Below are 144,179 nucleotides of genomic sequence, written 5' to 3' on the forward strand. Positions count from 1 at the left end.
GCCGCTTTCAATATATTGCAATATATTGGAAAAAATTAATATATATAAGAATATATGCCTAATATATTACATGATATTTTCCAATATACTGCAATATATTTTTGTTTCATAAGGGCCAGCCTGGCCATTTTTTTTGTACTGTTTGGAGGTCTTGCATTTTGTTCTGCAAACTCCTACAGTATATTAAGCATGCCCATGCAACAGGTGCATACACTTACTTGTGCGCACATTGTTAATTACATGTATTTTGATTGTTTTTGTTGCCAAATTGATAAGGAACACAAAAAACTATTAAACTAAACAATTACACCTGCCTATCTGTTTGACTGACAGTTTTAAGCACTGAGATAGCATTGACTTCTAATAAAACGTGTTCAACATAAAAATGTAATTTTAAAAGTAGCTTAGATGTAGCAAGCTACTGTTGATGTAGCTTAGCTTGCTACATTTCCCAGGGGGTAGCTTCAGTGTAGTGAAGCTTCATTTACTGTAGAGTAACTGGTAGTTTAGCTCACTACATTTTCCAAGTAGCTTGCCCAACACTGAATAAGAGTTTGCTCATGTACTGAGGTGCTAAACCATTCAGAGCTTTATAAGTACTAATAAATTTATAGTGTTTAATAAAGAGTCAGTACTGTGTTGACAAAACCAGGCTGATATGATCATGAATCCTGGTTCTAGTGAAAACTCTTGTAGCTGCATTTTTGACCAACTGGATTTAGTTTTTTAGTCCAAAACCAAATCACATCAACACCACTCAGATCATACTTCTTACATGAATATTGCCAAAAGCAATATAAACACTCATCAATGACAGAACTTGTGATCAAAATCATAGTTCCGGTCTCAACTCACTCTTAGAAAGTATGATTACAGCTCTTCATCATGGGTTGAGAGACAATCACTTTCAAAACACAGTTCAAAATAAATAATTATAGAAATGATCCCTGAAAATATAGTCTTAACTTACTGCAATGTAATATAATGGCTAGTATGTCAACCACTATTGAAAATATATTAGAATGTGTTACTGTTGAGATTCGTATGGAAAAACAAAAGAATATAATTGTTTGCTGTATATATATAGAACACCTGGTTCATTATTGGATATTTTTAATGGGTTTATAGGGAACATGTTCAATTCAAATGGAAATAAGACAAATATTGTCTGTGGTGACTTTAATGTTGACCTGCTTAATCCAGGTGGACATAAGAAGACCACAGAATTTATTAATGCTTTTTATAATAGTACATTATTCCCAGTAATAGCAAAGCCAACAAGAATAACAACAGTATCAGCAACATTAATTGATAATATATTTTCAAATGATATTGGTAAAATTGATGGAGGTATTCTAATGACTGATATTAGTGACCACCTGCCTGTCTTTGCATGTTTCCAAAATGTGTTTAAACCACCATTAGGTCCAACTATATATTCAAGAACAGTGAGACATAGAACATCTGAAGCAATTGAAACACTGCAAATGGAATTAAATAAGTGTAACTGGGATGAGATTTATAGTTATGAAAATCCAAATGAGGCTTATGGTATTTTTTTGGAGAGATTACTAGAAATTTATAATAAATGCTGTCCAATTAAAACGATAACATACAAATGCAATATGCAGAAACCGTGGTTTACTAAAGGAAATATAAAGTCCTGCAAGAAGAAAAATTTATTATACAGGAAATTTATACATTCCAGAACTCAAGATGCTGAAAGCAAATATAAAACGTATAAGAATAAACTAGTGAATATAATTAGAAATAATAAGAAAGATTACTACACAAAATTGCTGACACAACATAGACAAAACATTCAGGGAACATGGAAGGTACTTAACAATTTAATACATAAAAAACACAGCAATATGGATAGTGTTAATTACTTTAATAAAGACAACGATACAATATGTCATACAGAGGAAATAGTTAAAGAGTTTAATGATTATTTTGTAAACATAGGCAATAATTTAGCAAAGAAAATTGTACCCATTCCAAATAATGGAATGGAAATTGGGGTTACATATGAAAGTCCAAATTCATTCTTCTTAAACCCAACCAATAAAATGAAATATTGAAAATAGTGAAAGACTGCAAGAATAAAAAGTCAATTGATAATGATGGGTTTGATATGTTTATGGTTAAAAATATTATTGAAAATGTTATTTATCCATTTACATATATTTGTAATCAATCCTTTAAAACGGGTATATTCCCAAACCAAATGAAAGTATCAAAAGTTCTCCCATTGTATAAAGGTGGCGACAAACATTAGTTTTGTAATTATCGACCTATTTCTCTGTTGTCACAATTTTCAAAAATATTAGAGAAATTATTTGTTTAAAGATTAGATAGCTATGTTGAAGTGAACAATATAATGAATGAATATCAGTTTGGTTTCAGAGCTCATAGGTCAACAACAATGGCAGTTGTTAAAATGGTAGAAAATATATCACAATCAGTAGATAAAAAATTGCATACAATCTGAGTTTTTTTAGATTTACAGAAAGCGTTTGATACCATCGATCACAGAATATTATTATATAAACTGGAAAAATATGGATTTAGGGGAAATGTATATTCTTGGTTAGAAAATTATTTAACAGATCGTTTTCAATATGTTTATTTAAATGGAGCTGCCTCCTGCTTTCAGAGAATTAATTGTGGCGTTCCGCAAGGCTCTGTTTTGGGCCCCAAGTTATTTTTGTTATATATAAATGATATTTGTAAAGTATTGGATATTTTTAATTTTATTCTCTTAGCGGATGATACAACAATTTATTGTTCTGGCCCAAATCTTATAGAGCTTGTGCACAGCAAAATCCCCAGTGTTAATTTAACACTCTGAGTGTGGACTCATATAAACACTGAAGCAGTGTTAAAAGTAACACTGAAGCAGAGTTGAAGTTAATGAGATAATTAAGAAGTTAATTGAGTTATGACTGGGCATTATTGAAGACACCTAATGTTAACAAGCAGAATCACCACCCGAGAAAATCACAATTTGTGTCACCATTGTAGCGGTCAGTGTTTGATTTAGCTGGGATCTTGGCTTGTGACTTTTTACTTTTAAAGTTTGTTTGTCAAACCAAGAGCAAAAACCATTGCGTGTTGATGATTATGTTTTAATGTAATTGTTGTTTGACTTGAGTCACTGAACTCATTTACAGTGTTTTCTCAAAGTAAAACTTCTGTTATCGATTGTCACAGCTTTGATTCCTCAATGAAAAAGTCTGCATTTTCTATACAGTTTGTAGGTATCTCTTGCAAGTGATTCAGATTTTTTTTTATTAAAGAGCTTTAATTTTAGGCACACACAGATAACAATAATCAGTGTATGAATCTCAACAATGGTGACAAACAGCATATTCAGATAAACACACCAACTCTGAACATCACAAAACTAGATACTAAAAATGAACATAAAAACAGCAAAAATAAAATATAGTTAGAATAAAAAGTTAAAAAGACAGTTCAGCTCATAATATATTTATGCCGCAATGCATGATGGGAGCCATGGATGAGTTTTTATTGGCTATAACATGCTTTTTTGATGGTCACCGTTGTTGTGATGCTCACGCTGATTCCTGATGTCTGTGTGTCTAAACAAAAGATCTCTTTTTATTATTTTTTTATGTAGAACTAACTATTAAAAACATGTCATGTTATGGCAAAAATGCTGGGTTGCTTACTTTTCTTTTTCACTTAATTTATGTATACAGGAAAGAAACTTAAACTCAGGCATTCAGATCACTCTATAACAAATAGCTCAAATCACAATCAATGGCACACATGATTGTCTTTGCTGTGGTCTGTCTGTATGATATAATTCAGTCACCACAGCCACATAAAAATCTAAAGTTAATAACTGAAGGGTCAAGATCCCAACTAAAGCAAACGCTGACCACTACAATGGTGACACACAAATTGTGATTTTCTCGGGTGGTGGTTCTGCTTGTTAACATCAGGTGTCTTCAATAATGGTCAATCATAATTCAATTAACTTCTTAATTATCTCATTAACTTCAACTCTGCTTCAGTGTTACTTTTAACACTGCTTTAGTGTTTATATGAGTCCACACTCAAGAGTGTTAAATTAACACTGGAGATTTTGCTGTGTGTTGGTGGTAGAGAAAGAATTATATAAATTAAAGAATTGGTTTGATTTGAACAAATTATCACTAAATTTAGATAAAACGAAATTTATGGTATTTAGTAATAAAGAGATAAATAATCAGATTAGGATCACTATTAATGAAAATGAATTAGAAAGAGTAAATCATATAACATTTCTTGGAGTAATTATTGATTGTAAAATGACATGGAAACCGCATATTTTAAACGTTCAAAAGAAAGTATCAAAAACGATTGCAATTTTGTATAAGTTGCAATGTATTTTGAACAAAAATGCACTACATTTACTTTATAGTTCACTTGTCACACCATACCTAACGTATGGTATTGAAATATGGGGAAATACATATAAAACTAGAACCAATTTAATTTTCCTATTACAAAAGAAGGTTATCAGATTAATTAATTATGCACCTTACAATTCACCAAGTAATTCACTGTTTCTTCAATAAAATTTTTTGAAGTTTTATGACTTATTTGATTTGTACACGGCAAAGTTTATTTACCAAGTTAAACATAATAAAATTCCTAAATGCTTGCAAATATTATTTACCCAGCGAGAAAGTAATTATAATCTCAGAGGACTATGTATATTTAATCAACCACAAGTACATTCTACATTAAGAGAACACTGTTTATCAAATAAAGGAGTTAAATTATGGAATAGTTGCTGTAATGAGTTAAAACAAGCCACATCTATTTTTCAGTTTAAAAATATTTACAAGAGAATAACAATGGAAAAATATTCAACAGAATGAAAATTAATTAAAGCGGCTTGCTTTTGGTGTGGTGGACACTGGTCCACTAATGTGTTAATGTTAAGAACAGATGTTGTCATTAATGTGTTGCATTTATGATTTTAAAGTTAAGGGCAGGCACAATAAGCTTGCACCAGGTCATTGTGTTTTGAATGATCTGTGAAAGAAAGAAAGAAAGAAAGAAAGAAAGAAAGAAAGAAAGTTCTTCTCTGGCCAGATGACCCAGCAGGTTGACCCATGCTGTAGAAAAGCTAGATTGTGCCAGGGGCTCACCCACCTAGAATTTTTTTATGTTCTAGGAACGTTTTCAGCGGCAAGTTTTATTTTAGTTCCTAGAATATTCTGCTAAAAGTTAGGATAACATTCTCTAAAAACATTCTAAAAATATCAATCGATAAAATTGTTACAACATTATCCTCTAACATTCAAAGAAAGCTTCCCATCACACTAGATGTGGACTGACAGTGCTCAAAAGTCAAATGTTCGTTGAAAGTGAAAACCCAACCTCTGTTTGGTGTCAAACTCTAGCGTAAATAACTCCGAAAAAAAGTATTTATTTCTGTCATAAGTGTAAAAAAGTTCTTATACAGATTAACAGATGTGTTGATCGTTTATTGAAAATAATAGTTTAGTTTGACATCACCACTATGGTAATCAGTACTTAGGCAGTATGACTCTTTTCAGTCTTTCTGTTCATTTATCTGTTGTTACTATATTTGTTACAGCAAAAACAGTGAGAGAAAAAAGTAATGGTTACTTGCTCATATTAAAACTTTCATCATGCAGTGATCTGATCAACTGGTTTTATCTGAAGCTGAATCTATGCTATTAACTTAATATTAATTTTAACATTAACGAACTAGAGAATTCTTAGACACAAAGAGACCTCAAGAATTACTGTATGAATCTCAACAATGGTGAGATTATTCATGCCGCAATGCATTCTGGGTAACATGGATGAGTTTTGTATGATGTACCCAGAATACACTGCAGCATGAAGCTTGTCACCATTGTTGAGATTCATACACTGAATCTTGATGTTTGTGTGACAAAGAAAATGCATATACACTATTCAGAGTCTCAGGCAGTTGAGCTTTTAAGTTGTTTTAATAAGTAATATGTAACTAACTCCATACATTAGGTTGGGAGAAAACAGGTAACCGGACCACATATGTGATGATGTATTAATCATTAGCAAGCAACCAGTGTCGTTTAACCACATGTATTCTTGCCTTTTTTGCTATAATAAAGATTACAGCAGCTAACAAACAGCACTGACAAGTCAAGTGTCAAATTGCACCAACACTTACCACCATTATGATGTTCTAATAATGTTATTAATAAACATTTTTAGAAATTCAGGGCGATATAGGTCGTCTCCAGGTGCTGATCCACAATCTGAGCTGGATACGCACTGGATCTGGTGGCTACGGTAACCTGGGAATAAGAAAGAAACCGACTAATATTAGCGTAGATGCCATTCTTCTTATGATGTAACAAGTACATTGTGTGTTATTGGAAGTGTTCCCAGTTCCGGTCTACCTATTTACTGCAGCCTAACAATCCGGGGTTTCTGAAGGCACTGCAGGGAGTTTGTCAGTTTAATGAAAAGCTAGCAATGAATTAAATCATAAAAATGTCAAATTAAAATAAATTATTTTAAAATAACACAAATAAAATACTCCCTAAAAACTACATCATGTTTACTCATGTCTCATGTGACCAAGAGAACCATTAACATGCAAATGTGATACTAAATTATGATGATGATTATTATTTTTTTTTATCTCAAGGGCACTTAAAGTAAATATATAAGGTGAAATAAAATTTATTTTACCAAATAAACTTCCATGTAAATAAAAATAAAATGAATTTGTGCAGTTTATTGTGTTTAAATACAAAAGCCTTTCAAAGACTTAATGCATGGTTAAATAACCCACTGAGCGAAAATTCAAGTTAATATTAATGTGTTCATCAGTAGCTGATGCAGTGTTGAAACACTTTTAATTTTTGTAAATCCAGTGTGGCCACCTGTCTATAGTGACCAGTTGTGTGAATGTCCATAAAACTGGAAGACATTCTGAGTGTTTGCAAGCTGTTTTAGAAAGGAGCATTTAAAAGATGAAAATGAGGAAGGGAGAATCAATAAAGTATGAATAATATTTAGGCATTGTGTGATTAATATGCAATCATCTAATCGATAAAAAAGGAACTTGATACTGATTAGGAGTATTTTAAAATTTAATTTAATCTAATTGCAAGTACTTCTTTTGTAATCTTATTATGTTATGTAGTATCAGTTACTACCCAGCTCTGCATATATATGTATATATTTATAACACAATGAACGAACACACACACACGGACACACACGAACACACACGTTTGTTTTTGTGAAAAGTGGGGACATCCCATAGACGTAATGGTTTTTATAATGTAGAAACTGTATATTCTATCATCCTTCACCAACCCTACCCCTAAACCTAACCCTCACAGGAAACATTTTTACTTTCTCACAAAAACTCATTCTGTATGATTTATAAGTGTTTTGAAAAATGGGGACATGTCCTCATAAGTCACCCTCTCCTTGTAATACCTGTGTCATACCCATGTCATTATACAGAGCTGTGTCCTGATATGTCACAAAAACATGCCCACAAACACACACACACACACACACACACACACACACACACACACACACACACACACACATTATAATGAGCACACGTCGCTTTTTTATAATACAATCTGTATGTGGATGTACGTTTGTATTTTCAATGGGAAAACACCAGAGTGCGCTGTTTTCTATTTATTCTAACAAAAAATCCATTAAAGATCAAAAGTATTAGACATAATTTCAGATAATCAAAAAAAAATCCATTGTGTTTCATGAAGCAATAGCATTTTGTTCCGCGTAATTACCGGATGAAGCCAACACCACGACCCTACCAAGCGTGACGTCACAAAGGAGCGTGGACTTCATCCCGGGAGCCGAGGCTGATCAACATCCGGGCCACCGGGACTGAGTTCATATGAATGCCTGCACACTTTACTGACTGCACGGGCGGAGAGCTACGGAGGTGAGTCTCATCTGTACCGTTACTTGGGCTTCGCTTCGCTGTTTTAAGTTGAACGCGAGGGTTTTTGGCTCATTGGAACCAAGCGGGAATCAGATACTTTTTAGTTTTGACAAAGAAACAGTGTCCAGTTAGTATTGCGAAGCAAAACACAGGAAATCATCCCAGCTGGAGCGCGTCTTGGCTCTGTGCTGTGTGCTTATGATGTGCATGTGTGCGCGTGCTGTTCTAATTCTATGACTGATGCATGTAATGTTACTGTCAATCTCTGTGGTCAGCTGATGGTCAAGGCTGCTTCACATCAACGCAAGGCGTCTATGCATCTATCTTCAGTCTGTTCAGATGTGTACGACCATCCATTAGGCCTTTACTTTAGAAATACATCAAACTTTCATTTCTAGAAATTGCATTGTATTGTCTAGTATTTGTTCTCCCGAATGATCATAAAAGCCGAATGCATCCATGGATGTTGTTAAGTAGGTTTTTTTTTTAAACTAAATTTCTTTACATGTTACTCGTCCTGTAGGTTTTACAGTCACACAACTGTCAGTGTGTATGGAATAGGACATTTGGGAACAGCTGAAAGCAAGCACACGTTGTTATGCTCTGGTGTGTGTGTGTGTGTGTGTGTGTGAGAGAGAGAAAGAGAAACGGTCTGACCACAAAGACACACCTTCAGGTGCAGCTGTCTGGGAGTCACTTGCACTTTAAAGACATTTCTGTAATCTGTGCCATACTTAAATCTGCAGGCCTTTAATTATTAATATGAACTGTTATGTTGGTTCAATATATTTGACTGGCTAATGGTTTTTTGGTACAATGAAATCTTGCATTCTGGTCCACATCTATCCAATCAATCACAGGTTGACTGAACCAGGTCCTGCTGTACTTCTTTGTACTTTTTCACTTGGAAGTACGTCACATTTTTGGTGTTGATTTGGTGTTGTTATTTCTCACACAGCTATCATAATTATTTGTGTTTTTTTTTGTAATTTCTGGAGAAAAAAAACATTTCTTATTCCTACACTGTCATTAATACTTTAATACTTTTTGTTATAACAAGGCAATGTTAGTTCAGGTTAAAGAATGTACATGTATACCATAATTCATGATATTTTGTAAAATTGTAAAATGTTGTATATTGTAAAATACCTTTTACCTTTTTAGATCTGGACACTTACATGTAGTCAAGGTGTAAGGGAAATATGATAGTACATTAAAATTAAATTAGTAAATTAAATTCAGGCTTTTCTTGAAAATTCACTTTTTTTTTAAGTATTAATACAAAGAGTATGATTCTATGAAATTTGGCATTGGTTTAAGCAAGAGTTTCCCTTCCTTTTTATTTATTTATTTTCATCATAGACACTCATTACACATCTTTGACCTACAAGTATACAACTAGCACAAGGAAGCCAGGACCTCTGCTACTGTGGTATTACTGTCTTTTCTGTACTATTGACATTCATTACTTATCATTGACAGCATTCAAATATATCCTCCCTAAATAGAAGATAACCATAGCAACTCCACATTGGTGGCTGCTGTCCTACAGAGTTTTGGCAAATTTTTCTGAGAAGCTTTTGTAAATCTGTACATCATTGTTTACACCTTAACTGATGCTTCAAGTTTATTACAAAAATTATTATTATTATTATTTTTTTTTTGTGAATGTGTTCCAAAACCTGTTGGCTGCCTACATAGGCAGTATTATCATAAACATGTTTTGGGCCTTGGAAATGCACTGAACTTTATTTGGGGTACAGATGTACATTTACTTTCCCTAACAAGATTCACATACATTGTATGGACAAACGTATTGGGACAGCTGATCATTTCTCCAACACGGACTTTAATGACATTGCATTCTAAATACATTGACAATGATATGGAGTTGGTCCCCATTTTGCAGCTATAACTGCTTCCTCTCTTCTGGGGAGGCTTTCTTCAAGATTTTGTAGTGTTTCTGTGGGAATCTTTGCCCATTCATCCTGTAGATTTGTGAGGGCAGTCTCTGATGTTGGATGAGAAAGCCTGACTCAAAATGTTTTTTCCAATTTCAAAGGAGTCAGGGCTCTGTGTGTTAAGTTCTTCCACACCTAACTCATCCAACCATATCTTTATGGACCTTGCTTTGTGCACTGGGTCTTACACAGCAAAATCCCCAGTGTTAATTTAACACTCTGAGTGTGGACTCATATAAACACTGAAGCAGTGTTAAAAGTAACACTGAAGCAGAGTTGAAGTTAATGAGATAATTAAGAAGTTAATTGAGTTATGACTGGGCATTATTGAAGACACCTGATGTTAACAAGCAGAATCACCACCCGAGAAAATCACAATTTGTGTCACCATTGTAGCGGTCAGTGTTTGATTTAGCTGGGATCTTGGCTTGTGACTTTTTACTTTTAAAGTTTGTTTGTCAAACCAAGAGCAAAAACCATTGCGTGTTGATGATTATGTTTTAATGTAATTGTTGTTTGACTTGAGTCACTGAACTCATTTACAGTGTTTTCTCAAAGTAAAACTTCTGTTATCGATTGTCACAGCTTTGATTCCTCAATGAAAAAGTCTGCATTTTCTATACAGTTTGTAGGTATCTCTTGCAAGTGATTCAGATTTTTTTTTATTAAAGAGCTTTAATTTTAGGCACACACAGATAACAATAATCAGTGTATGAATCTCAACAATGGTGACAAACAGCATATTCAGATAAACACACCAACTCTGAACATCACAAAACTAGATACTAAAAATGAACATAAAAACAGCAAAAATAAAATATAGTTAGAATAAAAAGTTAAAAAGACAGTTCAGCTCATAATATATTTATGCCGCAATGCATGATGGGAGCCATGGATGAGTTTTTATTGGCTATAACATGCTTTTTTGATGGTCACCGTTGTTGTGATGCTCACGCTGATTCCTGATGTCTGTGTGTCTAAACAAAAGATCTCTTTTTATTATTTTTTTATGTAGAACTAACTATTAAAAACATGTCATGTTATGGCAAAAATGCTGGGTTGCTTACTTTTCTTTTTCACTTAATTTATGTATACAGGAAAGAAACTTAAACTCAGGCATTCAGATCACTCTATAACAAATAGCTCAAATCACAATCAATGGCACACATGATTGTCTTTGCTGTGGTCTGTCTGTATGATATAATTCAGTCACCACAGCCACATAAAAATCTAAAGTTAATAACTGAAGGGTCAAGATCCCAACTAAAGCAAACGCTGACCACTACAATGGTGACACACAAATTGTGATTTTCTCGGGTGGTGGTTCTGCTTGTTAACATCAGGTGTCTTCAATAATGGTCAATCATAATTCAATTAACTTCTTAATTATCTCATTAACTTCAACTCTGCTTCAGTGTTACTTTTAACACTGCTTTAGTGTTTATATGAGTCCACACTCAAGAGTGTTAAATTAACACTGGAGATTTTGCTGTGTAGTCATGCTGGAATAGAAAAGGGCCTTCCACTTTCCAATAATACAATAATCTCTCGCCTCACTCATACTGGAACCATGCTTTACATTTCCTGTCTCTGGTGTTTCATATCGATCACAAGTCCAGAATGGAGCACCTCAAGGCTCAGCACTAGGGCCGTTACTTTTCACGCTTTACATGTTACCCCTGGGGGGATATCATCAGGAAACATGGTGTTAGCTTTCACTGTTATCCTGATGATACTCTGCTCTATATTTTCTCTATAACATACCAATTTGTAAATCTAATGAAATTGTTAATATAAAAACCTTGGTGAGGAGTAATTTCTTGCTGCTAAATTCTGAAAAAAACTGAGGTGTTAATTATAGGACCTAAAAACTGTCCATGTAATAAAGTCAAATTAACATCTTTTCCAAGCCGATAATATAACATTAAACCATGTTTCATTTTATTTTAAGTGAGTGGAAAGATGACATGAAGCGGCCCATGGTTAACTGCACTGAGAACACATGAGCACACATGTCCTACATGCAGCGTCTGATCGGGCAAAAATTTGCAGGATTTTTTCATTATGATGATGACTTCCATTCATTTAACACATTATTTTTATTATTTTACACACTGTATTTTAACTTAAGCGCTGCAAGCCATGCTCATTTTCTTTTGTCATCATTTATACGAGGTGTGTGCTGCCAGACACGGACAGATTTCCTGGTGGCAAAACAACCACTTTAGAAGAATTCCTTAAGTTTATTGCTGTTACTGTGGCAGCCAACAACAGTGAAGTGAGGTAACGAGTGGCCAAGTATGGTGTCCCATACTTGGAATTTGTGCTTTGCATTTAACCCATGCACATGCACAAACACAGTAGTGAACACACACCGGCGCGCGGGGAGCTGTTGGAGGTTCAGTTCTTGTTCAAGGGTCTCACCTCAGTCATGGGTGTTGAAGGTGGAAGAGAGCATAGGTAGGGCTGGGACAACGCGTCGACGTCATCGATGATGACACTGTGCACTTTTAATATTCAGTTATATTGAAAAAGTTTCAGATTAATTGATTCAAAAGTGACAGCTGTGTTTGTTTAGGTCTTGTCAGGCTTTTGTGTGTGGATGAACAGACCGGTTACATTGTGTGACCTTTCTGCTGGCAAACAGGTTGTGGCACAAACTCTAGATGTTTAGAAGAACTTCATGTAAAGAAATAAAATCATTAACCGTTCTTTGTCAAAAACGTAGCACAATTATTTTGCGAATTGCTTGTCTTTCATGCGTGTATCTTACGATGTAGAAACTGATTAACTTTTTTCCCAGTGCTGTCGCACCACAGTCAGGTCTTTTACATTCATCTGAGAGTTTGACCTGTGATCGCAGGAAATAGTCAATCTTTAAGCCAGCTTGAAAATCACTGAATACTTCAGCTCTCAGATTAAACTAATAAGGAAGCTGCTAGAAAGGTTTGTGTTGATCTCCACCTGTTCTGTTGTCATTGTGCGGGCCTTCATAATGTGACAGACACCCTACAGGCCTTTGTGTTGAGTCTGGCTCATCACTGCATGACTGAAAATCAAGTACTGCAGCTGTGCAGATGTTCATAGAGTTACTGAAAAATATAATGTAAGCAAAGAACTCTACTTCTAAGATTTATAGTTTGTTTGGTGAAATATCATTTAGGCACAATAATGTGTAGCACTATTATGCAGCTATTGGACAAATGCTGGCAGCTGGAAATCCATTCAGCCAATAAAGCATCAACTAATTGTACTGTAGTAAATTTAGCCAGAAGTAGTTCTTTGTGTTCACTTGATGGGATGAGAATAAACATTTGCTGGACTCAGAGTCCTCAGATCTCATGCGCTTGTCTCAGGAGAGAGTGATGGCATTATTTAAAAAGCAAGCATTGATTGAAAAACCATGGTTGAATTTGTTGGTGACACTTTTTCTGACTAATTAACTATTTTTTTAACTTAAATTGTATTCATAATTCCTTGAATATAAATTACCCTTTATTCATTTGTTTCATCAGATGTTTAATCAGCATTAGTACACAGTAAATCTGGTTTAGTGCACTGGAATGACCTTTACAGGAACCACACACTAGTATGCTGGGGCAATAAATGAACGAATCAGTTATGATTTACTGTACAAACATGAAGCTATATCACAACGTATACGTAACTGGGTGAGTTGTGATTTAAGTGTTACGCAGTGTTTACAAACAATCATGACACAGTATCGTTTTCAATACCTATAGTAATAATAATAAAAGAATAAAGGGGATACATGTAACATGTAGCCCATTTTAGAGACATAAATATTGGCTAAAACAACTTGCTTCAGTTTTTGATGCATTGATACACAATATTGCTGATGTGCACCTCTTAAAATATGATCATGTGTAAACCAACTCATTGTCATGCATTATTTTCTAACAGATGAATCATTGATGGGCTTGATCTTGCTTTTTTGCATACGTGACCCTGAGGTGATGTAAAGTAATATAGACCAGCAAGATAACATCATTTTCATCTTGTGATACTGATATTCTGATTAGGTTAATGAGCACTTTTTTTTTACTTAATTAGCTAAATTTCATTTAGTTTTTGATAATGAGTGTAATGACATGTAATGTAATAACAGAACATGGTGCCTTGTGGTTTGAGTTTTGTAACAGACACAAACAGCCAAATTCTGATCCCTAGTTCCCTTCCGAGGGATCCTGCATCCTCTAGGACCTCAAGTCAACTTGCTGATTCAGAGTCAACACGGCTTGAATTCCCATTAAAAAAAAGAAAAAAAGAAAACCGCATTCTAAAAAAAGACCTAAATAAAGGCTTATCATTGTCTGTGTACTATGTTGACATTTACATATGTAAAACATACTTTTGCTTGTGGATCAAACAGCTCTTTGTATGTAGCTCATGTAGTTTAGCTTGTAGTAGTAGTAGTTTTGTCTTTTGAAATAGTTTTTCATCAGTTTAGACTGATCATGCCACTAAAGTCTGGAGCAATGATGCAGATAATTCAGATTTGTGTCATGGGAATAAATTACATTTTAGAATATATTCACATAGAAAGCAGTTATTTTAATTATAATAATATTTCACTATGTTTGTGATCAAATAAATGCAGACGTACTGAGCAAATCACAAGAGTGTGTTGAGAATGGCCTCTAAATAATTGCAATGTCATTACAGTGCACAAGAAGGGCAGACAGTCTGAGAAACTGAGACGTGTGAAGATAAGTCTAGTCCTGACATTCATCTGAGGTCATGTTGCACCTCTCATCCTGAATCAACGCCTCCCCTGTTTATTGTAATAGAATAACAATGAGTGAGTTTTAGTGTTGTCCAGAGTACTGATGTTGGTACCAGTCTGTACTGAAATTTATCAAATGTGATGATACCAGCATTTCCTGCCAGCATTATGAGCGCTGTTTGGATTCTCAAACACCTCTGATTGGCCGTTGTGTTCTTGTGCTCAACAGCTCTGTCTGTGATTGGCTACACTGATCAGCGCTGTCAGCAGATCCCTGATATATCTGCTCATAGACAGACACTGCTCTCAAACGTCTGCGGAAGCACTCGGTACTTTTGACAACACTAGTTTATATACAGCTGATGGTGGAGACATGTTATCAATTTAAAGATGCTCCGCTTTTATTGTTTTATAGGAGAGAAATCTGTTCCAGTCATCTATTCAGTTTGATCATGACTTTCATTTTGTAGGAAAGGAGCAGCCTTTCAATTTCTGATTTATTTCTTTTGGGGGGGTAATGTAACTGTTTTCATATCTTGATGAGGAAGAAAAAAATTATTATTATTATTATTATTATTATTATTATTATTATTATTATTATTACATTCAGTGAATATAGTTTTTATACAAATGCTAGTGAAATTTGAAAAAAAAATTCATAATAAAATAAATTCAAAAAATAGTGAATTTATAAAATGAAATTAAGAGCCACAGGCCTGTATTTTATTTTTGTATAGGGTCCTTTTTTAAACATTAATAGGGCCATATAAAATGTTCTTCTTAATTTTTCTGGTAATCAGATGAAGGCATAAAAGATTCTTCACGTTTAAATAAACTTTTATTTTAACAGTTTGCCGTGAGGACCTTGAGGCTGCTGTGAATGTGATATGTGGGTAGTTTTGTCAAATTAAACAATTCGTGAAAATCATGTATTCATAGTGAGACGACAGAAAACACTGTGAGGGTCGTCCGTGCTTGTGGAAACAAACCATTCATGATGTAAAAATTATGGCAGCTTTCCGCGTGATGTCAAATGCTTCAACAGATTTGTAGCATTGCAAATCACGCTTTGTTCTTGTCAAAAGTATCTCCGCCATGATGAGCACTGAATGAGTGACAGACTGAAAAAGACACATTAATCAGATCTTCTTTTAAATGTTTGCTGAAATATCGTAAAAGATCGATTCATGACTTTTGAGAATCGGTATCAAATCGATTTTATAAAAATTATATTGATAAAAAATGTTGTAATTGTTTACTTGATGGTTACACCACAAAATAACTTTTATTGAAAACTGTAGAAAGCTTTTGCCAGACCATATAAAATGAACACAAGCACAGAGTACATTCTGAAGAAACTGGCACACATGGTTAAACTAGATTTTTCCCTTATCTTTATCATGGCCGTTTTTTATGTCATTGATCTATAAATGGAAATGACTATACAGCAACACGACACAGGAAGAAATGATGGGTTCCGTTTGTACAGATCCAGTTGTACTCAATACATTTTACAACATTGACAATAGGTTACTTTGTGAACTTTGGCCTTCATTTTTGGGCCTTTTTTCTGGTCTTGAGCTTGAAGAAAAGAGTTGTTGTTGCAACATTTCAAAGAGCGTGTTTGATAGCATATATACATATTATTATTGAAATGACCCAGAGAGTGGATGCTATTAAAGTCTCCATGACTCTGGAATTGGATGAGGGAGGTGACCGTGTGTTGTGGGACAGGTGAGTTCACAGGTCCAGTCGGTGGGTAGTTTTGTAGTGATCTTGTTTTGGTTCCTCTTTGCGCTGCCAAACTGGTTTCTGGAGAACTGCTGGAGGGGTTGCACAGAAGACACAATAAACATCAGGTGTCTGCTCAGTTTGGCATCAGTGATGCATTTTCAGGTCCTTGTTTTTGACCTGAATGTGGGCCAATGCTCTGGAAATGTGACCTAGCTGTCCAGGATGCCCTTCTAGTATCTGAAGTAGTCAAACTTGGCTGAAGAATTTTCTCCTTCACTGTTAACTGTGAGAACACAGGATGTTTATTGACCTTGTCAGGAAGGACACACCTACCACACATAAATCTGAGCCAGCTCTGCCACACTGCCATTGCTCAGATGCAATAACTGCAGTGATGTCTTTTACTTGTCGAGATGTAGTAAGCTTTATGAGACCTTATGACTTCAGATTCAGAGTAATAGATCACTTTGCTTGAACTGACAGAAGGTGGAAAATCGGACAGTTTGTAAAGACTCCATAAAATTGAAATCTGTGTTTTGTGGCTTTTATTCCATGTCTGTTAGTTTTTTGTGTTTCTTGTTACATGTCCAAACCAGTTGCAGTATGATGATTCATAAGCTATTAGTCTAAAGTGAAAAGTCTATAGACTAATAACTGCCAATCAGAAGGTGTCTTCTGCTAATGCTATTGCATATCGTAAACCCACGCCACGGCACTTGTTGCATATTACTGTTACAGCTGTTTAGAAAAAAAAGAAAGGCAAATACACCTTTTTATTTATCAAGATTCGCATTATGTTGTGCCTGGTTAGGATGTAGTGTTGTTTAGCAAACTTTTTTTTTGTTGACAAAATTAAACTTTAGCATAAATATGTATAAGTCCATCATGGTTTACATGGATTACATGTTTGTTTGTTCAGTTTTTTTTAAAGGATCTTTTCTTAAAGGAAATCAAAGTTAAATATGAATAAACGGACTACTTGCACTGAGCCTCATGAGTCGTGACACACTTTGCTTTACTTTACTTTACTTTAGACTAGTCCCATTTGTAAGGTCCGTGCACTCTAAGGAAGGTCTCCAGTGCTGGCTGACAGTTTCTCACGTGTTCGCTCTCAATAACCAGCGGTTATGACCAGTACTATGACTAGCCCCCCATAGTTAATGCAACTGATTACAACTTAACTAAAGTCAAGCGGTTAGTCAGAAATCTAGAATCTCACCTGAGATATAGTATGCACCTAACCCTGGACACAGATTTATCTATTTGAGAAAATTATTTCAGAGTAATTCAGAATAAACCAAATGTAACAATTTATTATAAGTCAGGTAAATATGTATTATGCAAATTACATAGCCAATTCAGAGATATCAAATCAATACAAGACATCAAATTCTCAAAGATGAATCTAAGACTTTTAGTGAAATATACAGTATGTACAGTGTAAACACACTTCTTACCACAGGCTCATTCCAGCTACAGAAGGCCCTGATCCTCTTGCAACATTTACTTAAGTATCTCAAACCAAGACAAACATCCACCGACATGGAGAAAGGAACTAACAATAAGGCTTGGACGTCGTGCTCGTGACGTCATTACTTGGTGTGGCCGCCATGTTGATGGTCTCCTTTACTGCTACTCGGACTACTGCGCAGTGTTTAGCCGTACTCCCTCTCAGCCGTGTGTCTTAATTTGATTGAACAAAAATCTATTTCAACCATGGTAAACCATTGCTGTATTGTGGGGTTTAATAGTGCAACACATAATCGCCATGGGGAATGCAGCGCAGCGTTTGATCATTGCATTGATCATGTTATCTCCTCTTGATACAAAAGGCATTTTGCATAAAAGACACTGAGGAATGGCACACCCTCTACAATGAGCAAAATATCTCTTAACTCTTAGGATCTTTGTCACCTTTTAGTCTACTTCTTGTAAAATTGAGACCATTGTACCAGTCGCCCTGAGACAATTCAAATGACACCAAACATGACTGTAAATATTACTTGCATTAATGTAGAACATTATACTATTGACTATTTTGAGTTAACCAAGTGGAGGGAGGATGGGTAAGGAAGGGGATGAGAAGGAACTGATAACATATGTGAGAGAGGTGTTTCCTGCACTTCCACTCTGTGGGGTGTCTCGAAGATGCTTGTTTATGTTTGTATTGTCTGTTTCTCAGGAGATCAAAGTATCTTAGGCTCTTTCATCCTTACACTTTGTTTGTCCCTTAAGGAGACATTTATTTTGGGCAATACAGGTGAAGCGGCATGATGAGATACACACATCAATGACAACAGTCACACAGTCGTGTCCTTTAAGTTAGAGTTGAACAGCCTTGTAGCCAAAGGAACAAGATAATTTTTATAAAGATTATATCTAGACCTTGGAATACATAAATGTCGTCCAGATGGAATTGTTCGAATTCTGGATAAAGCGCATGCGAATTTCCTTTTCCTTTTCATTTTCCTTGCCTGTTTAAAAATTATTTTGTTAAATGTAGAAGATTGGAGTAAATCCCCAGACAAACCACTTTCATTGCCCTACACACCAGACAGTTCAGCTGAGAGCTAAGAGTAGCTGTCAAATTACTGAACCAGGTCGCTATATCATACAGAAACATGGATTCAACACAGGGCTGACAAAACAGCAACATGGACATCTGAGCAACTCCAAAAAGTCTGAGCCTTTTTTTGTTGCAACTTTCAACAAAGATTATCCATGTTATGCTTCTCCCATGCAATTTTATTATTGATAAGCAAGCCTAAGTATTTGTATGAAGTAACCTGTCTAATGGGCTCGTTGTTAATCATGATAGGTGAGTGGTTGCCTACTAATTTGGGATCAAAAATAATTTCCTCTGATTTTCTAACATTAATTACAAGACTTTGTTCTTTAATCCATGTAACAAAGTTGGCAATCTCTTTAGTGTAATATTGTAAAGAATTGTGCAATATTCCCTGGTTGGTGAACCCTATATTCATTGTGTACAGTGTAAATAAGAGTGGTGAGCATACAGAGCCCTGGTGGACACCAATACTAATGGACCTATACTCAGAAAGAGTCTGATTGATTTTGACTTGTTGTAATGAAGGTGAAGCCGAAGCTGTGTTAGAATCCATTTGCAGAAGTTTATTTAAAAAAACAGTTCAACCATCCAAATCGTGAAGCAGAAATCAGAGTCGAGGTCACAGGCAAAGGAGTCAAAATCATAGAAAACAATCCAACCAGCAAACAAGCAAAAGGGGTAATCCAAAGGCAAAAATCCAGAGAAACAGGCAAAAAGTCAAACACAGTGTAATCAAATCAGACAATGGAAAAATGCTTGGTAAGGCAGTAGAACTGGCAATACTTCGCAAATCATGTTTCGGCCTGGCCATGCTTAAATGGCTGCCAAACAGGAAGTGATAGTAGAAGCAGAGGGAGCGGCACCAGTCAATACTCAGGCGAGGGCTCCCTCTGCTGGCGTGGCGTTACAGGATCCCCCCCCCTAGGAGCGCCTCCTGGCGCTCGACGTGGACGTCCCCGTAGTCGGGGTGCTGGACGATCGGGTCTGGCTTGATGGAAATCCTCGATGAGTGATGGATCCAGGATGTCGGAGGCGGCTACCCATGATCTCTCTTCAGGTCCATAGCCCTTCCCAGTCCACCAGGTATTGGAGCTGACCCCCTCTGTGTCTTGAGTCCAGCAATTCCTTCACCTTGTATGCAGGTGATCCATTTATGTCCAGTGGTGGCGGTGGCTCTTGGTTCTCAGCATTGGGGTCAGCATCCGGATGGACCGGTTTGAGGAGCGAGACATGGAAGGATGGGGAGATACGGTAGTTAACGGGAAGTTCAAGCTGGTATGTGACCTCATTAATCTGTTTTATTATTTTGAAAGGTCCAACATACCTTGGGCTGAGTTTTCTGCTAGGTAGCCGCAGTTTGAGGTCTCTCGTAGAAAGCCAGACCCGTTGTCCTGGTTGGTAGGGAGGGTGTGGGCGACGTCGTCTGTTAGCCTGGAATTCTTGGGTTCTGACGGCTCTCTGTAGACGAACATGAGCACTGTCCCACACCCTCTCACTACGTCTGATCCAGTCATCAACTGCAGGTACTGTTGAGGGTTCACCAGACCACGGAAACAAGGGGGGTTGGTATCCCAAGACGCATTGGAAAGGGGTCAAGCCAGTGGAGGAGTGGGTCAGGGAGTTTTGGGCATACTCAGCCCATGGAAGAAATCGGTTCTGTTCACGGCTGCAATATGTTCTGAGATACCTGCCAATTTCCTGGTTCAACCTCTCCACTTGGCCGTTTGATTGTGGATGGTATCCTGATGTAAGGCTTATGTTGATGTCAAGTTGTTTACAAAAAGCTTTCCAAACCTGAGAGGTAAACTGAGGTCCTCTATCCGACACAATATCCTCAGGTAAGCCATAAACTCTGAAGACATGGTGAAATAGGGCTTGAGCCGTTTCCATGGCAGTGGGAAGACTTTTGAGAGGGATCAGACGGCAGGCTTTAGAGAAGCGATCAATGATTACTAGTATGGTGGTGAAACCAGTGGAGAGAGGCAGGTCTGTTACAAAGTCTATGGACAAGTGGGACCAAGGACGCTGTGGAATGGGTAACGGTTGAAGGAGGCCAGAGTGTAGTTCTTTGGGTGTCTTGGATTGAGCGCAGATTTGACAGGACTTGACATAGGTTACCACATCCTTGGTCATTGAAGGCCACCAGAAAGAGTTCTGTAGCAGATGGAGAGTGCGTGAAATTCCAGGATGTCCTGAGCTCAAAGTGGTGTGAACCCATTGCATAACTCGGAGACGCAAACCTTGAGGCACAAAGCACTTATTCAGGGGACAATTTGCGGGTGGTGGTTCTTGTTGATGGGCCCGCTGGATCTCTTCCATAATGTCCCAGGTTACTGGAGCAATGATAACAGATGGTGGGAGGATAGATTCAGGTGTGACATTGTCTACGGGAGGATCGTGACATCTAGATAGAGCATCAGCCTTACTGTTTTTGCTGCCAGGTCTGTAGGTGACTGTAAACTGGAAACGGGTGAAGAATAAAGACCAACGGGCTTGACGTGGATTCAGGCGTTTGGCACTCTTGATATATTCCAGGTTTTTGTGGTCGGTGATTACTTGTAATGGGTGGACTGCTCCCTCAAGCCAGTGTCTCCATTCTTCAATAGCTGCTTTCATGGACAACAGTTCTTTATTGCCTACATCATAGTTGCACTCAGCAGAAGTCAATTTCCTTGAGAAGAATGCACAGGGGTAGAGCTTGCCAGGCTGACCATGACGTTGAGAAAGGACGGCTCCAATTCCACAATCAGATGCATCCACTTCTAACACAAAAGGTAGATTAGGATCAGGGTGCTTGAGGATTGGGGCCGTTGTGAAACTATACTTGAGTTTGGTGAATGCCTGGATAGCTTCCTGAGTCCATTTAAGTTTGGATGGTTTGCCTTTTAACAGTGATGTTAGGGGGGATGCAATCAGACTGTAATTACGAATGAACCGCCGGTAAAAGTTTGCAAAACCAAGGAAACGTTGTAGTTCCTTGACTGTAGTGGGTTGTGGCCAGTCGGTGACTGCTCTGACCTTGGAGTTATCCATCTCCACACCCTGGTAACTGATGTTGTACCCAAGAAAGGACGTTTGCTTGACATGAAACTCACATTTCTCTGCCTTGATGTATAGTTGATTATCCAGCAGGCGGGAGAGTACTGTCTTGACATGTTGGATGTGTTCAGATTCTGTCTTGGAGTAAATCAGTATGTCATCTATGTATGCTATCACATATTGGTTCAAGAGATCTCTGAATATTTCATTGATAAAAGATTGGAAGACTGCTGGGGCATTAGCAAGTCCATACGGCATGACCAAATACTCATAGTGCCCCCTAGTGGTGAGGAAGGCAGTTTTCCATTCATCACCTTCACGAATGCGGATCAAGTTGTACGCACTTCTGAGGTCCAGCTTCGTGTAAACCCTTGCTTCACGTAGTTGTTCCAGTGCAGATGGAACCAGTGGAAGGGGGTAACGGAACTTGATAGTTACATTATTTAGCCCTCTGTAGTCTATGCATGGCCGTAAGCCTCCATCTTTCTTTTCTACAAAGAAAAACCCTGCAGCCGCTGGAGAGGTGGAGGGACGGATAAATCCAGAGTTCATGGCTTCTTCAATGTATTCTTCCATGGCTTGAGTCTCGTTACGTGACAAAGGGTAAACCTTGCTCTTAGGAGGCATGGCATTGGGCAACAAATCAATAGCACAGTCCCATGGTCGGTGAGGTGGTAACTGTGTGGCTTTGATTTTACTGAAAACTTCAGAGAATTCTTTGTAACAGGATGGAATTTTAGTATTTTGAGTGGTGTTTGGGCTTTCAATAGTGGTCGTTAAACAGGGCTTGATTATGATGGAGTGCATACACTGGTTTTGGCAGAATTCAGACCAATGGGTTAACTCACCATGATGCCAGGAAAAAACTGGGTCATGAACAGCTAACCAGGGGTATCCAAGGATAATATCATATCTTGGGGAGTCAATGACATAGAATGAGATGGCCTCTTGATGGAAAAGTCCAACATGGAGTTGTAGTGGTTGTGTTTGGTGGTTGATGCCATCTCCTATGAGGGTGTTGTTAACAGCACTAATCTTAATGGATGGCACACAGGGTTGCGTGGGAAGGTTGAACTTGCTAATGATGTCCTTGTGGATGAGATTTAGGGCAGCTCCAGAATCGATTAGCGCTGTTAAATCAATGGAAGTACTTTCAGTAGATAGTCGAACTGGAAAAGTCAATGATTTGGTAGGAAGGAGAGAAAATTGTTCAACACTCACCCGGGTAGTTATCTTGGTGTTTTTCCGGGCTTTGTGTGGACATGTTATGCTGTGGTGGCCTGTTTCACCACAGTAGTAGCACAGATTGAGTTGACGTCGTCGATTTCTCTCCTCTTCCGTGAGTCTTGAAAAACCCAGTTGCATGGGCTCCTGGCTAAGCATTGACATGGGTTGGGGAACATGGGAAAGCTGGGGTGTGACTGTAGCACTGGAGTGTGATATCTTCCTCTTGGGAGCATTCCTCATAAGATTATCGATCTTGATAGCAAGAGTGATATATTCATTCAAAGAACAGTTTTCCCCTTTGCAGGCCAGTTCAGTTTGTAGGTCGAGGTTCAGACTTTGTCGAAACACAGCCTTTAATGAGACATCATTCCAGCCACTTTGTGCAGCGAGGGTTCTAAACTCAATAGCATAATCTGCAGCGGTGCGATTGTCTTGAGATAGATGAAGCAATTGTGTGGAAATATCTTTGCCCCCAGCGGGATATTCAAACACATCTCGTAATTGTTGAATAAAATAGGTATAGGAGGAACGAAACAAATGATCCGTCTCCCAGACTGCTGCAGCCCAATCGATTGCTTTACCAGAGAGCAGTGACATTAGAAAAGCACATTTCTTTTCACCTGAGTGAAACTGTTCTTCCTGGTTAGCAAAAAAAATCTCCACTTGACGAATAAAACCCCGGCATTGTTCAGCTGAACCGTCAAACTTCTCTGGCATAGCCAGTCTTACCGTCTGTGGTGTTGGAGAGGGAAGTGATCGTATATAATGGGTTAGGTGTTCATTTGCAGCCTGAAGTTTGTTGAGTTGATCCTGGTAATTCTTGAGCATTTCACCTTGATAAGCAAAAGCAGCTTGAAGCTGGGAAACTTCCGCTGGATTCATAGGAGGCGAAGTATTCTGTAATGAAGGTGAAGCCGAAGCTGTGTTAGAATCCATTTGCAGAAGTTTATTTAAAAAAACAGTTCAACCATCCAAATCGTGAAGCAGAAATCAGAGTCGAGGTCACAGGCAAAGGGGTCAAAATCATAGAAAACAATCCAACCAGCAAACAAGCAAAAGGGGCAATCCAAAGGCAAAAATCCAGAGAAACAGGCAAAAAGTCAAACACAGTGTAATCAAATCAGACAATGGAAAAATGCTTGGTAAGGCAGTAGAACTGGCAATACTTCGCAAATCATGTTTCGGCCTGGCCATGCTTAAATGGCTGCCAAACAGGAAGTGATAGTAGAAGCAGAGGGAGCGGCACCAGTCAATACTCAGGCGAGGGCTCCCTCTGCTGGCGTGGCGTTACACTTGTTGAGTTCTACCAGTAAGTAAAATATGGAACCATCTGGTGTTATAGGGATAACCAGCAATACTATTTGGTTTGGAGAGCATCTTAAAAGCAGAGCTCAGATCAAGAAAGAACAGCTTGGCATAAGCCTTTGATCCTCCAGAAGTTTTAAAACATGATGCACCACAGTAAAGATAGTGACATCAGTGCCTCTATTGATTTGGCAAACTGATGATAAAGAGGATCTTTAACCTGTTCTTTAAGCTTCCACACCATAATCTCTCCAAACACTTCATCACAAAGCATGTTAAAGTGACTAGGTGGTAATCGTTATGCTCTTGAGGACCATTTCTTTTTGGAACTGGTGTAATAAATGATTTCTTTCAAATATCTTTAATATTATGTAAATGAGTGGACCTCTGAAAAATTAATCTGCAAAGTATTTCAAAATAAAAGCAGAAAGATCATCTGGCCTAGTTGCCTTTTTAATGTCAATACCTTTAAAAACCTTAACAACATCTGTCAAACTCATTTGAGGTTTAAGGACAGAATGGTCAATTAAAAAAAAAAAAAAAAAAAAACCTGGTACATCACACAGTCATAAGAATGATTAACACTATCATATTAGTTATACACCTTACCAGTTACCCAAAACAACTTTTTTTTTTTATTATTCTGACCAATATCAGTTAAATCTCTGTAATTCTTACAAGTTTATCTTTTTTATAATTAAGATTTTTCTGTGCCAGTTTTAAAAGTTCAGGGTCCTGTTGTTTAAAACTAGGGATGGGCTGGGCGTTTTCCGCAAATATCACATTCCAATATTTGAGCTCACAAACAACGAATATTCAAATATTCATTTATTTTAATTAAGTTTAATGAGACAGACGTTATTTTTCAGCAACATTTATTGTTTCCGTCATTTTTAACAAGCTTACGCACAATAAGCTTGAACATTACACATCTTGTTTTGTAGCTGAAAACCTTTAAAAAATGCGTGCAATTCAGACAGTCTCATGCATATAGATACAGATTCGGGGTAGAATCGCCTAGGGCTGTCAAAATAGCTGAAAAACTAAATTCGATTTTTTTTTACTTAAGTATGATTGTATTGTAATCAAATTTAAAATGCATAATTCCAGTTAGGGTGAAGAAAAGCTTTTTGCTTTTTGCTTCTCTTCTGAGGCCTCAAGATAGCGCATCGAGCAATACATGACTGAAAAAACAACATAATATTTAAAATAATTTTTATGAAACAATTATTATTAATTAAGTTGCTTAAAGAACTATAAACAAAACAGCGTCATTTATGCATGCATTGTTAAAAGGGGCGGAAAACCAGTCACACAGAATAAATCTTTTCATTTAAAAACATGAGATGCAGTGGGATGGGGAACAAAAACCCAACATAAAGTCTCGAGATTAAATGAAATTAAATACATACATTTTACATGTCTTTCTAAACATGCGGCTCTCTTGTGTGACAACTTGGTTTCAGTTTTGATGTAAACAAGATCTTCTCCACATTGATGTTCTCTTTTTTTTTTTTGTAGTGGCTTCAACTGGATAGGCTAACATAACCTTATAATGCAATGCCACATACATCGTCATCGCATCTCGTGCGCCACTGATAAAGATCAAGTATACTTCGGCCGTCTGAACACTTTCTGCATTATGTCCGGACGGTGCGCGTGCAAGAGGTGAAAGATGAGACAGCAGCAACTGCGTGTCGAGCTCGTCCGCCTTTGAAAGTTGTGTAGACACGGCTGTGTGCGCGGCGAGATGGAATGGAACACAGACTGTGAAGTACCGGAGCTCATAAGGCAGCTTCCTTATTGCACACCTAAAATTCGAATGCAACGTTTTTGCATTCGAATGTGGGTTTTTATTTTTAATTCAACGAATATTTGAAATTCTTTTTTTTTTTTTTTACCGCCCTAGAATCGACTATGCAATTTTTTGTTGTTGTTGACATTTCTAATCGTAAACACAGCCATGTTGAAGCCTGCAGTAAATGTTTTGCATTATGGCAGTCCACTCTGCTTATTGTTTTTTGAAAATGTTGCTCTCCTGTGTCTCATAGTGCACGTAACTTCACGCCAATAAATCATCAGAAATATTGAATCTTTACATTCGTCCTGCCTGTTGTCTGTGGATTTATATGGGTCTAACAAGTTAAGCAGTAATTTTAGCTGCCATGTTCTTTCTCTCAAAGGAAAACGATTGGGCCACTTCATCAAATACTTAAGTTGTTATTTCAATAATCATACCATCTCAAAATCACGTGCCACAAGGATTTAAATTAACATATTTCACTAGTAGAAATCATGCAAAACAACTTTATATATACATAATTTTAGTCACCAAACATAGAGCACGAAGAAAAATGTCCTCTTGAAATGTAGTTCAGCTACCAAACAGACCAAAAGGACGAATTTTGTAATCCACCAATCAGTGCTTTTGTTCTCTTGTTGCTAGGCAGAATTTATTCTATGGCCAATCACATTAAAGGATGAAAAGAGTGAAGTTGAGTTTTTCCAAAGGATTACTCATGATTTTGAGCTCACGACACTTGAAATCTTAAGTTTATGCATTTTGAAGGTAAATTCATTAAATTAACTCATATTTTTAAGTGACAGGGCCAAAATGCTAAATTTTAAGTAATGTTTAGTCAACATTACTTGATTTTTTAAGTCAAGGCAACATTAGGGTTTACAGTGTATATTTGGTGTTATTTGCCGTATAAAACTTTAGACATGCAAAATCGATTTCACAATCGATTCAAAGAACACTTGTCACTCAAATCAAACAGGATTTTTTTCATAAAAGTGACATCCCAAGAAAGCAAAGTAAACAGTCTCTCATTCGTAGGTTGCATTGATACCTAGTGGTGTATGCAAGTAAAACAGTATAACAGTAATTTTTTTTTTCTCACCTGAAATTCATGCAATAAACATGTTTTTGACAAAGATTTTAGTTTGTTTGTGGTCTATATAGCCTGCATCAAAATGAGGTTTGCAATTATGCGCCCTAAGGCATGAGTTGAAGACACAGTCAGTGACGTCACGATATGTTAATTTGTTAAATTCATACCTACGTCATCACCCTCACCAATATTTTCCTTTTTTTTTTTTTTTTTTTTTTTACATTGATCTGTGTACCCTTTTTTTTAATTACTGTTACTGCAAACCAAAATATTTTTAAGGATGGCCTCATTGCTGCATTGCTAAATGATAGCAACTCACCAGGACACTTGACCAACTCTCCACTCATTCTCCTCGGACCACGCATTTAATTGACTTTGACAGTCATCAGTTCTTGGCAATTCCTCATTTGCCCTCTCATGTTTGGCAGGTTCAAAATTATACAGCTGCGGGCCATACATGTTGGCTCTTGCCATTTCTTCTTCATCCCAGTCAGTCGCCATAGTTCTACTAAACTGAGGCTACCTTTCATGTAAAAAAAAAAAAAAAAAAACCGTTAATACCAAAAACGTAAAAAACTGGTCTTTAAGACCATTTTTGAGATATTTTACAAATGATATACATATCTTGAGTGATTTATGTACCAATTAATCGACAGTGGTGTTTAACCTGCAACATGGGCTTTAAAAGTATGAACTATTAACTTGACCAAAAAAAAAAAAAAAAAAAGGTTGCATTGGTCCAATGCAGAACTGATGCAAAAATGCATAGGGTGACAAGATGTTTTTAAAATGTGTTCAGATGCATTCAGAGGTGGAGGCTTGGAGACTTGCACCACAGTCACTCCATTGTTGTATTGGCTGTACTTTGGCTTGTTGTCCTGCAGACAGATTTGTGTTCATTCTGGAGTCTGGGTTATGTGATCTGGATAAAGCACCTCTCTGTGTGTTGCTCCATCTATCTTTCCCTCAGTAGTCGTTAGTCTTTCTAATGAAGCCTACCTCAATATGTCTAGCTCCCAAGTTATTTAATTTCATTAAAAATTTATTTACAATTACACAATACACAGTGGACTAAATGTGATTGTTGTAAAGTTTGTGGCCATACTAATGATCATTTTAATTCTACAGGAAATGAAGTAAATCCGCTGAGAAACACCCCTTTGAGATTTGAATTTAGTGGTGCTAGTTTTTGCCGTTGTATTCGCCACATGAATTTTAAAGTGAATGGTTATAGGCTTTGTTTGGAAAATTACCAGACATTCAGTTTTGCTGTGTTACTGTGAGACATCAGCAGACAAACATGAACATAAACAAGAAAAAAATTGTAATTAATATTATTAATTAATATAAATGATAATTTTGTATTATATAATTTTACATCAGTTTCCGAAAGTTCTGATTATATTTTATTTTAATGTTTTTTTTTGGTGTGTTTTTTTGATGATACAGTCAATTGTATGACTACAAACACTACAAAATTGTTGAATGTAATTGTTATATTTGCAAAAAATAAAATAATAATTATATATATATATATATATATTATATATATATATATATATATATATATATATATATATATATATATATATATATATATATATATTAGGGGTGCACGATAAATATCAGCCGATAATTAATGTGCATCTGGCTCTGTGTAGTAACAGCTGTTCTATGTGAAATCACAAACCTGATGTTATTTACCGCTGATTAGATAACCGTCTTTACTGACCAGATGTGCATTAATTATCCGCCGATATTTGTTGTGCACCCCTAATATATATGTATGTGTGTGTGTGTGTGTATTACAATTTCACCACAAAAACTTACGTTTCGATGTGTAAAATGTATATATACTATTTTTCCCGATATTTGAACATGGAGCACAAAAACAGTCTTAAGTCTCTGGGGTATATTTGTAGCAATAGCCAAAAATACATTGTATGGTTCAAACTGATTGATTTTTCTTTTATGCCAAAAATCATTAGGATATTATTTAAAGATTATGTTCCATGAAGATATTTAGTAAATTTCCTACTTTTAATATAACAAAACTTAGTTTTTGATTAGTAATATGCATTGATAAGAACTTCATTTGGACAACTTTAAAGGCAATTTTCTCAATATTTAGATTTTTTTGCACTCTCAGATTACAGATTTTCAAATAGTTGTATCTTGGCCAAATATTGTCTGATCCTAATGAACCATACAACAATGGAAAGCTTATTTATTCAGATTTCAGATGATAAATCTCAAAATTTACACTTAAGACAGGTTTTGTGGTCCAGGGTCAGATATATTCTCATTAAACATTGATATTTCTAACTATTTCGAGCAATAAAAAAATACATCAATCATTCTCCTATGTGTTTCTTCCTCAGCGGTGAAATGGATGATGGAAAGCCGGTGTGGGCGCCTCACCCTACGGATGGGTTCCAGCTGGGCAGAATCATTGACATCAGTGCCGATAGTCTGACCATCGAGCCTGTCAAACAGAGAGGGAAGGTGAGGAGGAACTTCTGCAAATATAGACACATATAAGGCTGAAAGATCATAAGTTACACAAGTTACACAAGCTATTTGTATAGATTTTTTGCATTTAATATTTGTCAGAGTGCCATTCATAATGCCATGGACAAGGGTCTCTACATGAATGTCCTTCTATGCTCAGTTTTCTTTTATAGGATAGGTACTGTTATGGCAGAGCAAGTTTAAGTTGGTTAAACTGTCATCATGTTTATAGCCAGTGTACACAGCAAAATCCCCAGTGTTAATTTAACACTCTGAGTGTGGACTCATATAAACACTGAAGCAGTGTTAAAAGTAACACTGAAGCAGAGTTGAAGTTAATGAGATAATTAAGAAGTTAATTGAGTTATGACTGGGCATTATTGAAGACACCTGATGTTAACAAGCAGAATCACCACCCGAGAAAATCACAATTTGTGTCACCATTGTAGCGGTCAGTGTTTGATTTAGCTGGGATCTTGGCTTGTGACTTTTTACTTTTAAAGTTTTTTGTCAAACCAAGAGCAAAAACCATTGCGTGTTGATGATTATGTTTTAATGTAATTGTTGTTTGACATGAGTCACTGAACTCATTTACAGTGTTTTCTCAAAGTAAAACTTCTGTTATCGATTGTCACAGCTTTGATTCCTCAATGAAAAAGTCTGCATTTTCTATACAGTTTGTAGGTATCTCTTGCAAGTGATTCAGATTTTTTTTTTTATTAAAGAGCTTTAATTTTAGGCACACACAGATAACAATAATCAGTGTATGAATCTCAACAATGGTGACAAACAGCATATTCAGATAAACACACCAACTCTGAACATCACAAAACTAGATACTAAAAATGAACATAAAAACAGCAAAAATAAAATATAGTTAGAATAAAAAGTTAAAAAGACAGTTCAGCTCATAATATATTTATGCCGCAATGCATGATGGGAGCCATGGATGAGTTTTTATTGGCTATAACATGCTTTTTTGATGGTCACCGTTGTTGTGATGCTCACGCTGATTCCTGATGTCTGTGTGTCTAAACAAAAGATCTCTTTTTTTTTTTTTATGTAGAACTAACTATTAAAAACATGTCATGTTATGGCAAAAATGCTGGGTTGCTTACTTTTCTTTTTCACTTAATTTATGTATACAGGAAAGAAACTTAAACTCAGGCATTCAGATCACTCTATAACAAATAGCTCAAATCACAATCAATGGCACACATGATTGCCTTTGCTGTGGTCTGTCTGTATGATATAATTCAGTCACCACAGCCACATAAAATCTAAAGTTAATAACTGAAGGGTCAAGATCCCAACTAAAGCAAACACTGACCACTACAATGGGGACACACAAATTGTGATTTTCTCGGGTGGTGGTTCTGCTTGTTAACATCAGGTGTCTTCAATAATGGTCAATCATAATTCAATTAACTTCTTAATTATCTCATTAACTTCAACTCTGCTTCAGTGTTACTTTTAACACTGCTTTAGTGTTTATATGAGTCCACACTCAAGAGTGTTAAATTAACACTGGAGATTTTGCTGTGTAATAACGCATCTGGTTTAAAGAGATTGTTCACCCAAATATGGGGTAAAAAAAAAATTCATAGTTCACTGACCCTAGTTTCAACCCAAACAATGTTCTTCTGCTGATCACAAAAGAAGATAATTTCTGTATTTTTGAATGCTGGTACCTGTTTGTAACTTCCATCAAATGTACAAAAAAAAAAACTGTCTTCTGATATGTTCCACAGAAGAAAGTAAGTCAGAGTTTTTGAACAACATGAGTAAATAAAGACCGGATTACATGTTTTTATTTTTGGTGAACAATCCCTTTTAAACTTTTATGTTCCACCGTTATTACTGCATTAATGCAAAAAAAATAAATAATAATGTTTCAGCTGATCATTTTGACCCTCATTGGTTTTTTTTTGTTTGTTTTTTTATGGCCTTACAAGCTGTAATATCATTATTCTGACATCAGAGGGTTTAAAACTGTAGAAGAGGGTTTGTTGAAAGATATTCATGAAATAGCGAATGGCAATCATAAAAAATTGTATTCCTTAGTTTTAATCTAGTGCAGTTGTTCTCCACTGGTTTTGCTTTATATTTCAGTGGGAAAAAATGCACAGTGAGTTATGAAGATATGACAAGATATGACAGTTGGTTTCACCTCCTTCAATGGATAATAAAGAATATACTGTGTGGATGTTTCTAAAATTAAAGGCACGATATGTATGATTTTCATAATAAAATATCCAAAAACCACGTTATCCCAAGAGTTCCCAAGTATTTGTAAATCCAGAGAAGTTCCAGTTTTAAATAATGGCACATCCCTGTTGATTGTCGCCTATCAAAAATGTAATATCCGCACTATCGGTTTCCGCTTTTAAAAACTATGGCAACACACATGGGCAAAAATGCTTCTGTGTAGTACTAAATCCATTACGGCTTTCGCAAATAAAATGAAAATGAAATTAAAAGTAATGATTCTTTTTACGTGTTTTTACAGTGTTGCACATTATAATCACATATGAGTCTGTTGAGTTTATGAACACAGCGGCCAATCAGAGGTGTTCAGATGAGTCATTGCTGAAACACCAGGCATTTGTTGTTCAGTGCGCATGCTCTCTGAGAGTATAGACCACTTTACTGATTATAAGGGTTGTTTTTTGAGAGTGCTTAAATTCGTTTTAGACTGAAGTCAGTCACAATGTTCCTTGACATTGTAAATGTTCTTTGCTCACTTTGTCTGTATAATTTATTCGCTAACTTTGGAAGGTACCGGTAATATTTTTTTTTTTTTATTACATTCTGTGAACATGATTCGGATGTTTCTTAATGGTGAAACGACATCTCCCATCATTCCACTCTCCTTTATAGCATCATCAAGCTTCACCTTTGTAATTTGTTTTGAAAATGCGACCTCTAGCGGTGAAAGTTACATATTGTGCCTTTAAAAAAGCTTTTGACACAATTGATTATGGCTGATTAATGATTCAACTGGAGAGATATGGTATAACAGGAAAATACTTCTCTTGGTTAAAAAGTTACCTTGATGACAGATATCAATTTGTAAAAATAAATTATTTTGTAATTACCAATTAAATCAGATCTAATGAAAATCACTTGTGGTGTTCCACAAGGCCCGGTGCTAGGCCCCAAATAATTTGTACTGTATATAAATTATATAAATTATTATCTATTATTTGTTGTCTGTGAGGACCGAAAAAAAATTATTTGTTGAATTGAACATTTGAACAAACAACCAGTCAGATAGTAATGATTAAACGTTTGTTTGATTTATGTTTCATGAACCTTAAAGAGATACCCCAACCCAAAATAAAAATTTTGTCATTAATCACTTACGTCCATGTCGTTTCAAACCCGTAAATGCTTAGTTCACTTCGGAACACAATTTCAGATATTTTGGATGAAAACCTGGAGGCTTGTGACTGTCCCATAGACTTCAAAAGAGTTAAAATACAGTCAAAGTCGAGAATAAAACAAAAATAACAACTTTATTAAACAAGTCATCTCCTCCGTCTCTCCCCACATCATCATAGTGCCGTTTTGAAAAACACTGGCGTACGCTCTTCTGTGTCAGCCACGCCACAAGGATGAGCTGTTTTCTTTCAAATCAAAGCATAAATTCACGTAGAAAACTTATTCTTGTGGCGTGGCTGACAGAGAAGAGCGTATGCAGTTTGCGTTCAGCAGGTGTAGGGAGAGACAGAGGAGACGACTTGTTGAATAAAGTTGTTATTTTTGTTTTATTCTCATACAAACAGTATTCTCGTTGCTTCATAAAGTTACGGTTGAACCACTGATGGCAGATGGACTATTCTGATGATGCTTTTCATACTTTTCTGGACCTTGACAGTGTATTTTACTTGGCAGATAATGGGACAGTCATAAGCCTCCAGGTTTTCATCCAAAATATGTTAAATGTCTTTATCGAAGACAAACAAAGCTTTAACCGGTTTGGAACGAAGGGGGGGTGATCAATGACCAAAATTTTCATTTTGGGTTGGAGTATCCCTTTAAGTACACAAAACTTAATTTCAAGATGGTCATTGTTATAAATAATGGGAAAGGGTGAAGACAAACATGACCTATACTTCAGACTGGAAATAAAAATGCTCATGCTCTTACTGGTTGTCAAGGAACACCAATTCAAATCTTAATTAAAAACTGCATTCCCACGTTACAGTTCGGATGATTTAATAGCTTTTAATGCTTTGCTTTAAGAACAAGGAACTGCTAATATGATCTAATAATGAAAGTACTCACATTCCATGTCCTGCTCTGTTTCCGTCAAAAACATGTTTTGCACTTCACAGATTCTTTGCAAAATGATTTAAACTCTTCAGATGAATGCTTCTGTTTTCAGAGCCACTGCAAACACATCCTGTTGCCCATATGGAGTCTGGCCTTCTCTGGAGCTTGACAAAGATTACAGTAGCAATAACTGTGTGTGTGTGTGTGTCAGCTACAAGAGAGAGTGTTGTGTGCAGCATTACATCTAGCTCATGTGATTTGTGTGCAGTGTGATGTCGCTGGGATGTAAAAGCACAATGAGCTGTCTGTTCACACGCTACAAATGTCTGTGTGTGTGTGTGTGTGTGGAGTACACTACTGTCTGATATTAGAACAGAAGCATGGAATACATAGAGCAGGAGTTGCATTTCGTTTCACTCTTGCATTTGATGTGTTTGCTGTGGGAAACATCAATACTGCTGTTGAGCAATCCAATCTCTAATCCCACGTATTAATGGGTCAGTTCACCCCAAAAATTTTACATTTTATTTACCCTCATGTTGTTCCTAACCCCATAAAGCTTTTTTTTGGTATTTTTAATGAAAACTGAGAGATTTCTGTCTATATGTTGACAGGCCATGCAACTAAATTTTGATTCATCAATAAGTGCATAAGAGGACATAAACACTAACTAAATGAATCAAGCAGTTCAATCAAATTCTTCTGAAGAGACAAATTTGCTTAATATGATGGGCAGATTTAATTCAGGCATTTATTTACATATAAACACTAATCAACACACATGCGTAGAGGGCATGAAATTAAGACCGTCATGTCTTTAACATTGGGGATCCTGTTTTTTGTGGGGCCTATAATGATGTTAAATTAAATTAAATTAAAAAAAGCGTCTGCTAAATTAAATTAAAGTAAAGTAAAGTAAAGTAAAGTAAAGTAAAGTAATGCATTTAGCAGACGCTTTTATCCAAAGTGACTTACACTGCGTTCAGGCTATCAATTTTTACCTATCATGGGTCCCCCTGGAATCTAACCCCCAACCTTGATAGCGCAATGCTCTACTAATTGATAAAGATACCATGTATCTTTAATTAAAAATGGTGAAATTTAACAACTACAAAAAAATTAGCAGTTTGGAGCTCTGGATATTTGTGCCATTTAACATTGCTGTCATAAAACAGTTGTCAAATAGTACCACTCAGTTTAGCTACTTGCATCTTTCACTGTTAAAACTGAAGAAGTGCACTTTCAGTGGAGCGACAAGTCACTAATGTTTTATTACAAATCTTCATTTGTGTTTTGAAGATGATCAAGAGTTTGGGAAGACATGAGGATAAATAAATGATGACAGAATTTGAATCTGTGGGTGAAGTCTCCCTTAAAGCTTAAGCACGTAACTAACACCAGTTATCATGCTTTTAGTGTTATGTGTGGTTAACGTTAAAGTCATTGTGTTTCAGAACTTTCAAGCTTCTGTCAATCAAGTCTTCCCTGCTGAAGATGATGTCAACAAACATGTGGAGGACAACTGTAAGTGTTATTGTGTTTGAGTGTTCATGTCAGTTATGTGATTGATATAATGAAATGACAGCACTGACTAATGATTTCGTGTGTGTGTGTGTGTGTGTGTGTGTTGCAGGCTCATTGATGTACTTGAATGAAGCCACGCTACTAAATAATGTCCGTGTGCGCTACAGTAAAGATAAGATTTATGTGAGTATATTCTCTCTCGCTCTGTTGTGATGAAGGCACTCTTCTGTATGTCTCCTGCTCTCTACATTGCAAAGCCATGTCTTAAACCCAAAGAGTATTTCGCTTCTTCACAGAGATGGTGCATGTGTGAGAAGTCCGCTGATGTCTGTGCTCTGCCTGATTTTTCAGTGTATATGGATTTGTACATAAACAGCAGTGCATGTGCAATTAATTAATTATTCACATGGAAGAGTTCACTTTGTAGTGCACATCTAGGATCTACTACATCTAGATCTAGACTTGTGGTCAATAGAGTGTACTTTGAAAATGTGGTATAAGAAGTAAAATGCAGAAAACTAAAAACCCACAGTCCCAAGCTTGCCCAGGTCTTTGTTGTCACCTTGCTTTACAGTAAATTGAGTAATTGTATTAAAAATGGTACATTTACCTAAATGGGCAGATGTATGCAATGTTATTTATTTGTTTATTTATTTACTTTACATTGTTTATTAAAAAGTACACTACTGTTCATAAAAGTTTTGGTAACACTTTACAATAAGGTTCCATTTGTTAACTATATTTAATGCATTAACTAACAATGAGCAATGCATTTTGTACAGTATTTATTAATCTTAGTTTATGTTAGTTAATAAAAATGCAACAGTTCATTGCTCGTCCTTGTAAGCTCAGGTCTATTAAATAACATATACCTATGTCAACATTCACTAAGATTAATAAATGCTAGAAGTCTTTTTCATTGTTAGTTTGTTGTGAATAAATGGAACCTTATTGTAAAGTGTTAACAGTATTTATTTATTTTTATGCCATTTGATATAGGGATAAATCAAGTTGATCACAAGTCACAAATACACTGTAAAAATGATTCACTTTATTTACTCAATAAAATTATTTCAAATTTACATCCAATACTGTTAATTAAATTTAACACATTAGAATTAATTAGAAATAATAAAATTAAATGCTTTCAAGCAACCATTCAAAATGAGTAGAATAACACAAAAATATTGATTTAATTGAAAACAAACAAACAAAATACTATGCTAAAGAATACCGTTATACGTGCCAGGCCAGTAGTTGGCGATCATGACCTGTGAAAACGTTAAATGCATGCACTGAATTCTAACAACCAGACATGCTAAAATAAAAGATGTTCAGACAGTGTTGGTTATGAAATTACATAATCATTGTTTGACCTGAATATCTGAACTCATTTAGAGCCTGTTCTCTGAGTTAAAATAGCATTCATTATAGCAGCCCCTGTCATCCAATGATAGTAAAAGACCTGGAATTTTCAGTAAAATCCAGAGTTTAAGAATTCTGATTAAACAAAAAATTGTAACAGGGAAGGGGAGCCTTCTTTTAGGCTCACAGTGACATCAAGAAGCAGCGTATGAATCTCAAGAATGGTGACAAACAGCATATTCAGATAAACAGATGAACTGTAAGCATCACAAAACAAGCTACAATAAAAAAAGTAAAAATAAAAGAAAATAGTAAGAATAAATATAAGACAATTCAGCTCATAATTTATTCATGCCGCAAAGCATGATGGGAGCCATAAATGAGTTTTGATTGGTGGCACCCAGAATGCAGTATAACGTGCTTTTTGATGGTCACCATTGTTGAGGTTCTCAGGCTGATTATTGATGTCTGTGTGCCTAAATGAAAGTTTTTTTTTTTTTTTTTAAATGTTTTGATCAGAAATGCTCCAAAAAATCTCTCTGATTATGCTGAAAAAACCAGACTTTATATTGTACAACCACAGAACGACTGATGTTGATATGACACAACCAACTCAGAAATCCAGATCAAAAGATGTCAAAACAAACAATAACATCTGATCTTATTCTTTATTGGCTTGGTTAGCTGCTATATCACGATTTCAGCAACCAAAAAAAAAATCTGTTCATAAGTTTAAGGGTCAAGAGCCCAACTAAAGCAAACACTGACCACCGTAATGGTAACCAAAAATTAGATTATTCTCCTTCATTAATTCTGTTTGTTAACATCAGGTGTCTTCAATAACTCTGTTTTGGGGGCTTGAAAAAACATAAGCTTTTGAACACGATGCCTATATCATCTCCATGTAATCAACAAAAACATGAAATTGTGAATTAAATTTTTGCGTTGTGTTTCTTAGTCGCATACTACTGGCCTGGTATGCATAACATAGTATTCATTGGCATAGTATATGCAAATTTTTTGTGCTATTTGACTAATTTTGAATGGTTAATTTCTCATTTGATTAATTCCAATGAATTCTTATGTGTTAAATGTAATTAATAATATTGCTTGTAATCGGTTGCCACAATTTTATTAAGTAAATATAGTGTATTATTTTTAACAGTGTACACCAACTACGCACACATTCCCTTTCATGTATGCCTATGAAAGACGATCGAACCAATCAGAGTAGGTATGGAGCGGGTTAACATGTGCAACCCCGCCTCTATATGCAGGCTGCAGCCGCGTGCTTCTCGTTTTGTCCAACAAAACCAATATTTTATATACATTTTACTTATTTTTTTCATGTTATTTTACTCATTTTGAATGATTGCTTGTATGCATCTTATTTGATTAATTCTAATTAATTCTAATGTGTTAAATTGAATTAATAATATTTCTTGTAATGTGATGACAATTTTATTGAGTTTAATGATGTTCTTTTGAACAGTCTGTGCATCAAAGAATCCTGAAAAAAAAATAATAATTTCCACCAAAAATACTAAGCAGTACAACTGTTTTCACAGCTTATTGATAACAACAATCAGAAATGTTTCTCGAGTACCAAATCAACATATTATTCTGATTTCTGAAGATCATGTGACACTGAAGACTGGAGTAATGATGCTCAAAATACAGCTGTACATCACAGAAATAAATTACATTCAAATACAAAACAGTAAAAATAATAATACTGTGAAATGTCATTGCAAGATTTTTTATCAAATTAATGCAAATTTTGTGAGCATAAGAGATTTCCTTCAAAAACAAAAATGCTTTTCATGTGCTCAGTGCCTTCTCTTATATGATGAAATATTTTTAGTTAAAATGACAAGATGATGCAGCAGTCCTGGAATCAGAATGAAGACGAAAGCCTCATTAAATAAATGGAAGTTAAAAAAAAAAAAAAAAAAACCTTTACGTACTTGCCATGTTTTATTATTTCTTTGAAAATAAGTTGCAGCAATTCCTCAATACTCTTTTATGTCTGAAAATGGTTTCTCTGCCAGATAAAATGAAAATGCATTCATTGGTTGCTTTCCTGCTGCTCATGTTACTTTGTGTTGCAGACATTTGTTGCCAACATCCTGATTGCTGTGAATCCATATTTTGAGATCCCCAAGCTGTATTCTCCAGAGACCATTAAACAGTACCAGGGCCGATCGCTGGGCACGCTGCCTCCTCACGTCTATGCAATTGGTAAGCAAGGCTGTGAGGACCGGCATGGGCCGTATTATCTGTGGCTGGGCCTACGTATATGTGCTAAATTGAATGCAGAGGGAGTGAAATGAAGGCTTCTCAGTGATGTACTTAAATATATACCATTAGCTTGTGTAAATGTTAATATTCTTTATTTGTTGTATTCAGCGGATAAAGCTTATCGTGACATGAAGGTGCTGAAGATGAGTCAGTCCATCATTGTGTCGGGAGAGTCAGGAGCTGGGAAAACCGAAAACACCAAGTTTGTTCTCAGGTATAGAAAGGTCTCATTTCTATAACATATAGAGTATCATTCATAAAAGTTAATATTTGATACTTTATTTGATATGTGATAGGATATGTGTTTTCCTCTCACAGGTACTTAACTACATCTTATGGTACAGGTCAAGACATTGATGAAAGAATAGTTGAAGGTACGTTTGAGGGCCGTTACTGTACTAATTTACATTTTTGCCCCACTATGCCATAATCAATGCAAGTATTTTTTTGTCATTGGATTCCAGCAAACCCACTGCTCGAGGCGTTTGGCAATGCCAAAACTGTCCGAAACAACAACAGCAGCCGCTTTGGGAAGTTTGTGGAGATTCACTTTAATGAAAAGGTGAATGATACAAACAGAAAACTGCAGTGCTTTTTGAAATGAGGTGTAATTTTTGTGCGGTGACGCAGATGTGTGATTTTGTACATTAACACACATGTATTTGAATGCAATGCTGATTTGTTTTTTCCAGAATGCAGTAGTAGGTGGTTTCGTGTCCCATTACCTGCTGGAGAAGTCCCGTATCTGCACGCAGGGCCAGGAGGAGAGGAACTATCACATCTTCTACAGGCTGTGTGCTGGAGCTCCTGAAGACATCAAGGAGAAGTTCCACCTCAGCTCTCCAGACTGCTTCCGGGTTTGTGAATCACATCAGTCTGACAAACACTCCTACACTTTCACTTCTGTAGAATAACAGGGCTCCAGACTGCGACCAAATGGACTCATTATTGTGAGCGGTTGCATTGGCGCAACCACCGCTTTGTTCAGCTCATGAGCTCTGCCATTTCTGTGCATTTGAGAAACATCAAATGGCAAACGAAAGTGAAACTAAACCGTGCTACATTTCAGCTGTGCAGCGCGGTCAGTTTATCAGCTCGGACCGCGACACAAGCAATCTTTTCTGAGCTCAGAACAGCTTTTCTGGGGAGCCAAAGTTGATTTTGTGACACTGTTACTGCACAGATGCAACAGTGCTGTGAGATCCAGTGAGAAGCATCTGAAGTCGCCGCACTATGATAAGGTTACTGTGAGATCTAATGAGAATCATTCAAACTCTGCACAGAAATCTCTGCAACAGCGCTGACATATGTAAGGAAACCAGAAGCGGTAATGCTAACTAATCATGGTGTTGCAGTAGAAATAGTCGAATGCATTATATCATTCATTTCAGGGTTCGTAAAACCTTTTGAGGGAGAAATTCAAGCACTTTTCAATGACGTTCAAGCATTTCACACAACTATTTCCAGCACTTTAAAGCTCTAAGATGGGATGAAGAAAATATACTTTGTGGTAAACAAATGCTTATGTAAAAAAATTATATCAAATCACAGTTATAACAAGGAGACAGCAGCAGAGGATCACTTATTGGCATTTAATAAGAGTGGGATTACACATTTTCTGTATTTAAAAAGTTACTGTTGTTAATAAAAGTAAATTTTGTATGCATCTTGAAGGGTTACTTCTGCCAAAAATTAAAATTATGTCATTAATAACTCACCCTGATGTCGTTCCAAACATGTAAGTCCTCCGTTTATCTCCAGAACACAGTTTAAGATGCTCCGGGTGTGTGCTCACAGTGTGTGTGTGTGTGTTCACTGCTCTGTGTGTGTGCATTTCGGATGGGTTAAATGCAGAGCACAAATTCTGAGTATGGGTCACCATACTTGGCTGAATGTCACTTCACTTTCACTTTCAAGATATTTTAGATTTAGTCCGAGAGCTCTCAGTCCCTCCATTGAAGCTGTGTGTACAGTATACTGTCCATGTCCAGAAAGGTAAGAAAAACATCATCAAAGTAGTCCATGTGACATCAGAGGGTCCGTTAGAATTTTTTGAAGCATCGAAAATACATTTTGGTCCAAAAATAGCAAAAACTACAACTTTATTCATCATTGTTTTCTCTTCCGTGTCTGTTGTGAGAGAGTTTAAACAAAGCAGTTTGTGATATCCTGTTCGCGAACGAATCACTCGATGTAACCGGATCTTTTTGAACCAGTTCACCAAATCAAACTGAATCGTTTTAAACGGTTCGCGTCTCCAATACGCATTAATCCACAAATGACTTAAGCTGTTAACTTTTTTAATGTGGCTGACACTCCCTCTGAGTTCAAACAAACCAATATCCCGGAGCGCGGGTAAACCTAAGGCTTGAATGAAAAGCAATCATCGCAAATGACGTCATTATGTCGAGCGCAAAACCAGTGAACCGTTTTCTTCAACTGGTTTATTGAATCAAACTGTCCGAAAGAACCGGTTCACGGAGAAGAACTGAAATTCCCATCACTACTGGTGATCCGTCAACTGATGCAACTGGTTCTAGACTCGTGAACGAGTCAATCTTTTGAAAAAAGTTAACAGCTTAAGTCATTTGTGGATTAATGCGTATTGGAGACGTGAACCGTTTAAAATGATTCAGTTTGATTTGGTGAACTGGTTCAAAAAGATCCGGTTACATCGAATGATTCGTTCGGGAACCGGATATCACAAACTGCTTTGTTTTGAACTCTCTCTCACACAGACACGGAAGAGAAAACAATGATGAATAAAGTCGTAGTTTTTGCTATTTTTGGACCAAAACTGACCCTCTGATGTCACATGGACTACTTTGATGATGTTTTTCTTACCTTTCTGGACATGGACAGTAGACGTACACACAGCTTCAATGGAGGGACTGAGAGCTCTCGGACTAAATCTAAAATATCTTAAACTGTGTTCTGAAGATAAAAGGAGGTCTCACGGGTTATTAATGACATAATTTTCATTTTTAAGTGAACAAACCCTTTAATGCTTTACTGTCAAATCTGTATAAACAATAGAACAAAAGACAAATAAACAAGAAATTATCATGAAATAGTATTAGTAACTGTACTTATTAATGCATAACAATAGTAATTTTATGATTAAATGATCTTTATTTTGAATACCCCCACACACCACCCCCAGCGCTACCAAATCTGCTCCTGGCGCACCAGCTGTAGGTCTTAGTGGCGCTGGAGCCACTGCTCTCAGATCTTAGTCTGGAGCCCTGAATAACCAGTGAGGGACTTCACAGTGTCTTTAAAGACATTAACAAGCAGTTATTTTGTTCTGTTATAATTCAGGTTGATCATGCAAAGTGATGAAAATGTGTAATTATGACTTGACTGTCTGCCAGGTGTTCTTCCAGAGAACATGTTTCTAATCATTTCTCGTATACGCTTTCTGTTCAATCTAGTATCTGAGTCGAGGATGCAAAAGGTACTTTTCTAACAAGGATTCAGACAAGCTGATACCTCAAAACCGCAAGAGTCCAGAGGTAATACATTTATTTTTAACAGTTTAAAACATCTCCACAGGTTCTTTGCAGAGGATTCACTTGCCCTCCCTTTTACGCTCTCTAACAAAAAAACTACAATGTTTCTTTTCAAGTTTGTTTGGATGGGGAAGAATTGATTAGGAAGATCTGGAAAGCAGGACACTACAGGAAAAAACAGTATTTTATCATGCACTGGTCAATTTAGCAATATTTCAGAGGGATTTGATCATTTTATTTCTACAAATGTAGTGATTTTTTTATGTTTTTGGTATTTTCTGATTAATGGAGAGGTAAAAAGAGAGAACAAAATCCCCTGTAAAAATCTCTCATACAGTATTTTGACAAAAAGAATCAAATTTGCACCTATTTAATAGCATAATGTCTCATTTGCATTTAGACAACATTTCAGAAAACTGAAAATACAAAAATGTTTGCAATCCTTAATGCAATCAAGTCAGCTGAGGAAATATAGTTTAATATCTGTTCTGTTATTTATTTTACACTGTTCACCTGATTTGTCTTGCCTTCAGTAAAACTTAAAAAATGGAAAATAATTGTAGATTTATTGGTTCAGCATGATTCGTCCACACTTGTGTTTGGTTGCTCATTTATGGCTTGACATTAATTCCCAGATACAAGGCTTTTTGTTAATGATCGTTATGAATCAAATTGTGAATAACTGATGCATGATTGTGTTCATACTAATCTAATCACTGCACTAATCATTTGTAACATCATTGTCTGTGGTTGTGTGTCTGTTTGTGTGTGTCTGATACATCCAAGGATGAGAAGGTGAATATGTGAGCAGTCAGAAGGGCTTTGCTTCTTTCTCTCTCTTTGTGATAGAAATACATGACCTGGGTCCAATGTGTTTCCTACTGGACAATGATATGTCCTGGTTTGGTATACTATTTTATATATATATATATATATATATATATATATATATATATATATATATATATTATAGGGATTTGTGTATTGCATGGATTTGTGTATTGCATGGAAAGTGGTTTAATTTAATTTAATTTAATTCATCTCTTACTGCTTTTTTGGGCATGTAGTTAATAAACCTAAAGGAATCAAAAAAAAAAAATCTTCCAAAATCCAATTTTGTAACATTTTCCATGTATCGCGTAAAAGCTTTAAGAATATGTTTGACCCAGATCTTGTAAAAAAAACACTTTCAATTCTTGGGAGCGAAATTGCCGCTTTTTTAGCTTGGTTTTTCTGAAGGTAATGGGATATTCTTCTCTTAATATTCCTTTTTATGGTTTGCCACAAAAAAGTAATAGTAATATTCCAGCAGGGTGCAAGTCTAGTGCACTTTTAAAATCCCCCACATTGAGGTTAAAGATATTAATGGTGTACTCGTGTCCATTAGCATTATCTGCTCCTCTCAGAAGACACGTTTCTCTTTAGCTGCTGCATTTGTCTTCCAAATACGCCCATCAGGCTCCTTTCAAATCCAAAATGCCAGTAACTTGGCTGAGGCTCATCAGACATCTGGGTGATGCAACATCTGTCATTTAAAAATATCCACACGGTTACATCAGACTCCTGATTGTCCTGAGGAAAATGTTGAGGACAACAAGTGCCTTTTTGCCCTTTACAATATAAGAGGGCAATATAAAATCAGACATCAACGACTGTAGAAAACCTACATGCACCTGACAGTTTCCTTTATTCTCAGATGAATATCTATGACCTGAAGTTTGACACTGAAAGTGCGGTCACGGTTCTAAAATTCCTGGTGGATTTTGTTTGTGCATTTTTGCAGAACAATATTGAATGTGACCGCATGCAACTACAAGGCCTCAAAGCATAAGAAAGCAGGAAACTGATGTAATTTTAGGCAGAAACTGGACAGCTGCATCTCAGTTGAAAAGGGCAAAGACAGTCATGGGTTTCATGATGTAGCGTTGTGGATGCATTTGAGTGATTGTGTGCACTGATGAAGCTGCTTGATACACTGCTTAGTCAATGTAATGTGGCTGTTTCAGTTAAGTCTAAGATCTATTTTCCCCACACAAGCATTTTCAGTCATGCTCTGACATCTGTTGTTAGAGGAACATGAGGAGCAGTTCTCTATTAATGCCAGTGGTTCTGAAATGAAAGGTTCAAGAGATATGGTAGTGTTCTGCTGCGCATGTACATATGAACGGTCCCGAGTCTAACTTGAGCGTTGCTCCTCAGCATCTGAAGGCAGGTCCTCTGAAAGACCCTCTGCTGGACGATCACGCCGACTTTAACAGAATGTGTGTGGCCATGAAGAAGATCGGTCTGGATGACACCGAGAAGTTCGACATGTTCAGGGTGGTGGCTGGGGTTCTGCACCTCGGAAACATTGATTTCGAAGAGGCCGGAAACACCTCAGGTAGAGTTATCAAAAACACCGTTTTTTGGCGCTATATACAATACCACATCTTAGTTTTGTGTGTTTCAGGTGGCTGTGTCTTGACGAAGACATGCGGTCAGTCGTTAGTGTTCTGTGCGGAGCTGCTGGGTCTGGAGGAGGAGGATCTGAGGGTCAGTCTGACCACCAGAGTCATGCAGACCACTGCAGGGGGCGCTAAAGGAACAGCCATCCAGTAAGAGCTGCTCACACCTTCTCGTGAACACTTGAGCTGGTGGATAACCATGCACAACTTGTTGTCTTCTGTAGGGTTCCTCTGAAGGTGGAGCAGGCCAACAGTGCTCGAGATGCTCTGGCTAAAGCCATCTACAGCCGTCTCTTCGATCACGTGGTCACCAGGATCAACCAGTGCTTCCCCTTCGACTCGTCCGCTCACTTCATTGGTGTGCTGGACATCGCTGGCTTTGGTACAAGACCGTCATTGCTCATGAGTCACCTGAGCCATTAATGTCTCATTCAGATTCCTTGATTCCTTGGGGCCTTTAGCTAACCAACCATCCCTTACTCCTGTCTTCCTCAGAGTATTTTGAGCACAACAGTTTCGAGCAGTTCTGCATCAACTACTGTAATGAGAAACTCCAGCAGTTCTTCAATGAGCGCATTCTCAAAGAGGTGAGTGATGCAGCTGACGTGAGATGTCTGATGCTGCATTGATGATAAAACATGTCATTATCAGGCTGATGAACTGGACTGATGTTTCATCTGTTGTCTTGTGTGTGTGGTCAACAGGAGCAGGAGCTGTATCAGAGAGAAGGTCTTGGAGTCAACGAGGTCCATTACGTTGATAATCAGGACTGTATAGGTCTGATACAAAAACGATATCTGCACTCTTCTGCCTTTTAATACACCAGAAACTTCTGGCAGCCTAAATGTGCTTGAAGATTGCCTTTGTATCATTTTTGTCCAGACTTGGTGGAGGCAAAGTTAGTTGGGATCTTGGATATCTTGGATGAAGAGAACCGGCTACCTCAACCCAGCGACCAGCACTTCACTGACACCGTCCACAGCAAACACAAGGACCATTTCCGGCTGACTGTGAGTCGCGCTTTACTCTACATCTCCTTCAAGAAGGGCACTCTGGTTTAGTGGCTGTATTTGTCCAATCTTTCGTCCCACAGGTTCCCAGGAAGTCCAAGCTGACAGTGCACAGGAACGTCAGAGACGATGAGGGCTTCATCATCAGACACTTTGCTGGAGCAGTGTGCTATGAAACGGTACACACACACACAAACACACACACACATTGGTCTATCCATATAGAGAGAAAGCAAAAAGAAATTCAGATCTTCCATATTTGTTTTGCCAATTTCTTGATTAATTTAACATGGGCATCAGAAAATAACACCAGTCTCCCTCACCAGGCAAGGATTTATCACCTTTCCCTAAACTTTTGCTAATTCCTCAGTTAAATTAGCTTGGTAAATTTATATAAATAAAAATTAATATTGTGTTGATTCCTCAATTTAGTCTTTATGTTTTACTACTTAACTGCTGTTAAAATGTATTCAAATTCAATGAAAATGCGACAATGAAACACAACAAATCCACTGCTGAAAATAATGAACCTAAATAAAACTAAACTGAGATATAAGAAAACGCTATAATAAATGAAACAGGTGATTAAAAACAAGAATTAAAAACTAACTGTATAATATCCATTTGATAAGACTGTTATTGTCAAGTCAGGTCACCTTTATTTCTGTAGCTCTTTATACAATACTGTGTCAAACAGGAAAATAGTTTGTTAATATTTCAAGAAGACCATATCAGCAAGATTGAGGTTTTTAAGTGCAAATAGGCACAAATGTTGGTAGATTTTGTATCCAACAAGGGGTTTTAACAGTTCAGAGACAATAATCTCAACAAGGCAAACCATGTTTTACAATAATTCAATTTTATGCATTCTCCAGAAATCCCCAAATTCACTCTAATGAACGAACTCTTGTGTGTTAATTTATTCAAGGTTTTGTAATGGCTGTAAGTGCCACATTTTGAGCTAAAGCTTAAATTCAAATCCAGAAAAAGTGATTTAGACCATTTTCCCCTTTCTTTTTCAGACTCAGTTTGTGGAGAAGAATAACGATGCTCTTCACATGTCCTTGGCGAGTCTGGTGAGCGAGTCGAAGGATAAATTCATCGGAGAGCTCTTCGAGAACTCAAACCACTCCAAAGACACCAAGCAGAAGGCCGGCAAACTGAGCTTCATCAGCGTAGGCAACAAATTCAAGGTCAGTCTCAAAATCACTTACTCTGACTGTTAAATGAGGGGAAAATGAGCAAGGTTCCTGCAGTTTCTTACACAGTCTTTAAAATATATGTTAAATGGTACAACAACGGTCTTCATTCCCATTCCCATTCCCAAAAACAGGGTTTATATACGTCTTAATGAGATTATTAAACTTTAGAAGAGTGTTATGTAATTAAATTAATAGAGCACTGCTCATTCAAGTCTATTGTGCATTCACACAGTTTCAGAGCCGTTCACCATCAGTGATTATCTACTGCTGTGAATAATTGGTTACTGTTGATGAATTATGATAGTATTTACTTTGTAAATGGTGTTTGTATTGTAATATATTGTTCATGGAAGAGTGCATATTTTATTTTGATTACAAATTAAACTGTATCTAGCATTCAATTCACCAGAAACTCTTCTGTCTGGGCCGTCCCGTGAAGAAAGACTAAGAACATTATTCCACACGTTCAGTATAGTGAATCTTTCTTTAAAAACATATAATAATGTATCATCAGAAATCCATTTTGATAGGCCTGTAAATCATATGTATTTATGTATTAGTACTAGTGCTGTCATTTTGTCAATTGGTGCATTAATGCATGCAATGATTAATTTTTTCAGATTAACAAAAACTTTGCATGTATGTAAGATTTAACACACCTGAGTAAACATCAAAGAACTAAAGACAAAACAGGAAATCAGTAGCTTTAATGATTACTGATCTATATTTCATTTAGTGTTTGATAACTTTATTAATTTTTGTATATTTCCTACTGGCTGAAGGGCACAGGTCGCTAAATTATAATGGGTTTTTGTGAAGTTTGGTTTAAGGTCACATAAATTAGAATTTTTTTTTAGTCTAATAAATGTTAAATTGATAGATCTCAGTTCTACTGTAATGTTGAACGGATATTGTCAATGGTTCAATATTACGAGAAAACAACGATTTCCTAGAGAAACTCACCTTCAGTCACAAAAAAGATGCCATTAAACTATTATTTTAACATTAATTATATTTTAATTTGTTAATGTTAGGTTGGATTAATTGCGATTAACCCATTTTGTGCCAAAATTCTTCTGAATGGTTTCATGCATATAATCATTTTAAGAGTGTCCTATGTGAACATGTTCTGCATTTATTTTCCCCAGGTTTTAGTTTTTTTCTTGATAATGTGTGGCAGCTATGTTGTATTCACCCCTTCAATGTCAGATTTAATCAGGAGGAGAGCATCTAACTCAGATTCACTGCTTTCAACAGATCAATCTTTATTCATAAACACATTTATTATGCATTAAAGTCGAAGAACATTCAATGTTTGGTTACCGAACTTTTTTAAAAATATCTTCTTTTGTGTTAAGCAGAAGAAAGAATCTGATAGGTGTGCTTGAGGGTAACTAAATGATGACACAATTTCAGTTTTTGGGTGGACTGTACCTTACCTAAGCAGTTTTAGTATAAGTAGTCTACAAGCAGTCCTTCAGTGAAGGGACAAGACATATACATTTACATAAACATATTTGCATGCTAAATTAGTGATATAAATGTGTAAAGTATCACATATATTATGAATAGGTAAATATTGAATTGGTCAAATGGATTAACCCTGACAAAAATCAATGAAATTAATGAAATTATTTAGAAAATATGCTTATTCAAATAATTATAATGTGTAGGCTACACTCATGATTGTTTGTTTATTTATTTATTTATTGTTTAGCATGCATATATTTTCATGAAAATAAATAAATAAACATAAATAGAACGAAGAAAATATATCTATATAAAGCTATACCTGAAATATATATATATTTTTAGGCCCATAGTATTCAATGGCTGACTGTAGTAGGTGATTTCATATAATAATGTAAATATAAACTCATTACTTGTCTGAATTTGAACATTATAATAGAATCATAGGCTGCTAGTCATAAAATGTATTTTGGTCCTTGACCAATTCGAATGAAACGCATCCAAACTGGATAAAGAGGCCTCAATAAATTGCCCCTTACATAATGTCATAAAATGGAGAAAAAGATGATCTGCATCAATGAATCCCATGTGTTAGCTCTGTATCTTTCCATTCTTCCTTCTGTGAGACTGACTGAGGTTAGTTAACAGCTGCGGTCTCCCCTCAAGACTTTAGCAGACGCAGAAGAGGGACCGTGGAGCTCTGGACAGTACAGATGTCAGTTAAAGGGTTAAGTTATGTTTCAGGTGGAATATTATGAAAGCAGAAGTAAAAATGAATAACATGAACACTACATTTCTTTGGGAAGGTTTGCCTTCGCCATGCTTCCTGGAGGTAGGGGGAGGAAGTTGACAGCCTCATGTGACAGGAAGGAAGTGGATACCATTTTTATTTTTATTTTTTTTTAAATCCCTTATTTGGTTGTTTTCTTGCATGTCATTGAGAAATGAAACATGGATAACAACTAGAAAAATAATTACAAAAGGAAAATGACAACTATAAACTGCGCCAACTATAGTTAACTATAGGTAAACTTCAGAAAAAAAGTGATTAGTTAGTAATTGATTTAATCGATTGACCGCAGTAATTAGTACAGTACATAAAACCCTTTCAGTTCACACGGAGTAAAGCTTGTCTTGCAGTCACCCTGGATTGCAGCTGGATGTTTCATTAAGTAAAAGAATCTGAGATATGGACATGTATTATTAATGTGACTTGTAAAAGACTTCAAGTCTTACATTTCATACCTGGAAGTTGTTGAATTTCTGGTATTTTTCTCTCTCAGACACAGCTGAATATTCTTCTGGAAAAGCTGCACAGTACTGTGAGTCTGATTTTGGTTCAGTTTTAGCTTCATGTTTCCACAGACATTCACTGAAACTGGTGTTTTTGGGATTTGTGCTTCACGTGTGTTTCAGGGGTCAAGTTTTGTCCGCTGTGTGAAGCCCAATCTGAAGATGGTCAGTCAGCAGTTTGAGGGCGCTCAGATTCTGTCTCAGCTACAGTGCTCAGGTTAACACACACACACACACACACACACACACACACACGTTTCCTGCAGGATTTTAATTTGCACTTTCAAAGTGAGATCTGACTTGTGTAAATCCACCTACAACTATTTCAGTAGCTGTTTATTATGAGTGCAGCTTTCATGAGCTCATGATAATTAATAGACAACATGACACATTTGAATGTGATATTTATCATGTTATGGTGATGGAGGGAAGCTCAAGCCCATTATTTATCCCTATGAATCCTGCTGGATCATATTTACTGTTGTACACAATCTTCTTCATGGCTTTTGTCGTCTGATCATAACTTATAATTGTAAAAAGCCCTTCACATCGTGGCTTACATGAAATCTATTCTGGTTTTCATACTGAAATAAACATAAGGGGAAAAAATTATTCAGTTTATTTTTCAAAATGATCACTTTAAACACAACTTTAATTACCCATGCATCATTTTTTTATTCTGTTCAGTTTTTGAAGAATGTTTATTTAATAATCTCTCAGTCATCTTTTTGCATTGCATTGCATTATATGTTTTACCCCCCCCCCCCATAATAATAAAACTGCAGCGCTTTAATCATAAAAATAAGCATTAAATATCGTCTTACAGAGAGATAATATTGAGAGACAACCTTTATTGATATGTATGTAGGTAGTCTGTTACTGTAATCATCAGAGACTGTTATAAAGATCTCATTCATTCACTTTACATGCTGTCAGAATTTGATATTACTTTTTGTCCACAGTAGCAACATCAGCATGTTTTTGCTTAGTTTGGGCCTTTGAATAATATTGAGGTATTTTGCATAAACTGTTCCATTTCAAAAAATGCTATATTTAACAATCTAACTGACATCCCAGGACGACTGCTACATGTGAACAGCTCTCTTGTCTTCAGGGTTAAGTGTATTCACGTTCTCACTGGCCGGTGTACTGTTGTGTGTGTGTGTGTGTGTGTGTGTGTGTGTGTTCAGGGATGGTGTCAGTGCTGGATCTGATGCAGGGCGGTTTCCCCTCTCGAGCGCCGTTCCACGAGCTCTACAACTTGTACCAGAAGTACATGCCCGCCAAACTGACACGGCTCGACCCCAGACTCTTCTGCAAGGTGTGTGTGTGTGTGTGTGTGTGTGCAGGACGATGCTGTTCTGTGTGCTACTGCTCTCCCTCTATAATATTATTTAGGTATTAATAACATTTTTCTTTGTTTTCTGCTCAACAGGCTTTGTTCAAAGCTCTCGGCCTGAATGAAAATGATTATAAATTTGGTTTGACAAAAGTTTTTTTCAGACCTGGAAAGGTGATGTACATACCTTATATGAATTGTTGTTATTAGTATTTATTTTTGTCTCATGATGATAAATGTGCAAGTCATATTTTACCCCAAAATCAATTATTTGGATAAAGAAAGAAAAGTCTAATGTCTACATGGTTTACAGTCCAAGTCTTAATGATCTTTATATCATCACAACTTTTGTTCTGCCAAATGTGTTTTGTTTTGTTTTTGGGATGAGATATGACTCATTAATTCAGACTGAATTGATCCTGGAAATCTTTATCTGTGTTTGTAGAGTAGGAATGGTAGATGAGTGTATTGTTGTTGGCGTGTGATCATAAGTTCATTGACTGCTCTGATGTTGCTCAGTTTGCGGAGTTCGATCAGATCATGAAGTCAGATCCTGATCATCTGGCTGAACTGGTGAAGCGTGTCAATAAATGGCTGATCTGCAGCCGCTGGAAGAAGGTGCAGTGGTGCGCCCTGTCCGTCATTAAACGTACGTCACCAACAGATCGATGCTCTTTAATTAGAGAACTCTATAAACACACACAAGTCCACAGCGTTTAATGTTGATCTGATGCTCTGTCAGTGAAAAACAAGATGCTGTACCGAGCCAAAGCGTGCATCCAGATGCAGAAGACCGTTCGCATGTGGCTGTGCAGGAGGAAGCACAAACCCCGGTGGGCGGCACTTCCTCTCCTCTCCAGTGTTTGTTAGTGATGGAAAATAGTGGCATGCGTGATGTGTTTACAGTAATATATGTACTATAAGTCTAGCAGAGCAAACTGTTTTCAACATTGATCATCAGCAAATATATAACACTTTCTATTTTAAATTGTAATAATGTTTCACAGTATTGTAGTTTTTACTGTAATTCAGTCGATTAAAAAAACATAGCCTTGGCGAATGAGACATTTGAACATGATTTTCTGTGGACATCCTCAATGTGTCACAGATGCTGCGTGTAAACCTGATGAAACGTGTGTGTGTGTGTGTGTGTGTTAGGATCGATGGGCTGGTGAAGGCATGTAACCTACAGAAGAGGATGGAGAAGCTGAATGAAGTGGTGTCTGGACTAAAGGAGGGAAAACAGGAGATGAGCAAACACATGCAGGAACTGGATTCCTCCATCAGCGCTCACATATTCAAGATTAAGGTGTGCATCAGAGAGAGAGAGAGTCCTGTCCTGAACCTCGCGGAGTCAGAACGGCCTGTAGATCTTTAGCCTGTACGTGTCTTCTCTCTCCAGAGCACTGTGATGAGCCGCGTGGACATCGACCACGAGCACCAGGCCCTGGTCACTCGCTCGCAGCAGCTGCTCAGCGTCATGCAGAAGAAGAAGCAGGAGGAGGAGGAGATGGAGCGACTGAGACGAATCCAAGAGGAGATGGAGAGAGAGAGGAAGAGGCGTGAGGAAGAGGAGCAGAAGCGCAGACAAGAGGAAGAGGAGAGACGCCTGTGAGTAAACGTCCAGATGAACTAATGTTAGAAATTAAATTAAATTAAATGTATGCATTTAGCAGACACTTTTATCCAAAGCGACTTACAGTGCATTCAGGCTATACATTTTTACCTGTCATGGGTTCCCGGGGAATCGAACACCCAACCTTGTGCTTGATAATGCAGTGCCCTACCAATTGAGCTACAGGAACACTAGAAATCATTTCTTCACCTTTATGTCTTTCCTAAACCAGATTACTTGGATTTGATTTATTTATTTTTTCATCATATACTAGCCAGTATTTTCTATATAATAAAAGTGGATGAGGACCATAAAGCACCATTAGACTCTCACCAAAGTCTATTAACTGTAGCTCTCAGGTCAAATGTTGGTGACTTCTGTACCTTTAAGACGTCTATATGTAAATGAGCTGTTACAACTGGCTAATGTGTTTACATGTGCATTGTGAGGGGAAAAAAATCTGAATTTAGTTGAAGTTTGCGTGAATGTAATATTGTAAATGTGTATAATAGATTGTATTGTTCATATAGACACGTTTCTTTTATTTCTTTATATTTTTTTATCTGTAATCAGTCTCCCCGTGAAGTGTCAGGCTTCTCTCTGGTGACGTGTGCCGGACTTCTTCAATCATTTAGTTTGCGTAATCTCTAAGATGCACACAACCAAGTCCCATCCTACCTTTTTTTCCTTTCTTTCCTGAAAACTCATTTCACTTGGCTCCACAGCACTAATTCTGACCCTACTGTGTCCAGCTGAAGCTTCTCTCGCTCTCTGTCTGTTTTAGGAAGGCGGAGATGGAGTTGAAGAGGAAACAGGAAGAGGAAGAGCGCAAGAAAAGAGAGGAGGAGGAGAGGAGGCTGCAGGTCACATTATTTCTTCAGCATTTTCACGTTCACCCTAAAGCAAGTTCTGAAATTAACCTTTAGTCACACCTGATTTCCTGGCCAGGAATGTTTCATCACAGCTGTGTATTGGATTGCTGTTATTAAAAAAATAAATTTTTGCACTTATGAGAATAAGATCATTTAGCCTTGCATGTTTGCGATTTCACCAAGTTCTGTCATGAAACTCTAGATGGGTCCTTAGTGTAACTGATGATATTCACATTTACATATAAATGGCTGATTAGCATTCACTTGCGCTTTCGAGCTCCTCTGAAACCCTCCACCTTCCCCAGCTCCACCTGTATAGATCTGCTTCGGGATATTGTAGATGCTATTTGTGCAGGAGCAGTATGTCTTCTGTACTCACAGCACTATATCAGCAGTGATAACCAGCTGCATCTCTGTGTTGGTGTAACCAGGCCTTTAGTAATGAGACTCATAGAGCAGCAGATTTATTAGTGGCGTGTGTTTCAGGAGGAGATGAAGCTGCAGCTGCAGGAGGAGCGGGAGCAGGAGGCGGCCCAGCAGGCCGTGCTGGAGCAGGAGCGGCGAGACCGAGAGCTGGCCCTGAGGATCGCCCAGAGCGAGGCCGAGCTCATCCCAGAGGAGACGCCCGTGGAAGCAGGACTGCGCAGGTATCTGCATACCTTCAGATATTTACCCAGCACACCCTACAGCTGAACACGCCCCATAGAGCAATCTCACATCAATACTGAATACTGACTATATTCGCACCTGAGTATAAGTCGTATCAGTCCAAAAATACGTCATGACGAGAAAAACAAAAACAAATGTAAATCGCACTGGACTATAAGTCACATTTTTTAGAACCAAGAACCAAGAGAAAACATTACCATCTACAACCGTGAGATAGCGCCCTCTCACGGCTGTAGACGGTAATGTTTTCTCTTGGTTCATTTCTCTTGGTTCATGTCAAATTAATTTTGATAAATAGGTCGCACCTGACTATAAGTCGCAGGACCAGCCAAACTATGAAAAAAAGTGCGACTTATAGTCCGGAAAATACGGTAGATAACAATTTAGAAAACATTTTCTCATAGTATAATAATTCAGATCTTTGCTGAAGAATCAATGGAAATTGATCGTAAGTTAGTGTAAAGACATTTTTAATGTTACAAAAGATTCCTATTTCAAATAAATGCTGTCTTTCATCAAAGAAAAAGTATCATATTATATTATGAAGAACGTTTTTTGTTTTATTTTAATAAATAGCACATTATATATTTTTATAGCACTGTAAACTCAAATATGTAAAGAAGTCCTGTATATTTAATTCCTCGTGATTTGACCCCCTGTCTTGAACCTGGAACAATCTTATAAAGCATTGCTGGTGGCGGGATTTTGAGTATTTTTTTAGATACTGGTGGAGACTTTGATCAGTCTCTCCATCTCTCTATTTAATGCTCTTCCTGTCTGTTTTTACAGTATTGCACCACCACAAAAACTCAAGAGCTTGTCCATGTAGGTTACACTTTCACTATTCTCCTATTTAAATCTTTCTTCTTTACTGATCATTTTAGAATAGTTTAAAACCAGCTCTTTGTAAACTTTCCATGAAGCTTGAACTTTGTGTGGAAAAGTCATGAATTTCAAATGGATCTAGCTTGCAGTCTTCGTAGAGAGTTTAACATCATTCCCAGTGTCTTTGGGTCGCTGGCGTTTGGACCAGTCTCAGCAGACATTCACCATAAAGCTTGACATTCAGACATATGTCCTCCCAAACAGATGCTATGTAGCAGTTTAATGGACAGGATCATTTATTAACATGTGCAACGGTCCAATAATTCTGTCCTTTAGGGAGGAAATGGCCAAGGAAATGTCTGATCTTCTGGCTCAGTGGGTAAAAAGGTTTGTTGTTAGCACTGCAGATCTACACAACCAAAAATCGAAACATTATCCACTGAAAAAAATGACCTGCTTCAAACCTGAATCATGAGTCCAATCACAAAACTCATTTCACTCAATATTTTGTTAATCAATATGAACCCAGAGTCATCCAGAATGATCCTTCCTTGTACTTGAATTAAATGCTGATTTGAGCCATTTTTCTTTTTCTGAAATTGGTTTGTTGTGTCTTTCTCGATTCAATTGAAACGTTTTTGCATTTAGCAGTAATTCACTCATGAGTTTGGTCCGTTGTATTAATTGTATGCAGTGTAAAGGATCTTTTGACACCTTCATTGGTAAGTTGAGATCCTTGTTGTGAAAAAAGAGTGGGATCCGCAGGAAATGTGATCTGTTTATGTGTTTTCTGTGGATCCAGAGCTCCGCAGGTGACTGCCACAAACGCTCAAGCGGATGTGAAGAAATATGAACTCAGCAAGTGGAAATACGCTGAATTACGGGACGTCATCAATACTTCCTGTGGTAAGAACACTTCTGCTCGTTTTCAGAAATGCTTATGAATATGAAATATATTTGTGTTTTTTTTTCTTCTTATATTTCTGACAACATACAGCAGGTCAAAAGTCCTATTTCTATCTGCATTTTTATCCAATTTCATACAGATTTTCTTTTTACAAATTATATTTTAAGTGTAAAAAGTCAAGTAAATCCAGTATTTGGTACATGGTCTCACGTTTGCACTCAAGCTTGCACAAATTTGCTTACATTTGATTAATAACCTTCAAATCTGAAATGATCATTTTAGAGTTGACCTTTTGTTTTAAACAATGAAACAGGAACATAGCACATAATCTGCTGAAAAAACAAAAAGATTTTGTCTTGTGACTTGCACATTATTATAAATGAACTTAATTCTGTATTGATTGTTTTATTTCTCTGTTTTCACAATCTGTCTTTAGATATCGAGTTGTTAGCTGCGTGTCGTGAGGAGTTTCACCGCAGACTGAAGGTCTATCACACGTGGAAGTCAAAGAACAAGAAACGCAACGCTCAGGATGAGCAGAGAGCACCAAAAGCCGTCACAGACTATGGTAAGATCCCTCTGGAGATGAAATGCAAATGAGACGCTGTAGACAGAAATAACTTTTTGTGTGGGTTTTTTTTAATAGTTGACATTATTGGAAGCCAAGGCTTCGTAGGTGAGTAAGGCCAAAAAATAAACCAACAGCTGACTAACTCCCCAAAACACAACTAAGGAAGCTAATGAAATACAACGAGAGAGAAAAACTCACTCACGTAACAAAGCCAATAGAAAACAACATTTACAAAACAAAAAAATCCTTTCCCTGCTGTCTTCCTAACAAGCTGAAATATGTATTTCATGCTTAGGAAAGAAGAATCATATGCTTAGGAAAGCTGCATTTATTTGACCAAAAATAGTTATATTGTGAAATTTGAATAAATAAATAAAAAAACATTTCTAATTATAATAGTTTATCTTAATTTTTTTGTAAATAGAAAGTTTTGCTAAAGCTGGTTGGGGGCCAAACATTAGACTATGGAGCAGTTTTGGGAGCAGTATTAACACTGTTGTGATCCCATGATCCTCCAGCCCAGCAGAACCCAGTCGTGTCTGTGGAGCCCCGGCAGCAGGAGACCCTCATCAACAGACAGCAGCGCTTCTTTCGCATCCCCTTCATCCGACCAGGAGACCAGTACAAAGACCCTCACAACAAGAAGAAAGGGTGGTGGTACGCACACTTTGATGGGCCGTGGATCGCCCGACAGATGGAGCTGCACCCGGACAAACAGCCCATTCTGCTGGTGGCAGGTCAGACGCACTTTCACCGGCATCTCTTTCTCTCGTCCACGCTTCTCACAGCATCACATTTACTCTTGAGAGAAATTAATACTTCCGGGTCAAACCATTTTACACGCGCACCTTTACGGCCGAAAGCCTTTCAGATCATTCTCAACATTTTGTATTAACATACTATATTAAATATAGAAATGTGTAGTTAAATCTAGCTGTTCTTCAGTGTGCGGTGTATGTTTGTAGTTCATTGTTATACTGTATTATATTTGATTAAATATGTTTTTATGAGTTTTTTAGTTGCAGACAGAATGGCTGAAATCGGTGCTGTTGGTAAAAAGTACTAAATAATTATCAGTACTCAAAAAAGGAGTCATTATGTTTTTCTTTTTTTATATTTTGCTTCGTATTTTGTTTGTATTGTGTGAATACTGGCAAGTGTAATTAGCCGATATATGGCTTGATTCCTAGCTTAGTTCCTGATGTGTGTCGTCTGTTTCTGTGTTGATAGGGAAGGATGATATGGAGATGTGTGAGCTGAGTCTGGAGGAGACCGGTTTGACCCGGAAGCGTGGCGCTGAGATCCTGCCGCGCCAGTTTGAGGAGATCTGGGAACACTGTGGAGGCATTCAGTACCTTAAAAACGCCATCGAGAGCAGGCAGGCCCGACCCACGTACGCCACGGCCATGCTGCAGAGCATGCTCAAATAAACACACACACACACACACATCACAGCTCTAGTTCCAGAAGGGAAGTCTGCCAACTCCTACATAACCAGCACTGACTTTCATTTAGTTCTTTTTTTATCTTTTAGTATTCTCTTTGGATTTTAGTCTTTTTAAGTGCTCTTTAGTTCTGGATTTATTTGAATATCGAATCATCTCATTGATCTTTAATTGCTGTGTAACTGCCTTTGAATATAATTGACTTGATGTGATATTTTTGCTATGATACATGATGAACATCAGTAATCCACCGGCAGTGTTTCTCCAGTCTCTTCCTAACAGTCGAATCAATCTCACGCTGAAATCAAGATCCTCTTGATGGAAATACTGATATTGTTCAGCACTTTACTCTATTCTGAGTTTTGTTATTCACTGTGAGTTTAACTGCTTGCATAAAGTATTTACAAAAGCTACAATACAATAACTCTGGTAAGTAATGACAACTAAATTATGTCTCTGAATGAAAAACGTTTAATAAAAAAATAATGATTTTAATATTGTGGTTCAGTCCTTCTTGTCATAGTTATTGTCCTAATGCTGTGACACTAAATCTGATGATGATTATGCATATACACAAGGCATGGTTTGTAACTGTGATAACAGACCAAATATGTGTCCCTGGAGCTCAAAAGCAGTCTTAAATCACTGGGGTATATTTATAGCAATAGCCAAAAATACATTGTATGAGTCAAAATTATAAATTTTTCTTTTACGCCTAAAATAATTAGGATATTAATTATGTTCCATGATGTAAATTTCCTACTGTAAATATATCAAACTTTAATTTTCTAGTAGTTATATGCATCGCTAAGAACTTTATCTGAACAACTTTAAAGGCGATTTTCTCAATATTTGTCTTTTTTTGCACCCTCAGATTCCAGATTTTCAAATAGTTGTATCTCAACCAAATATTGTCTGAACCTAACAAACCGTACATCAATATTCAGCTTTCAGATGATGCATAAATCTCAATTTCTCAGTTCCTTATGACTGGTTTTGTGCTCCAGGGTCACATATGTATAACAGCACTATGCAAATGAGATTTATTTCTATATACAAACTCAAGATTTGAATGAAACGAAACAAGGTACTGATGTAGGCATGAGATCTCCAGCTAAAAACAGTCTGTTTCCTAACAACAAACACAGTTGAGATTTTATATAGATATAAACCAATGTGACCAATAACAATGAGAAAAATATATGTATTTAATATAATACAAACAACTTGTTGTTTAACTTGATGTTAAATATGTTGATGAATGTTTTAAACTAAAGATTTAGAATACAGGCAACTAAATGATGGTGCTGTTTGCCATTTGCCCCGGGACATCAATAACCAACACAGCTCTAGATTTAACATACTTTCATGTTTCAATATATATATATATATATATATATATATATATATATATATATATATATATATATATATATATATATATATATATATATATATATATATATATATATATATATATATATATATATATATATATATATATATATATATATATATATATATATATATATATAAAACTATACTTAATAAAAGACATTTTGCACAGTTTGTGCTCTTGGTAAGTCTTACAAAATCTCTTTTTTTGTGTGTTTTTTGCACTATAAAATAATATTAATATTTCAACAACAAAGAAATTATTCACTATGCATGTGAGACAATTTATAATTATTATACACTAAAACAAAATGATGTTCCATACTATGAGAACATTATTACTATGTGAAACTTGTGTATTGATTATGATCAAACAGAAGAATAATTTCCTCATTGTGAGGAAACCCATTGTGAAAACATTCAACTTGAAGTGCAGCTAATTTCTTAATGTTCTCCTGAGAACGAAAGGAAACACAACCAATAGCAGTTCAGCTTGGCTCTCCATCTGTTCAGGATGTTTGGCCACTCATTCTACAGAGATGTGGGATCATGGGAAGTCTTTTTCAACATCTGTAAATGGCTGGATAAGCATCTCTGGAAGACGGCATGGTGTGACTTCTTACCTCTGTTAAAAGAGAAACAAGTTGTTTAGCGTTGATACTGTGCAATAGATAAAGGATGTTTAGCTAATTGTTACATAAACGATTTTGCACATTTATTTATAATTATATATTCTGAAACCACAGACTGTATGAACAGTTTTTCTAAAAAAAAAAAAAAAAAAGATTAGATTAGATTATAGACAATATAAGATTACATAAATTTTGAATGGAATTAATTGCTCTAATGTGCAGTCTAGCTAAAAATCCAGTCTGTTATAATTAACCTTAAACATGATATTAGAACACAAGAACATGACAATAAATAAGATGGATTCTAGCAATTATTCAAAGGGTGATTAATCATACTATTTGAATTCAACTTGGACCAGTCTATGTAGTTATGTAACCGACTTACATAAAAAGTAATGTCCAGTCTTTAAATTTTTTTTAAAAATAAATCTGATGTCTTTTAAGACGTCTAAGTATTTTATCATATGAGATCTAATCTTACCTAAGTGACAGTGATTTGTGATGTGTAAAACTTCTGTGATTAACTCGTCAGGCCTGGTATGGTGGTCTGAGCTCTGCCTCTATAAAACAGGACAGCACATACAACAATATAAAGCCTAGATTTTAAAAGGCAAAGACATCAATATCACCTGAAAAACAAAACGTCATATCCCAAGGCCAAATTAACAGGGGTGTGATGCATCACAATTTCTGTATAAAAAGACACAATAGTTTGTTTTAGAACATGCTGGAAATCATAATTTGGTTTCCTTGAGTAAACTCCTGTTTTATGGCAGTGGTACCAATAGTTTTAAATTACTTTATTACAGGAAAACAATGTATGAAAATGTACACACTTCATCATTTTAAATCAATATGTAAATGAGCTCAGTACTTATTGTCATGAGTGGGTTGAATTTCAGTGTGGATTAATGCTATAGAAGTAAAAACATACTCGGTTATGTGCGTAACCCTCGTTCCCTGATGGAGGGAACGGACACATTATGTGGAACGACATATGGGGACTCACTTGGGAGGCCAATCATTTCTGAGTTTAAGACAAAACGTCAATGAAAATTGGTTAGTAGATTTAACATACCTGAGCCACTCCCCATGTCCATGGGTACAAATAGGGGACAGGTGCATCCACTCATTCAGGTTTTACGCTGAGGAGCCGAGAACATGTCCCGGCAACAGCAAATGGTTCAAGGTTGTGGCATAGGGACATAACATCTCCATTCCCTCCATCAGGGAATGAGGGTTACATACGTAACCGAGATGTTCCCTATCTGTCGGTCACTATGAGTTATTTCGAACAACATATGGGGTCCTATGGAAAATGCCACAACCTGAACACCAAGCAGAACCCTGTGGCGCTGCAACTGTCGACAAGCTGTGGCGTGTCACAAAAGCTACGCTTAAGGTTGTAACCTTTCCACAGCCCCAGCACAAATTTACTGACCTTAGTACCAAAGGGGACCAAAAGGGTGAGTACATCACTGCTGGAGAAGGCCATGTCGCTCTTCCATCCACAAAATGATTTTGGAAGGGATTCCAACCTTCCAATTGCTTCAAATCTTTCCCATTTGTTTTCATCAGCTTGGAAGAACGGTGGGGAAGCAAGCCTTAGGAAAAGATCGCTACGGAGACCACATCCTACCCGTTGGTAGGTGACATGTGGAGATACTGATATGGACTGACCCAGGGGTAGTACTATATATGGAATGGGTCTCTGGGGCAGGTCCTAACTTAGAGTAGGGAACAGCTGCCAGAAGAGACTGACAGAGCTGGTCTGTCAAGGGAAAACATGGGTTTACCAAGAGGGAAACCTTACGGTGGAAGAATATGGGATTACCAGTAGGGAATCAAACCATATGGACACCTAGCACAGTACAGGGGCTGACCGGGACTCTACTCATGCTAACACCAGTACTGGGCCTGGCGTCAGACTGCTCCACCAAGGAGGCAACACTCCGAGTGGAGTGAGCCCTCACCCCCAGGGGGCACGGCTCGCCTTAGTAATGGTACGCCAAGGCGATGGCATCCACTATCCAGTGGGCCAACCTCTGCTTTGAGATAGCCTTCCACTTCTGCTGACCTCCAAAGCTGACCAGGAGCTCCTCAGAGCTTCTGAAGCTCTGAGTGCGGTCCATGTATATGCAAAGCACTCTTACAGAAACGCCAAGGCTGGATCTGCCTCCTCCGGGGGCAGTGCTTGCACCACCTTGTCTCGAAAGGGAGTGGTGGGATCCTTGGGCACATATCCAGGCCCGGGGTCTCAGGACAACGTGAAATTAGGCCAGCCCAAACACAAGGCACTCTTCACTTGCTGAAAATGCTTGGAGGTCCCCAACCCTCTTGATGGAAGTGAGCACAATCAGGATCACTGTCTTGAGAGACTGCAACTTAAGCTCAACAGAATCCAGCAACTCAAAGGGACCTATCTGAAGTCCAGTCAGAACAATAGGATTTAACCTTCTGGCACCCCTCAGGAACCTAATGATCAAGTCATGCCTCCCCAGGGACCGGCAGTCCACTGCATGGTAATGGGTTGCAATGGCAACAAACTTTTAAGGTGAAGGGGGACCGCCTACACTCCAACCTTTCTTGCAGGAAAGATGCAGGACACCACCACCCGTGGCAGATCACTTAGGTCTGCCGCGTCCTGTCCAGAAGCCACATTGGGAGGTTCCAAAGATCCGGACACAGGTGCCATATGGAGCCCAGCCCCTGAGAGAGGAGGTCCCTCCTCAGGGGAATGCGCCAGGGAGGTGCTGTCACGAGGAGCATGACTTCTGGAAACCAGGTCAGGGTGGATCAGTAAGCTGCAACCAACAGGACCTGTTCCTCATCCTCCCTGACCTTGAAAAGTGTCTGTGCGAGCAGGCTCACTGGGAGAAATGCATACTAGCGTAAAGCCTGAGGCCAGCTGTGTGCCAGTGCATCTGTGCCCAAGGGGGCCTGGGACAGGGTACTAACAAGACTTACACGTGTTTTACTCCAGAGGAAGAGATGGCGGGCGAGTTGAGAGATGCAACGTGATCGTAGACCGTCCTGTCAGTTGATTTACGAAACCACCACAGTGTTGCCTGTGTGGACCAACACATGCTTGTCTAGCTAGATGCACTGCCAGGCAACTCCAGACAGTTGATGTGCCAAAGCAGTTGAGGTCCTGTCCAGGAACCTGAAGCTGCCTGCCCATTGCATGTCGCGCCCTAGCCCCTGTTGGAGGCATCTGTTGTGAGAACAACAACTACGTCACTTAAAAGAAATGGACACAGCGACCCCATTGGAACTCAATTGAGACAAATGAAGCCCAGTTTTAGCGTTTTTTAGCACTTCCGTTTCTGACGCGCAGACTCAAACGAAGCTTGACGACGTCAGCAACCTGTCTGGCAGATGTAAATCTTCTAGTAGCTGTGCATGCAAACTGCCATCGTTAATCTTGCAGAGACGGCGAGCTTGAGCGGGGAGTTCTTTGTCGTGAGTGAGCAGGAGTAAGTATTCTGATTAATTATTTTGTATAGTGTTTTAAAATATAACGCCAGTACGCCATATTAAGTTAATTGCCTGCGAGCTTCTCCTCCTGTCTGTACAGTAATGCGACAGAGAGCCGAGTGGTTATGACGCAATCGTTAGCCTATTTTTTACAAAAACTGTTTATACGGGGCCATAATGTAACATAGAAGGTAATGGAGCCCTTTATACATTATCGTGTATCTTTAGAAATAAATAATGGACAAACAGAGTCTTTAAACGCCTCAGATGTAAAGTTATTCGCTGTCAAAGTGACGCCAAAATGAATGGGAGTCAATGGGAATGCTAACGCAAGTGAAGTTCTGCTAAAAGATGGCAGCCCCCACCCGACTTCAACTTCCGGTCGAGTTCCTTGCCCCTTGGTCACTTCTCCATGCACATCCGGGAAGAAAGGAACCAGAGCAAAATGCGGTTGTGAGCCGTGCTCTACACTGAGAACCAAAACAATAGCCCATCCCCCAATGAAGCAATCAACATCTGATCCCCGGCGGCAAACTGAATGACCCGCTGGGACTGCCGTAAGACAGCACAGTATAACAACCCAGCAGCCACACAGGACAAGCACTGCCGGAGGGGTGAGAAGTCCATGGGGCGTGACCCGGCAGAGAAGCTCTCACTGTCACCTTCAAATCTCCCAGAGTACTAGCCGGTGGTCCTCTGCTCATGGCAGAGAAACCGGAACGGTTAGTTACAGAGGGGTGTGCTCCTCTCCCTTTCAGAAAGGAGAGACGCAATCACAGCGTTGCCATTGTCACACCCGCAGTTGCTGGCATGAACCATCCACAAATGCATCTTCAGCATGATGAATGCCCAGACACGGAAGAAAAAGCTCATGGCCATTCTCAGAGAACAGGAAACGACCGCATCCAGAAGGACACAGACGAAACGGTGTCTTTAAAATGACGTACCTCCAACCAGAACAACTTCCCAACGCAAAGCAGATGAATGGCATTGTGGAGTATAACAATTTTCATACAACCACTCAGCTCCGAAGCAAAAATCTGAATGAGTGGATGCACCTGTCGCCTATTTATACCCGTGGGCACGGGGAATGGCTCAGGTATGTTAAATCCACCTGCCAATTTTCATTGGCATTTTCTCTTAAACTCAGAGATGATTGGTCTCCCAAGTGAGACCCCATATGTATGCACATATTCAACATAACTCGTAGTGACCCACAGATAGGGAACCTCGGTTCCCTAAGATAAGGGAATGAGTACTGCGTCTTGCTTAAGATGTTATGGGAAAAAGCAGGGCTAGCAACGCAGTACTCGTTCTCATATCTCAGGAAACCAAGGTTACATTAGTAACCGAGGACGTTCCCTTTCGATACTACACTCATACTGCTTCTTGCTTAAGATGTTATGGGAACACAGTACAATCACGCCATGCTAATGTCATGAAACGACTAAAAGTATCAAACTTCTATAAGCAACCAATGCCCATACAGAAGTTAACAACAACCCAAGGGTAAGACAGGGTAAGCTTCTTGAGGCCACACCCGGCCAGGTTAATTGTTCCAGAGTACTCCTGTAACTTCGACACCCAGGGTTTTTGACACCCAGGGAGAGTTTGAGCGTGATATGGCCAAGGCTTCTCTGCTAGATATGTTATGCAGTGCATGTCTCCTCAAGCGGAAAGGACCGGGACTTCCAGGGTATAGAACCTTGTGAATGTGGACGTCGAGGCCCAGCTGGCCCCCTCACAAATATCTGAAAAGGACACACCAAAGGACCATGCCCAAGACGAAGCGATGCCTCTAGTCATGTGGGCCTGTAACTCTCTGTCCTCTTCATCAGGAGGAACAGCAGAGAGAGTACATTACATTACATTTAATCACTTTTATCCAAAGCAACTTACAAATGAGAACAATAGAAGCAGTCAGGTCAACAAGAGAACAACAACAGAATACAAGTGCCATGACAAGTCTCAGTCTAGTATAGAATGCATAGCCAGGTATTTTTTTATTAAATTAAATGAAAAAGACAAGAAAAGGAAAAGTGCTGGTGTTAGTTGGTTAAGTGCAGGCGAAAAAGATGAGTCTTTAGATGTTTCTTGAAAATGAGTAAAGACTCAGCTGTAAGAATTGAGATTGGGAGGTCATTCCACCAGCTGGGCACAGTCCAGGAAAAGGTCAGTGAGAGTGATTTTTAACTTCTTTGGGATGGCACCACAAGGCGTCGTTCACTTGCAGAGCGCAAACTTCTGGAGGGCACATAAGATTTAACCGGTGAGTTTAGGTAAGTTGGTGCCGTGCCAGTGGTCGTCTTGTAGGCAAGCATCAGTACCTTGAATTTGATGAGAGCGGCTACTGGTAGCCAGTGTAACCTGATGAGGAGAGGAGTAACATGAGCTTTTTTTGGCTCATTGAAGACAACCCTCACTGCTACATTCTGGATCATTTGCAGATGCTTGACAGTACCTGCAGGAAGGCCCGCCAGGCATCTTCCTATTAGGCCAGGCATCTTCCTATTAAAGCCCCATCACCCATTACAGCAGAGTGCGGCGCTGGACAAAACTTGATGGGCGTGTAGAGACTCGTGTCTGGGATGCGGGAGAATAATTAGGGTGTGCTCACACTAGGCAATCTTAACCCCCAAAGACTGGTTCATTTCACTGGGGTGATTGCTCTGTTCACCAGTCTCTGGCTCAGTTGGAAGAGGTGGGCTAGAGCACGGTTTAGTTATATTGACAGTGGATCAGTGAGTGTGAGTGATAACCACGCTGGAGCGCAGATCTTCTGATACGTGCTGCATGATTGCGTGAATATTTCTGAGCTTTAAAAGCGATAGATGTGAAAAGCAATATATTGTGAGAGGGCCGTGTGTTACCATGTCCCATACAAGTTAAAACAATAGACCACAGTGTTTACGAAACAATGCACTCCACTGTGTTGAGCAAACGTTTCTCTGCTGTCTTCATGTGCTATCGTGGGAACTTCCTACTTCCCATTCATGAAGTCATGATTACAAGCTTGTATTATTTTCTGTTAAAAATAACAGTGGACAGTAGTCTGTAAATGCTGATGCTTAGTCTAAATAATTTGATTGGGAGCGTCCCCTCCTGTGACGCATGATTTGTCTGTATGTGTATTCAGAGCATATATATATATATAGAAATATATATATATATATATATATATATATATATATATATATATATATATATATATATATATATATATATATATATATATATATATATATATATATATTAAATTAGAATAAAATTATTATATATACAATATTTGACTAGGCTGCATTTCAGAGACATATTTAACTGTATATGTCTTGTGTTTGTTATCTTTGATTAAACAAAAAATTATCTGACCGCAAAAATTTCAGAAAAACTGACAAAAAAAAGTCAAGCTTACACTAGAGTTAGTGTCTTTCTGCTCCGTACACATTTCCTGCACATAGATAACATGAGAGAAATGATGGCATAAAGAGAGCTGAGCACCCCCACGAGGCACACTAGGGAAAGAAAGGGGTCTAGTGTCACGGAGACCAGCTCTGCACATCTCTCCCCGATAAAATGCCAGAATTTACCTACAGGGCATCTAAAAGGGTCGAGAGAGACAATTAGAACATGTACAGTGGAGGATTATTCTTAAAGAGATCCATCAGAACTACACAAAAACATCCCTGTGTTTACATATTTCTAAAGAGCAAAGTCATTTCTTAAATTTCTTTAAATAAAAAAAAAAATAAAAAAAAAAAGCTACCAAAAATACTGGAGTACTGCCAGAAGTTTGCCAACATACAGTTCAGAGAAGAAAAAAAAACCTAGATCTCACATTAGAGACAAGCATTTTATTCAATTTCCCTTTAATTTAATTTAATTTAGATTGTAGAATCATGTGTGATTGTTCTCTGGGGTACCTGCAAGCAGCACCATGCCCTGGTACAATCTCACACTCTCCTCCATGGAGACAGAAGTCCGGCTGGACCACACAGAGGCTCTGACATGGCAGTCCATCCACTGTCACGTAGCCTGGCTCACATAAACATTGTGCTTCCTTTGTCCTGAGGTTCACCACACACTTGGAAAACTCGTTGCAGGCAAGAAACTTGCAAGGGTCACCTTGATCAGCTAACATGAAAGAAGAAATTAGACTCATCTCTCTTGTAGCAGCAATTCACAAGCTTATGTGAGAAACTGCCCATGTTTCTGCTTTCAAGACAAAAATGGCCAGCATACTGATGTATGATGCTTGCATAGCTCTAAGCAGGAAAGACTCTTACCTGGTTCTATGTCTAGGGAATGGCTGTCAATCTTTATGTCCAAATGTTGGGCTGCAGCATCACAAAACTCTTCTAAGACATCCTGGACAGCCTGAGTAATGTTGTACGGCACAGACTTGGCAAATTTTGCCTTGCTATTGACCACCACACTTCCGTTTCTGAAGTTTAGGATCTCTAACTTCTTAAAGCCTGTTAGGTTAGACTGTAGATATGGGAGTAGCTGTGCACAGAGGAGACAAAAAACACCATTTCAAATCCACTGGACATAGTAGAAGGAAACTAAGCACTGAATACTATCACTATGCATAGTATAAACTGATTGATACAGTTGTGTCAAGTATGCAATATGCATTATGATGAAGCTGCAATATGCTACTGTTATTGTGAAGTGACTCAACCACGTCACTTTCAATTCAGCAAGTGTCATCCTATAGTCATCTTTGAAGAAATAAATGGTATAGTGATGTTTACTCATCACTATAAGAAATTGCTTTAATAAATCAAGTTTTCTTACACTGTAATATGCCACTGTTAATGAGGAATCCTCAGATTAAGATGATAATAAGACAATCAGCAGTTGAAATAGCTGCACTCACCAGTTCAACAAATTTGTTTTCCAGTGATCTGTATTCTGCAGAGCTCTTATTGAAAAGATCTTCAGAAAACATCATGTTTGTGACACGCAAACTGAAAAACACAACTAATTCTTTGCCTTTGCTAGCTGTAGTCATTGAAGGAGTTGTGAAATACTTCAGTGCTGGCGCTTTTGTTGTTTCTAAGGGATATCCTTCATTTGGAAAAGAGTATCCATTATCATAACTCAAGAGATCAATGGTCTCAGTACTTACTACATCTATATGGTCTAAGTCTTTTAAATGAATAAATGGGTTTTCAGTTTCCAGATTCGGCACTTTGTCATTTTCTGACTCAAATACAATGTCCGGGACAACAGTCGATTGTACTTTTTGAGTTGTTGAAGCATAATCCTTTTCCAAAGATGTTGGAGTAATGACTGATACATTTGTTTGGACTACTTCCTCAGTCCCCAGATTCAGCACTTTGTCCATTTCTGTCTTTGTAAAATTTACATCCTGGCCAACAGTCCATTGTATGGTTTCAGTTGGCGAATCATAATCCTTTTCCAAAAATGTTGGTGTAATGACTGATGCATCTGTTAGGACTAACAGTTCAAGATCTGCAGGTGTAGTTGTCTTAGGTGCAGGTGTCTTCATGGGTAGTGTTGTAGTCGCTTCTTCTTGTTTTAAAAGGGCACCTTCTGTCAGAGTGTCTTCTGAAAAAAAAAATTAATGAAATGAATTACAATTGAAGATGTAAAATAGTTGCAAACTGAAATAGTTTCATTTTCTGGATCAATATGACTGTTCAGCAATATTCTTAACTCTTAATTCTGTTATCCCCAATAGATGAGGAAGACTTTTACACTATCTACACTTGTCTTATTTTCTTTTAGCTTGTAACTCCAGTGCCAAATTTAAATCAGATAGCATGTAGGGTTCTGTATTCAGATCTGTGATTGACACTATACATTCGTTGTGGTCAGAATTGTTGGCACCCTTTGTAAATTTGATTTAAAAAAAAAAGCTGTGAAAATAAATCTGATTTGTTAATCCTTTTGATCTTTTATTTTAAAAAATTTAACCTTTTATTGAACAATAAGATTTTAAAATGGAGGGAAATCCCATTATTAATTTTTATTTTTTCTGTAAAACACATTGGCCACAATTAATGGTACTCGAAAGTTAATCTTCAGATTCGACTCTGAAGTAAACTCGTATTGATATTTACACTTTTGCACACACCAGGGTGATTACAAACACGCAATTATCCAGACATTGCTTCCTGTTTCACAGAAATATAAATAGGAGGGAAAACAAAGGCCATATTCCTTTAATCATCCATCACAATGAGAAAAACCAAAGAATGTAGTTCTGATGTGCAGCAAAAGATAATTGAGCTTCACAAATTAAAAAGTGACTTTAAGAAAAGAGATAGAGCATTGAAAATCTTCATTTCCATATGAATGGCAATAATTAAGAATTTCCAATCAACTAAAGATGTTACAAATCTTCCTGGAAGAGGACATGTGTCTGCATCGTCCTAATGCACGGTGAGGAGGAGAGTTTGAGTGGCTAAAGGCTCTCCAAGGAATGCAGCTGCAGAATAGCAGAGATTATTTGAGCCTTGGGGTCAGAAATCCCCCCCCCCCCCAAAAAAATCAAACACCAACACCACATGGAGCATCAAGCAAGAATGGGTTCTATGATCTGATAAAGCTAAAAAATGAGCTTTTTAGCAGCAAACACTCAAGAAAAATTTGGTGAACACAGGATTGAAAAAGAACCCCATGTGTACAATGAAATATGGTGCTGTATCTTTAATGTTGTCTCTGTATTTTTCTGCCAGAGGTCCTGGACATCTTGTTTAGATATGTAGCATCAAGTATTTTATCAAATAACAACAGATGATTTCTTTTTAACTGACTGTCCATGCTAGAAATATTAGGTTGGATCTTACAACAGGGTGATGATCCCAAAACATCAAAATTAAAATGTAAATGGGTCACTGGGCACAAAACCAAGCTTCTGCTATGGCCATTTCAGTTCCCTGACCTGACCCGATCTCTATAGGAAATGAGTGGAGTGAACTGAAGAGGAGAAGCACCAACATGTAGCTGGAAATCTGAAGAATCTGAAGTGATTCTGGATGAAGGAATGCTCTCTGATCTCATGTTAGCTCATCTCCAAACTCATTATAGAAGAATAAAAGGGTACCATGTACTGTATTAGAGGAAAACATTTATTTAATAATAACATTTCCCCCCATTTTGAATTTGTATTCTCCAATGAAATCTTAGATTTTTGTACATTTTTTAAAATAAAATATTAATAGGATTAACAATGTAGATTTATTTTCATAGCCTTTTTTTGATCATATTTACCAAGGGTACCAACAATTCTGACCTAGAATGTATGTCCATGTTTTAGATGATAGCTAAAAAAACATGGATATATTGTTAACAGTTTCAAAGATAGTCCTACAGTTGTATTGAGAAACACATCTTACCCATCTCTGTGAGCTGTGGTTCCTCTGTATGTCCAATAGTAGATGGGAAGTCCTGGACAACAGTTGATTGTACTTTTTGTGTTGTTGAATCATAATCCTTTTCCAAGGTTGTTGGTGTAACGACTGATACATCTGTTAGGACTACTTCAATTAGGTCAAGGTCTGCAGGTGTAGTTGTCAAAGGTAGATCAGTTGCAAGTGTCTCCATGGATTGTGAAGCAGTCTCTTCTTGTTCTTCTGTCAGAGTGTCTTCCTCTGGGAAATCATTAAACAGCTTATAAATGTCCAAAATAGTTCAGTGTTTCAGATGATAGCTAAATCTTATTTTGTTTACATTGTCAATGTTAATTCTAAGAATCTCTTTGACTAAACACATGATTGAGAAACACACACAGCAGAGCTCTCTTACCCATCTGTGTGAGCTGTGGCTCCACAGTATCTCCCACAACCGATGGTAGGTCCTTATCTCCATCAGAAGCTGATTCTGTGATCTTTTCAGGTAGAGATTCTGAGGCCGTTGATATAGCAGGGAAAACAATATCCACATCTGGTTCTGTGGTGGTGTCCTCTGTAACCAGATCTGGTATCTTGAGGACTCCTTCGATAACCTCAGGTTTGGAGAGTTGGTCCTCAACCCCAAAGTCTTCCACATGTTCAGGGTTACCAATGTCTATGCCTAGTTGAACAATGTCAACTGGCACAAAAGGCAAATTATGACCTTCTTCTGGCTGGTAATAGTCAATATTCTCCACAAGGTAAGTTTCTGTTACAGAAATCTCTGGTGGTTTAATCTTAATCATCTCTGCAGGAGGTTTGTCTGAACCTTCAGTAGTTTTGGGAACTTGACTTGTGATCTCCACAGTGGGCTGTTCAGTTTTGACGCTGCCTTCATATTCTACAACATCAGCTGGTTCTGATTCATCAGCTTCTCTTTCAGGTTCCACCACCTCACCCTCTTCATCCTTAGGTTGTACTGTCTCAGTTCCTGGCTTCTTGGTTGCCTGAACATCATCCTCATGTTTCACTTTAATCTCCTCATCAGATTTATGTTCCCGAACATCTTTTGATTCTATAATGTCCTCTGATTCTTGCTCTAAAACCTTTTCCTCAGGTTCTGCTACTTCATCCTGTTTAGTTAATTTTCCAGTCTCATCCTCTGGTTCTGGTAGCACAACCGTTCCCACAGGCTCTACTGTGCCATACTCAGCAGTTTCTGTTACTATTGTCACTTCTTCAGGTCGTAATACCTGATCTTCTAATGAAACAGTATCTTCAGTTACGTCTGTATCATTTTCAGGTCCAGCTACTTCTACAGTCTCTGTTGTCACAAACTTTACATTGGATAAATTAACTTCAGTCTTAGTCTCTTCGTCTGGTTCAGCCGTCACCACTTTGTCTTCTTCCTTTCCTACTATTCCAGGATCCACTGGTTGAGGCACCTCTGGAATTTCGTTAGAATCTGTCACTTCAGTTATTGGACCAATTGGTTCAGTTGAAGGTTGCAGGGTGATGCTAAAGTCGGTTGTGACAGCCAACTTCGGTTGTTCAGACCTAGGACTAACGGTTGTTGCAGTGGTGAACAAAATGTTGACAGTGGTTACTGGTTTAAATATGATTTCATCTTCTGGTATAGTGTTTAATTTTAAGTCACTATCTGCTGTAGGATTCTCTGTAGGTTTCTGTAGGTTTCTCTGCTGTTCTTCACTTGGTAATATTGAAGTTTCAGATGAAGATGTTGAAGACAAACTGTTTTCTTTATCAGCAACAACAACTGGTTTACGGTCTTCCTCTACTGGTGGAACTTGAAGATTTTCTGTTATGAGTTCACCAGTTTCCCCTTTAATAGTTTCGATCTGGTGTATAATAACTGCATCACTCTCAGGTTCAATTGTTTCTGGTTCTGATTTTGTTGTTGTGGTGCTGTCTGTGTCCAAAGTTGGGTCTATAATGGTCTCCAAAACATTCTCATCGCTACCAGATGAAATATGAACTTCAACCTTTGGTCCTTTTGTTGGAAAACTGAGGTCACCATATACATCTTCATCAAAGGACTGCAAATGAACAGGTGTATAATTATGTTACTGCATTTAAAGATGTTATGTTAACCCTAACTCTTTTAACCCTAACTTTTAATATTTTCATTAAAGGTTGTGTCCTTATTTATTTATTTATTTTTTTCATTTCGTAACCATTTTTAAAGCAATGAAGCTGTGCTACATGTCAATTAGGAAAGCATCACAGGCATTTCTCTGCGAGCTGTGCTCCTTCAGTCATGACTATATTGACAATATAGACTGGTCTCTTGTTCCTACTTGCTTAATTATATGGCATTAGTCACCTCAGTTATAATGTCTTCAGAAACCTCAGGGACAGGCATTCTGGTTGAAGACTGGTCTTTGCCTGAAGCAAGAAAACGTGTACACAACTATTAAATACTATGTGAAGACCTTGTACATGGTAATCAGACAAGATTTCATTTTGAATAGACTGTAAACAGAAATACATGTTTTATGCATTACTATACTACTTATTATATTAATTTATATTATTAATTTTTATACATTTACCTGTCTCAAATGTCAGTGAATTAAGATCAAGAAGTGATGCCTTTTTGCTCAGTGCTTGAACTATCATATCCTTTAGACTTTGTCCTGTAGATGAAACAACCGTGTCGATGTCCAGATTTACATCAGCAATGGTAGGTACAGTAGTCTCAAAAACAGCTGCGTAGACTGCAGATAGTCCTCCAGCTCTGGATAAATAATAGCAATGTGCATTTACATTTATTCATGTATCAGTCGCTCCAAACAATAAGAACTAAAGGTGATGTACACAAAGACTCCACACATTTAAATACATTACACACAAATGTAACTTTTACCCTTTAGGTGCTTCTGCCTCACTTGCATGTAGAAAAGGAAACAGAAAGAAATAAAAATCATATGCAACAAGAAATCAGTCATGCACAGACTGAATAGTAGCATAATGGAAGCAGAATACAAACACAAATGGGTTTGTATTTCAGTGTGAATGTAAATTATTATTTTCACAGCTGTAATTCACTGCTCAGGTAAACAGCTGATCACTGCTGTTATAATGAAAGTCATGATAAATGAATGCACCTACCTAATTCTTAACACTATGACATCCATGAATCCAGGTAGATCAGCAAAAGCGTGTTGCATCTGTAACAAAAAAACAAGCATGCAGTTTAACCTCTTATGTTGCCCATTATATATGTATGTGTGGCAGATTAGTCAGATCCTCCCTGTAGTGACGTCATGTTATTGGTAGCCTATCTTCCCGCAGGGAGGTGTGTATAAATGGCTGTTTGGTGCGGGCCGGATGTGCGTCATCTGTTCTGTGCCTGCGCTCTTCCTGTTTACCGGCATTCAACAGAGGTCTGTGGTTAAAACACAGCCGTTTGGGCATTTTAACACCGCTTGTGTCATTTTGTGGGGCTTTGCGTACACTGGAGAGTCTATTGTAAACAACCGTTACATGCGGTCTGGCTCGTTACACTGCCTAGTCCCAGGTACGTAAGATTTAGTATATTGCCAGAGGTTTTAGGTGATGTGGTGTGGGGGTCAGCTATGTTTATCTTTACCGCAGCATTCCCGTGTGTTTACCGTTTGAGTGGGGACATCCAATATATGCTGTTTGGCATCTACTTCATTTCTATCCCGTGGATACTGACGTCAGCTCTGCTTTCTGGTGTGGCAAACGGCTGCGTTATTTGGTATGTGTGTTTATATTTCCGATTGCTGTTCATAAACTATAACTAGTTTACTAATCGTCTTATTATCTGTTAGGGGCTAAGACTGTGCGTGCGGCATTTCCCTACTACATATAGAAGCACGCTGCTGTTTTGTTCCTGCTGGATTTGCTTTCGTTTCTTTTCTGTATATTTTTGCTGTGTGTTTTCATTTTGTCCTGGGTGATTTAGCGCGGCCCGATTTTGGAGTTGTTGGTTAAAACCTGCTCCTACTGTGACTGTATTTTAAAGATCTTTTCCTCGTACGTTGGGAAATAACGAGTTCGAGGGCCGCGCTCATTCAGATATTTATTTCTTCATTTTCCCTTTGTGGTGTTTCTCATTTTGGACTGGTTCAGAATGCTGAGATTTTCTCTTGGACATTGTTGTCTTTAAATTTCTTTTCCTTTTCCTTTTGTGTTATTATCTAGCTGTTTAAGCTAAAATTTATTTCTTTTCTTTATGTTGGAAGGGTTTCTTTTGCTCCCCTGCATTTAATACGTTTTTATTGATTAATTTCTATTTGATTTGATTTATTTTGTTTTGTATTACAATTACAGGAGCTGTGTGTCCGACGGCAGTGAGGCTTTCCTTCACCGTGTGCTGTGTTATGCTGTGTGAGCACCACTGATAAAATCACGGGTATTGGAGAGTGTGTGTGTGTGTGTGTGCACTTGGTGTGACTCTCCTCTTTTGCTCCCTCTCTTAGCCCATTTGATGCCAATAGGCTACAGCTCCGAAGTAAATGTGAATCCTTATTGTGGATTGTGATTTCCAGCTTAGTAATTGGCTGGGTGACTATTATTCCTGCATTTTAAACTTTTGTACTAATAAACAAACTCTATTTTGCTACCCACGTCTCTTGCTCATTTTATTCAGTGGAATGAACCTGGGTTCCTTATAACATTTTAAGTGAACTGTGATTCCCTGGTATAGTCCCAGGGTGGCGTAGTCTATTGTATATCTCTTGAGTGTTGAATATTGCTGCAAGAAGACCACTTTGCCACATTTTGGCGTAGTCGGCAGGGTCCACTAAATTGAACAGAGACGTGGGTGAAGATTTCTTTGCCAGCTGGTATTGCCATTATTTGCTTTTCTTTTTATTTCACAGGAACAAGACAGCAGCGTAGACTCTTTGAAGGGTCTCTTTGGCTACCTCCCCTGATTGTGTTTCAGGTCCAAATTTTCTTTCTGCCCCGCCTTGCTTGGTGGTAAGTGTTTTACTAAAAGTTAGCTATGGCAGAAGAATTACAAGAACTTCAGGATCTTGTGGCCCAATTAAGAGCTGATAATGAGAGACTTAGACAAGAACAGACTCAAATTGTTATTCCAGGTCCCAGTACAGCTCCTATTTCTACCACCTTACCCTCTGGTGCACAGCAATCTGCTGGTGCAAGTGCCCCATCTACTGAGCGATTTGTGTTTGTTCCCCGAGATAGGAAGTGCCCAAAATTTAGCGGGAGACCCGGTATTACCATAAATGAATGGGTAGAGGAGGCCCAAGCCTGTATGCGGGTTCGCCATTTGTCTAGAGCTGATCAAGCATTCTTTCTTTTTGATCATTTAGAAGGAGAAGCTCGGGATGAGATCAGGTATCGGTCTGAGACAGAGAGGGGGGATCCAGATAAGATAATTCGGGCCTTAAAGGAATTGTATGGGTGTTCTTTGTCATATGTAGCATTGCAACAGGCATTTTTTTCCAGGAGGCAGCAGGAAGGAGAAACACTTTTAGAGTTCTCTATTGCATTGATGGGCCTCTTGGAGGGGGTAAAACAGCAGTCGCCGCATGCCATACCAAATGCAGAAGCTTTATTGCGTGACCAGTTTGTCGAGCACGTGCTCGATATTGGTCTTCGTCGGGAACTAAAACAATTAGTCCGCCGTGACCCTACCTCTTCCCTCTTAGATGTTCGTAGCGAGGCAATGCGCTGGGAGCGGGAGGGAATGCCTGGGGGTGCGAGAGGGCGAAGTCAGTCTGTACCAGTGGCCTATGGGGCCCAGTATGCCATACAGGGGGAGTCGCAGGTAGTTCGGTTGAGCTCCCCTCCCAAGTCGGAGCTAGCAGAGTTACGGGAAATGTTGAAGTCACAACAAGAACAGTTAAACCAACTTACCCAAGGGTTGGCTCGCTTGCAGGTCCCTAATTCATATAGCCGGTCCCCACGTCACAGTAATATAGTATGTCGGAGGTGCCAACAGTCTGGCCATTTTGCCCGAGAGTGTGATGGAGAACGTGTTCTCCCTCGCGCTCCAGCAGTGGGTACATCTTCGACTGGGTCTAGGCAGTTTCGATCTTCACAGCCGTCGGAAAACTAATCCCCACCGGGCTGCGGAGTCACAGCGCGGAAGGGGAGTCATTTGACTCAAATGTTGTAAACCGTCTAAATTCTGTCTCTCGTTTGGTGTCCTCCTGTCCTCATCTTAATGTGCTCATCGGTGGTGTTCAAGTGCCATGTTTAGTGGTTCCATGGTGTCCACGATCACCGAGAGTTGCTTTCACCAGTATTTTGAACCATGGGGGCAGGAGCGTCTTAGGTCGTGTCAATGGTTGCAACTTACCGCTGCGAATGGTCTTGCGATTCCTTATATCGGGTATATGGAGCTCGATGTCGAACTTTGTGGTAAAGTAGTACCGGAGTGTGGAGTGCTGGTTGTCCGAGATCCTCCTGGTGGCGCCGGTGGACATGTCCCCGGTGTTTTGGGGATGAATGTCCTTGGCCGGTGCTACCAGGAACTTTTTGGACAACATGGTACATCCCTTTTTGACTTACCGGTGGTGTCACAGGCCCCTAGCTCCGTCACAAAGGCATTACAACATTGTAGTAAGGTTAGTGTCCAGACCTCTGTTGATCGTGTTGGGGGGGTTAGGGTGCGGGGGCGGGGCGTGTGTCACATTCCAGGTGGTACCATGAAGTTGGTAGCGGCAACCTGCTCCGAACATTATGCTTCCGGTCCCGTGCTGTTTGAGCCTCCAGATTCAGGCTTACCTGCTGGTTTGTTGGCCTCCCCCGCACTGGTTCAAGTGACCCGGGGCACGGTGTATATCCCGGTTGTGAACGTGGGTACCACTGAGGTGATTCTTTACCCCAGGACGTCCTTAGGCACATTGAGTGGTGTCTTTGTCATTAGTTTGCCAGAAGGTATTACTGAAGTAAGGTCCTTAACTGCTACTGTAGGCTCCCATAGTTCCTTGGTCCCCTCTACTGTGGAGGACCAGATTGATGCCATAGATTTGTCAGTTTTGGCAGGGGAAGAGCAAAGCCGGGTCCGGGCTTTGCTTCACAAGTACAAATTTGTGTTTTCAGCCCATGAGGGTGATCTGGGGTGCACTAACCTCTTGTCCCATGATATTCCGCTTCTGGACGATACCCCTGTCAGGCAACGGTACAGGCGTATACCACCTTCGGAATATGAGGTAGTAAAGTCCCACATTAATCAACTTCTTGAGGCACAGGTTATCAGGGAAAGCTGCAGCCCCTATGCGTCTCCCATTGTTTTAGTTAAGAAAAAAGACGGTAGTCTACGAATGTGCGTAGACTATCGTCAACTTAATTCTAAAACTAGGAAGGATGCCTTCCCTTTGCCCCGTATTGAGGAGTCCCTTGATGCCCTGACTGGTGCCCGCTGGTTCTCCACTATGGATTTAGCCAGCGGGTACAATCAGGTACCTGTCACTGAAGCTGACCGGCCTAAGACTGCTTTCTGTACCCCATTTGGCCTATTCGAGTGGAATAGGATGCCATTTGGTCTCTGTAACGCTCCCAGTACCTTCCAACGTCTGATGGAGAGGTTGTTTGGTGACCAACAATGCCAATCTTTGCTCCTGTATCTAGATGACATTGTGGTGTTCTCTTCCTCGGTGGCTCAACATCTGGAGCGTCTGGAAGTGGTCTTGGGTCGGTTAGGGGCTGAAGGACTAAAAGCCAAGTTAGGAAAGTGTGCCTTCTTTCAACGTGAGGTAAAGTATTTAGGGCATGTGGTGTCGTCTCAAGGTGTGTCCACAGACCCAAGTAAAATTGAAGTGGTAGCTCAGTGGCGCACTCCTACAAGTCTGTCCGAGTTGCGTTCGTTCCTGGGTTTTGCCAGTTATTACCGCCGTTTTGTGGAGGGGTTTGCCAGGTTGGCGGCCCCTCTGCATAAATTGGTGGCCGAACTGGCAGGTGGCAAGACAAAGAAACGTAGAGAGGTGAGTTTTAACGGTGCCTGGGGTGAGATTTGTCAGGATAGTTTTGAAGCCTTAAAGAGGAAACTCACCTCTGCCCCTGTGCTTGCCTACGCAGATTTTACTTTGCCATTTATTCTGGAGGTTGACGCTAGTTTCAGTGGTCTTGGGGCAGTTCTTTCCCAAGAACAGGGAGGAACCGTGCGGCCAATTGCATATGCCAGCCGCAGTCTTAGGCCCACTGAGCGCAATATGAACAACTATAGCTCTATGAAATTAGAGTTTCTGGCGCTCAAGTGGGCCATGGCTGAAAAGTTCCGTGAATATTTGTTGGGGCACAAATGTGTTGTTTTCACCGACAACAATCCCCTTAGCCATCTATCATCGGCAAAGCTTGGGGCGACTGAACAGCGTTGGGCAGCACAACTTGCAGCTTTTGATTTTGAGGTGAGGTATCGATCAGGCAGATGTAATAGAAACGCAGATGCTCTGTCGAGGCAGCACCCACTCGACTCTAGCATGTTAGGGGACTTGCTTCCAGGCACTGCAGTTCCTCGTGCTGTACAGCAGGGGGCTGGTACGCAGGTAGCTGTTCAAGCCACTCAAGCGGTGATCACAGCCCTGCCCAGTTATACCACTGCAGAATTGAGCTCTTTGCAACAGGCAGACCCTGTGATTAATGAAATTTTGCCCTTTTGGAAACGAAAGGTGTTCCCTAGAGCGGAAGAACGCAAACGGTTGTCTAGGCTGGGATTGATCCTGCTTCGTCAGTGGGATCGGTTCATTGAGAGAGAGGGTGTATTGTATCGACGAGTGTTCCGCTCTGATGGGGGTGAGGAGTGTTTTCAATTGATTTTACCCACTACCTTAAAATCTGAGGTTTTGAGGCAGCTTCATCAGGAGCATGGGCACCAGGGGAATGAGCGTACCACTGAGTTGGTACAGCAGCGGTGCTATTGGCCTGGAATGTCCTCAGAAGTGGCACGATGGTGCCAGGAGTGTGAAAGGTGCCAAGTTGCTAAGCATGGGGGTCCCACTGCCCGTAGTTTTATGGGCCATTTGTTGGCATCAAGACCTAACGAGATCGTAGCCATTGACTTTACTGTGCTTGAACCCTCTCGTTCAGGAGTTGAAAATGTCATCGTGATGACTGATGTCTTCACGAAGTACACCATGGCTATCCCCACACGGGACCAACGGGCGGAGACTGTGGCCCAGGTTCTTGTGGCCGAGTGGTTTTACAAGTTTGGGGTCCCTGGTCGGATTCATTCCGATCAGGGCCGTAACTTTGAATCCTCTCTCATCCAGCAGCTCTGTCAGTTGTACAAGGTCGAGAAGTCTCGCACTACTCCTTACCATCCGGCTGGTAATGGCCAATGCGAGCGCTTCAATAGGACGTTGCATAATCTCCTCCGTACATTGCCTGTTTCTCGGAAGAGGGACTGGGTGTCTTGCCTTCCACAAGTACTTTTCTGTTATAACACCACCCCGCATCAGACCACTGGTGAGTCCCCATACTTCCTAATGTTTGGGCAAGAACCACGGCTCCCAGTTGACTTTTTGTTGGGCAGAGTCCAGGAGGTGGGGGTAGGTAATGTTCATGAGTGGGTTGTGGAACATCAAACTAGGCTCCATGTGGCCTTTGAAGGGGCACGTGATCGGCTAAGGGTGGCCGCGGAGAGACGTAAAACACATCATGATCAGAATGTGCGGTGTGTGTCACTTGAGGAGGGCCAGTTGGTTTACCTCCGTGAGTGTGGCATGAGAGGTCGCCATAAGATCCAAGACTTGTGGAGCCCAGTTGTGTATAAAGTAGTGAAGGCACCTGTTGAAGGGGGTTCAGTATATACAATTGCACCGGTTGATGAGTTGGGTAAGGTAAGGCATGTTCATCGCTCTTTGTTGAAGGCTAAGATTTTAGGGGACCGTCCAGTTTCGAGCCCTCAGGATAGGCCTTTGGTGGAGGGGGCGCTGCCTTTAGAGGATGAGCCAGACGAGGGCGATTTGCTACTGTTCGTCCCTGAAACCCCCCAGGCTCAGAGTCCGGCTGTTAGTAATTTAGTCCCTGCAGCTGTCCAAGCTCCCTTGGATATCTTGGACCCTTGCCCCCCTGTGACGGTACCTGGGATACCAGTAGCCCAAGGACAACACCGTTCTGGAGAAATGGGTCTCGCTCCGGGATCTGTTACTGTGTCTGTAGGCCCACCAGGCACTGAGGTAATGGCTTTGCGGAGATCAACGAGACCCAGAGCAGGCCAGCACTCCAATGTCCATCACCTGCCACGGTCAGTGGAGGTGCCTGTGAGGCTGTGCCCCTAGGTGGGTCTGTCTCTAGTGGGATCTCTGTCATTTACAGGCCTTGGAATTGATAAGTGGGGTTGCCGTATTCTATCGTCGGGGCGACGATACAAAAAGTAGGGGTAGATTGTGGCAGATTAGTCAGATCCTCCCTGTAGTGACGTCATGTTATTGGTAGCCTATCTTCCCGCAGGGAGGTGTGTATAAATGGCTGTTTGGTGCGGGCCGGATGTGCGTCATCTGTTCTGTGCCTGCGCTCTTCCTGTTTACCGGCATTCAACAGAGGTCTGTGGTTAAAACACAGCCGTTTGGGCATTTTAACACCGCTTGTGTCATTTTGTGGGGCTTTGCGTACACTGGAGAGTCTATTGTAAACAACCGTTACATGCGGTCTGGCTCGTTACACTGCCTAGTCCCAGGTACGTAAGATTTAGTATATTGCCAGAGGTTTTAGGTGATGTGGTGTGGGGGTCAGCTATGTTTATCTTTACCGCAGCATTCCCGTGTGTTTACCGTTTGAGTGGGGACATCCAATATATGCTGTTTGGCATCTACTTCATTTCTATCCCGTGGATACTGACGTCAGCTCTGCTTTCTGGTGTGGCAAACGGCTGCGTTATTTGGTATGTGTGTTTATATTTCCGATTGCTGTTCATAAACTATAACTAGTTTACTAATCGTCTTATTATCTGTTAGGGGCTAAGACTGTGCGTGCGGCATTTCCCTACTACATATAGAAGCACGCTGCTGTTTTGTTCCTGCTGGATTTGCTTTCGTTTCTTTTCTGTATATTTTTGCTGTGTGTTTTCATTTTGTCCTGGGTGATTTAGCGCGGCCCGATTTTGGAGTTGTTGGTTAAAACCTGCTCCTACTGTGACTGTATTTTAAAGATCTTTTCCTCGTACGTTGGGAAATAACGAGTTCGAGGGCCGTGCTCATTCAGATATTTATTTCTTCATTTTCCCTTTGTGGTGTTTCTCATTTTGGACTGGTTCAGAATGCTGAGATTTTCTCTTGGACATTGTTGTCTTTAAATTTCTTTTCCTTTTCCTTTTGTGTTATTATCTAGCTGTTTAAGCTAAAATTTATTTCTTTTCTTTATGTTGGAAGGGTTTGTTTTGCTCCCCTGCATTTAATACGTTTTTATTGATTAATTTCTATTTGATTTGATTTATTTTGTTTTGTATTACAATTACAGGAGCTGTGTGTCCGACGGCAGTGAGGCTTTCCTTCACCGTGTGCTGTGTTATGCTGTGTGAGCACCACTGATAAAATCACGGGTATTGGAGTGAGTGTGTGTGTGTGTGTGTGTGTGTGTGTGCACTTGGTGTGACTCTCCTCTTTTGCTCCCTCTCTTAGCCCATTTGATGCCAATAGGCTACAGCTCCGAAGTAAATGTGAATCCTTATTGTGGATTGTGATTTCCAGCTTAGTAATTGGCTGGGTGACTATTATTCCTGCATTTTAAACTTTTGTACTAATAAACAAACTCTATTTTGCTACCCACGTCTCTTGCTCATTTTATTCAGTGGAATGAACCTGGGTTCCTTATAACATTTTAAGTGAACTGTGATTCCCTGGTATAGTCCCAGGGTGGCGTAGTCTATTGTATATCTCTTGAGTGTTGAATATTGCTGCAAGAAGACCACTTTGCCACATATGGGCAAATGTATTAATAAGTACTGCTAGATAGCACAATACTACTGTCAACATCAAGACAGAACAGAATCCCCAACAGATTCACAGAACATGTGAAGTTTCCTACAACAGTGTTGAATAATCTGAGCATCCTGCACTCTAAAAAGAAATTCAAGGGACATGTAACTTAAATACATGCATGGTAGGAAGTTGAAATTCTATAAAAAAAGTATATTTATTAATTTAAATAAACATTTAAGTTGCAAACATTACCTTCATGTTGATTATTACATCACCTTAATACTATGTCTAATTTAAGCTTACATGTGCTTATTAAAGCACCCAGTGATGGAATAGTCATCAATTCTTTGAGTAAATAATAAACAATAATTGTCACATTGCTTAATATAATATAATTGTGCATTGCTTCTGTGTTTATTTATAATTTACTGGTCTAAATACTGTATATTTATCAAAGTAAATCAGCAGAAAATCATATTATGTGCACAGTTTCTTCAAAAACACTGAAATCTGGATCATTGTTTATTATTTTCACAAACCTGATCTTGAAGATGGTGTGACAGGTCATGATACAGAGGTGAATCAGTGTCTCTCAGTATCTCCTGATACCCATAGTCCATCAGTGTAATGCTGAACTCGATGACCTGATGTACTGGCTGCTCAGGAACCACATTGTGAAGATCCAACTCCTGCAAATGTTTTACAAGAGCTATTAAATGATCACTGCAAAAATGTTTAACTTGCATAATTCCCCAAAATGTTTAAACAACTTTATGGGTTAAATATTTTAGTAACACTTTAATAGAGGAACCAATTTACACTATTAACTAGTTGCTTATTAGCTTGTCTATTATTGACATATTGGCTGTTTAATATACTTATGAAGCACATAGCCAAAATCATCACAATTAAAAGAACCAAAGACTTAAACTATTTTAGTCTATGTGCACTGAATTTGTTTAGTACACGAGTTTCACAATTTGAGTGTAATTACTGAAATAATGAACTTTCCACGACATTCAAATTTATTGAGATGCCCCTGTGAATATGGTTCTGTTACTTGCACAGATTGGTCATTTCGTATCTTTACACATCAATGTATCGTCACGAGCCACGGGGTTTTATTTGGTTTTGTTTGTGTGTTTTTTTTTTTTTTTACTCTCAAAGCTGTGATTCCCATTCACTTCCATTATATGACTGACAGACTGCAACGGTTTGAGTTAAAAATCTCTATTTGTGTCCGACTAAGAAACAAAGTCACTTACATCTTGGATGCCCTGGGGTTAAGCAGATAACCATCACATTTTTTAATAATTGGGTTACATATCCTTTAAATTATTCATCACCAGTTAGGAACCAAGGCGTGCTATTTGATAGCAATCTATTATTTGAAAACCATGTTTGCAGCATTTATAAAACTGCAATTTTCCATCTCAAAAATATATTTAAATTACACGACCAATGATCTCAATGTCAAATGTAGAAACTTAAATTCATGCGTTCATGACCTCAAGCTTAGATTATTGTAATGCTTTATTGGGTGGTTGTTCTGCACGCTTAATAAACAAACTACAGCTAGTCCAAAATGCAGCAGCAAGAGTTCTTACTAGAACCAGGAAATATGACCATATCAGCCCGGTCCTGTCAATTCTGCACTAGCTTTATTGAACAGCGAATACATTTTTAAATCTTGCTAAATACTTATAAAGCCCTGAATGGTTTAGCTCTTCAGTACTTGAGTGAGCTCATATCGCATTATAGTCCTTCACCTCTGCTGGAATCTCAAAACTCTGGTTATTTGATAATATCTAGAATATCAAAATCAACTGTGGGTGGCAAAAACATTTTCCTATTTAGAGCCCAAACTCTGGAATAACCTACCTAACACTGTTCAGGTGGCAGACACACTCTGATCTAGATCAAATACCCATCTCTTTAACCTGGCTTATACATAATACACTATCACATTTGTATAATTTGAATTGTTCGGCTGCATTAGTTATCAACCGGAACCAGGAACACTTCCTGCAACATCTGATGTGCTCGTACATCATAAGAAGAATGGCATCTATGCTAATATTAATGTGTTTCTTTCTAATTCCAGGGTCACTGTAGCCACCCAGACCCAGTCTGTATCCAGCTCAGATTGTGGATCAGCACCTAGAGACGACCTCTCCAGTTCTGAATTTCAGGGGGGACCAGGAAAACTAGATGAGTCCCAGAGACAGATCCCCAGTGAAGACCTTGTCTCCTCGACGTCCATCGGCACAAGACCACAAAACCAGACCTCTGCACCCGTGTTGCAGCCTGGAATTAAACCATGCTGGTGCTGGTTTCATCTGGCCAGAGAACAACTGGCCCCTCGACTGAGCGTGATTTCTCCTAAGGTTTTTTCTCCATTTCTGTCAGCAATTAAGTTTTGGTTCCTTTGGCTTGCTTAACTGGGGATGCTTGACTGATGGCACAGACACTATTGCTGGAGTGCTGGATGATGACATCACTGAATCATCAATAAACTGACTTACTCTTATATTCTTCTTGCATCATTGAAAAACTATGTTCATGTTTGACTCTGTAAAGCTGCTTTGACACATTCAGAATTGTATATTGCACTATAGAAATAACTTGACTTAAATAAAGTGACTTGACTTATTAATTAGCAGCAAATTAGGACTTTATTGGTGCAAAAGTCATAGTTGATGGTTTTTTTAATAGCGAAAATTGACCCTTAAAATAAAGTGTGACCAATATTTTATTTGAAACATTTTAACTGAAGAATTCATGCAAGCATTAAAATAAGAAATAACTACTAAAATAAGAAACAAAAAACAAATGGTGTGGATGTTGCAGTTGCTGGACCTGCACATAGCTCTGATGGACTATGAAACTGTACACCTAATAGCTGTATTGAATAATGAGGTGAATAATGCACAATATATTTTGCAGAGCCGAACTATATGTCTTCGATGTTAAGCTTAAGCCAAGATTTATTGACGACCTAAAATGACAGCAGAGCAAAGGCTGCTTGTACTGTAAGCAAGTTGTCACTATATAATAAAAATATATTTCTATCAACAACTGCTGCCAATTTTTACAGTAAATTTATAGAAAGTGTATTTGAAGTATGTTATGAACATTGTGCTCCAGACCTGTGAGGCAGTAGAGACGTCTGGCGTAGTGCTGACAGTAGTAGATTGATCTGGGGGAACAAATACTTCTACTGTGTCTTCAGTCTGGACTTCCTCTGAACCTGAACAGAGACTGAGCTTAGTTCAACTTGATGAGAACTTCTCACTGAGGACCTAAATCAATTTAACTATACCTTTCATTCCTTGTGCTCCATCATCTGTTGGCTCTTCAGTTATGTTTCTAGAAATTTAAAATGAAAATGTATCATGATATTAAAATAATCATGGTCCGCCATTTTTGCTATAGACGATTTGAAGAAGTTTACAGAATATGAAATAATAGTCATGATTCCAAGTGCAGTCTCACCGTTTTAATTTGTCACTATTCATATTCACCCTCTGTAAAGGAAAAGAAAAACATTACAAATCAAATTTGACTTAAACATTTAAAGGAATAGTTGAATGAACCAAAAAATGAAAATGCACTCTCCTTCATGCCATCCATAATGTAAATGAGTTTGTTTCTTCATCAGAAAAGTCACCTTTATTTCTATAGAGCTTTATACAACAGCAACAGATCTGGAGAAATCACTTGCTCAGCAATGGATCATCTACAGTGAATGGGTGCCGTCAGAATGAGAGCACACAACTGATAAAAACACAACAATAATCCACAAGAAATCCAATTAAAGTCTGTCATAGCAAAAAACTGTGTGTTTGCAATTAACAAATGCATCATCAAGACATTTTTCCTGCTAAAATATGAGCATTATATCTATAGTATTTCTTTTTCCTGTGAAAAGCGGTCATCTGAATCAGGAGATAAATCTGCACGGACCATACCATTTACGATTGAAATCAGTCCAAAACTGTTCTAAATAAATAAATTTGTGAATCTTGATGTGAGAGAACAACAAGGAGATGGACTTTTTCTCTGGTGGAGTTAAATACCAATATTTTGTCCAGTTTGCATTAATGTTGGATATGTTGCATTCAAACATGTAGAGTTTCACTTCACAAGATGTTAACTGATGGACTGGAGTTGTGTGGATTACAAAAATGACTTGATGGATTTGATAATTGCAAACAAAGAGCTTTTGTTAATTACAAACACGCAGATGGTAATTAATGGACTGGAGAGGTGTGGATTACTTGTGAATTATTGTGGTGTTTTTATCAGCTGTTTGGACTCATTCTGACGGCACCCATTCACTGCAGAGGACCTGCTGGTGAGCACGTGATGCAATGCTACATTTCTCAAAATTAGTTCTGATGACGAAACAAACTCCTCTACATCTTGGAGGAGCTGAGGGTGACTACATTTACAGCAAATTTTCATTTTGGAGTGAACAATTCCTTTCATTTTTGGCCATCCGACTAAAAAATTCAGAATTAGAATTATGCTGAGCTCCTATTTAACAATCGCCCATTGACGTAGACACACTTAAATAATAATAATAATAATAATAATAAAGTAAAATAAAAAGGTAACCTAAAAATAGCATAATTTACATTAACTGATTTGATTAAAGTCAAACAAATAATTAACATATATTAATCAACCTCTTTTGAATGTACAGTCTTGTGTGAATTGTTGATTCGTTTACCCTGTAGACCATGTCTATGTGTTCTTGTGATCTGCTGAAATTCATGGCGAGATCTGAGATGCACATAGAGTCATGCTGGCATTTGTGGACCCATTGCTGGTACTCTGAGCTGCTGGGAATTCTGTCCAGAAAGATTCGGAAAGCCTCCCAAACAGCTTCCTGGCAAACTGACAAGGTCAATAAATAAGTGTTCAGATGAGAAGTTTTAAAATCTTTCTGCATCCATTATGTTGTAAACATATATTTTTTTCTGTATTGCTAAATTGCAATGAAATAAAACAGGCTTTTCATTAACTAATTCATATTTCATAAATGATTACACGTCTAAGTTTCACTAATTATACCTGTTTATTCTCTGATATGTATTGGGTTGCGAGTCACTGCACTAAACAGAACCATTGATGCATTGAAATGAATTGTAATAACAGAGAAGATATTTCTTTGACATGTTTTATGAGTTACCTCTCAGTGTGTAGTATGTTTGGTGGCTTGCTATGACTTCCCTCACGGTCTCCTGTGGACATACTTTCACCTCTGAGTGGAAGAAATCTGACCTCTTGATGCGATGCTTTTCCATTTCAAATCTAGTCCTCATCCCTGAATTCTGCTTTGGGGGGTTTGGCAGGCTGATAGTGTGAAGGGTCTCTGATGGATTTAGACTGCTTCGGTCTGCGAAAACAGCGACAAAAAATGAATTAGTCAAAAATAAAAGGTTAGTAACTTTTATGGTAATTTGTCATATTTCTGCTAAAATGTTCCTTAAGAGGTTGATATTTCTCAGCTCTCAAACGCCCCATGGCCTTGCGATGGGCCACACAGTATTTTGCCACCACTGGGATATTACGTAACGATAACAGATTTGTTTCTTCACTCATTCTTGAAGGTCTTTAAACGTGTTTTGGTGAAAAGAGCAAGCAAATTTACATTTTTTTAAATAATGCTGCAACTGAAGGGTTTTATCTATACATCTATACCTTTTTTCATTTTGGAGAATTCTTTTTTTAATTTGGCGCCATTTTTGCCAACAATGTGTTTAAAAAAAAACATTTTTGGAATTTGTTGGAAAAAGCCAATGGTGAACCCTCACTTTTATAATTCTGTTCACGTCTATAATTGTTTCTGTGGTTATATTATTTAAATAAAAAAAAACAACAACACAAAAACACAATTATATGTTAATATAAAACATTTTGGTTCCTTTCTACACAATATAGTGGTGTGTACACTCATTTCATATCTTTTCAATAGGTTACATTACTCATCACAATATATCTCCAAAAGAGTTGCTTCATTTAAGGCAGTAAGATTGCACTGCAGAAATCAGCCATTTACAATTTTAGACCAAAATTTCTGTTCTCATCTACATCTTGTGATAAAAGCTGACTTTGTTACCTTGAATTCCTGCGACGGACACAATAAGGAAGAAGAGTGTGACGAGATGCCCACATTTCAAAGACATGCTGACTTCAAGTCTTGCATCTAACCCCTTGCTGTATGAAGACAGCACAAGTCTTCAGGTTCTCAATCCCTTTTCCTGGAAATATCCGTCAGAAGCAGGGAAAGCCATTATGTTCCCCGAGACCTAGGAACCAAGTACTGAGACATAAAAATGGAAATTAAGGAAACTGGAAATTAAAACTGACTTCTGGTGTCTCACAGAAGACAAAACCGTGAATGCAAAAATAAGAAACGCAGAGCAGACTGCAAGATAAGCAATACTAAAACTGCTAAAGTACGTCTTGGTGTAAAGGCATGACATTGTGTGACAGATTACTGCGAAGTAGTTAAAAAAGCAAGAACTGTTTCTGGAATAATCTGATTATCTGATGCTCAGACATAATCCCGCTTTACCTGTGGCCCACCCACCTCATCCAATTAGGGGCTTTTCCATTCAGGCATCTGTCAGCTGTCACCTGCAGTGGGGTTCAATCACCCCATTCATCTTGGGCTGCCGAGCCAACTCTGACCTCAGGTATAAGCAGGACTCACCCCTGTCGTGAGTGCATGTGTGGACAGAGCTGCCAAAGACTTCTGACCTTACTGAAGGGTTTAAAGTGGGTGTCCATTTTCAAAAATGGATGCTATTTAAAGCCTGCTGAGTCTTGAGCTACGACTGCCGTGACAGGGATGAGTGGAGGAACGTCATTTACCACTGCCACTGACAGTCCAAAGGCTTAGTCTATAAATACTAAAGCCTTGGCATCAGATGAATTGAATGTTAATTCACTGTTGTTGTTTTTTTTCTAGTCCACAAATCAATGGTTTTTAATAATCTGATTTCATGGCCAAGGAGTACTAAATTGAGTCCTTTCAGTCTTTAAATTACGGTGGCTGAGATAGCTCAACGCGCTGCAATTTAAGAAAACACATGCAAATTGAAAAAACACCAGCAAATAAAAAAAAAAACATTTTCATCAGTTTGACAACACAAGTGCTGCAAATCCTCACAACACATGCATATAACGAAAAGCGCTGCAAATCCTCACAACATGCATATAACGAATTGCGCTGCAAATCCTTCACAACACATTTATATAACAAAACGTGCTGCAAATCCTTCACAACACTGGCATATATCGAAACACACTGCAAATAGCACTGACCACAATGGAAATTGTTGGTGAACTGAAAGGTGAGGTTTTTTTTCATGGTGTTGTGAGGATTTGCAGCGTATTTCGTTATATGCATGTGTAGTGATGATTTGCAACACTTGTGTTGTCAAACTGATGAAGACGTTTTCTTCATTTGCTGATGTTTTTTCAAATTGCATGTGTTTTCTTAAGTTGCAGCGTGTTGAGCTGTCTCGGCCATCGTATTAAATAGCTATTATGTAATGTAATATTTTATGTGTAATTATAAGTGTGTAATATCTGTAACATTTTTTTGCACATATTTGATAATGGTAAGGTCAGTAAAATGAAGTCTTTTGCATCCCAGTTTGAGTAAATGATATTTTCATCATCTTTAGATCTGATCAGAGGTGTATTTACAGGAACACTTCAGATGACGTCAGAGAGCTTACGTCACGAGACGCTGAGGATGTCAATGTGACTGATACTTGTGTGTCCATTTCTGTCAACATATTGCTCAGTTTTTATCCTGTTTGTACTAATTCAAAATGTATTGAAAGCTAGTGTGTAACAGCCGTCACTGTCATCTGTTTATGTAATCCTACTACTATGTAAACAGAATTCCTAAAGGCTTAATGAGAAAGTCTAATCCGATTGAACTGTCTTGTTTTGATGACTGGAGAACTACTCACCGTCTGGTCAGTGCTTTATTACTCAATTTACTTCAGAGATCGGCCAAAAATTTAATGAATTCTTTTAAATTTAATGAAAATTTAATGAAACTTTTTTGTTACATCCATTGTTATTTTGTATTGCATTGTTTCATTATGTATTCAATCTTTATGATGCAGCCTTTACTCAAATCTATTAAGAAAACCTGGTGTTAATTAAAAAAATCAATCCTTTGATTATTTACTGTACATCTTGATAAATATAACACCTCCCCATTGTTAAATGAAATTATCATTATCTTTCAAAAACATAAACATTGCCTTGCCTTGCCTAAACAGTAATGGTGGAAATATCACAAATGTATTAGTGCAGATACATTAAAATATATAAATCACAGTTAGTTGTTTATGTTACTTCTATATGAATGCACATTAACGAATGATTTTAAGCATCTTAAGTTATAAGGTTTTAAAAGGAAGTTACACACATGCATATAAAAAAAGAAAAAAAAAGAAAATAGATATACAATAAGGCAATACAAGATAGTAATGAGATTCACAAGAACAGAGCACCAAACCAAAAGATGAAGAAATAAGAAAACTGAATAATGATAAAACATGATTTATTCATTAGGGTCTTCTAATAGTTTACATTTCTGCAATAAACCAAACAGTCTTCTTCCTGGTTTAGATTTTAACTGTTTTACAGATTTACAGTAAATCCAAAATTCATTTTGAAAAACAGAAAACAATGTCTTTGTTTTAAGGCACCTATACATTAATGAATATAAAATTTGCCCAAAATGAGAATATTATTCAGAACAACATGAGTATGCACATCTTCCATTATTAAACCAAAAATTATGTAATTTTTAGAAAATTGAGAAGACAGTTTGATTGAAACTTTAAGCCACTCGAATCTATCAGACCAAAAGGCTCTACTGAATGAACAGTCAATGAATAAATGTACAGTTGTTTCAATATCAACATCACAAAAGATACAATTATTGTTATCAATATTGAATCTATATCTAAGAAACTCTAAAGATGGGTAGACATCATTAAACATTTTAAAGTGTACTTCCTTGGCTTTGGGGGGTATGGGAAAGGAGATATACATGGTTCTTAATTTAAAAATAGAGCTCTGGGAAAAAGATTATTTCGACTAGCTTGATTTGGAAATTTATCTTGGGTCAATAAAGTCCTTATTAATTTATATGGCAGGCGGTTACTAATAAAATCTTTCCCATTTATTATAAAACAAGTTAAATGAAGAGCTTCGGTTACATTAGGCACCGTGTTACTAACCAACAATACACAGGCCTTCGGAATAAAGTTCAGGACTCTGCTTGTAATCACAATGTTTACTATATTTTTCACAGAAAGTACTGTGATCCAAAAAATAACCATATTTCCCTAGCAGGTGAACAAAAGACCAGACACCTCTCTTCCACCAATCTCTTATAAAAAGTGACTTATTCCTGAATAAAATGTACCTATTATTCCAAAAAGGTGAATTATATGGGGAAAATTATGTTTATAAATCATCTTCCAATATAAAATAACTTGTTTGTGATATTCTGATAATTTGAGCGGAAGTTTTGGTATTGAAAAATCACATCGTAATAAGAATTCTATTCCACCAACACTTTCAAAGATATTTCTAGGCGCGCAGAACCAGAAACTGTCATTATTTATTAGAACATTTTTGAGCCAGTTTATCTAGCAATTCTGCAAACCCCCTTCTTAATGTAATCCTTCACCAGTGTCCCTTTTTTAACATAATGAGATTTCCTCTTCCAAATGTAATTAAAATTCATTTGATGAATTAACTTAATTTTCTTATTAGAAATGGGAAGGGATCCTGCAGGGTAAATACACCTAGATAGAGATTCCACTTTTGTCAATAAAATTGGTCCAAATATAGAAATATCTCACTGCGTCCATCTATTCAATCTTGCCTTACATTCATCAATTCTATTAGATATATTAAGTCATTCACTTAGTTCTTTATCTTTGGTAATTTAACTGGTACATTGCAAATTTGTGTGAGCTGAGATTCTTTCAATGTCAATATTTCACAATTGCTTAGATTAAGACATAAGCCTGAGGCATTAGAAAAATGATTAATAATTTTGAGAGTTTTTGGAACCTGATCAGAATTCTTTAGAAATAAGTTTCATCAGCCAATTGACTGATCACTATGGAATCATCAAAAACCTTAAATTGCTCAAAGTCAGAATTTTTAATTGCAAGAGCAAGCATTTCAGCAGCCAAAATAAAAAGTAAAGGCAAAACTGGACAGCCTTGTTTAATACCTCGGCTTATATTAAAGCGAGGAGTGGTCCCTTCAGTCAATGAAACAGAACAATTTGTATCCCAATATAATCTACCAATAATACTTCTAAACTGTTTCCCAAACCCATACAATTCTAAAGCCACAAAGATAAAAAGGGTGTTCGACTGTGTCTAACGCTTTGTAGAAATCTAGAAAAAACATGATACCGTCATCGTTAATTTTGTCTTTATAATCAATCAAATCAAGGACCAAACGAAAACTATTATGAATCAATCTACCCCTCATAAACCCTGACTGTGTATTACTTGTAATCTTAGACAATCCGGTTTTCAAACAATTAGAATAAATGTGTGCTAACAATTTATAATCAATATTTAATAATGTAATGGGCCGCAAATTATCTAAAAATTTAGGATCTTTGCCTGGTTTAGGAATAAGAATTATAACCCCTTCATAGTATGGGAAATTGAAAGACATTCAGTAACCTCTGTTAAAGGTTTGAATAAAATACATTTTATAGAATCCCTCAAAAATGTGTAAAAGTTGGCTGTTAAACCATCAGAGCCAGGAGATTTGTCAGAGGGTAAAGATTGCAAAGCAGCCTCCAACTCCTGTAACAAGATTTTTAACAAGATCACAAATCTCTTTAAACTCCAAACTGATTTGTGGAATAAATGGCTTAATAGTCTTAAAAAAAAGCATCTGCATTAATTTGAGAAAATTTCAATTTATATAAGTTACTATAAAAGGAAAATATTTTTTTGTGCAATATCATGAGAATATCGAAGATTCATTGCCATCGATAATTAAGGATCGTATATTATTTTTCTCCTGCCTGCTCTTTTCCAATGTACAGAAGTACGCTGAATTTCTCTCCCCCTCTTCGATCCATTTGGCCCTTGAATGAATATAAGCTCCTTTAACCTTTTCAACAAATATAGTATAAAGTTTGGATTGTAAGAAAAAAAGCTTTGTTTTATCTGAATCAGTAGACTGACTATTACTGCAACATTCACTTATCCTCTAAAAGGATTTTTAGGCTGCATTAATTAGGTAAACCGGAACTTGGAACACTTCCCATAACGCCCGATGTACTTGCTACATCATTAGAAGAATGGCATCTACGCTAATATTAGTCTGTTTCTCTCTTGTTCCGAGGTCACCGTAGCCACCAGATCCAGTCTGTATCCAGATCAGGCCCCCCAACTGAGCCTGGTTTCTCCCAAGGTTTTTTTTTCCATTCTGTCACCGATGGAGTTTCGGTTCCTTCCTGCTGTCGCCTCTGGCTTGCTTAGTTGGGGTCACTTCATCTACAGTGATATCATTGACTTGATTGCAAATAAATGCACAGACACTATTTAAACTGAACAGAGATGACATCACTGAATTCAATGATGAACTGCCTTTAACTGTCATTTTGCATTACTGACACACTGTTTTCCTAATTAATGTTTGTTACGTCCTTAGGGACTGTTAGCATTTCTGTGTGTTTTGTTTCTCTTCTGTGTCTTTTTGCCTCTCTTTCACTGTCGCTAACAGGCCGTTGCTGATTTGCTGTTTGGCCTGTCAATCATCTGTGACGAGTTGATTGGGTGTGCCCTGTGAGGGCGTGATCCTAATCATCCCAACGCTTGACACCTGGAGAAGAGCTATTTAAGTGAGATGCTACTGCCAGTGCAAGAGAGAGACTTTTTGCTTTGATTTTGTTTGTGCTGTGCCTTTTGTTAAGTAAGTTTGTCATGTGAATATTGCCTGTTGTGATTTAACTCCTTATGTGTGAGCTTTTGAAGTTTTAAAAAACTCTTCAAAGCTGGGTTAAGTTGGAAGGAGAAAAAGGGGTTTAGGTAAGCATGTCACGTGACATACATTTGCACACATTTAGATTTAATTTTGTCTATGCACACTAGTTTAGGGATTTGTGCCACCCTCTGTATTTTTGGTTTGATTAGTTAGAGTAGTTTAGTTACGACGTCACGGACGTTGAAGACTTTTTCTTTGATCTTTAGTTTTTAGTTTAGGAGTAGATGGAAATGGTTTAGTTAGTTTCCTTTTTGATTGTAGTTTTATTTGGCACAATCCAGGTTTCCCCTTTGTCCTCCTCAGTTCCTAAAAATTATCTTTGTTTAAATATTCGTTTTCTTGATGTGAAATAGTTATTTTACAATTATTAAAATTAACTTCATGTGATTCTCGTGTCTCTCTGTTTTCTCATTTCATTCAGTGATATGGTTGACAGGTGCCCGAACTGGTTTAATGTTCCCCTTCTCAATCCCTAGATTATTAAGAGCTAAAGAAGGGTCGTAACATAATGGGGGCTCGTCCGGGATCCAACTGAATTAATAAGGAACCAGTTCAGGACACCGTCTCTTGTATCACTTTGTGTATTGAGAATTTGTATGGTGGTTGAACAGCGTCATCAGGATGGTTATGTTTAGTTTGGAAAGGTTTCTTGAAAGTCCCTCGCTAGAAGAGTTAGATAGTTGTAGGAAGGATGAATTGGTGATGATAGCAAGTCATTTTCAGATTTCAGTAAATAAAAATGCTCTTAAAAAAGATTAAGTCTGTGGTATATAATCGATTAGTGGAGTTGAATGTGCTTGTGGTGCCGGAGAATGCTACAGTTGGGAACAATGTAGAGGTGGATACTTTTGGTAGGAGTGAGAATGTGAGTGAGGAGGAGCTAACGCCTATGGCGGAGGCTGAGGTCAGAGAGGGGTTGCCTCCATTTGAACCATTCTCCCCTATGTCTGTCTGCTCAAAAGAGGAAACGAGACTTAAGGTCCGTTTGGTCCGTTTGCAACTTGACTCAAAGGAAAAGGTGCAGGCTCGGCAGGCAGAGATGAAAAGTAAGTTTGAAATCGAGGCGGAGACGCAGGTAAAAATGAGACAGCTGGAGCTTGACGCAATGCGAATTGTGGGAGGGTCCGCTGTGCTACCAGATCTCCCTCGAGTTAGTCCCGCTGCCACTGTTGAACGTTCTCCCATTGTAGTGCCTACTCCTACTGTTGCCCCGACGTCTGCTTCATCTGTAGCAACAGAGTCATTCGATGTTGGTAAAAATATTACCTTAGTGCCACATTTTCGTGAGACCGAGGTAGATTCATACTTTAGTGCCTTTGAGCGCATTGCTATGTCTTTTCGGTGGCCAAAAGAATGTTGGGCTTTGTTATTGCAATGTCGCTTATGTGGTAAAGCATTGGAGGTTTTCTCTACCCTTTCCTTAGAGGACAGTTTTAACTATGATGCTGTAAAATTAGCAATTCTACGTGCCTACGAGTTAGTTCCAGAAGCATATCGGCAGAAGTTTAGAGGCCATAAGAAGAATTCTTCTCAAACCTTTGTTGAATTCTCCCGAGAGAAGGCACTTCTCTTTGATAAATGGTGTAGTGCAACTAAAACTGATGATTTTAATTCCTTAAGAGAATTAGTTCTGCTTGAGGAATTTAAGGGATGTTTATCCGAACGTGTGGTTGTCTATTTGAACGAACAGAAGGTTAGTTCGTTGTCGCAAGCTGCTGTTTTAGCAGATGAGTTCATGCTCACTCATAAGGGTGTCTTTTTTGTGACACGCACTGAAAAGAGCGTGACTGTTAGTCCATCTCAAACTCAGGGTGTTCGGGAGAAGTCTGGGATGTCGAAATCGAAAGAGCTAAGGGATTGTTTTTACTGCCATAAACCCGGAAATTTGATTGCTGATTGCCCGGTGCTTATACGTAAGCAGCAGTCTAAGAACCCCAAGAGTGTTGCATTAGTGAAGACTTTACCACCGTCTGAATTATCATGTTGTACTGATGTTTGTGACACAACTTATAAACCTTTTGTTATGCCAGGATTTGTTTCGTTATCTGGAAAGGAAGAGGATCGGAGAGAAATCTGCATTCTCCGAGATACAGGGGCTATGCAGTCAATTATGCTGTCTGATGTATTACCGTTCTCGGATGAATCCTATTGTGGCTCAAACATTTTGATTCGTGGGATAGAAATGCAGGTAGTGTCTGTACCTCTACATAGTGTCCATTTACAATGTACACTAGTTTCAGGTGTCGTGCGAGTTGGAATTCGTACTTCACTCCCTATAAAAGGAATTACACTCATCTTAGGAAACGATTTGGCTGGAGGCAAAGTGTTGCCAGCTCCAGAGGTGACTGATGTTCCGCAGGTTTGTCCAATTGTTGATGTGGTTGATTTGCATCCTGATGTGTTTTCTGCTTGTGCAGTTACTCATGCTCAGTCAGGTAAAAGATTGGACGAAGTTGATTTGGCTGACACACTGATGGGATCGGCGTTAGCAGGTGATGGGAAACCCTGTGGAACTAAGATAAATGGTGAAAATGTTTCTAAGGTGAAAAATTCTGATAATTTACTTGAAAGTTGTAGTTCATTAGATCTGCCTGTTACTCGTTCTCAAATCGTTATTGCACAGAACGGTGATCCCTCTTTGAGTAAATGTTTATCAGCTGTAATTAGCCCCGAGGCTGCAAAGAAAAAAAATACTGCATACTTCATAGACAATGGTTTACTTATGCGGAAGTGGTGTTCTAAGGTTGAGGAGGATGTGGACTGGAATGTGGTATATCAAGTGGTAGTTCCAAATAAATATCGTTCTCATGTATTGTGTGTGGCGCATGAACATTTGCTCTCTGGACATTTGGGGGTAACGAAAACTTACCAGCATATTCTTCAGCATTTTTTTTGGCCTGGGTTGAAGCGGGACGTCGCAAAATTTTGTCGTACGTGTCATACTTGTCAATTTGCAGGAAAGCCAAATCAGGTTATCTCACCTGCTCCACTGTCTCCTATCCCGGTTATAGGAGAAGCGTTTGAAGAGGTACTGGTTGACTGTGTCAGACCATTGCCGAAAACTAAAGCAGGTAATCAATATCTATGTACGATAATGTGTAGAGCGACCAGATTTCCTGAAGCTATTCCATTGCGGAAGATTACGGCTCCTGTCATTTTGAAAGTTTTGACTAAGTTCTTTTCTACCTTTGGACTTCCTAAAGTTGTCCAAACAGACCAAGGTACAAATTTTTTGTCGCGAGTTTTTACTCAAACACTAAAGTCTTTGTCTATTGAACATCGGGTTTCTAGTGCGTACCACCCAGAAAGCCAGGGTGCAATCGAAAGGTTTCATCAGACCTTAAAATCCATGCTTCAAAAATTCTGTATGGACACAAGTAGAGATTGGGATGAAGGAATTCCCTTAGTATTGTTTGCTGTACGTGAGAGTGTGCAGGAATCGCTTGGTTTTAGTCCGGTTGAGATAGTTTTTGGACATACTCTTCGGGGACCTTTAAAGGTTTTAAAAGAACAGATGACCGAGAGTAAAACGGAGAAACGAACGAATGTCCTAGATTTCGTTAGTCGATTTCGAGAGAAACTGCATAGTGCATGTGATCTTGCATGTAAGTTCCTGAAAAATGCGCAGTCGGAGATGAAGGCTCGATTTGACAGACACGCTGTTGCGCGGTCTTTTCAACCTGATGACAAGGTGGTGGTATTATTACCAATACCAGGGTCTGCATTGTCTGCTAGATTTACTGGTCCGTATAACATAGTTAGGAAACTAAGTGATACGGATTATGTTATATGCACTCCCGAAAGGCGGCGCAAGACTCGTGTTTGCCACATTAATATGCTTAAAGCATACCATGATCGGGATGTATGTAAACCTGTTAAGCTGGTCACTGACAATTCAGCCGTATTGATAACATCAAAAGATTTGTCTGTTGTAGAAGGTGACATAAATGCTGATGAGGATGGATTGGTGGTGAGAAATACTCCTCAACAGTGTAGTAAACTGGATAACTCCGTTATTCTATCCAATCTGACTCCTCAGTTATCTTCTCTACCTGATGGGCAAAGACATGACGTGGCAGCTCTCATCACATCATTTCCCGTTCTATTTTCTGATGTCCCCTCCCAGACTAGGGTGTTACAGCATGATATTGATGTTCGAGGTGGGAAACCGATAAAACAACACCCGTATAGAGTTAACGAGATTAAGAGACCTGCTATGAAGACAGAAACTGACTATTTGTTAGAGAATGATTTAGCTCGCCATAGTTATAGTCCGTGGAGCTCCCCATGTCTTCTCGTTAAGAAACCTGATGGTTCTTTTCGTTTTTGTACGGATTACCGAAAAGTCAATGCGATCACAGTGCCTGATTGTTATCCGCTCCCTAGAATGGAGGATTGTGTCGACAGTATTGGTTCTGCCAGGTTTGTTAGCAAACTTGATTTACTTAAAGGCTACTGGCAGGTTCCATTAACCCCACAGGCATCCGACATATCTGCATTCGTAACTCCGGATTGCTTTTTACAATATCAGGTTATGGCATTCGGGTTACGAAATGCCCCTGCTACGTTCCAGCGATTGATTCAGATCGTCCTTGCTGGGGTACCAAACTGTAAGGCATATTTGGATGACCTGGTGATCTTTTCTAATGACTGGGAAGAGCATTTGTCATTGTTGCGTATGGTGTTTGAACGTTTAAAACATGCGTCTTTAACACTTAACCTCGCTAAGTGTGTGTTCGGTCAAGCCACTGTGACCTATTTAGGAAAGCAGGTAGGAAATGGGCAAGTAAAGCCGGTAGAAGAAAAAGTGGTGGCTATTACTAAGTTTCCTGTACCTGTTACACGGCGAGAGTTAAGACGATTTTTGGGTATGATTGGTTACTACCGAGGTTTTTGTAAGAATTTTGCCACAGTAGTAACTCCTCTTACTAACCTCCTCAGCCCCAAGCAGACTTTTGTGTGGTCTGAAGAGTGTCAGGTGGCCTTTGAGAATGCTAAGGCTTTGATGTGTACCAGTCCAGTTCTGGCGGCTCCTCAATTTGATCGTGCGTTCAAGCTGGAGGTCGACGCAAGCGCAGTAGGCGCTGGAGCAGTCCTGATTCAGGAGGGTGAAGATGGTGTGGACCATCCAGTTTGTTTCTTTTCATGTAAATTCAATAAACATCAATAAAATTATTCTACCATTGAAAAGGAAAGCCTAGCCTTGCTACTAGCCTTACAGTTCTTTGAAGTCTATTTGGGTTCTTCCAGTTTGCCTACAATTGTGTTTACTGATCATCATCCCCTTGTGTTTCTGTCTCGCATGTACAATGCAAACCAACGATTGATGCGTTGGGCTCTGTTTGTTCAGAATTATCACTTGGAAATTCATCACAAGAAAGGTTCGGAGAACATCCTTGCCGATGCTCTTTCTAGGGGTTGATTTTTAGGTATGTGGGTATGATAGGAATTCCCTTGTTTAGAGTTTTTTGTTTTCTTTATCAAACGATGAGTTTGATTTTAAATGTGGGGGTGTTACGTCCTTAGGGACTGTTAGCATTTCTGTGTGTTTTGTTTCTCTTCTGTGTCTTTTTGCCTCTCTTTCACTGTCGCTAACAGGCCGTTGCTGATTTGCTGTTTGGCCTGTCAATCATCTGTGACGAGTTGATTGGGTGTGCCCTGTGAGGGCGTGATCCTAATCATCCCAACGCTTGACACCTGGAGAAGAGCTATTTAAGTGAGATGCTACTGCCAGTGCAAGAGAGAGACTTTTTGCTTTGATTTTTTTTTGTGCTGTGCCTTTTGTTAAGTAAGTTTGTCATGTGAATATTGCCTGTTGTGATTTAACTCCTTATGTGTGAGCTTTTGAAGTTTTAAAAAACTCTTCAAAGCTGGGTTAAGTTGGAAGGAGAAAAAGGGGTTTAGGTAAGCATGTCACGTGACATACATTTGCACACATTTAGATTTAATTTTGTCTATGCACACTAGTTTAGGGATTTGTGCCACCCTCTGTATTTTTGGTTTGATTAGTTAGAGTAGTTTAGTTACGACGTCACGGACGTTGAAGACTTTTTCTTTGATCTTTAGTTTTTAGTTTAGGAGTAGATGGAAATGGTTTAGTTAGTTTCCTTTTTGATTGTAGTTTTATTTGGCACAATCCAGGTTTCCCCTTTGTCCTCCTCAGTTCCTAAAAATTATCTTTGTTTAAATATTCGTTTTCTTGATGTAAAATGGTTATTTTACAATTATTAAAATTAACTTCATGTGATTCTCGTGTCTCTCTGTTTTCTCATTTCATTCAGTGATATGGTTGACAGGTGCCCGAACTGGTTTAATGTTCCCCTTCTCAATCCCTAGATTATTAAGAGCTAAAGAAGGGTCGTAACAATGTTGTTCAGTTGCTTTGACGCAATGTATTTTGTTTAAAGCGCTATATAAATAAAGGTGACTTGACTAATAAGATTAACTTCTAAATGGATCGATTTTTTTTTTAGCTTTTTACCAAAGGAAATAGAATAACTACGAACTCTAAATTTCAAATATTCCCATTTGCTAATATTCGAGGAGAGTGAACAATCTTCACTCACTTCTGCAACAATATTTTTAATTCCTTGACAAAAGGCCTCCAAGTTAAGAAGATTGGCGTTAAATTTCCAAATATCCATTATTATGCTGCCGTGCAGTCAGAGACTTTAAATTTAAACCAATCATGCAATGATCAGAAATTGGTGCGGGGGATATGAAACAATCTAAAATATGTTCCTTAATATGGAATGAGATAATCCAGAAGTCCAATCTTGATTTGCTTGATCCATGACCATCGTCACTGGATTTATATACAATTACTTTTCCCAGGTAATTATAAAACAAAATGGCAACTCCCGCTGAATGATTAATTCCATTACCAAATAAAATTTTGTCCCCCTTACTGATTAGTCCAAAATTTCTCATCTAAAACACGCGAGTGAGTTTCTTGCAACATATAGCAGTGTGCCTTTTTACCTTTACAGAATAAGAAAAGAGCTTTGCGTATTCACGCTATCTCGAAGACCCCTAACACTGAGAGAAGAAAAACAAAAATCAGATTTTAAAGAGAACATTTGAACAAGAACAAAGTAAATAAGAACGAATTAACTTTTCTGTGAAAGAAATGCTTAACGTCCCTTAAACAGACATTATAAAGTCCTTGTTAAGTTCCTTAGTAAAGACATAGGCCTGCCACAAAAACCTTAAGTAGCAGAGATTCTTTTGCCGTTGATGTAGACATGGACCTCTAAAATAAGCTTGGTGATCTGCTTCTCTTGCCTGCTTAATCTGCGGCCACAGTAGTGCACTTGCCTCCCTGTCCACTGGAAGGATGTGCTCGGCGAAACTGATGCTCAGATCTTTACATACTGAGGAATTCTTCGTAAGACGCCAGAAATCATCTCTATAGTGCCTTATGGTGAATTGGATGACCACCTGTCAGTTTCATCCCATCTCCACCTTCCCTACGCGATGTATCGAATCCACCATACTTTCCAATTTTGTGGACCTCTGTGGATTGATCTTCGCCATGATACCAAGTATCTCGTCCCGTGTTCTTTCTTCAGTTTTCTCTTTTAAACCACAAAGCTTGAGATTCCAGCGTCGCTTATAACGCTCCAGTTCCTGAACCCTCTCCTTAAGACACTTCTTTTCCAAGGTTACTCAATGCAGATTTGCAGTCCTTGATCTCCTTTGCGTTAAATTCAACACCTTTTGCCAGTTCAGCTATCATTACCGTATTCTGGTTTAGTTGCGTCCCGAAACCCTCCATCATGGCTGTCAGATTATTTATGGCGTCAAGAATGGCGGCATTGGAAACCTCAGGCAGACCATCCCCTTTTACTTTTTTTGGAGATACTGAAATTTTAGAAGGTTTAGATTCCAATGGTCTCCTTATACTCACTGATTGAGTTTGCATCATCTCTTCACTAGTAGGGACAGCGTAGTCATGAGACATTAATGCGTGTGCATCGCTGATTATGACGCAATCATTAGCCTATTTTTTACAAAAACTGCTTCTACGGAACCATAACATAAGATACAAGGTAATGGAGCCTTTTATACATTTTCGTGTTTCTTTAGAAATAATTAATGGACAAATGGAGTCTTTAAATGCCTCAGAAGTTCTTTGCTGTCAAAGTGACGCCAAAATGAATGGGAGTCAATGGAATGCTAACAGCAGGTGGGGGTCCACTAGCCAATGGCAGCGCCCAGGGATGCTTAAAAGATATATGAAACCCTGCCTCCCTGCAATCCACCTGTCACTCTAGTGCCCACACCCTTAATTATGCAGAACTTTAAGACTTAATATAATTTAAACAGAGGAGTAATAAAATAATTCACCCCCCTCACAGTTGTCGTGAAGGGTAAAATTAGCTATATAGACCAAAATAATTTTTTGCTCCAGGCTGTAAACGTGTTTTTTTTTCTGCTGTAAAGTTGGGCAATTTAACATGGGGATTCTATGGGACTGACTCGTTTTTGCAGCCAGCCTCAAGCACCCACACCCAGTCGATGAATTATAGTTTTATTCACTTCCTTGTTAGTTTCAAGAGAGGGAGCGGGAAGTTGCCAATCGGCCTACACATGCATAGAAAATCCAAGTACAGATTTCAGTTTAAAGACGCAATTGTAATTGTATGTCCCAAAGCTTGCCTTCTCTTCTACTACACAGTCAAAAGTGTGCACTTTTTTCTTCATTAAAAGAGTACATACTTTATGGGCGTAGTATAAGTTAAAACATTGAGATGCAGGGATACTGAACATGAAATCAGCTAACGTCCGCTTTTCCGCAAAGCAGTGTATCTGTATTTCCGTTATACCATAAAAAAGAAGACTTCTTGGGAAAAACTTGAGATATAGAGGCGTACGTTACTGTATGAGTTAACACTAATAAAATGAATGCTTTTGCGAACGATATTCTACATCTGCTTTAGATGATTGGGAGGCTATGGTTGCAGTTAACTTTAGCAATAGATTGCTTTCAGATTTGATGACGATTATGTATCCACACAAAAATATACTTAAAACGTGTCACTTGTTATTCGATTTATGTCATTCCCCGGATAATTTATTAGATTTATTTCACTTGTCACGGTGATGATTGTAATAGTGAGTACACGTGTACATTCTCTGTGTATATTTACATGAAAGTGTATCTGTTCTATATCTGTACTCCAATAAAAAAGACAAACGTTATGCTTTTTTATATATGGGGAAAATTACATGGACACAAGTCATGTATTTTACACATATTAAGGTGCAAACCATTTTTACATATTAAGGCATATTAAGTGTATTCACATACATAAATCTGAAAAGAAACCCAATATTATCCAGTTAAGAATAAAATGGGTTTAAATTGAAACAAAGAGCACCCTGCTTTGAGTCAGGTCATAATGGATGTTGAGTGACGTCATGTGAAAAGGGTCTATTGTGCTCTGACAAAAGCTGAATTGTGCACACTCATTTAAACGTTAAAAACTAACGGGTGTAACATGCTTTGCCCCAACATAGCCTACCAGATCAATTAATTCTGTCTCGAGTGAATTTTAATTAGAGTGGGCGGGGCAACTTCGAGGAGGCGTGTCTATTGCGTTTAACGTTGACTGTTTGATTACGCTCGTCAGTTAGAAGTGATTATTTATCAGTGGATTTTCTACAAAATCACTTTAATTCGACGTTATTTCATATGTATTAAAATAGTTGTACACTATGTAAGCGTCTCAGATTGACTGAAGAAGAATGGAGAAGAAATCTGCCTCAGATTATGAAGGTAACGTTGGAGTCACATGTTAATGATGTTATAACCCTTACAAGAACGTTGGCACAAACAAAGCTCACAGTTATTGAGTGTTTTTAATGATTGGATGGTCAAATGCAAAATCATGTTGCTGTAAAAGTCCATTTTAAGTACACTACCGTCCCAAACTAGCTTCTTTGTGAAAAAAAAAAAAAAAACCTGACATGAGATTATTGGTGCTTTGCATTTCTGTGGAAACAGTTCAATCGACAACATGTTTGCTACGACAAGTTCCTCTAAATGCTGATCTTCACTGGACACGGAGTTTATTTATTTATTTAAAATAAGTTGTGCCACAGTTATGGTGTCTTTCACCCCCGATGAGGTTTTTACCAGAACTAATTACATATTGTTGGCGCCTCGGACAAGGCACGTTTAAGTTATTTATATTGAACATTTTAATACACAATGGTAATTCCAAATGCTTTACATAAAAAGGAATTAAAATAATAAACAGAATCACAATCACGACAATAATAGCAAAGATTAAAAAATCAAAATGATTAAAAAGTAATTTCAAATTGTATGTATTAAATATATTAAAACCGTTAAGAATAAGACAATATGAGGAAAGATGTAATAATACATTGCTCATTCAGTAAAGGCACAGCTGAACTGATGTGATTTGAGTCTGGATTTAAATGATGTTTAGCACATCTGATCTCTTCTGGAAGCTGGATCCAGCTCTAAAGAAAAGCCAGACACCTTGTTTTGAGGGAACTCTTGGTATTTCTGACCTGATGATGATCATGACATGATCGGTTTTATATTCAGTGAGCATTTCTGCAGTTCATCGAGGGACTATGCACTGTAAACTTACACTTTTTACCATTTTGTAGTGAAGTGCAAGTAGTTAAATATTTTGTATTATTTCTATTTTATTTTATTATTATTTTTTTTTATTTTGTTGGCATCAAGCATCCTTAAGATATTGAAAGATTTTATATTTGCAGTTGATTTCCAGCTCAAGTCAGTTGTAATCGATTGTTGTCGTTGTCTTCAGTGACCTTTATATGATAGTTGTACAATCTAAAAAATAACTAAAGTTAACCTGGACCAAGACTGATTAATTAAGTACAACCTATTAAGAATTTGTTAGTTATGTGTTATAATACGGTTTTACTTGAAAATGTTATGTTGAAGTTCCCAGATCTGTGAGTGGGGGTAACATCGCTAGTCTTCCTGAGAAGGACCCATGGGTTTTTGTATTAATCACAGTGTGACTAGTGTCCTTGGCACAATACTGGGACATTAAAACCCACACAAGTGTTCATTTAGGTTCATGATTATCTGCATTTAAGGAACAAGGTCAAAAGCAGGTTCAGTAAGTCTGTATATATATATGAATTGCTCTCAGTGTGTGTGTCCGGTGTGGATGTGATGTCAGAGGTTGCTCGTGCTGAACGGTTTGGTTGTCTCTGTAGGAGCGGGGAGCTGGTATATGAGAGTCTCTAAACTGGCTGTGGCCGTGGCTGTTATTAAGATCAGCCCGTCAGGACGAGCCAGACAGTTCGCTGAATCTCTGGCTGATCGACTGCGACAGCAGGACGAAGGCTGGAGATCTAAAGCTCACAGTCTTCATGAAGATCTGCTGCGTCTCAGACAAGAGCTGCTTCTCACTCGCGTACTGTTCGAGACCAAGAGGAATGATACGCCCGGACAAGGTAGGACTTTATATGAATCTGTTTCAGGCCTGGAAATAAAATAAAAAAAGTTGAATGATCATGCCTTTATCTATGGAAGTCCTAAGAGGCCATGGATTGTCATTATTTTTCTTGTTTTCTCATTATCACAGCTTCATTTTCTTCTGATCTTGACATGTTATTCTCTAAGTTACACAACTCAGGCACTAGGTGGCCATACAGAACAGATTATAACTGATGAGGAATATATCCACCTTACTTTAATTCATATTGGACAGAGTGAAGACCTTACATTGTGCTGTATTGTGTTCGATTAGGTTTATTTTATGTTGTGCATTTAGAATGTGCATCTTAATATTATATTTTAAGTTATTAAATGGATATTTACACAAACACATACAGTAACACTCTTCTCAAACCGCATCCTAAACTTGTAACACACATGATATCAGTCCCAGCCTTCTCTACATGACAAATAAAAATCACAAACATATGCTTGCATGCAGTACAATGCATTATTCATATATTGCAGACTTTATTATGAAGCAAAGCACACTTTTGCTTAAAAATAAACACAGCATAAACACAAGATGGTGTGCACCTCACAGAGACCTAAAGGTGAGTAACACATATGGAATCTGCAAATGATTAATCCTTTCCCTTTAATCTTTCACAACACCTCACAAATAAAACTGTGGTTTCTGACTAATAGCAGTGTGTCAAAAGACACGTGGCAGCATCTTCTTGCAGCAGCATATTCAGACCAGTGCCTGCAAATCACTATGAAGAATATTCAGAGAGTTTGCATTACAGACCTGCAAGATCAAAAACCAGTGCAGAGGGTGGTGACAGGATTTAAGCTACCAAAAATTCAGGCCCTGTGTCCCTCTTGATTGCTAAAACACTATAGCCAGTTTTTTGAACTGCAATTTAAAAACCATAACAACATTTTTTTAAAAAGCACACCCATTACCCTAAACTATAAACACTATTCCCCTTCTTTGACACAATTAGGGGCCTATGAAATCTGTTTTATATTTTCCAAAATTATTTTTTAATTTTTTTTTAAATTCCGTTTACATTTTTCTGGATTCTATTTTTTTTTTCTGTTTTAATTTCTCAACTCCTTTTTAATGGTTAAATTTGTATTAAACAAAAATCATGTCTAATTAATTAAAATCATAACACTTATACATTTATACAACAAACTATTAAAGGTTTAGGTTTAGGGCCCTCTGAAAAAAAAAAAAATATTATATAAAATTAAGCAAACTTTATTTTTTTGGTAATTTACTATTAAATTTACTAGTAAAAATGTTGATTCAGGGCTCCAAACTGCGACTAAAACGGTCGCATTTGCGACCATAAATAATAAAATGCGAGTAAAGTTTTTGCTGAGGTAGCCACTGGCCACTAGGGCTATGTATTTACATGTTATCTCTTAAAAAATTGCATGTAATGCCTTTTTTCCTGATTGTTTTGCATTCACATCTTTTATGTTCGCGCATTGAGAGAATGCGCATCAAAGTTTTAGTGGGAAAAAGAGAGCGAGAGAGGACTAATGGAGACTTGAAGAGAAAGTGCAGAAAAACAGCGTCTATTTCGTTCATAACTTGAACAAACTACAACAGGTAAAGCTGTCATCTGTGTGGATATTGGCAATATCGTTAACAGTTCGTTAACAGTTTATAATCATAAGGCTTCTTCTTAACAAGATCTTAGTCCATGCTGTGTTCTGTTAATGCATGAACTTCATTTGAAGTGCACTTGCCCTCCAGTAAATCGCAAAAAGCTTTGTGCTTTGTTACTTTTTAATTTACAAAGTATCAGCTTTAAAATTATTCAAAATTCATAACAAAATTCAAACAATAAATACAGTTTTGGTGCTCTTTAAGGGGCCGTTCACATATCGCGCCTAAAAACGCGTGGAAAACGCTAGGCGCGCCGCTTTCTGATTTTTTTCCAAAAACCTTCAGGCTCTTGCGATCCTGAGGGGTCTGCCGTTGCTAAGCAACCATGAGCTGCTCTCTCCCTGAAGACGCATACATTTTTGCAAAGGATAAATTGACCTTTTGGTGTCCATAAGCTCATCAGTCAGCTAGAAAAATAACTATAAAAAGGAGCATTTTGCTATATTTATGAGCTATTGAATTTTAATATTTTTACTTAACCTGTTGTCATGATTCAACTCCTTCTATAAAATTTAATTTTACTAATTAAGAAAAACAGACTGAAAGTGTGAAAGACATGCACTCTTAAAAATAAAGGAGCTTAAAAGTTTCTTTACAGAACAATTTTGGTTCCACAAAGAACCATTCAGTCAAAGGCTCTTTGAAGAACAATCTCTTTCTGACCTTTTCATAATCTGTTGTCTTTGAATGTTAAAGGTTCTTTATGAAACCATTTAGACAGGACAAAAAGGTTATTCTATGGTATCATGAAGCACCTTTATTTTTAAGAGAGTATGACAACATTTACAGGATGCATTGAGGAGGACCCCAAACTATACTCAGGTGCCAAGTGATGCTTCTGGTCCATGATATTGGTACAGGTTTTGTGTAATAAACAACGCATGACTGTATATTTCAAGTTGGAAAAGACATTTAGCTCCCACTTTAAGTGAACCTTCATTCCCAGGTTATCTACAAGGTGGATTAAAATGCTGATAAAGTCAAGAAAAGATGAGACATAAACACATCAGTATGATTAAAAAGTTAAAATGTAAATTAAACAATTTAAATAAAACACATAAAACATGTTTATTCTGTGGCACCTAAAAAAAAAATTTGGCACCTAAGTTTTTTTCTTATAGGAGCTAATGGCTCCTTACTCGATTTTTTTGTTTGGAGCCCTGTGATTGATTATTTCCTTAAAAATTGTTTCATTTTAGTAGTAGTAGTAGTAGTAGGCTATGTACATTATACATAGTAATAGTAATACATTTACATTAATTAATTTAAATTAAACCAGAGTTTTATTTTGACTGGTTGCTGTGAATACATTTTCAGTTATGTGTATATGACGCTAGTTTTACTCAAATCAAACGGTCAGATGCTCATGAAGTGACTCTTATAACAGTTCTGGAGATGTTCCTCATGTGTTCACATACTCATTTAGTGAGACAAGCTGAAATCACCGCGCTTCTGCGCCATTCATTAACAGAGACACACAGAACATACAGGATTCATATTAAATAGACTTTTCCGGGTTATTATTTACAGGTATTAGTCCATATTGTGGAATTACCTACTTTTGATAAATTCATTTAAAAAATTTTAAATTCTCTGACATTCCACGTTAAACTGTAAACTTCGTTTTTATGACTGGATTCTGTGATTCCGTCCGCCTTTTCTGCATCGTGGAAATCATAGGGCCCTACACAGTCAAATTTGGTGAACTGTTACTGCAAAACTACACACAAATCACTACATTTCTCAGTGCTTACACCATATGGTCATTAAGAGACATGAAGGAAGAGGTTTTGAGTAGAGCGCTTCATTTTGACCTGAATATAGGAAGTTTGGGGAATTGAGTTATGGATTTGTGTTAAGAGATTCGCAAAAAAAAGAAGGCATCATTTCAGGAAATGTGTTTACGCAATTGAGAAAAACTGTAAGATGTGTTTTTGTTAATCCGATCACAATCAGTGAACCCTAAAACAGGAAAGGGATCAGTACAGATCACTAAAAACACCTACAGAGTCAAAAAACCATTTCATTAGTAATGGAAATCATAAGTGTCCCAAATGTGTTCCAGATTACAGAGAAACGGCATCTGCTCATCGCTCTGTCACCCAACATTTAATCGTGCTAGGACACGTTATAAGGGAGTGCAGCAAGAAAACAGATTCAGAATTTGCTTCATTGAGCCAAAACCACAGTTTACTATGGAAATCGCAGTTTCAATTTTAATAATGTTTATTCTATTACTACCTATTGACTCATAAGCCGCACTCTTTGTATTTGTGTGTGGCACTTGGCCACTTTAAACGGAATAAAAGATTAAACACACTGTACAAACCCTTTCTTCCTGAAGGTGAGTCATACTGTTGTCACTTTTAGAGCCGCTTTACCCAGCCATCACCAAAATGATCAACACAAAAGCCCCATCTCAACCTCAGGGGGAAAAATATTAATAAAGAATTACACACATCATAAGTGCAATTGTTTTTTTATATGCAAATTAAGGGTGCATTTACACCGGTCTTGTTTGGTTCGATTGAATTGAACTCAAGTTAATTTCCCCTCTTGGTGCAGACCTTTTTGGTCTAAGTGAATACAGCATGGTCCCTACACAGTGTTCATTGCTCCCTACTACCTGAGCAGGGGAAATCTGTTAAAGTTTACCTCACTTCGGAAAATTCATTCAAAAAATTCATTTGCGCTGCTCAACCTCTTAACCAACTGGCAACTTTTTAAATACAATAATGCGATACAAAAAAAAAAAAAAAAAAAAAAAGTATATCAGGTTAAATGTTTTACACAGATTAAAGTGCAAAAGTACTATAAAGAACATAGGTATCACTTTACAAAAAGACTTCATCAGTTAATTTTAGTTAATGCATTAACACTCACAATGAGCAATAGATACATTTGCTACAGAAGTAATAAATGTCTTCATTCATGTTAGCTCATTAATTAACACAGTTGCAATTTACAATTTTAACATGTTATTAAATATTGGAATTCCTAAAATTACTGACTTTTCAGAGGAATTTTTCATTGGCAGTTAATGTTAACTAATTAATTAACTAATGAAGCCCAAATGTAAAGTGTGTATGAACAATAAACAATCAGAACACTTTCAAACAATATCTATGGCATGTTGTATTCCAGATTAAAATACAAAAATAAATAGCCGTTTAAGTCTAAATATTTAAGTATTTGGTGCTGTGATGAACACCATTTAAGTCTATTTAAATTGTGTTTTAGAAAGTAATGCAGCTGCTTTATTCATTGGGTTTTCAGGATAACGGCTGCATTTTCTGCATTTTAGCGCCATCTGCTGTCAAAGAGTGAAAGTGCTTTCATTCAGTGCATTTCTCATGCATTCCCCATGTGCTTCTCATGCATGCTTGTACATCAGAGTCCACACACGTCTTTCAAGCAGCATACAGCAGTGTTGTGCATTTTGACTAATTGATGGGAATCGTATTCTTAAAATGCATCCCATCCCAAGTTCTGAATAATTTATAATGTACAATTATTCACGTTATTTAGAAGTGTCCACGATAACTTCTAAAAAACAATAAATATTGTGCATATTCATTACCGTGATATCGCATTACAGAGTACCGGCATATGTCTACATCAAAGATCTCTGTAAATAAATACAATTTAAATTAGCATCTCGTACACTTCAATGTACTTTGAATGGAACATATACATTTGCTTCAAACTGAAATCATGGCAGAATATCCTGTCTACTTGGCAGGGATCTTAAGTTCAAATAGAACAAACGTCTGAAGCCATAAGAGAAACATACAAAATTCTGTAATCTTGACTAGCAGTGTTGGTAGCTTAGTTTGGTGGGGGATATGAGATATGAGACTCTGTAAAGACGTCAGTTCACCATACCACATGAGGGATATTTGTGAACAGATTCCATTGAAATTAGAGGACTTGTCTTTGGATACAATTGGCTATCACCAATATTGCTATAAAAGCTTTACAGGGAAAATAGATTGTTTACAATGTCAAAGGCTTCTACATCTGGTGAATCATTATCATTGAAAAGGGACTCTTATAAATATCAAAATCAAATGTCTGTGCATTGTCAATGTAGGACCTCGAAAGCAGTAAATTAACTTTATAACTTTATAACCTATTTGCTTCAATAGAGGTGTCGATGGTAGCTTCTTTTGACTCTTTGGAGGGTGGAGGGTGAATGCTGCTTCTTGAAGTTGGTCAGCTGTTCCAAGTTTGTATGCACATCCAACTTCTTCATCTACAGTAATTCTAGAGCTGTATATGAGGTTCAACTTAATACACTCATGTTGTTGCACCTTGGAGAATGTGATTTAATTTTATGTGCTGCTATCTTCTGGGGCTGCAGGCTGCCAGTGTTGTCTGTTGCCTTTTCTACTCTCTCCCTTCCACGCTCTTGGCTTTGGTACTCTGTGTTGAAGTTGTTTCTGCATGATGGATGATACTTAGCTTCCATTACAAAAAGGTCCTTGCCCTGCACCTTGCGATAAAGAGCCTCTTTCATTAATTCCTGTGCCCTAGGTTCAATAACTTTCCAGGCTGGTTCTTTGTGTTTCCAACTCTGAAACTTTGTAAGCTCTTCAGTCTTGCCCCTGAACTTTTTATTATGCTTTGTCACAGAAAATGCACTGATTGGGGAAACAAGAAGGAACACCTTCTTGGAGCTCCTTCAGATTGAACTGACCGTGATTTGACATGGCGCAGAGAGTCCCTTTTCACTGATAATGATTCACCAGATGTAGAAGCCTTTGACACTTGTAAACGGATTATTAGGAACACCTGTTCAATTTCTAATTCATGCAATAATCTAATCAACCAATCACATGGCAGTTGCTTCAATGCATTTAGAGGTGTGGTCCTGGTCAAGACAATCTCCTGAACTCCAAACTCAATGTCAGAATGGGAAAGAAAGGTGATTTAAGCAATTTTGAATGTGGCATGGTTGGTGCAAGACGGGCCCGTCTGAGTATTTCACAATCTGCTCAGTTACTGGGATTTTCACACACAACCATTTCTAGGGTTTACAAATAATGGTGTGAAAAGGGAAAAACATCCAGTATGCAGCAGTCCTGTGGGTGAAAATGCCTTGTTGATGCTGGAGGTCAGAGGAGAATGGGCCGACTGATTCAAGCTGATAGAAGAGCAACTTTGACTGAAATAACCACTGGTTACAACCGAGGTATGCAGCAAAGCATTTGTGAAGCCTCAACACACACAACCTTGAGGCGGATGACTTACAACAGCAGAAGACCCCACCGGGTACCACTCAGCTCACCAAAATTGGACAGTTGAAGACAGTTGTTGCCTGGTCTGATGAGTCTCTGATGATTTCTGTTGAGACATTCAGATGGTAGAGTCAGAATTTGGCGTAAACAGAATGTGAACATGGATCCATCATGCCTTGTTACCACTGTGCAGGCTGCTGGTGGTGGTGTAATGGTGTGGGTGATGTTTTCTTGGTACACTTTAGGCCCCTTAGTGCCAATTGGGCATAGTTTAAATGCCACAGCCTACCAGAGCATTGTTTCTGACCATGTCCATCCCTTTATGACCACCATGTACCCATCCTCTGATGGCTACTTCCAGCAGGATAATGCACCATGTCACAAAGCTTGAATCATTTCAAATTGGTTTCTTGAACATGACAATGAGTTCACTGTACTCTGGTGCCCCACAGTCACCAGATCTCAAACCAATAGAGCATCTTTGGGCTGTGGTGGAACGGGAGCTTCGTGCCCTGGATGTGCATCCAACAAATCTCCAACTGCAAGATGCTATCCTATCAATATGGGCCAACATCTCTAAAGAATGCTTTCAGCACCTTGTTGAATCAATGCAACATATAATTAAGGCAGTTCTGAACGCGAAAGGGGGTCAAACACAGTATTAGTATGGTGTTCTTAATAATCCTTTAGGTGAGTGTATTTTCCCTGTAAAGCTTTTATAGCAGTATTGGTGATAGCCAATTGTATCCAAAGACAAGTCCTCTAATTTCAATGGAATCTGTTCACAAATATCCCTCATGTGGTATGGTGAACTGACGTCTTCACAGGGTCTCATATCTCATATACTGTGTAGACCTGCATGTGTTGAGTGTTGTAAAATTACCATACTCAGAAAGAGTTGAGACATGTAAAATACATGTTAGGGAACGAATACTCTTTGGAGGCACTTCAGCTGTGTTACAATGTTTAATTTCCCCTTGGTATGTATGTATGAAGTATTGAGCCTGGAAAAAAAAAAAAAAACTAGCTAGTAGCTAATTTTTCTAAAAGAGAGAGCAGTGGGAGCTGGCAATCTGTAGGTACGAACCGATGACCACCAACTGCCAACTGCAAAGCCCCAAAAATCAAAAACTTGTAGTTTCTCAGTCACAGTCACTTAACTTTTTGGACCTTTTTGGATTTTTTCTGTAGTTTGTTTTTAATTTATTTATTTATTTATTTATTTATTTATTTTTATCTAAGTTTATTTGCTTTGTTTTGTTTACTTCAAAAGTAAAACTATTTTAAATATCTTCAGGTTCAGGATAGGTGAAGTGAAAAAAAAAAAAAAAAAACATTTCAGGCTGCTAAGTATAATAAAAATGCTGTCAAATGAACTTGCATTGAAAAATGTGTCCATTTGTCTCTGTGAGTTGTTTACATAAAGTTATGCCACTTTATATCATATTTAGATTTTTCGGGTTTGGTGCAAAGGGTTAAAAATTAAGCATTTTGGACATTATTTCAGCTTGGTACCCAATTTAATCTTAAAATAGACACTTGAATGATAAAGAAATAACAGGTTAAGGAAAAAAAATCACCCTATGCGCTATGCGAAAATAGTTGATCCTCTACACATCTTTGACAATTTTTCCTATTTTTGTCCAGAAATAAGGTCAATATGTTGTCAAATGTCAAAAATAACCATTCCATTAAATTCCTGGGGTCAGAATTGTACGGGAAAATGTGTTCATTTGTCTCTGTATGTTGTTTACTTCTAATGTTATGCCACTTTCTATATCACTTTTTGATTTTTCGGGTTCCGGTTGGGTGCAGCAAAGGGTTAAAAAGAACCTCTTGGGACATTATTTCAGCTTGGTACCTGGCAGATTATGAAAATAGACACTTTGGCACAGGTGGCATAAAAAAAGCCGGGGGGTGCGCGTGGACCCCTATTTCCATCTAGACTATAGTGGTGGTGCTTTGTTGCTCATTTAGTGTTTCTGTAAAAAAGGAAAAAACTAACAATAATACTTATAAGATGATGATATTAATACAAACTCTACTAATAATCACATTATAAAACACACTAAGGATTAGCGAGCTACTGGATTCATGAATATTAATAAGGTTGTGTGTTCGCTCGAACTGATTTGCTGAAATCAAAACCGGGACGATAATAGGTGAGCACCAGCCAATGAGATTGTGGCTTGCACATTAGCTCCGCCCACTACCAGAAAACCCGGCAGCTCTTAAAAGCTGAAAAACATCATAGGAACTTATTTTGACAGGAAAATAGAACACAATATATTGTTTATATGAAGCGCGTCCAATCTGCATGTCTGTAAGACTCTCTCGCTCTCTGCAAAAAAAATGCAATCTACCTGAGAAAGGACGTCCTTCAGTATTGTAAGTTAATATTGTTAAATAGTAGGGTTGGGTATCGATTGGGTTTTATACGATACCGGTGCCATTTCGATACTTTTAAAATGGTTCAATAATAATCTATTGAAATCGTTGAATGCACAAGCAGTCTGACAACAGACTGCCTAGAATTTTGCACAGTAGTGTATATATAGAGTACGTATAATTAGATAGTATATTTAAATAAGTGTAATGCGTTCATATGTGTTAAGGGCTATATTTTCGCTGGAGGAAACGGCTGTGGTGTGATGAGCGGTGAACAGCGGAAACTTACAGTAGATGAGAAACCGACTGCTCCCTCGTGACCTTTTGTGAACTCTATTTATGACAAAGAACTGTACATATACAGATATTTTAACAATCTATTGATAAACACACAGTGTGTCCACTGTTTCTGTTTGAGTCTGCTGCGGTCTGCGGATTTAATAGAACGCTGAAAGACAGGGAGGAGACAGATCTGCCGCCATTTTCATATGACATTTAAGAGGACTAACTTTGAGGTGATCGTGAATTTGTGTACAGTTTACGGAGTTAAATGCTATAACCCCACTAAAAAGCCTAGCGACGCCTATGATTCTTGTGTAGATTTCGGAGAACCAGCACAAATATGTAAAATGATCGCTCAGGCATTTAATAGGCAACGAAATCTGCATTCTTATTCGGTTTGGTGCATACTGGATCCATAGCTACCTGGGCCCTATTGGTACCGGGTTTCGATACCCAACCCTATTAAATAGAAACAAAATTAAACATTTTTAAATATGTAACTTCTAGCATATTCCTAAACCTGGATCTCATTAATATTGAAGAACAAATTCAAGCACCAAAAGCAGCCCACACACTCCAAGTTATTTGAAATATGAATCCTGCATGTTCTGTGCATCTCTGTGTGAATGAATGAATGGCAGAGACGTGTAGGTTTGTTTACTACATAGACTGAAGTGCGTGACGTTTAGAGTAATTTCCGCATCTGCCGTCTCAATGAGGACACAAATACATAAACAACATCATCACCAGAACTGTTCTGAGTCACTTCACAAGTATTTTACCATTTAATTTGAGTAAAACCAGTGTCAATTTAAAGGTATTCACATCTAAGGCTGAACGATTTGGGAAAATAATCTAATTGCGATTTTTTTCCCCAATATTGCGATTGCGATTTAATATGCGATTTGTTTTGTAAAGATTTTTTTTATCCTCTTTTTTCCCCAACAAAACGTACTGAATTATTTAAATATGACCAACACAATATTAGATGCATTTAGTGTGAAATGTTCTTTCCCATAGGCTGGGCCTATTTGTTATAATTAAATTAAAACATGTATGACATGTATGAAATAAATGACATTTTTATTGAACTGCTCGTTACAGAAACATCTATGGCTTTGCCACTGTGCATTTCAGTAATTTAAACAAAGGTATGCGCACTTTGTAAACACTGTGTGCAAAATTTACAGTCTGAAGAAAAAAATAATTAAAAATAATAATTATCTTACTGCTCCAAAGTCAGTAACATTTCACACAACTGCAACAGCATTTGCTTTGAAAATATTTAGTAAAATCAAAATAAATAAAGTTATAAATAAAAACATGGAGAAATGCACTTTTAAATTAGACAAAAACTATTTGAATATTATAATTTGGAATAGATCAACCTCACTTATCAAGTACACAACAATAACACACCACACAGACTAAAGTTCACTACGAGTATGGCACTGCCAGCTATAATGATCCAACAGTTTTGTTCTCAGTGGCTCACAGGTTTTTTGCTAAGAAAACCAGAATATTGACTTTTGCTGGCTTCAAGGATGAGCGAGTGCAAGTCACAATATTCCCTCCTGTGCTAAAAAGCCGCTCTGAGGGAGCGCTTGTGGCAGGTACACAAAGATACTTGCGGGCCATGATGCACAACTGTGGGTAGCTGATCTTGTGCACCCTCCACCAAGCCAAGGGATCATCTTCTCCATCAATGGTAGGAGTCATCAGGTAATTGTTTAACTCTGCCTCTGCGACATCTTCAACAGGCAAAGAAGGAGAGGCTGCACTGGTCTTGAAAAAACTGCCAAGAGACCTCTTCGCCTTTTCCCCCAAGGGCTGTGCACTTTGAGGCATCTGAACAGTTTCAGTACGAGACCTCTTCTCCTATTACATAAAAACAACAGCCATTAGTTTTCCAGTTAGATTTTACAGAAAAATTGTGTTTTTGTGAAATACATAATTATCATTTACCCGATGATATGTACGCTGTGCTAAGTCTACCATCTCTGTCTTCAGTCGGGTCTTGATAGCAGGGATGTTGTCAGTACTGATGTACTGTATTTTGAACCTAGGGTCCAGGAAACAGGCAACATCCAAAAGCTCCTGGATGTTTGGGTCTCCATATTTATTATTGAGGTATGCTAGGACTTTGGTTTTTATTGATTTAGTCAGGTCAGTGTCCTCAGCATCTTCAGCCAGGACTGATGTGGCAAAAAGGTGAAGAACTGGCTTGAGGTAGGAGATGCTCACATACTCCTCTCCAGAAAGAGCATCAGTAAATTCCAGTAGAGGATGCAGTGCCTTGTGAATCGACTCCAACACATCAATATCTTGCCAGGTTGGGATGAGGGAGCGTGCATATCGATCTCCAGACAATACCTGAGAAATGGCTTTGGCCTGTTCAAGCACTCTAGCAATCATCATTTCTTTAGATCCCCATCTTGTTGGGCACTCCGTTATGAGGTTGTGCTCAGGGAGTTTGAGCTCCCTCTGTGCCTCCATCAGTGCTGCCTTCTTCTTCCAACTGTGGAAAAAGTGTCCCACCAGCTTCCTGCACAGTGCTGTTGCCCTTGACACTCTGTCATCTTTGAGTGCATTTTCTGAAAGAAATAGAAAGTAGTGTATTACACACAATTAAATGTGAGTTTTGTGATTCAAGGCTATCACTATTACACACTCACATTCTCTGTCATTCTAAAATGCACACATCCACACCCCTGTCCTCTCTCTCTCTCTCTCTCTCTCTCTCTCTCTCACACACACACACACACACTTTTTGTGTTTATTTAGAACATGTAAAAAAACAAAAACAAAAATGCAGGTGGCCATTCCACAACAGACATAAAATCAAAACATAATATTTCAATTTACATATTAGAAAAGGAGTGGGAGGAAATATTAATTTAATGAATCCCCAACTACACATAATTTATATATTTGTATCCAGCTTATTACTAATCGACGCATCTCTCTCTTTTGCGCGCACGCACACACACACACACACACACACACACACACATACACACGCGACATAACTTACCAATGGCAAGATGTAATCTGTGCCCAAAACACTGGAGCCTCGTCCATTCATTAAGCCGCGCAGCCAGAACCATATTTGACGCGTTGTCCGTCGTGATGCAGACGTGATTCTCCTCGTGGAGATCCCAGCTGGCAAGCCCTTCTCTCAGGCCGGCTGCAATATTTTCCCCTGTGTGGTCGTCTGGGAAGTAGGTAGTTTGTAGGCAGCGAGCTCTGAGGTTGAAATCTTCATCAATAAAATGGACGGTAAGACTCTGGTAAGGCTCAGCTGTGCGGCTTGACCACATATCTGTAGTGCTAGCAAAAAACTCCACCGTTTTAACCTCCGCGGCGACTTTCTCTTTACACTTTTTGTACAGCTCCGGTATGGCAGTCTGACTGAAGTATGTACGGGAGGGTATATTGTACCGTTTATCAAGCGTATATGTCAATGCCACGAATCCAGGCTTGGTCACCGTGCTGAGAGGCATCATATCTTTGGCTATGAACTCGGTTATTGCCCGAGTGATTTCCCCGTGCCGTTTTGAATTACGTTCATACGGAGTGACACTTTCGAACATTTCGGTCAGTGATCCCTGTCTTGAGGTATTTGGCCTGTCTGGCGCACTGGTGCTCGGCATTTTGGTCATACAACTGTCATACATTGATCTGTGGTATTTTTTTAAGTGCTGAAACAAGTTTGTAGTGTTACCCCGTGAAGTCGCAACGGGAGCACGGCATGCTCTGCATAACACCTGAAGCTGTGCAGCATCTTCTTTTTTGAAACCAAAATAGTTCCACACCACCGACGTGCTGTTCCTCTTTGAGATTAAAGTCGCAGCTGTGTCAGTTACTGACTGTTCCGTCGAGGCAGAGGCCATTGCGCTACAGGTTAAAGATGAACTGACAGGATGAAAAGTTGTTGCAGCCGAGTTCTCCGCTCTTTCGCTCGCGTCACGTGCCCACCTCAAATCGCGCACGTTGCGATTAGAAAATCGCATTTTCTCATATCGCGATATTATCGCAAATGCAATTAATCGTTCAGCCTTATTCACATCAACCCGTCAAAATAAAAGTTAATTTTTAAGGCATTGTGCTAGAAATATTGCTATCATTTAGTAGGATATATGTGATACTGCTAATACTGTTAAAAAACAACACACAAAAAAAGAAAGTACTAAAGTACTTTAGCGCGAAAGTACATAAATATAATGCGCTCTCTCTCAGAGTGCGAGCCCAGATAAAATTCTAACAAGAGCAACGTGTATCTGAGAGCGCGCGCGAGCAGAGAGATTCGCGCTCACGCATTATATTAAAGTACTTTCGCGCTACAATAATGCGCTTTCGACATTTGACAGGGAAATAACGCCTTTCACACATACTCCGTCTGCAGTCCGTGTGCGTTTTGTATGTGGTGCAGAAGCAGCACGGACTCATACTCGTGCTTTCACACAGGACGCGTTTGCAGTCCGCTACTCGGTACGTGAACGATCGCTGCACTGCTGCAGACACACTGTTCCTGGAATACACTGATGGACTACAACCGCGTGAACGCTGGAATCCGTTAACATGGGTGCGTAAAAAAATAAGCAGTGCATACGCACTGCAGACGGAGTAATGTGTGAAACAGGCGTAAGGTTGTTTGCACCTTGTGCAATGTGGAATTCGTTTAAAGCTTTCTCAAGCAGTTTGTGATGCATTTTGGAAACAAGAGATGAACCCCTGGTCTAATGCACCACCTGTCTTGAGAAACCCCTTCTCAAAGACTTAACGTTACTTTTAGTCATTATTTTATTTGGGTAACACACATTCTGAATGCCTTCGGGACAATTCAGGTGTGCCATTTTAATGTAGATTAATCTACATTAATTCCAAGATTACAGTGATCTTAATCTAGATAAAAAAAAAAAAAAAAAATCTATGCCCACCACTATATATATATATATATATATATATATATATATATATATAAAATTACCTGTATTACAGTGTATGATGTAGCTGTCCATCAGTGTATACAATGTGCAAAGTAATTAAACCAAAATGTACATGATTTATAAAGTTATTGGCTTCTAAAGTAAGGAGTCGACTCTGAATCGCTGAAACGAGTCGTTATAGATTTCAAATCTTTTGCCCATCTCTATGTACGTCACTAGGAACACTTTGCATAATAATCTCCGCCTACCGTCTTGGGAGAAACGGAACTCTGACCTGTATTTATGCAAGTCACATGTGAGTAAATCTGTTGTCTCCTTTGTCAGAGTGCAGCTGTTAATGATCTGGGATTCTGCTCATAGCATCATACATCATACATTACGATTGTGGTGTCAATCTGAGCGTGTTTGCTGTGTTTATAGAAGTCTAGTGTTTATATATGACTAAACAAACTGAATTGATGGAGAAAAACACGTTAGGTTCTGAAACAAATGCTAAATACAAGCCAGGCACGAAAAATACCTAAAATGATAAAGCTTGAGTAATTGTCTCAGAATGATGCTTACATAATGTGTTTTGCCTTCACAGGTCAAGAGTTTCCCAGAGTACTCTCTCAGGATGACCCGCAACAGTTAAAGGCTGACTCTGGCTGTGACACTGATAAAAGCTCACAAGCACAGATATATGGTGCTCTGGGACAATGCTTGCCTCCGACCCCGCCAAACAGTCAGAACTTTCCCCTCCACAACAGGAAATGGCGCCAGGACCACAAGCTGTTAAAACACATGCAGTTTCTACACTGTCTGAGTGGCTTGCGCGGAGGCTGTGAGTCATCACTTTATCTTCATGGGCAAGTGGTCTGGGATTCAGTAGTGCAGTTGCTGGATTCTGTGGTGGAGGTTTTCCGGCAGGCACATGCTGGACAGCCTCTGGATCACCCAGAGCAGCTGCTTCATGCTTCACAGGTGGTGGCACAGACCCTGAGTCGTGGTGGCTGTTCAGTGCAGCTCTTCAGTAAAGTGGATGATCTGTTGAAGGAGATGATCAACCTACTGCTTAACAACCAACAACTCAATTTGGTAAGAGACAGAGGTTCATGTACTGTGGGGTTGCAGACTGAGCAAGAAGTGGGCCAAGAAACGTATAGTTATCGCCAATAGCATTCAGTTAGGGCCTTCAGTAAGCAACTGTAAACTACATACCCTTACACATCTATCTTACACATCTCTGTAACAGCTAATGCAGCCATATGCTGCATGGAACCTCAAAATCTAATTTTGATCAGATTTGATGTCTTTGAGCAAAAGGGAAGCACTATCTGTAGTGCTGGCCCTGTTTTCATACAGTCTGTTCTGGCCACAGACTTTTTTTTTTATGTAGGATCATAGGCCATTTTGTGGACATTACACAAATAACAATGATAATAATAAAAAAAAATTAGGCAATTTTATTTTTTTACACCAGACAGATCTTTCTGTACTTGCTTGCTTAAAGGGATAGTTCACCCAAAAATGAAAATGATGTCATTAATAGAGCCCGACCGATATGGATTTTTGGGGGCCGATGCCGATATTACCTCGAAAAGAGACGATTTATAAGCCGATATTTTGATTTTGAAAATAAACTGGATATTAGACCCATTTCCTATAAACGGCACTTACACAACATTCAATAGCAAAATATCTGCCTGTTCTATGTATGTGGGCTGTATAAACCATTTTCCAGAAGGGATTTATGTATAAAAAAAAAAAAAAAAAAAGATTACAGTCTCAATGACTAAACAATTGCACATCAAAAGTATATATTTTTTAATGATCAAAAAACAGTCTGGTTTTAAACATTTAACACTTTTACTTTCTTCCAGTTGAAGCTGGTTTTGACAGTCTGTGTGTGTACTGTAAATAACTTTAGTATTATAATTTAAGGTATTTGCAGAAGTAGTCCCACACTTTGCTGCTACAGCATTCACCTTTTTCAGCCATCTGTAGGGCAGAAAGAGAGACAGAGAAAGAATAAGCATGTGTATTAATAATATCACCATGTATCATTACTCATGTCATCATTAGAATTATAATAATAATAAACAGGGATCTCCTACATAGGCAAAAATGAGAAATATATATATATTTTTTATTTGTCAAGCAATAGGTATTACCTACTTATATTTAACTATATTATTTCAACATTTCCCTGTTATGTCTGTAAAGCTGCTTTGAAACAATATGTAAAAAGAAAAAAGCGCGTGTTCAGCTCACATTTATTTACATGTCCCCTCTGGTTTAATCATTTCTGACGCACCTACTGTAGTTACTGTAACTACACTATATTTGCTCTCACAGACACATTCACAACGGACCCGTATATCTTCTCCTCTTCTCTTTGTGCAGTCTGAATCAAAACATCGTCATGCACTGGCGAACGTAAAGTTAGCCTACTGTTACCGGAAGATTACGGAATCAATTCGAAGTTGAATGGTTAATGTTAGTGCCATGAACACACTGCTGTCAGTTTTGAGAAGAACCACCTTCAAACAAGTTAATAGCAAGCATTTAAGGGGCCTGCTAAAAAGGAAGCTATATTAGCGTTAGAGTAACGTAACCAGCCTGAATTCACCAAATTGTGCTCTGGACCTGAGGGTAGCCTCTTCTTCCTTGCTTCTCTCTTAATTCTCATCAGCAGGACTAGCGCTATCGCTCGCTTCTTACAACGGGACAGATACATGTTTGCTGCTGACCGAAAGGAGGAACAACAGACTATGAAAGAGCTCCCGCTAAAAGTTTTTAAAACTCCACCAACGCCATAGCGCAGCGCAAATCGCGTTGTATCTGAAGGGCAACGCTAAACCCAGCGGGCAAGCGCCGTGCATACCGCGTCCTGTGTGAAAGGACCATTATGCGGTCACTATGTGGGAAACACACCGCAATAGAATAAGAATAAGTTAAATGCCAACATTATAGTTTGACCTCTTATTAACGTTCGCGCTCTTCCACTGATAAACATGGTATTAGCTTTGTGGCTAATCTAATATAGCAATGCATTAGCGGCTGTAAGTGATGTTGCAGAATATTTAGAAGTGATAATGATAGGACCGTTAGCTAGAACTACCACACCGTTTTTAGATACAGTGTATGAACTAAATCTACAATCATTTCACATGACGAACGACAGACTCACCTGGGTGGCTTGGCTGATCGCTTTCTTCTGTAGTGAATTTCTGGCGCTGTTGTCAACTCTGGAGTTGCAGACCGCCCTCTGGTGGGCAAACTATGCAACACTCATAACATGAGTGAAGCATGAGACTCCGTTTCTCATGTTTCATTGGCCGTTATAAATGCCGATGCCGATTTAAATGCAATTAGCTCATATCGGCCGGCCAATATATCGGTCGGGCTCTAGTCATTAATAACTCACCTTCATGTCATTCCAAACGTGTAAATTTATCTCCAGAACACAGTTTAAGATATTTTAGATTTAGTCTGACAGCTCTCAGTCCCTCCATTGAAGCTGTGTGTACGGTATACTGTCCATGTCCAGAAAGGTAAGAAAAACATCATCAAAGTAGTCCATGTGACATCAGAGGGTCAGTAAGAATTTGTTGAAGCATCGAAAATACATTTTGGTCCAAAAATAGCAAAAACTACAACTTTATTCAGCATGTTCTCTTCTTCCGGTCTGTTGTGAGAGAGTTCAAAACAAAGCAGTTTGTGATATCCTGTTCATGAACAAATCACTCGATGTAACCGGGTCTTATTAAACCAGTTCACCAAATCGAACTGAATCGTTTTAAACAGTTCTCGTCTCCAATATGCATTAATCCACAAATTACTTAAGCTGTTAACTTTTTTAATGTGGCTGACACTCCCTCTGAGTTAAAACAAACCAATATCCCGGAGTAATTCATGTACTCAAACTGTACACTGACTGAACTGCTGTAAAGAGAGAACTGAAGATGAACACCGAGCCGAGCCAGATAATGAACGAAAGATTGACTCATTCACGAGTCAAGAACTGTTTCTGTCAGACGCGTCCGATTCGAGAAACGAGGAGCTGATGATACTGCGCATGTGTGATTCAGCGTGAAGCTAATCTATAAAATTAGATTTTGTTTTGGTTTCTGGTTCTGTTCCTGTCAAAATTTTATTTGTTTCCTTTTTTCGTTTTCATTCCTTGAACCGGTTCAGAGACCTGGTTGAAAGTCAAATGTTTCTTGAGTTTATATTTAAGATCTGAAGAAGCTACCATGAAAAATTTGATTCCTGCAACCATTTTTCTGAGACTGTCTATCCGCCCCACCCCCCAAATATAATTTTTTTTTACTAACTGTATTGAAGGATTCTACAAATTATTTTAGTCATTAAACATACCACTGCATAGTTTTTCAATTATAAAACGATAGACAGAAACTTGGACATCATATAAGTGATTTATTTAAGCACTAGAAAAATACAATAAGAATAATTTGAGTGAGAAAAATAAAGATTTAACTTTTTATGCCAATTACAGAACATCATGAGATTGCTAGAAATGCAGCATTTAAAATGATTTCTGTTCATATAGTCAATTATCATGTGCTGATGGCCAGTAATAGGGATGGTAATCATAGAGATAAGCCATAAAGTAAAAAATCACACTCTATTCATATAGACAGCGTTCACATTGATAGCTGTGATTACACAGTAAAAGCGAGCTGATTTGCGCTCAAACAGAAGGTAATCATACAGATACTCGCACATTCAACATAAAAAAAATGTTGAAAAATGTTGACAAATAAAACCAATAAAGAAAAAGGCGATCGCTAAGTTTCGCCTCCATCAGATGACAGGTGTGTCAGAGTGCGTCACAAGCCTTCACGAGAGAGCGCCAGAATTCAAATAAACAATCTTCTGCCTATATTTCACCTTTTTTTTATGGATTGTCTCATTCTGTTTCTGACACTGTACGTTACAAAACCATGCCGTTTTTTTTACCACCAATGGAATCATCCAAAACTTCAGACAGCTGTCAGTATGTCAATATTTACGCAACTATCAATACTTTGTTGAACAATTACCAAGCAAGCAATGCTCAATTTTGTCCAGGCTGTGGTGTGAAAAGGTTGCATTAGCAAATAAAGAAAGAAACACTTAAAGGAACACTCCACCGTTTTTTGAAATAGGGCTTATTCACATTATTTCCTACATTTAGATAGGTGGGCAAATGCATTTTTGTGTCAGTGCATGCATTGTTTTAGTTTGACAGGGTCGGCGTTAGCTTAGCTTAGCACAATGAATGGAATCCTTTGTTGCCAGCTAGCATGGCCTGAGTAAAAGTGAAAAAAAAAATAAATAAAAAAACCCACCTAATTACTTCTTGTGGCCTGCGTATTCACAACGAGTACAAATAGCGATCCAGATTAACACTAGGCGATTTCCTAGGCAGATATTGACTTGGGACTATATTGTGGGGAAGCACAGGCGAAGCACTGCTGCTTAGGCGAAATAAATTCTGTGGATAAATTCTGGTTAAAACTACAAAGTAATTCAGTCAAGAGCAGTGAGTGATTTACCTTCATTTTCATACATTAAAGACACTGACAGCAGAGCTAGTAAATTAGGTGCGGTCACTTTAAGAGACATCCATTATAATGATACACATCTGATTTCTTTCTCAACTCTTTACTTTCACTAAAGACATAACCACAGACTTTTTCAAACACACTTTCCAAGATGGGTATTTTGACACATTTTGTATGTATTTGTTGTCTGTACAAAAGCAAGAAGGCTTTGACATGCATCTCTGCTCGCGCCCTGAAAACCGCGGTGCTGAATTGAGCTCTTTCACTTTTCGCTCTTTTTTTTTTTTTTTTTTTTTTTTTTTATTATTAAAAAAAAAAAGTTTTAGTGCCGCTTTCAGGGCGGTCGCGTTTGTTACGGAGAACTGTCACGTAACATTTATTTTTCATGTTCGGATTTATGAGGAAAAAAACAAAGACAAGACTTTTTTTTTTTTTTTTAAAAATTAACTTTGAATCTGTCAACAACAATACAGTTGTTTGATTTAATAATCATTATTCAACATGTTCAGGCTGAGCAAAAACAAAAAAAAAAACAAATTTTAACAGGATAAGTTGAATATTCACAAAATGTGTGGGTCTAGGTAAAAAAAAAAAATTCCCTGAAAACTATTCAAATGGATGTCAAGGGCGAGACTGGGACTCAGTTGCAGGTGCTCAAAAGGTCAGTTTATTAGATGGGCTTAATTTCAAAAGGACAGAAAAAATAAAAATAAGAAAAAAAACAAATCCAGGAACAGGGCAGTCTGGAGCAGATCCAAAAGAGCCTCCTGGACGAATTCCACTTGGAAATCCTCTGATGCAATGCCCGGATAAACTGACAGGGAGACGGGGGCGCTGTTGAGGCGGGGAACTGGTGGCGCGCTGCGGCGCGGCGAAGAAGAGGAGTGACAGTGATCGGTGAGCTCTAACACGGAAGGCTGGAGAGTAGTGCTGCCTGAAAGCAGGAGGAAGTGGGAAAAAACAAAACTAGAGGATGAAAACAAAACGGGCACAATCTCTGTGCAGGCTAAACAAGAGATGTGGATAAAGTTGAGACATGGACGAGAATAACTCGACGATCTGACAACAGACAGCACACATGATGAGACTAAATAGAGAAGGAGTGATTATCATAATGCAGAGCAGGTGATGGTGACCAATAACAAGATAATAATGAAACAAGAGGGCGGAGACGGGCACCACGGTGACACAGAAGCACATGGTAAGTGTAAACACACACTATGGGGAAAACAGACAGATCAGCCCGGGGGCGTGACATTACCCCCCTCCCCAGGAGCGCCCCCTGGCGCTCCAGGGAAGGTACCACCACGCTGCCGGTTGAAGTCCTCGATCAGCGACCGATCCAGAATATCCCGAGCCGGGACCCAACTCCTCTCATCCGGACCATATCCCTCCCAGTCCACCAGATACTGAAATCCCCAACCTCGACGTCTGACATCCAGCAACCTCCTGACAGTGAAGGCTGGGGAACCATCCACTAGACAGAGAGGGGGAGGGGGAGGGTTAGTAGCAGATGGGTTAGAAAGACTGGGTGTACCCGACCAAGTATGGGAGGTAACTTGAGCTTTACCGCCACCGGACTCAATACCTTGGTGATCTGATATGGCCCCATGAACCTGGGGGCTTACTTGCGAGAAGCCACCCAGAGAGGAAGGTCCTTGGTAGACAGCCATACTCTCTGACCACATACATAGCGGGGAGCAGAAATACGGTGACGGTCAGCCGCTGCTTTGGTTCGTCTGGAAACCCGAGCCAAGGTTTCCTCAGCCCTCCTCCAGGTGCGGCGACACCTGCGGACGAAGGCTAAGGCAGACGGAACAGCAGCATCGGGCTCCTGAGGGGAACATAGGAGGTTGAAAACCAATGGAGCACTGGAATGGAGACATACCTGTGGCCGCCACTGGCAAGGAGTTATGGGCATATTCAATCCAGGATAACTGTTGGCTCCAAGAACTCGGATTATGGCATGTCAGGCAGCGGAAAGCTTGTTCCAGAACCTGGTTTGCCCGCTCGGACTGCCCATTGGTCTGAAGGTGAAAACCTGACGACAGACTCATAGAGGCCCCGATCTGTCGACAGAACTCCTTCCAGAACCGGGAGACAAACTGTGGCCCCCTATCAGAAACCACGTCCACCGGAAGGCCATGAATCCGGAAGATGTGGTCAACCACCACTTGAGAGGTCTCCTTAGCTGAAGGCAGTTTGGGAAGGGGGATGAAATGGCAGTGACAAAGTCAAGGGCTATGTGTGACCAGGGGCGGGAGGGGATGGGTAAGGGGTGTAGCAGACCAACAGGAGGCTGATTAGAACTCTTGTTCTGGGCGCAAATTGGGCAGGCAAACACAAACTGCCTGACGTCCTGGGCCATGGATGGCCACCAAAATCACTGGCGGATGGCAGCCAGAGATCTCCGAACCCCAGGATGACAGACTAACTTGGATGAATGCCCCCACTGGAGGACTCCAGGGCCTGGCATGAACTCACCCTCTTGGCCGAACGGACGTATTCCAAGTTCTTATGGTCCGTCCAAACCAAGAAGGGCTGTGCTGACCCCTCCAACCAGTGACGCCACTCACCTAAGGCCAGTCTGACCGCCAACAGTTCCCGGTTCCCTACGTCATAATTCCGTTCTGCTGGGCTCAGGCGGTGAGAGTAGTAGGCACAGGGATGTACCTTCCCATCTCTGGGGGATCTCTGAGAAAGGACCGCACCTACTCCAATCTCAGAAGCATCCACCTCCACAATAAACTGACGTTCAGGGTCTGGAAATGAAAGAACAGGAGCAGAAATGAATCGGGACTTTAGGTCATTAAAGGCCTCCTGAGCCTTCAAATTCCACCTAAACGGTACCTTAGTGGAGGTAAGAGCTGTCAAGGGTGCAGCAACCTGACTAAAGTTTCTGATGAAGCGCCTGTAGAAGTTGGCAAATCCCAGAAACCGCTGCAGTGCCTTTCGTGAGTCTGGAGGTGGCCACTCGGCTACGGCCCTTACCTTAGCGGGATCAGCTTTGATTCCCTCCGCCGAAATGATATAGCCCAGGAAGGGAACTGACTTGGAGTGGAAAACGCACTTCTCCTCTTTAACATATAGCTGGTTCTCCAGCAGCCGTTGAAGCACCTGGCGCACGTGTTGGGTGTGTACCTGAAGTGAAGGAGAAAAAATAAGAATGTCATCTAGGTACACAAAGACAAACTTGTTAACCATGTCTCGCAACACGTCATTAACCAGGGCCTGGAAGACAGCTGGGGCATTTGTCAGGCCAAAGGGTAGCACCCGGTACTCATAATGTCCCGAAGGAGTGATGAATGCTGTCTTCCACTCATCCCCCTCTCGAATCCGAAACCAGGTGATAAGCATTACGGAGGTCCAACTTACTGAAGACCTTGGCTCCCTGCAAAAGTTCAAAGGCAGATGACATTAAGGGCAGGGGGTACCTATTCTTAATGGTAATGTCATTCAAACATCTGTAATCAATACAAGGGCGCAAGGAGCCATCCTTCTTCTTAACAAAGAAAAACCCTGTGCCAGCAGGAGACGAGGAGGGACGTATGAGACCGGCATCAAGGGACTCATGAATATATTTGTCCATAGCCTCTCTTCCTGGACCAGACAGGGAATATAACCGAACCCTGGGCGGAGAAGTGCCTGGGAGGAGGTTGAAGGCACAATCATAAGGCCAGTGAGGAGGCAGGGACACAGCTCGGTTATATCATGGTGATTGCCAGAAACGATAAGACTTACAGGAGGGGTGAGGTGAGTGATGGTAGTGATAGGGGAATCATCCAGAGACCGAACAGAGATAGGAGTAGAGAGGGGAATGGCGGGAATTCCCCTCTGCTTGGCCAGTGCCGTGTCCAGGAAACTACCACCAGCCCCAGAATCCACCAGGGCTGAACAGGAGTGACTAGAACCTCCAAACTGGACACCCACGGGAAGTAGTGTGCGGGAGGAGTGGGGGAAATTAAGCGGAGATGTGGCCACCAGAATCCCCCTAGCTACTGATGGGCCTTGGCTTTTAGCGGGCATTTTCCGACGAAGTGTCCGGCCCTCCCACAGTAGAGACATAAGCCCCGGGTGAGTCTCTCTTGCTTCTGCTGAGGAGTAAGACCCAGACGTCCCACCTGCATGGGTTCAGGGTCAGCAGGAGATGGCAGAGGCAGGACCGGGGTGGATTCGCTGGTCATTTCACCCACCCTCCAAGAAGTGCGAGCAGTCAATTGTTGGTGACGAAGGCGAAGGCGGCTCTCAACTCAGAGGGCCAGGTCGACCAGATAATCGAAACTGCGTGGAAGCTCTTGGGTGGCGATCTTGTCTTGGATCTCCTCGTCTAGTCCAGCACGGAACACAGCTCTGCAAACCCCCTCATTCCAGTCACAGGCCGCTGCTAAGGTCTTGAATTCAATGGCAAACTCAGTCACTGAACGGCCTCCTTGCCGTAGCCGTGCCAGCTGGGCTGCTGCCTCATCACCCCGAGCAGAATGGTCGAATAATTTGACCATCTCCTGTCGAAAAGCCTCAAAAGAGGCACAAAAGGAAGCCCGGGCCTCCCACACTGAAGTTCCCCAGTCACGGGCCCTGCCTGTGAGGAGGGTTAGAACATAAGCCACCTTAGTCTCTTCCTGGGCATACCGGCGGGGCTGGAGGAGCACTGAGACTAGGGAGCACTGAGACAGGAAGGCTCTGCAGGAGGTAGGGTTCCCATCATAGGGAGGTGGGTTGTTGGCATGAGGCTCAGGATCATGACGGGTAGAGGAAAGGCTAGTGGGGTCCTCCGATCTTGCAGATGTCGGTCTCCGAAGTTCCTGGAGCTGGGCAGTCAGCTCCGACAACTTGGCATTAAGGAACTCAATCTCCCGGGACGTGGATGTTAGCTGGGAGGCATGTTGGCCCAAGAGAATGCCCTGCTGGGTGACGGCTGATCTGAGGGGATCTGCACCTGCTGAGTCCATGGTGGTCAGATCGTTCTGTCAAGGGCGAGACTGGGACTCATTTGCAGGTGCTCAAAAGGTCAGTTTATTAGATGGGCTTAATTTCAAAAGGACAGAAAAAATAAAAATAAGAATTAACAAACAAAAACTATCCAGGAACAGGGCAGTCTGGAGCAGATCCAAAAGGGCCTCCTGGACGAATTCCACTTGGAAATCCTCTGATGCAATGCCCGGATAAACTGACAGGGAGGCGGGGAACTGGTGGTGCGCTGCGGCGCGGCAAAGAAGAGGAGTGACAGCGATCGATGAGCTCTAACACGGAAGGTGGGAGAGTAGCGCTGCCTGAAAGCAGGAGGAAGTGGGAAAAAACAAAACTAGAGGATGAAAACAAAACGGGCACGATCTCTGTGCAGGCTAAACAAGAGATGTGGATAAAGTTGAGACATGGACTATCAACAACTAACAACTCGACAAGAGATGTGGATAAAGTTAAAACATGGACTATCAACAACTAACAACTCGACGATCTGACAACAGACAGCACACATGAGGAGACTAAATAGAGAAGGAGTGATTATCATAATGCAGAGCAGGTGATGGTGACCAATAACAAGATAATAATGAAACAAGAGGGCGGAGACGGGCACCACGGTGACACAGAAGCACATGGTAAGTGTAAACGCACACTATGGGGAAAAAACAGACAGATCAGCCCTGGGGCGTGACAATGGAGTTATCGCGTTTTGGTAAAGAGCTCCTATAAATGTGCTCATAAAACTTTTTTTTTGCCACTGATTCAATAATAAGTTGTTTAAAATTAAATGTTTAGTGTCTGTATTTTTTTCTTACGTTTTAGAGCTCTACGTATACACATGCAACAAATTCTTTTTACAAGTTTTGTCAGGTTCAGGACAGGTTATTAAGTAAAACAGCGGAGTAAAATGTATATTTATTTAGGATAAAGATCATGGTCATTACTCACCAACTGCAAGATGCAGTCTGTGGCCGAAGCACTGTAGCCTGGTCCACTTTTTAGATCGGCAGCTTTCACCATGTTAGCTGCATTATCTGTTGTTATACAGACTTGACATATCTCATCTAAGCCCCAAGTGGACACCGCTTCTCTCAAGGCCTCTGCGATATTCTCGGCTGTCTGGCTTTCCAGGAAAAATGCAGTCTGCAAACAGCGACTTTTTAGCTCGAAGTCCTCTGTGATGAAATGGACTCATGTAGACTCATGTAGGGCTCCTTTGTCCTGCTGGACCACAAGTCTGTTGTAGCTGCATAGAATTCCACGTGCGACAGTTCTCCTTCAATCTTAGATTTGCATTTTTCATACAGCTCTTTTAGCGCAACTTGGAAAAAGATAATTTTCTTAAATCCCTCTTTGGCGATGGTATTTAATGGCGACATATCTTTAGCGATATGAAACGTCATTGTGTCTGTTATTTCTTTCTGTCGTTGAGAGCCTTTCTGGTAAGGTGTCACATTGGCAAAGGCATCACAAATATTTTTTTTGTTTTGGTTGACATCCAGATTTGACTTTGTATTTGTCGTAAAGAGTTTTGTGGTGCCGTTTTAACATCTTAGCCAGCACAAAGACGTTATAACTGTCCCAGCTATTTTAAACCAGGCCTGATACAGAAGAATGAGGGGGAATCAATCTTGCATTCTATCCTATTGGATTCTGTGTTCAGGGTATACGTATATCAACGAAAATAAAAAAACAAGAAAGGCAAATCTTTTCTCAGCATATATTGAATTTTTACATGAACACTGCACCCTAAACACCAAACAAACAAACAAACTCAAACACAAAATAAATCACATAAAAGGAATGGTGTGAGTGAATAAGTGTGAAATGTCCCATAAAGATATTGATGAATAATGAAGTTGATCAAGTGAGCAGTCTTAAGAATGAACAGTCTTATCTGCAAATGGTGGGTATTGATGGATGGAAGTATTTGTTCTTCTGTTTGTAGTCCGGGAGTCTTGGAATACAATCCTTGGGCAGTTGCTTTGTCCTAAGCACCCCAGCAAATTCTCATTCCAGCACTCGAAGCAATGTTAGTTCCATGTAAAAGATCCTAGCTGAGCAGCAAACAAAAGTTTCTCAAGCCAGGTTTGTTTAAGAGAACAGCCATTAACCATGTGGTTACTCAAACTGAAGCTACCTCTTACTCTTCTACTTCCTCTTTTATACACAAGGTATAGACGCTACTGGTGTCACCTAGTGGATGGGATGAACATAGCACTCTCCATGAGGACAAGTAAATGATGTGACAGACAGTGACTGTTACATATTCCCTCCCTTAATTAGAAAGGGTTTGCACAATACCATGAAATGGCTTTAAGTTTTGAACATGAAAAGAATCTACATGATCAGGATCATCAACAAAGGACACAGAGTAATTTACAGGACCCAGACATTTGATCACTCTAGCAGGACCTTTCCATTTTGCCGCAAGCTTGGCCATAAAACCATCACTAGCCCGTGATTGAGGATGAGTACGAACCCAAACCCAGTCTCCAACTTGGAAGTGAGCTGGTCGCCTTCGTAGGTTGTAGTAATGACGTTGTTTCCCTTGGGCTCGTGCTACATTCCTTTGTACAGTCTGGATCAGCTCTTTGTACTTCTCCAGAATTGGGTATGCTGGGTTATCGGGGTCAGGTGATTTGAGAATTGCCCTTTCTAAAGGACCCTTTAACTTTCGACCCAGCATGACTTCTGCCGGAGTGAATCCTGTACTCTCTTGCCATGCCGTGTTGATGGCAAAACGGAACTCTGCCAACCATCTATCCCAATGGCGGTGGTAGTCTTGAACACACGAGGCAATCATGGTTTTTAGAGTACGGTTGACCCGTTCTGTGAGGTTTGTTTGAGGGTGTGCAGTCGTGGCTAGCTTTTGAACGACACTCCATTGCTTGCAGACTTGACAGATTAATTGTGAGGTGAACTGAGTTCCTCTGTCAGACACCAGATACACTGGGGTACTCCATCTAGTGAAGATCTCCTCCACCAGGATACGTGCAATCTGTGGAGCTTTTGCAACACGTAAAGGGAAAAACTCCACCCATTTTGAGCAGTAGTCCACAATTACTAAGAGATGTTCATTCTGCTTAGCACTTCTGGGAAAGGGTCCCATGAGATCAACTCCCAGCATATGTCCGGGTTCAACTACTGGCGTAGACTGCATATAGCCAGCAAGTTTTGAAACGGATGGCTTGTGTTGTTGACATACTTGACACTCCTTACAATGTTTCCACACATCGGAGCGCATAGTGGGCCAGTAGCAAATGTCCACAAGTCTTAGCAGAGTTTTAAGTCTGCCAAGATGTCCGCTTAGAGGGTTGTTGTGTGCATAGTTAAGAAAATCTTGTCTTAAGCTGGGAGGTATGACTATTTGAAGTTTGGGCCCTCCCGGTCCTTGTGGCATGCTGCGGAATAGAAATCCATTTTTCAACAGGAAATGAATGCGTGTGGGATCAGGATCAGAAGATGTTTTGGTTTTTTCGATGATCTCTTGGCTGCCTGCATCTTCCTGTTGGGCTTTTGCAATGTCTGTCCATTCAACAGGAAATGAAGAAAAAGTGGTTGATGAATCTTGGGATTTTACCTGTGCCAGCATAGTAGGTGGTGAGATATCTAGGAAACTGCGTGATAAGGTATCAGGTACGATGTTACATTGACCCTTTCGATACTTGACAGTGAAATCAAAGTCTTGCAGGCGAATGGACCAGCGGGTCAGACGTGAAGATGGTTTTGGATGGTTAAACACCCAGGTTAGAGCAGCGTGATCAGTGATCACCTCGAAACGTCGTCCCTCCAAATACGGCCTCCATTTTTCAACTGCCCATATCACTGCACAGCACTCTTTCTCCGAAACCGAATATGACTTCTCAGCTCCTTGCAAAAGACGTGAGGCATAAGCAATGACATGTTCCACCTCATCTATGTCTTGGGTAAGGACGGCTCCCAAACCAAGGTCACTCGCGTCAGTCTGGACTCTAAAAGGCTTTGAAAAATCTGGGGCAATTAAAACTGGGGCACTGGTCAATTCATGCTTGATCAATTCAAAAGAACGTTCACACTCCGCTGTCCAAGTCCAAGTAGCTCCTTTCCTTTTCAAGGAATGCAGGGGGGCCGCTTTCTCAGAAAATTGAGGGATAAACCTGTGGTACCATCCTGCTAGACCTAAGAAACGTTGCACCTCTTTCAGTGATTTGGGAACAGGAAATGTGGCTACCGCTTCAACTTTAGCAGGGTCAGTTTTAATTCCTTCTGCTGAAATTACATGTCCCAAAAACTTCAAGGATTTCTGCATTATATTGCACTTTTGGAGGTTTAGAGTGAGACCTGCCCGACTCAGACACTGGAATACTTCTCCTAGATGGGCTAGATGTTCTTCCTCTGACTTGGAGTAAACCACGACATCATCTATATATACGAAACAACTCTTACCCCTCACGTCTTTCAACACAAACTCCATAAGTTGCTGAAATGTGGCTGCAGCGTTTTTAAGGCCGAAAGGTAAACGAAGAAATTCATATAATCCAGACGCTGTAGTAAAAGCAGTTTTAGGGATACTCTCTGGCTCCATCTCAACTTGCCAGTATCCGCTTTTGAGGTCGAGGGTACTAAAGATGGCTGCTCCATGCAAAGACTCGAGGATTTCATGTATCTGGCATGGGATAACCGTCCAAGTACGTCTTTGAATTCAAACCTCTAAAGTCGACACAGAATCTCTGACCACCTCCTTTCTTCGGTACCAGGACCACCGGAGCAGCCCATGGAGAAAGTGAAGGCCTAATGATGTTTTTGTCCAGCATTACCTTGATTTCTTGTTCGATGAATTGCTGTTTCTCAGGTGATACTCTGTAAGGTCTCTTAAGGATAGGTACTTCACTGGTGGTTATAACGCGATGTTTGACTACATCCGTGTGTCCTATTTCGTTGGTACAAACAGTGGGCCATTCTCTCATCAGATGCTTGAGCTGTGACCTGTATTCTGGAGATGTGTCTGCCCTGGTGACAAGTTGATGGATAAATGTTTGCGTTTCAGGTGACTCTTCTGGTGTGGGCAAGGCAAGATAGAAAGATATCAATGCATTGGAAGAATTGGATGACATGAATGGGAATGTGTCTTCTTGGCAGTGATTTGAGGTAGGTAAGGTATATTGGGCTTTATGAAAATTCAAGTTGATTCCCGTAGACATCAAAGAATCCATACCCAAGATGATAGGTACAGTGAGATCTTTGTCCTTCATTACATACAAAGTCAAATCATACCTCCTTCCTTGCACTTCACATTCACAGTTCCACATCCCCAAAGCTGATAACACTTGGCCATTAGCTTGTTTGAAGGTCTGACCATGACTAGAATTCAGCTGTTCTTTGCGACTCAACTGTCTCCAACAGGATTCTTTTATTAGAGTCAGTGAACTTCCCGTATCCATCATAGCTTGAAAATATCTCCCTCGGATCAACATTGGCAGGACGAGAAACTTCAAGTTCAACATGTTGGCATTAGGAACAGACTGCAGAACACTTGCATGTGAGGGATTGGACTTGTGATGGTATCTCTGTCAGTTTGGTTCTTGCGCTTCTGCATTTCAGTATTGGCCTGATTCCAATACCTCTTGGCTTCTTCAAAATCCCTCTCAATTTGCGTGCCCACTCTTACTAATTCACTCACCTCTTTTACAGTGCCCCTTAACAAACTTGCGAGTCGGGGATTGCAATTTCTCAAAATGGACTGTACGATCTCCTTCTCAGACATCTCCTTCTTCCATCTTAAACATAAGGCACGATAATGGTATGCAAAGTCTCTAATTGGTTCTTTTGGACCTTGTTTCCTCTCCAGCAAACGTTTGGCGGATTCAGCTTCATAGTCATCAGTCAAGAAAGCATGCAGGAAATCTTGTTTAAACTGGTCCCAAGTGAAAATGTGTCTTCTCTCTGCTAGCCACCAGTGTTTAGCAGTCCCCTTTAACACTGAAGTAAGCGAAGCTAATATTTCTGAGTCAGTGAGTGGTCTGAGTGCAAAATATTCTTCACAACGTTCAACAAAGGAAATTGGATCATTGTCTTCATCTGCCCCAAATTGTGGGAATTCAACCTTTACCGGAGGTACATACGGAGCAGTTGATGTGGTATCTGGTAGGTTGTGAGTACGATGATGAAGCTGCTCAGTACGTGATCTAGTAGAGTCTTTTGGCAAGGCTGGTGTGAGCAAAGGAAGGGAAACTGGAGTAGACATGACATGAGCATATGACTTAAGCTTAGTGTCAATTTGTACATCTCTCCTCTTCAAACAATCCACCATAGACTTTCCCAAATCAGCTATACTAAGCTCAAGTACTTTTTTGACTCTCTCACATTCCCTTTCAATCTTGTAGTTCAACTTTTCCTCCAACTTCTGACACTGGTCCTTAAACTCAGAATATGAACAACATTGACTCACTTTTTGGGTGCATGCTTGAACTTCACCTTCCAAAGCTGTTATACGGTTGGTCAAGGAATCCATAAATTGTGTTGAAGGGTGAATTTCAGGAACTACTTCATCAGGAGGAGGAGGTGGAGGAAATGTAACATCAAGATGAATGTTAGAATCATTATCTTCATCAGAGTTGAGATACAAGTCACTGAAAGTATGAATGAGTTCTTGCACAGGTCGTGGATCTCTTCTGGTGACAAAAGGACCGGCAGTGAAATCAGGATTGGGTTCGTACTCATCTTCCGCACCTTGTGATGTATCTGACATAACTAAAACAGAACAAAAAAACAAATGATAAACCAACATAAAACCATAGACTCTGAACACTTGATTAGCAAATTGTCCCTGTTTGGGCGCCACTCTATAACTGTCCCAGCTATTTTAAACCAGGCCTGATACAGAAGAATGAGGGGGAATCAATCTTGCATTCTATCCTATTGGATTCTGTGTTCAGGGTATACGTATATCAACGAAAATAAAAAAAACAAGAAAGGCAAATCTTTTCTCAGCATATATTGAATTTTTACATGAACACTGCACCCTAAACACCAAACAAACAAACAAACTCAAACACAAAATAAATCACATAAAAAGAATGGTGTGAGTGAATAAGTGTGAAATGTCCCATAAAGATATTGATGAATAATGAAGTTGATCAAGTGAGCAGTCTTAAGAATGAACAGTCTTATCTGCAAATGGTGGGTATTGATGGATGGAAGTATTTGTTCTTCTGTTTGTAGTCCGGGAGGCTTGGAATACAATCCTTGGGCAGTTGCTTTGTCCTAAGCACCCCAGCAAATTCTCATTCCAGCACTCGAAGCAATGTTAGTTCCATGTAAAAGATCCTAGCTGAGCAGCAAACAAAAGTTTCTCAAGCCAGGTTTGTTTAAGAGAACAGCCATTAACCATGTGGTTACTCAAACTGAAGCTACCTCTTACTCTTCTACTTCCTCTTTTATACACAAGGTATAGACGCTACTGGTGTCACCTAGTGGATGGGATGAACATAGCACTCTCCATGAGGACAAGTAAATGATGTGACAGACAGTGACTGTTACAACGTCCTCGTCCTCAACGCCTTTCAACTTGCAAGTGTCAGTGTTTATGAATAGATTAAAAGAAACGGGACAAATTTAATCTTGACAATCTATGTATCATTATAAAGATCTAAGCAAATCTAAATAACGAGTCATAAACACATCCACAGCTGTAAACCCGGTTTAGTTAGGAAAGTAAGGGTCCACTGAACGACATCTCATGAAACACATTTAGTCCAACGAAGCAATAACGTTATAATATGGATCATAATTCCTTTGTTTACGTTTCAATCCTTCAGCGACAGAACTGTTTGTGTCCGTTATGGAATAACTCACGGTCAGAAACTGCGTCTTGGTAGTGAAAAAACGGCATGGTTTTGCAGGGTACAGTGTCACAAACAGAATGAGACGATCCACCGGAAAAAAGAATTAATGAAAGATAGGCGAAATTATGCAGCTCATTATGCGGGTCTTTGTCTTCTCAGGTGTAAATCCCAATGATATTCATGATAGTTGACGCCTACTAGCATATGACTTTTATAAACAAAAAGTGTCTTAGAAAATTTAAATCAATATATATTTTTTTTGTAAGTGAGTAAACAAGATGATTTTCACATTAATTTAGAAAGAAAAAATCTACAAACCACACAGCTAATCTCAAGGTCAAACCATTAGTGAACGATAGACTGCCAACAAATTAAGCATGTGAACTACAAACAATTTGTATTTTTTAATTTTTTTACAAATAAATGCATCATAAATGATGTAAAGCATAATATGATGAATTAACTGTTTTTAAATGTGTGCTTAAATGGTACAGTATCACAAAACACATGCAAATTATAGCCCGCTTACCTTGATTTAAAAAAAATAAATAAATTACATTTTCTTAATGTGGGTACAGTGAAAATGACTATGATGCATAAACCACAATATATTTAAGTACTTTGCAGATTTTTGTAAACATTTTTCATTTTTAAAGGAAATCATTCTTTTGTCACCATTACTCACTGGGGTACCGTTTAAGCCCACCTTATCTGTTTCAATATTCACTGTGGAACCATTTAAGCCCACTTGATGTTTTTCAATGAGAAATCCCTCCAATTACAAACATTGATCAATTTTCTGAGTGAAAGTGTTTATTAACAGTTCTTTTTAACCTTTTACCTTAAATAACTTATTACGGAGAGGCCTACAAATTACACCCTATTTAGCTACTGCTAATGTGTATAATTTGATTGAAGATGTTGAGCGCATGTTTATCCTTTGCAGGGAAAACCTAGAGGGTACTTGAAAAACCACAAGGAAGTAGAACCTATACAAACAGAAACTTAAAACAATAAAATCAGCTCAGTAACCAAAATAACAAAATAGTCATAATTCCAAAAGGTTGCATTTCTTATTCACAAAATGTTCTGCTTTGCATACTGTATGCTTTTCATGTTGAATGTTATTGGTGAAGGTGATTAGTGCTAGCAAACATTAGTAAAAAAATAAAATAAAATTAATCCTTTGCTCAAATTAAATATATTGATGTTTTACTTATTTAAAATCAATGCATTTTAATATTTTTGTGAATCAGTCATGATGTGGGCTTATTTAGAAAGTACATTAAGCCCATGCCTGACTTCTGACTTTATTCATAAAATATTTTAATTTTATATTTTAAAACTAATTATAAAAAAGGAAACATCAAATGAGAGTGAAATCTTGCATTTTAACAAATTATTTTTCTTATGTTTATATCTATAGGTGCATCTCAATAAATTTGGATTTATTTCAAAAAATTTTGAAACTTGTGTATTAAATTTAATTGCACACAGACTGAAGTAGTTTAAGTCATTGGTTCTTTTAATGTTGATGATTGTGGCTCAAATTTAACAAAACCCCACCAATTCAATTAAACTCGAATTACAATACTTCATAAGAAACACACATTTTTAGTGAATTGTTGGGCTTCTGGAAAGTATGTTAATTTACTCTACATGTACTCAATACTTGGTAGGGGCTCCTTTTGCTCTAATTACTGCCTCAGTTCAGCGTGGCATGGAGGTGTTCAGTTTGTGGCACTCCCGAGGTGGAATCCCAGGTTTCTTTAGCCCCTTTCACACTGCCATTCCGGCAAATACAGGGGTAAAGTGTTCCTGTAATTGTTCCCTGGTCGCTAGATTTGGCACTTTCACACTGCCAGTGATGACCCGGTATATGTGCGTGCTTTCACACACAACCCTTGAAGATCCCGTAACGACACGTGACATCAGCGCGTGACGTGTAATGTAATGTTATACTTTAACTGAAGCAAGCAAACGATCTCGGCATCAGTGCGGAAAGTGAGGAACTAACTGATCTCTGCTTCATTACAGTTTGCACATATGTTTTCAGCGCGAATGTTGATCTTCCTTCAAAACAGCCAGTAAAAGAGTCACGCGATAACGCGCGTCATCACTTCGATACGGAATTAGATCTGGCTTTTGTTCACACAGCGCTCGTTCCGGATCGATTACCGCAATGTTACTAGGTCCCCGACCCGGGTTCAATTCGGTAATCAATTCCGGGACGTGGTTGCTTTCACACAGAGCAGGTGATTTTTTCTGATTTGAGGTGTCAAATCCTGGTGGAAAATGAAATCCGCATCTTCAAAAAGCTCGTCAACAGAAGAAAGCATGAAGTGCTCCAAAAGTTCTTGGTAAACAGGTGCAGTGACTGTGGTTTTCATAAAACGCAAAAGGACCAACACTAGCAGATGAAATTGCATTCCAAATCATCACAGACTGTAAACTTAACATTGGACTTTAAGCAACTTTGCTGTGAGCTTCTCCACCCTTCCTACAGACTCTAGGACCTTGGTTTCCAAATGAAATGCAAAACTTGTTCTCATCTGAAAAGAGGACTTTGGACCACTGGGCAACAGTCCAGTTTTTCTTCTACTTAGCTCAGGTAAGATGCCTCTGACATTGTGTGTGGTTCAGGAGTGGCTTAAAAAGAGGAATACCACAACTGTGGCCAAATTCCCTTACATGTCTGTATGCCTTGACCCCAGCCTCGTTCCATTCCTTGTGAAGTTCACTCAAATTCTTGAATTTATCTTGCTTGACAATCCACATAAGGCTGCGGTTCTCTCAGTTGGTTGTGCATTTTTTGTATTCCACATTTTTTCTTTCCACTCAACTTTCTGTTAACATGCTTGGATACAGCACTCTGTGAACAGCCAGTTTCTTTGGGAATGAATGTTTGTGTCTTACCCTCCTTGTGAAGGGGGTCAATGATTTGTCTTCTGGACAACAGCAGTCTTCCCCATGATTGTGTAGTGAAACTGAGAGGCAATTTTGAAGGCTCAGGAAACCTTTGCAGGTGTTTTGAGTTGATTATTTGACTGGCATGTCACCATATTCTAATTTGTTGAGATTTGTTCATTTAACCAGTTTAAATATGAGCCAAAATCATTGCAATTAAAATAATCAAAGACTTAAACTACTTCAGTCTGTGTGCATTGAATTTAATACACGAGTTTCACAATTTGAGTTGAATTACTGAAATAAATTAACTTTTCCACAACATTCTAATTTATTGATGCACCTGTATGAAAACAACTTAACTTAGATTTTTGTGGGCTTAGTGGGTACATTTACCCTAAATGAAAACCATAAATGAAAATGAATCAAGTTTATAAGATATAAAATGCAAGTGATTAAGTTAGGTGTTGCTATGGCAGAGTTACATCATCATATGGCAAAATAGGAGATTAATCTTTTCATGACCCAAGCATGTAAATGAAAGATTGTTGGCTATTAACAGACATCAGCTATATAACTATAGCTAATGTAATTTAGATAATCTGATACAACAATGACAACTAGGGATGCACAATTTTTAATTTTAAAATGTCTAATATGCTAATGGAAACGACAGCAAGTCTCCCCTGTATATGGATTAAGAATGTTTTTCATTTACTGTATTTATTTTATTTTATTGAAAAACTGTATATCCAGTGTTCACAGTCTACTTTATTATAAATTGAATGATTATATTATGTTTTGTTCTGGAGAGTTCACAAACCAAGTCAGTTTCATTACTGTATATTCTGGAGAGAGGCAGATCAATCTGACATTTGGTCTCCTTCTGCTTAGTTCTCAGTCAATGACGTGCTGTCCGAGTGCCTGCTGGCTCTGGGAGGAAGTCCCACTGTGAGAACTGCATTTGTTCAACTCCTAATGTCTCTGATCATTCAGCTGGCACAGCAGCTTTGGGATGCCTGTGAGGTAGGTTACACAACACTACACCTTTTACCAAAGAAAAAATGTTCCTATTGAGGGACTTCCTTATCCTAATAGATTGAAAACAAAGTGTGTTGTTGGTGTAATGTTGTAACGGTGGTGAACTTGACGTCCAGAATGAAAGATTTTAAGATTTATTTTTTAGTTTGGGCACCAAACGTGTTTTTACCCGTTAATTAAACTCCAGGTAGCTCAACAAAAACTAAAGAATTTCAAAGTGCCAAAATATTAAGGAAGCGGTAATGGCTTGTAGCTGTAGTCATGCTTGCTTCCACTTACAGATAGTCTCAGGTATATTTTAACAAATATCTTTGTGAGTACATTTTCATAAATTTAGGGAATGATCAGCTCCGTTTGAAATGCAAAAATCAAAGTTAAAGGGGGGGTGAAATGCTATTTCATGCATACTGAATTTTTTACACTGTTAAAGAGTTGGATTCCCATGCTAAACATGGACAAAG

The 144,179-nt window shown here is 38.7% G+C and overlaps 4 protein-coding genes and 1 non-coding gene across 8 annotated transcripts in view; 2 read left to right on the forward strand and 3 right to left on the reverse strand.

Annotated features, from left to right (window-relative positions):
* Window positions 1-752: 752 nt before the first annotated feature.
* LOC113063524 (small nucleolar RNA U3) lies at window positions 753-963 on the reverse strand. The gene has a single exon (XR_003278710.1). It is a non-coding gene; the product is annotated as a small nucleolar RNA U3 (small nucleolar RNA).
* A 6,925-nt stretch (window positions 964-7,888) lies between these two features.
* On the forward strand, window positions 7,889-59,105 carry LOC113063486 (unconventional myosin-VI-like). Of its 3 annotated transcripts, XM_026233927.1 has the most exons (34): window positions 7,889-7,981; window positions 29,839-29,962; window positions 35,701-35,770; window positions 35,880-35,953; window positions 39,247-39,376; window positions 39,545-39,650; window positions 39,755-39,810; window positions 39,901-39,998; window positions 40,129-40,293; window positions 42,871-42,951; window positions 45,148-45,328; window positions 45,398-45,542; window positions 45,617-45,774; window positions 45,888-45,979; window positions 46,097-46,169; window positions 46,275-46,402; window positions 46,486-46,581; window positions 47,425-47,595; window positions 50,358-50,396; window positions 50,491-50,584; window positions 51,558-51,688; window positions 51,803-51,880; window positions 52,226-52,355; window positions 52,449-52,539; window positions 52,865-53,015; window positions 53,109-53,317; window positions 54,106-54,184; window positions 54,680-54,840; window positions 55,652-55,687; window positions 56,024-56,074; window positions 56,490-56,593; window positions 57,031-57,162; window positions 57,684-57,902; window positions 58,396-59,105. In XM_026233927.1, the coding sequence occupies exons 1-34, from the start codon at window positions 7,938-7,940 to the stop codon at window positions 58,593-58,595; spliced, it is 3,897 nt and encodes a 1,298-aa protein (XP_026089712.1). In that variant the 5' UTR covers window positions 7,889-7,937; the 3' UTR covers window positions 58,596-59,105. The 3 variants fall into 3 exon arrangements, with proteins under 3 accessions (XP_026089712.1, XP_026089713.1, XP_026089714.1); XM_026233928.1 differs by lacking the exon at window positions 56,024-56,074; XM_026233929.1 differs by lacking the exons at window positions 55,652-55,687; window positions 56,024-56,074.
* A 1,037-nt stretch (window positions 59,106-60,142) lies between these two features.
* LOC113063487 (interphotoreceptor matrix proteoglycan 1-like) lies at window positions 60,143-89,947 on the reverse strand. 2 transcript variants are annotated; one of them, XM_026233930.1, is made up of 19 exons: window positions 89,482-89,947; window positions 88,552-88,758; window positions 88,090-88,256; window positions 86,850-86,881; window positions 86,677-86,723; window positions 86,504-86,604; window positions 83,894-84,043; window positions 74,608-74,666; window positions 74,363-74,383; window positions 74,049-74,233; window positions 73,820-73,881; window positions 71,891-73,532; window positions 71,482-71,736; window positions 68,994-69,688; window positions 68,398-68,617; window positions 68,035-68,245; window positions 67,527-67,712; window positions 61,119-61,197; window positions 60,143-60,630 (listed from the first exon to the last, which is right to left on the reverse strand). In XM_026233930.1, exons 1-18 carry the CDS (start codon window positions 89,546-89,548, stop codon window positions 61,158-61,160), a joined length of 4,347 nt encoding a protein of 1,448 aa, XP_026089715.1. In that variant the 5' UTR covers window positions 89,549-89,947; the 3' UTR covers window positions 60,143-60,630; window positions 61,119-61,157. The 2 variants fall into 2 exon arrangements, with proteins under 2 accessions (XP_026089715.1, XP_026089716.1); XM_026233931.1 differs by lacking the exon at window positions 67,527-67,712 and having other exon boundaries at window positions 89,482-89,946.
* A 15,071-nt stretch (window positions 89,948-105,018) lies between these two features.
* mei4 (meiosis-specific, MEI4 homolog (S. cerevisiae)) overlaps window positions 105,019-144,179 on the forward strand; it is a 49,003-nt gene continuing 9,842 nt past the window's right edge. Inside the window, exons 1-4 of the mRNA XM_026233934.1 lie at window positions 105,019-105,210; window positions 106,662-106,901; window positions 122,017-122,507; window positions 143,572-143,703. Coding sequence (XP_026089719.1) covers window positions 105,180-105,210; window positions 106,662-106,901; window positions 122,017-122,507; window positions 143,572-143,703 — 894 coding nt within the window. The 5' untranslated portion in view covers window positions 105,019-105,179. The remainder of the gene's footprint in view (window positions 105,211-106,661; window positions 106,902-122,016; window positions 122,508-143,571; window positions 143,704-144,179) is intronic.
* On the reverse strand, window positions 117,794-120,530 carry LOC113063488 (zinc finger BED domain-containing protein 1-like). Its single transcript, XM_026233933.1, has 3 exons — window positions 119,516-120,530; window positions 118,447-119,075; window positions 117,794-118,359 (listed from the first exon to the last, which is right to left on the reverse strand). The coding sequence occupies exons 1-3, from the start codon at window positions 120,492-120,494 to the stop codon at window positions 117,973-117,975; spliced, it is 1,995 nt and encodes a 664-aa protein (XP_026089718.1). The 5' UTR covers window positions 120,495-120,530; the 3' UTR covers window positions 117,794-117,972.

This window comes from Carassius auratus, chromosome 45 (genome assembly GCF_003368295.1).
Source record: "Carassius auratus strain Wakin chromosome 45, ASM336829v1, whole genome shotgun sequence".
Classification (NCBI taxonomy): Eukaryota; Metazoa; Chordata; class Actinopteri; order Cypriniformes; family Cyprinidae; genus Carassius; species Carassius auratus.

Coding starts and splice junctions, on each gene's coding strand:
- LOC113063486 (XM_026233927.1), top strand. CDS start 7,938: ATGCCTGCACACTTTACTGACTGCACGGGCGGAGAGCTACGGAG. Junction 35,954..39,246: donor ACAGTAAAGATAAGATTTAT/GTGAGTATATTC, acceptor TTTGTGTTGCAG/ACATTTGTTGCCAACATCCT. Junction 39,651..39,754: donor AACACCAAGTTTGTTCTCAG/GTATAGAAAGGT, acceptor TTCCTCTCACAG/GTACTTAACTACATCTTATG.
- LOC113063487 (XM_026233930.1), bottom strand. CDS start 89,548: ATGTCTTTGAAATGTGGGCATCTCGTCACACTCTTCTTCCTTATTGTG. Junction 86,882..88,089: donor ACATAGACATGGTCTACAGG/GTAAACGAATCA, acceptor TTTCCTTTACAG/AGGGTGAATATGAATAGTGA. Junction 71,737..71,890: donor GCCACAGCTCACACAGATGG/GTAAGAGAGCTC, acceptor ATGATTTCCCAG/AGGAAGACACTCTGACAGAA.
- LOC113063488 (XM_026233933.1), bottom strand. CDS start 120,494: ATGCGATTTTCTAATCGCAACGTGCGCGATTTGAGGTGGGCACGTGAC. Junction 119,076..119,515: donor CAGATTACATCTTGCCATTG/GTAAGTTATGTC, acceptor TATTTCTTTCAG/AAAATGCACTCAAAGATGAC. Junction 118,360..118,446: donor CACAGCGTACATATCATCGG/GTAAATGATAAT, acceptor TTTATGTAATAG/GAGAAGAGGTCTCGTACTGA.